Source organism: Gossypium hirsutum, chromosome D05 (assembly GCF_007990345.1).
Source record: "Gossypium hirsutum isolate 1008001.06 chromosome D05, Gossypium_hirsutum_v2.1, whole genome shotgun sequence".
Lineage (NCBI taxonomy): Eukaryota > Viridiplantae > Streptophyta > Magnoliopsida > Malvales > Malvaceae > Gossypium > Gossypium hirsutum.
Genome location: NC_053441.1, coordinates 96,560 through 215,078, shown reverse-complemented (window position 1 = coordinate 215,078; position 118,519 = coordinate 96,560). Strand labels below are relative to the sequence as shown.

Genomic DNA, 118,519 nt, shown 5'->3' with positions numbered 1-118,519 from the left:
TAAAAAAATTTAAACTTCACAAAATATCTTATAAAAAACAAATAAAAAGTGTACTTATTTCATTTATAAAATAAACATTAAACAAATAATTAGCCTCCTTATAAAACTTTTAAATCATATATTTAGAAAAGAATTGGAAAACAGCGAAGGAGCTGTTGACTAAAAAGACAGAATTTAAATGTAAAAAAACAGTAAAACATAAGACGCACCGTGATTTTCTCACTATTGTTATTCCGCTGTCTACGTATTTAAAGAATACTGTTTAGCCTTTTTTATTTCTTCTTACAAGTTAATTGAGGCGACAATCAAGGAAGTTTTATGAATTATGATAATAAAAGTAATGGGAAGCAAAAAAGAAAAATTATAACCAGTATCTTTTTACTTTCTACTTGAACTAAAACAATAAACCAGGCTCAGGCTCAGGCTCAGGCTCAGGCTCTACTCAACTAGTGATGGAAGTGTAAAATACAGGAATCTGAACAACGAAGGAAATGCTTTGTAGCCGTGAGATTCTCAATTTTCTTATCAGGAAAGATGTGAAGAAGATACTGAAGCGGAAGGACAGCGATGCCGGCCAACGAGGTCTTTTTTTTATTTTTCTCATCTCTATTTTTGCAACATTTTTACACTCAAGCTGCTTCTAGATCCATTTATCTACTCTATTTTGCTTGCATGTTCCTCTTTTTGCATTTTCCCCCAAAATAAGATAATGGTTGTCGGTTGCTATTCAATGAGCAATGTTAAACTTTCCCCCCTCAATTTATTGAACCAGTTATGTTGTTTACAGATCTTGTTAGTAGAAATTTGCCTAAACTTGGATTTTCACTATTACTTTGGTGCTTTCCTATCTCTACAAGCTTATCAAGATTCATTCTCTATGGGTCCGTTTCTATTGAAGGCAATGAGTGATTGAACTGTTAATGGGTAATTGGTAATTTGGCTGATAACAAAAAAGAGACGCCCTTGCAAAAATTTTGTGGAAAAGTTTCTTTAGGTTTTGTATACCATCGTTTTAACTTACCAGACTGAATGGCTGGCATTAAATGTGTGCTTTTGAATAAGTTTAGATGAAATATTATGAGTTGTAAGAAGGGTTTTTAACATCCTTGGATGAAATGGATTGGAGATGAACAAGAAAAGGAGAAAACTCAAGCAGCTAAATGTTGATGAAAATGCTCGCTACTCAGTAGCCAGCTCATGACTTCCACACCCTTAACTAAGAAATTTTTATTTTTAGTTGAAACCCAATCAAAGGAGCACGCTTTTTAATTTTCAAACTCTAAATTTAATTAGCTGTACGATTGTTTCACTCTTAAATTAAGTTCTCTATCTGTTTTCAGTGTAATGAATGGAGATGTCAATTTTCAATTGTCGTGAATTTCTTTGTACACAAGAGTAAGCCTAAATCAAGGCACATTTAGCAGTCTGGAACTTTATAGGTCAGGACTGGATGATTCTAATTGTTAGTTCATCTGAAACATTTTTACCATTTAAGTATGCGTAAACTTTAAGTAAATATTGCTTTCCTCTTTCCGTTCAATTGAGCAATGTTGCTTTGAGTATGCATTTTCAGTGAACCATATCCCTGACTACTGCTATAATTACTGTCTATTATAATCTATTTACTTTGTGCAAGAACTATTGGGATCATTTATTTATTCATCTATACTACACCCTTGTCCTGTACCTTGTATCGAATATTTTTGCCTATTCCTCTTGGGTGTAGCAGGACTGTTGAGCTTTTGTTAACAACTCTCTTAAACTCTCTTTAATTGATTTTGTTATTTTATCTTTCTGGATTGAGTGTTTACCCATTTGAATTGCATAAACTATAAAATATATGGAAAATTATTATTCTCTCAGATGTGCTTTTCCTCATTTCTTTGCCTCTTGTCTCACAAATTCAGGAAAAGCCCTAGAAGACTTGCGAGCTTCTATATTTAATAAATTCCGCTCATCTGAAAGTGCAAAGCGTCAACAGCAACGAATATGTGGTCCCGTTGCCGCTCTTACATTCAATTTTATGGTTGCTGTTGGTATTATTTTCATGAACAAATGGGTTTGTTGCCAAAATTTCTTGATATATAAAGAAACTATTTTTTGTAATATTATATATTGTATTGTGACATGTTATACTCTTTGTGTTTTCAGGTTCTTAAAAATGTAGGATTCCAGTTTCCTGTGTTTCTGACTTTTATTCACTATGCTGTAAGCTGGGCATTGATGGCCATTTTGAATTCTTTTGCTCTTCTTCCTGCATCTCCACCCTCAAAATCAACCCCTTTGTCTTTGTTTACTCTTGGTGTTGTTATGTCTTTATCTACTGGTCTTGCTAACGTTAGCTTGAAATACAACAGGTTAGATTGTTAAATCTGTTTAAATGATATTTGACCAATGTCTCCTCGAGGACCTTTTGATTGACTTGTTTTTTAATTTATTTTCTAGTGTGGGATTTTATCAGATGGCGAAAATTGCTGTCACGCCATCTATTGTCCTTGCAGAGTTTATATGGTACAAGAAGAAAGTCACTTTCTCCAAGGTAATAGATTTATTTCTCCTTCTGTTAACATAGAAACCATTTATTGTTATATAGGCTATTATCATTGTCCATCAGGTTGAGAGGAGTGTGTTAGTCCCTAAATTGGAAGGTAAGTACCCATCATCTAGTGGATGTTTTGATTATTTCAAAACTTGTTGATACTTGCATAGTTGTCTTCTTGGTCTTTATTGAACACGAACCGTTACTGACTGCATACAGATCGTGCACCTACTTATGTCTGTTAAACTTATGCTTCAGATCTGATGTGGGAAAGAAAGCAAAAGACTACGTTTCCTATACTAGAAATAGATGTTTAAATTTGTGGTACTTGTTATCTTGTCCATTCTTTATTAAATTTGTTTTATATTTCACGATCTTTTTCAAATATGCCTTTCTGATGATTCTAATCATTTATGTTTCTACTCTAAAATATTAATCTTGTTATATTTTTTCATTTTCTTACCCTTGTTACCCTAAATGTTTGAGGGTTTCTGAGCTTTCCTTGAATATCAGCATGCAATCTTGCTTGAGGTTCGATGCATTTTCTGATATATTCTTGTTATTATAGTACGGAACACCATTGTTTGTAACATTTGAACCCTTTGCCTTGAAAATTTTCCTATGACATCTCTCAGGTGGTTGCACTAACAGTTGTATCTATTGGTGTTGCAATTGCTACTGTTACTGATTTGCAATTCAGCCTCTTCGGAGCCTGTGTGGCGGTGGCGTGGATAATCCCTAGTGCTGTCAATAAAATCCTTTGGTCCAACATGCAGCAACAAGAAAACTGGACAGCATTGTCGTATGTTGCAAGCTCCTTTGAGCACTCTAGTAGTTTATTTGGGAGTTCTTGATTGAAATGAATGCAAAGGATAAACTAAGCCCAGGGAAATGTAGAGGATTAAAAGGCTGATAAAAGTTCCATTTTATGATGTTTATATAGGAGAGAAAAATGACTAATATTGCATATTTTGCTAGCCAACAGCAACAGAAACTTTTAGATGTTACTCTACTGCGGATAAAAATGGTCATATCGATTGAAATTCTTGGAGTGCTGTTTACATTTATTTTTAGTGGATTCTAGTACCTCTAGCTTTTTTTTTATTACTTTCCTTTATTTTGATACCTAAACAATTTTTGTTTTCCTTTTTGTTAATTTTATCTGTAAAACTTGTCAAGTTGGCTGTTTATTGAATTAACAAATTTGTTGAACAGGTTAATGTGGAAAACAACGCCAATCACTTTGCTTTTTCTGGTTTCTATGATTCCTTTCCTTGATCCCCCTGGTGTGCTGGCGTTTCACTGGAGCTTCAACAATACATCAGCAATCCTCGTATCAGCTTTCCTTGGATTCTTACTTCAGTGGTCGGGAGCCTTGGCGCTTGGGTAAGTGCATCTTTCCTTCTGTTATAATTGTTCACGTATGCTAGTTGTTTTTGAACCAATTGATATTCTTTGATTTTGCTCTGCTTTGGTCAAATAATTGTGTTTGAATGCCTGTCCTGCATGCCCAATAAGGTATAGTACTTGAAATATATGTTGCTGCAACTCTTCATTTTGTTTGAATTACTTGTATCTAACACGTGCCCAACATACATAAGCAAGGACTAGGAGTATAGACTAGAGATGCATGTGCTTGCAAGCTGTTTGAGATGTCAAGTGATCCAAATTTGAGCATCTTAACACCTGATTCTATCAACTTGTGAGCCTGGTGGAGCTTTTTATTTTTTAATATATATTTTAAAATTTTTATATTATTAAATTATTCATTTACCCTGAATATATGTGTTAGTACACCCTAACCTTATTTTACCCTTACAACCATAGTCCCATTACATTTCCTCCCAGCCAGCGGCGCCTTCATCTCTGTCCCAATTCCCACAACCTACCCAGTCTACTTCTCTCCTAGTTCTTGTCTGCACCTTCAAAGCTCAGCTAAGTAAAGTGGTAAACACTTCTATAGCAACACTTGGACAAAGTAAGATATATCAGTCAAATATGTCTCTGGCTTTTGAGTCCTTAAACAAAAGTTAAGAGTTAAAAGAATAGGTATATATTTACTTGCTTTCATCAACTACAGAAATCATTTAAAAAAATAAAAGATGTATATATTGTATGCTCCCTCATTTATTTCTTGTTTATCTTTATGTTGGAGAAAGCTCAAAATCAAAATGTAAGGTTGCAGAGGCATGTTGAGCCCGAGAAGTTAGTTCTTGCATTATTTCGGTTGTACCAACTTGTTTTTAGAAATATTTTGATTTGGTTGTTGGGTAAGGTTTTTTACTGTTGTCATTATATCATCTTTGGAATTTTCATTATTGAGTTCGATTAATAACAAAGTTGTATATCCAAAACTTAATTTGAGCTCGAGCTCAAGAATGTAATCAAGCCAAATCAAGCGAACTCAAGCAGTTCGATTTTATCTTGAGCCGAGCTTGAGCTTAAAAAATGGGATTTAATCTAGCCCAAGCCAAGTATTGAGCTGTGATGTTCAAATTGAACTTAAGCTTGTCATTATTCAGGCTTGACTCGGCTTGTTTATAGCCATAATGCAGGTGTGACCTCCGTCTATATGAAAAAAGCATAAGAAATATAGATTTGCTTGTGGCAGCATAGTCTTATTTGAGTCTCACCCTCAAGTCTGATTAACATGGCTTTGAATTTATCTACTTGCAAAAAGTACAAAAAGAATTCGTGAAGTCAATTCTTGGAGATGTTTGATAAAAAAATTTCTATGTTGTTTGATTTTTGTTCTATCAATTTTCAGGGCCACTTCTGCAATTTCCCACGTGGTTCTCGGACAATTCAAAACTTGTGTTATTCTTCTTGGAAGTTTTTACCTGTTTGGGTCAAATCCGGGCACAACTAGTATTATTGGAGCATTTATAGCAATTGGTGGTATGTCCTTTTTCACATACCTCAATTTACGTGATAAGAAGCAACAACCACAACCGGGGCTGCAAGTTTCATCCGCTTTGCCCAAGTCCAAGTTGAGTGAGGGAAATGGGGATATCTGCGATGGGTTCGGTACTGAAACTGTCTAACAAAAAAGGGAATCTATGCGGATACTGGAGATGTTAAAACTATATTAACCAAACCCTTTGCATAGGAAGCTAATCATTTCAGTGTTGATAGTGAGTAATGAGTTTTAATTATGCCTTTTAATAGATACAAGGGCTTTGATATGTCAATATGTTGGTTGAATATTGAGTTTGATGGGAGATATGATTATTAGCCTCTCTTCACCCAAGCTTTTGACTTTCAAGCAATGAGTATTTATGATTTAGTTTTATTAGATTAATGTTGGGACTAAGTGGTTCAGTTGATGCTCCTATCCTATTACACACCCATTTAAGTAGAGATTTGTTCATCAAACTCAAAAAAGAGAGAGAAATAGACGATTTATGGGGCCTATGGTGATGAAGAACAACAAAACAGAAGTTAGAACTAACTGAAGGCGTAAAAGAGTTGAAGAAGAAGACAATTCTTTTATAAGTACTCTATTACTTGGCCTTGCAACACCAGCTTGTTTATTCTTTCAAGTATTCTGCACATATTAGAATTTTGGAATACAAATATTTATGTTAAAAGAGTGTTTTCCAGTTTCAATAAAAACAAAGATATTATCCTAATGTGAATAGTAGTCTTATCAGTGTGTGCAAACAACGTAGCACACATATTTATAAACAAAAATGGTATCTTACTGTTACATCTCATCTTATTTTTAAGTTTTAAAATTATTAACCCTAGCCGTTTCTATCTCTTTTAAGAAATTGTTTGGTTCAAAAAATCTTGTATTATTTTTAGTAATAGAATTATGAGAATATAAGTCCCATTACATTGTCTGATTCAAGCATGATTTTAGTGTTAAATTGACAAGATGTAAGACTATTTAGAAAATTATCATTATTTAAAAAGACAAGTTTAGTTCCTTTAATTTTATTTAGTCTCAATTTCCATAAAACTAGTTTTTATTGTTGAAATAAATTAATAATTCATAAGAAGTGGTTGCATCACTAATCATAATTAATATACTAATAAATGAATCCCAAATTATAATCGGATGAAATTTATTAAAATAATAAAAATAAAGGATAAATTTATTTAAAATTTCATATTCCAAACTTAAATTAAACTTCAATTTAAAATGAAAAAATACCTTTCCTTTATTAGCCGGAGTACAAGTATACTCCTTGATCTTTAGTAAAGGCGGATTAAGAAAACACTATATTGAAGCATCTTAGAAAATTAGATTACGAAGTAATAAGAATATTTGGAATCCAAACAAAATAATATTAATCCAAAATATAAAATTATGGGATGAAATATTACACAATGTTACTCTAAATGTAACAAGCTTCGATTGTTTTGAAAAAATTATACCCCTTTGACAATAAAAATGTCACAGCTGATATTTTCCCTGAAGAAAAATGATTGAATTCAACCAAAACAATGTAGAAATTTGAAAATTTTCTAAAGATTGCATCACTTGCGACATCTTACTTTTTCGATTTTAAAAGCTCAATCTAATCACTATTATTGTTAATCTATTCAGTTTAAGAGTAATATCTGATTGACTGTCAAATTGATATGTTTTGACTAATAATGTTAATTACATTAAAATTTTTAAATTGAAAAAATAAGAAATTTTAATTTTTAAGTATTACATATAATGATTAAATCAGATTAATAAATTTTTAACATAAATAATCTTAATGGCATTTGAAAGAACTAGTAAAGGGCCATGAATTATTAATGGTGAAACAGAAACAAGTAGGTGATAAAAATAAATTTAGAAGACGGAGAAAAAATAAAATATCTACATTTATCTGCACTATAAAGGACGGAATTTAGTTTTAAGAGTTAAATTAAATAGAAAGTAGTAATTATGAGGAAGTTTGTGTCCTATTTTCTAAAGCAAAATATTTTTTTTTAAAAAGTAGTCATACTTTTTAGTAATGAATAATTTCTTCTTTTTCATATATTTATTAGTGATAATTTTAAAAAAGATCCAGTGACTAAAAGAAATATAAATAAAAATATCTAGAAAATGATCAAAAGTGAAAATATAAATAAATATAAGAAGAAAAAGTATAAGCTATATTTGTATCATACTAAAAAATATACTTTCTAAAAATAATATCACGCCATTAAATTTTAAAGATAACATAATATTATTATACACTCGTATAAATACCTACTATCTTTACTAATTTAATATAACTTTAATTAAATTACTTAAAATAATTAATTTTTAAATTATAAACTAACATATTTTCTTTTTTATTTTTGTACCGCTAAGTTTTCCATTTTAAATTGTTTTCTATTTTCTATTATATATTTTTTAAAAGTATAAATTTTATTGAATTTTATGTTATTTGATTTTTTTATTTTAATTATTTAAAATTAGAAAGTAAGTTAAATATGGATGGATGTATGATAATAAATTTTATATATTTAAAATTTAATGATATGAACAAATTTTATTGGTATCTAAAAATAAATTATTCTCCTGAAAAAAGGAAAAGCAAAAAATGAGAAAAAAGGTCTGATCTCTCCAACAAACAACACAGAGGGGTCTTTAAATACCCTCGTTCTGACATGAAATGAAAACAAAAGGGTATTGTGTTGGTATCTTCACTGTCCCTGCTTCTTCACATTACTAATACATTATTTTTGTTTGCAGTAGCAGTTACAGGTATCAATTACAAAGAATGTGTGACGAAGAAGAGAGAGAGTTGGGAAGACAGGAAGCGCCTGGGACTTGTCCGCACTGCGGTGGCAAAGTCCAAGCGGTGGACGTAGAAAGGCGGTGGAGGTGCTGCTGTTTCTTTCCCATTTGCTTCTCCATTAAGCGAAAATATTGCTGCACCTTATGTTCTAGGCGTTTGGTCTTGTATTTCTAGTTTTTTTTTTTTTAATTAATTGGAAGGATAATTCTAATTCAGATTAATTTCCATTTTCGCATCTTAATTAGTTTAGCTTAGGCTACCAAGGTTTTCTATTTCACCACAATCTCAAACCATTTCAGTGGCGGCCTACTTTAAAAAAAAAAAAATTTCGCACCGACCATCCCTTCCCTGTGGTTTTGTTTTACCATGACGATGGCGATGATGATGATCCAGAGAGGCAGGCTTCAATGCTTTTCTGACCGAAAAAAGATAGATGACAGATCTGAGATTTGACTGTCTTGTGCTTGCTTAATGTATGAAAACTCAAAACACAGACATTATATAAATTTTGAGCGTTAGCAACATAAAATAAATCCGATTGCTTACCCACACACTCACATGTATGGAAATAAGGCATTTTCCAATTTTATTGTTAGCGTATATGTGTGGGATTAGATTAGTAGTGAAAGAGGCTTTTTCCATAGTGTTAAAAGTGGGTGATTGAGCCTTGCAAATAATTCAAAATGAAATGGGTTGTTGGACCAAAGAGGAAAGAGCAACATCATCAGCTTCCCTGAAATCAATGCTTAACCTTATACCTCAAACTCTTTTCCCTTGTCTCCACTCCCCTCTATTGCCTTTGCTTCTTGCATTCAAAACTTGGTTTTTTTCCTTTCCAAACCCTTTTTCCCTATATGGTGTGGGGTGGACCATTATGGTAACTACTTTTTTTAAGAAGAAAATGATCATTTTATTATTTTATGTTTCTCTCGATATATACTAAAATCATAAACAAACACATATATTAAAATTATATTGATAAAAACTAAGATTGTTTTTCCAAGAGAAAGTGGAAGCATTCACTTGGGCAAGATGTCAACTAATTACTAAATTTGCACTTGAAAATGTTGTTAAATTTTAGAAATTAAATTCTGTGAAAATTGCACTGTAAGGATGCATTTGGGGTTATGGAAGATTGTTGATAATATAAGGGCTAGTATCATTCTTAGGGAAAAAAACTGGATAAGTTTGAAGTTGTTGTAACTAAATACAATGAAACAAAAGAAGGCATATAATTAGAGTAAGATGCTAAAGTCCTTTATTGGCTACTTGACATCATTTTCATCACCTAAATTATTGGTTGAATCATTTACAGAACTGAGATAAAGAAAAAGATAAAAAAATTTGAATCTGTTTTTCCCCAAAGCTAGATATACATCTTCCGGGTTTCAATTTCTATACTCTTCTTCTTCTTCTAATGCCATCTTTTTTACATTAGGAATCAACAATATTGGTACTACCAACCCATTACATTTTTCCCAATAATAATGAAGTAAATATTTTCCTAATATAACCATGAAGCTAAGGTAAAGGATATATGGTTAAATTTTTTCATAGAATTATACAAGTAAAGATGTAGAAAGTGAGGTTTGATGGTGACATGTAAAAGCCAAAGCTTCATGAAGGAGTTTCAAGGGTAACAAATGCCAAGCGGATCAAGGCTGCCCTACTTTCTTATATTCCCAGGTCTGTTAATGTTGAAACTGTTGTCTGATTTGCTGTAGTTGGACACCTCTTATGCTTTACTAAAATTTACCTGTCAGAAATGTTTCAACACTTCAATGCGTCCATACTATCAAAACATAATTAACAATTCCCCACCAATTTTTTATATTTGGAATTTATGGATCTTCCTTCATTTCTTTAAAAAATTATCAAGTATAGCTAATATTAAATTTTAAACATTGGTGGTATCTCTTTCCATAAATGATTATTGATGATACAATGCATTGTCCTTTGAGGAAGCTGCTGCTGCTGCATATTTGTGTTAATGGAGGAGTACATTCATGCCAGCATATTGCTTCCCAAACTTCACTACAAGTCAACTACTCACTCCTTATTTTGCTTCACACTTGCTGTGAAATTTGAAAATTGGTTACACCTCTCCAACCCTTCTCTTTTTCATTCTAAACATAAAATGCTTCATTTTTCAATTCTACTTCTTTTATTTTTTTTATTTTTCAATTTTCAATTTTCATCCTTATACTACGCTAGAATTTAAGATTTATAATCTCATAAGTCTTTTATATAAAAAGAAGGTGCTAAACGATTTTGTCATCACATGTGTCGACCTTTTCTTTTTTCCCTATAAGATAACAGTAAAACTTTAGCATTGATCCCTCTATCAGGGGCGTAGCCAAAGCGGGGCAAGTAGGGGCCTTGTCCCTCGGCTAGGTGGCTAAATTACTTTTTATGCCCTCCCAAAATTAAAAAGAATTAATTTAGGTCTTTTTAACTTTTGGTTAAATGGAAAATTTATAATTTTAGTCCTTTTTCTAAAATTGATGATTCAATTTAAGTAATTTTAATACAAAAGCTTCAACTTTGGTCCTTCTAAATTTTATAATCTTATCTCGCCTCCCCCTAAACAAAATTTTTGGCTTTGCTCGTGCCCTCTACTTTGCTAAACTTTAGGATTTAATCTATATTAATTATTGGGTAAACTACGCCCAATAAAAAGCTCTCATATTTCCCTTCTCTTCTACAATTCAACTTTTATTTTTTCATGTAATAACTTTGAATGTCACAAATTTGCAAACAAAAAATCCAATTATATTTATTCTCTAATCTTCGACACTGACTATTAGATCAACTTGGATCTAAGGTATGTTCTACTCATCGATGAGTATTGATCCACTGTACCGAATGTCAAATTATTACTTGGAGCTCGCCAGCTAAACTTAAAAAAAAAAAAACTTAATAGCCAAGGGTGTAGGGGGCTGGTAGAAGCCTTGACCCCCCTAAAATGGAAAAATTTTCATTCAGACCATTTAAATTTTATAAAATTTTAAATTAGTAAAGGTAAAATTACACTTTGACCCTCTAAAATGATAAAAAAATTAATTTAATCCTTCAAAAATTATAAAGATATAGCTATTAAAATGGTGAAATTACATTTTTACTATTGTAAAAATTACAATTTAATTTCGGCCCCTTACCCTTGTTAATAACTCATTGACTTAAATAAAAACTTTCGAACAATTTAGTGAGTTAAATAAAAACTTTTGAATAATTTAATGACCATTTTATAATTACACATTAGACAAATGCTGGTTTGAATAAACCTGAATCTCTTATTATTATTTGTTACACAAAAATCAGTAAAATTAATTGTATGAAATAATTTCGAACTATATCTGTATACTAAAAAGAAACACTCTTCAACCACACATAATTGATTAAGAAAGAGATGGAATCATCAGCTTTGCCCATCAGGAACTGCTGTCACCATTTTCATACTAGAAACAAAAGAAGTTAGCAACCTGAAAAATATGAGAAAGAATAAATAAATAAATACTGGGCTTTCATTTTCCTACTCTAAACTCAACAAATCAAGTAAATGCAATCACCACAAACAAAATCGGATGTCCAAACATTTACGACTAACCTCTAGCTATCACACATTGATCTACCTACCTACTCTGTAATACATAGTTACAATAGAAAACCATTAGTTTGGCTATGATATTCTTCCATTCATCCTTAAAGTCAGCTGTCACATGAAGAGATGTTTCATTTGACCTTATTGGAAAAGGTCTTCACTAACACCTGCCATAACCGTTCTTAAAATAAAGAACAAGGTAGGGAAAGTAGTATTCTATAGATAAGAAACATTTTCAAATGTAACAACATATAGCAAAATAATCTCAAGTTTCAGCTATCCAATTTAATCTCATATATCAGGATTGTGGTGCAATTAGATGAAAAAAAAATAAGATAATAACTACGATATATACATGCCATGATTGAATGTAAACAACTTAAATATTGAAATATAACTAGTTAAATTAAAATATACCAACAAATAATCCTCCATACACTAAATTTAATAATTAGCTAAGTAAAATATAATTTAAGATGAAACTTTTTATTTTAATTTAAGGTTATAAATTTAATAGATGATGCAGATAAATTAAAATTTGATGCCAATTATTATAGTAATATACAATATTTATAAACTTTAATTATAAACATTCAATCTGCTTAAATTGAATAATATACAATCTACTCCATTTCTTTCTTTTTAATTCAATATTAAAAAATATATAAATAACTTAATTAATATTTATAAAATATCATAAGTGTATCTATTTGCTTCCAAAAGTAGTTCAAAAATATGTATTTAAAATAGATAGATATAGATATACATTAAATATATAATAATAAGTAAATTAATTATCTTTTTTTTTTACAAAGCTTTTTAAGTTCTAATGTCTAAAATATCCCTCTTGATTTTTTTTACCCCTTAAAATACATCTATAATTAACTCGGTTTTATATAATAAATAGATTAAAGTAAATATAATATTATTTATTTATTTATTTGCTTAAAGTTTGTATAAATTAATAAAAATATTAATATTTCGTATAAAAGTATTTTTATTGTTGTGTCCTGTGTCCTAATATTTAAAAAATTATTATATTATTGTGTCCATGCTTCCACTAAATTGGCGGCGAAACATAGATAGAACACCAACTCAAAATCCCATGATTTATGTAAAAAGTTGAGGACTTGAAACTGAAGGCAAAAGAGGGCTTGATTTCCAATTTACTGGTCGGTTTGAGGAAATGCCCCTAAATTTGGCAAGATATTAGTGAATGTGTAATACTTGTGGGGCTAGGTTGACAAACATCAATGCATGGATGTTTGATTGTGGAAATATCCTTGTCAACTATGATCTAATTTTCATCGGTAATTATTATTGTTGATTCCAGATGATTGGCCTCATTTAAGACCAACAATAAAACAAAATGACTCCACTCTCACCTAAACCCTTCATAATATTTGCGCTCACTAAATAATAAACTTCATTTTCTCAACTTGCTATCAATATATCGAAGAGAATATTATTATTTTCAATTAAATTCACTTAGTGGTGTAAAGATGTTGCATCTTTTATTTTATTTTTGTATGCAACGTGTTTGATATCATTCGTAAAAGGAAAAAGGCAGCTTCCACGTTGAATATTATGAATCTAAACAACACCCAATTTGTGTTGGAATGGGAGTGATGGACGTCGCGCTGCACTATGCCAAAAACCTCTTGCCGCTTGGTATTTTACTTGTGATTATTAAACTACCGTTTGCTTACATCAGTGCTTACATCGATGATGGTAAAAGAGTCATCTTTGACAATATATACCTCCATCCAATGCAACCTCTATATAATATGTATCCGCATGCAGACAGATCTTTACTGCAACCGCAGATCGCTAAACGCTGTCTCACACATGTGCATAAACGACTGCTCTGCCGATAACTATGCGTTATTTGCAATATTTATATTGCAATGTGTTTAGCTTAACCCAAACATCCCCTTTTTTTCATTTTCAAAAATTTCGCACCTACTTAGACAGGAAGGATCTTGCTGTCTCGGCTCCATTCAGACTTGGCTTTCCTTCATTGAATTTATCTTAAGAGACTGTTAAACTTGAGGGAGTAAATAGAGGGAGCAAGGCGAGTGGCAAAACTTCTTTTCTCCTCTGCCAGTGTCACCGTCAACTTCCGTGCCGCGCCATATAAATAAATAAACAAACAAATTTAGTGTTTGTCATTAATAACCCATCTATAAAACCGGAAAACTAGGCGTTTCGCACTTGTCTTCATTTCTTTTTTAACCCACCTTCAGTTATATATGTTTGATTCCATATAAGGGAGTCTCCTCTCCTCTACTCTCCTCTCCTCTGAAATATCATTCTCAGTCAGTGCTAGTGTTAGTGTTACTGAATACTGAAAGCTGATCCAAGTAGGTAGGTAGCTAGTTGTTAAGCATGATCACTGGAAAGGACATATACGACGTTCTGGCAGCTATTGTGCCCCTATATATTGCTATGATGTTAGCATATGGGTCGGTGAGGTGGTGGAAAATATTTACCCCAGATCAATGTTCAGGCATCAACCGTTTTGTTGCAGTGTTTGCAGTTCCATTACTCTCCTTCCATTTCATCTCCTCAAATGATCCATATGCTATGAACTACCACTTCATAGCTGCCGATTCTCTCCAGAAGGTAGTCATCCTCGTTGCCCTTTTCCTATGGCAAGCCTTCACCAAACATGGCAACCTGGAGTGGATGATTACTCTCTTCTCTCTATCCACTCTCCCCAACACTCTTGTCATGGGGATCCCCCTTTTAAAGGCTATGTACGGGGATTTCTCCGGCAGCCTTATGGTTCAAATTGTAGTTTTGCAGAGTGTGATTTGGTACACTCTCATGCTTTTCATGTTTGAATATAGAGGAGCAAAGCTTCTGATCAACGACCAGTTCCCGGAGACTGCTGGATCTATTACCTCTTTCCGTGTAGAGTCGGATGTTGTTTCACTTAATGGCCGCGAGCCTCTACAAGCTGACGCTGAGATTGGTGATGACGGAAAACTCCACGTTGTGGTGAGAAGATCAAGTGCGTCATCAATGGTATCGTCCTTTAACAAATCACATGGACTGAATTCATTAACGTCCATGACACCCAGAGCCTCAAACCTTACCGGGGTAGAAATATACTCTGTCCAGTCATCCAGAGAGCCCACTCCCAGGGCTTCAAGCTTTAATCAAAACGATTTCTATGCCATGTTTGCAAGCAAGGCTCCAAGTCCCAAGCATGGCTACACCAACAGCTTCCAGGGGGCAGTTGGTGATGTTTTTTCGCTGCAATCTTCCAAAGGAGCAACACCAAGAACTTCAAACTTCGATGAAGAGATGCTCAAGGTTGCCAAGAGAAGGGGGGGAAGGAGCATGAGCGGCGAGTTATATAACGGTGGTGGTGGTGGTGGTGTTCCTTCTTATCCACCGCCCAATCCAATTTTTGCGGGGTCAACTAGCGGTGGCTCTAAGAAGAAGGAAAGTGGCTCAATGCCTAACAAAGAGCTTCACATGTTTGTTTGGAGCTCTAGTGCTTCTCCTGTGTCGGAAGGGAATCTAAGGCATGCAGTTAATAGAGCTGCCTCTACTGACTTTGACTCTTCTAAACCTACCTATCAACAAGAAAACGCTGCATCAAAAGGTAATCAATTTGGCTCTTCTTGTTGTTGTTTCTCTCATCATTCTCATCTTCATTAGGTTGACCGAGCATAAATATATATATATATAGCAATAGATGATGATGATGATGATGATGATGATGATGATGATCTGATACGATCGAGATGCATGCTTAATTGTTGTTGTTGTTGTTGCAGCAATGCATGAGCTAATTGAAAATATGGGTAAAAGCAGTGGGGGGGACAAGGATTTGGAGATATTAGAGGAGGGATCCAAGTTTCCAACAGGTGGATCTCCCTTGAGTTGTCAGAAAAAGTTGAACATGGAAGAAGGCGAAGTGGCAAAGAAACAGCAGATGCCTCCTGCAAGTGTGATGACAAGGCTTATTCTTATCATGGTTTGGAGGAAGCTCATTAGGAACCCTAACACATATTCCAGTCTTTTCGGCTTGACTTGGTCCCTCATATCTTTCAGGTTCTTCACTTTTTATTTTGTTTAATAATCACTACATAATAGTACAAGGCAAGTAATTTTGATTTTATATACATCTATCTATCTGTTGCTTGCAGGTGGAACATTCAGATGCCAACAATTGTAAGTGGGTCGATAGCAATATTATCCGATGCTGGTCTGGGAATGGCAATGTTTAGTCTAGGTATTTATCTGACTCACTCTCCCTCCATACATTGTATTATAGTTAGTATGTACCAAATCAATTTCTTCACTTGCTGTTAGTGCTATATAGCTTGGTTTTAATATTTTATATGAAAAAAACAGGCTTATTCATGGCATTACAACCCAAGATCATAGCTTGTGGAAAATCTGTAGCAACATTTTCCATGGCTGTCAGGTTTTTGACTGGTCCCGCTGTCATTGCTGCAACCTCCATAGCCATTGGTCTTCGTGGGGTTCTTTTGCATGTCGCTATCGTTCAGGTATTTACTTGACCCGCTCTTTATAGTATTGTAAAATGATTTCCAATTCTAGCTTTTTTACTTAGGATATAAATATTGTGAGTTAATGTTCCAGGCTGCCCTTCCACAAGGAATAGTTCCATTTGTGTTTGCCAAGGAGTATAACGTTCATCCCGACATACTTAGCACTGCGTAAGTTAATTGATACCCATTTCAAACAAACTTTATACAATCAAGTGTGGAAAATTACGATTAATCTTTCTATTGATATGTGCTTATCTTGTTAATAACCATTGGGATGCATGCATTTTTTTATTTTTTTAACAAGATTCCTTTGATTCAGGAATAATTCTAGTGCGACAGCACATATTTGTCATTTTCACGTTCTCTCTTTTGTTGGGAGTAATTAAACAACTGTCATCTTCTTCCATTCATTGCAGGGTTATTTTCGGAATGTTGATTGCTCTGCCCATTACAATACTCTACTATGTGCTTCTTGGACTGTAATTTCTGGGATTCATGAATCCGATTGACAAGTGGAGTGGAAAATGGCATGGGATTCAGTGAAGAAGAAAATACATACAGCAATTGTATACTCATTTGCATGTGACTTTTGCATTAATTTAGTATTTTTAGAGATGCGATTCTATCACATTAATTTAATTTACTACTTTGACTTTTCTTCTCTTCTTTTTTTAGGCCCGCTGCCCTCGATCCACCATTAATTAATGCAAGTACTGTTTAACATTTTATATAGCATTAGACATTCTATTAGCCCCACCATCTTATGCACTGAAGAAGCTGAAACTAGTACTGTAAACATGACCTAGTTTTATATCTTAAATTCAAGATTTAATTAAAAACCAAGAAGATGGATGTGAGGAGTAGTGGAAACTTGAACTTGGGTTATAAAATTAATACAAGTGCAAGGCAAGTTGTGGTTTAATTCGTTGGTAGGTTTGGTATTTTTAAAGAGCTCAGATCAGAGCATGTGCTTCTCCTTACAAATTTGAGATTGTTTAACAAGAGATCAGATTCCGAGTCTAGAAGCGAGTGTAGTCGCACGCACTGGATCTAACCTATATTTTCTTCATCAACACAACAGCCTATATTAAAAGCTTCTCTGCTATCATGTTCACACTCTGCACTGCATTGGAAGCAAATGAGGCGTATAGTTAATGACTAATTTCTCCATGTTGGAACTAAACCCAACCCAATGAAATACCACCCACGCAAGTACAATTGATATTTTTTTACTCTCGAAAAATCAATTCGATAATTATGTCCAACCTAATAACATAGTATATCAACAATCGATGTAAATTAACCAAATATTACAAGCAAAAAATAATAAATTGAGACATACAATTTTTCACAATTTTTTACATGGAAAACCCATTTAAAGTAGGGTAAAAATCATGGGACTTTGAAAGTGCAAAAAAATTCCACTATGATCAAAGGCTTACTACAAGATTACAATCGAGCCATAATAAAGAGTATACGACTAAAACTAGGTTATCAACAAATAATTCCAAGCAAACTTTAAGAGAAAAGTTAAAAATATCACCAAAAAATGGGCTGACTTTGAAAGCTGAAAACCCAAAGCTATAGTACCCCAAGCAAGAATTGGATTGTACACATTAAGAATCTTCGAGTCTACTAACTACTGTAAAAAATCAGCTCCAATGGACACCAAATGGACCTCTAATCGAAGAAAATATGAAGGTTATTAGTCTATGTAAAAAAGTTGTTTTCTCTCTTATTTTTCTCTTTTTTTTTTCTTTGACTTGCAGCACACACACTCTTTTATGTTTCAACAACCCCACAAACTATATATACGTAGGGCACGTATGGAAGTGGGCTCCCGCATCATGGGACCAACCACAGCCCAACAAATCTCCCCCTCCTACTATGTGAGGATGTTCGCCATACCGGCAATCGAGCAACAAGCCTCAAACTTCCTTCTTAGCAAGGCCTTGGTCAATATATTTGCACAATTATCATCGGTATAAATTTTCTCAACCTTTAACAACTTAGCCTTGAGAACTTTTCGAAACCAATGATACTTCACATCAATATGTTTAGACCAAGCATAGAAAGTCGAACTCTTACCAAGATGAGTTGCACTTTAGCCTAGACTAAAAAAAACTGACTAACAGTACCAACAACATAAGCCAAGTCCTATATCGTGCATATCATCACATATATCAAACTACTCATGGCTGAAAAGTAAGGAACTTTTTGTATATCTTCCTTCTCTTTCTCTATTAAAGGACTTTGCTTGACAATCACTTTGAACTGCAAAGAAAAGGGAGTGCTCACCATTTTAGCTTTATCCATATTAAATCTTTGAAGTACTTTCTCAATATACCTTTCACGTGATAACCAAAATTTATTGGCCTTTTTATCACGTGTCAATCTTATGCCAAGATTTGCTTTGCTAGCCCCAAATCTTTCACAGCAAAAGGACTTACTCAACTCTTGCTTCAACATGGCAAATCTAGAAGTATTACGATCGACAATAAGCATATTATCGAAATAAAGCAATATAATAATGAAATCATCATAAAAAAAAATCTCTAAATGAAAACACAATGATCAGTAGTCTTCTTGTAGTCATTCTCCCCAACCATACAAACTCTTCATCAATCACCACACGTAGTCTTGTTTTCCTTCTGCAACAAAACCTTTTAGTTGCTCCATGTAAATCTCTTCCTCCAAATCACCATGAAGGAAAGTAGTTTTTACATCCATTTATTCAACCTCTAAGTCATAATAAGCTTCCAAACTCAATAAAGTTTTGATAGAGGATATTTTCACAATCGAAGAAAATATTTCTTCAAATTTAATCCCCTTTTTCTGACTGTAACTAGACTTATTCATGGGTCGAGCCACTCGGCCTGGCCTGAAGGCCCGCCCGAAATGTGGGAGAGTTTGGGCCAAAATATAAGCCCGAAAAATAGGTTTGGACAAAAAATAAGGTCTGTTTAAAAAATAGGCTGGCCTTGGGAAAGACATTTTTGGCCCGAGCCCAGCCCGAATTCACTAAAGGACAAAAAAATTTGCCTTTTTTTAATATTACTTTCTTTTTGTTTCCTCCCTATTTTGCTACTATTTTGTTCTTATTGTTTGGATATTGTATAAATATTTTATTGTTAATTTTGTTATTATTTTAAACACATTTGTTAATTTTGTTATTATTTTAGAGGCATTTGCTTGTTAAGTTGCATCTATCTAAGTGTTATTTAAGTATATATATTTTTTAAATTTTATTTTCAATTTGATAGGAAATATTTATTTTGATGTTTTTAGTATTTTTGATGTATTATATATATTTAAAAATTATATAAAAAAATATAAAAAAAATTAATACGGGCGGACCGGGTCAAGCCCGAGTTTTAGCATTTTTATCCGGGTCAGGCTTAGGCAAAATTTTAGGCCCATTTTTCAGGTCGAGCCCAAACCTAACAAATGGGCCTAAATTTTTAGCTGAGCCCGACCTAAACCCGACCCGACCCATGAACACCTTTAACTGTAACCTTTGACGACCAATTTAGCTTTGTACCGTGGAGTTGAATTATCTTCTTGCTTCAAACTGTAAACTCACTGATTTCTCAAAGCTCTCTTACCCTTTGACAATTTCACCAACTTAAAGGTATGATTGTGATGCAAGGATTGAAGTTTATCCTTCATAGCTTCAACCCAACTATCTTTGCATTTACTCTCCGTAGCCTTTTAATAACACTCTGATTCTCCCCCGTTAGTCAAAAAACATACCCATCAGTAGAATACCTCATAAAAAATCATCGATCTTTAGTTGATCTCTGAAGTGGAACAGTTGGTGGAGCTATAGGTGCTTGGTGTTAATCAATCTCAACCTTATCTATAGGAGCATCAAAATTAATTATACATTGTTGATCAGCAATGTTATCTTATTGTATGTCATGTTGTATAGGATTCGGCGAAGAAGCTAGAGGAACCAAATCCATGTCGATCAAGTCACCACTACTTTATGGATTCATCTTCTCCATCTTGTTAATGCCTTTAATAGTTTGATCCTCAAAGAAAACCACATATCTCTACTTCTCACAAATTTCTTTTCAATCAAATCATAGCTAATACCCAAACTCACCATGATAGTAACCAATGAAGATACATTACCGAGTCTTAGCATCAAACTTAGATCTCTCATCTTTCGAAACATGAACAAATGTCTTGCAACCGAGCACACACAGGTGATCATATGCCACGTTTTTACCAAACCAAACCTATTTGGTACATCACCTTGCAAAGGAATACTAGGAGACATATTAATCACATGTGCAATTGTATACAAAGCTTCAGCCTAAAAAGATCGAGGCAACTTTGCATCTGAAAGCAAACATTTGACTCTCTCAATCAATGTTCAGTTCATTCTCTCAGCCAACCCATTCAACTATGAAGTCTTCAGTGATCTCTTTTGATGTCTAATTCTCTGTAATCAACAATAAACATCAAACAATTCTTTGTACTCACTACCATTATCAATACAAATGAACTTCAACTTCTTCCCAATCTCTCTCTCAATTGAAGTTTGAATTTGTTTAAACACATCAAGTACATGGTCCTTTCTTTTTAATGCATAGACCCAAAGCTTCCACAAACAGTCATTAATGAAAGTCACGAAGTAAATGAAACACTAAATAAGAACAATTTTGCCTTTTTGTACGAAAAAAATTCTTTAAAATTCAAAAATAAAAATAAGGAATATAATTACTAGAATGTTTTATCCTTCATTTTATACTTCCAATATGAAGCATTAAACAAGAACAATTTTACCATTTTTGGAACGAAAAGTATTTAAAATCCTAACTTAAAAAACATAAAGAAACTAATACAAAACCACGTCTCTGCATCATCTTAACTGCTTAGCTACATAACTGTGATTGATTTCTACATTGCTAAAACTAATAATTCTTTCAATTTCATTTAGTAAACATTGAGCATCAATTCTTGATTGCCAAACTCAATATATATTAGTTATCAATAAAAACTCGACAATATTCATCCCTTAAGAAAGTATATGAAAGTATTTTGTCTATGAGTAGGGGATATAAAATTTTCAAAGCAAACAATACAAGCACAAAAACTTTGGAGATAAAAAGAGAGGTTTCCTTCTTGTGGGTTTAGCAGGCATGAGTCATCCTTTCGGATCACGATTTCCAACGATTTCCAAATTATGTAGGTAGTGGTTTTTAAATTTAAATTTTTTAATTTTAGAGAGTTTTATTTTTAAAAATTTTTCATCTATTTTTAAGGAGTAAATGTGAAATTGATAAAAATTGTAAATATTGAGGGTTATAAAAGTTATTTTGTCTTTCTTCATAATTACCACAAGTTAGTTCAGGACCATGATTTCTAAATCAAGAAAAATACAAGGGCTCAATCTCTCAAAATTAACTTACGAGGAACCCTAATCTTAAAATTTTAATTGGTTATTGTTATTTTTTGGGTGAGAGATGGGTGACAATTAGGCTATAAAACAACTGGTTGGGTGTCTAACACCCCTAACCCGTATCCGTTGTCGGAACAGGGTTACGGAGCATTATCGGAGTTTACATTTCAAAACTATAAAGAATTTTAAAACATTTAATTCATATCATCGATCACAGCAAAACCAATCAATAGCATACATATTGTCCCTTATATGAGCCCTTGAGGCCCTAAAAACACATTAGAAAGAAATCGAGACTAAATTAGAAACATATAGAAATTTAAAGGAAAAATAAAAATTTACAAACTGTAAGGGTCACACGGTCAAGAGACACGCCCGTATCTTAGGCCGTGTAGGAATTTGAAATAAAGACACATAGTCGTGTCTCAGCCCGTGTTTGTACTCGTGTAAATCACTAAATTGGGTCACACGGCCAAACCACACGCCCATGTGCTAGGCCGTGCACCTCACACGCCCGTATGTCAGGCCGTATGTTAGGGCGTGTAAAACCTGACTTGCAACCCTTTGAAAATTACAAGGGACACACGACCGTGCTACCAGGTCATGTGTCACACACGGCTAAGTCACACGCCTGTGTCTCTGCCTGTGTAGACGAAAATAGGCTATTTTACAAGCCATTTTGCTCACCCTTTTCAACATGTACCTATAATCCCTTTTGCACATATGCATAATCCCTCAAAAGGCACCAAAATCATGTGTAATCAAGCCAAACACATATGGGATAATAACATCTAACCAATATGCACAAAGGCACCTCATATGACAACAATAAAACATTTATAACCATGTACTCAATTTGGCCAAAATAATTGATTAAATTCTAACTAAGTTTGCATCATTACACAACATGTAAATCACTTACCAAAACATACCATTTGGTACCAACTATACCACATAATCATTAGCACCAAAATACATATATGCTTACTATAAAACACCAATTCACAACAAGTTATATGTCATATCTAATCTACACATTCAACTATTTTTCTATCTACCATCATTCAACCATAACAAGTCATATATCAACCATTACAAGGCTACTTATATACACGTTATAATACATATCATTTTTCCAACACAAGGCCAAAATACAAACTAACCAAATGGTCATTTCCACAACCAAAACACATAGGCTAACATTAGCCAAAAATACTTATACTACCATTATAACCTTAACCAAGACATCAATATCTACCGATATAATCGCTGGATAGTGTGATAAATCTCCGACGAGCTTCCAACACTATCGAGCTTCCGATAATCTGAAAAGTAAAGAAAAACAACTACGTAAGCAATGAATGCTTAGTAAGCTTGTATAAACTTTAATCATATCAATATATTTCCAATATGAAATTTATATATATCAAGAATAATCATATACCGATCCACGCGATTCATGAAACCAAATTTAATAACTCACAAAATGAGTAAATCCACAGCATCACTTATACATATTATCCCTAGCATAGTAGGATTTTAGACAAATTTATACTCTTCCAAATTTCTTTATTTTCATTTGCATTTCATTATTGTCTACACCCGTTCCATATGCATAACACACAAGTTGTAACAGCTCGTTTCTGAGTCTGATCGGAACAGTGGTTTTGGAACCACTTAACCAAGTCAAAATATTTATTTTATTATTTTAATAAGTTTTATAGCATGAAAGAATTACCATGTGAAAATTTCGTAAAGAAATTTTACCGATTAAATGGTTAATTCGGTAAAAAGGCCTAAATTGCATAACGCGAAAAATATGAGTTCTATTAGTAAAATGACTTAAATGATTATGGAATTAATTATATGAGTCCTTAAATGGTAAATATACCATGAGTTATATGGATGGACAGTTATGGGTTATAAAATGTGAATTCCATGTTGACTTTATAAGGTTAATTTTGTAAAATGGTATTTAAGTAGAATTTAATTCAAACAAAAATGATATAATGGTTCATTCATCTTCTTCATGCCGATTTTAACAAGATAAAGAAGAAATTTTAGGGCTTTTGCATTCGGTCAAGCATAGATTATCAATTAAGGTACGATTTTCGTCTCGTTTTTAATAATTTCTACGTTTTTGAGCTCGTTGCAGCTCAATCTAGCTAGCTTGTGCCTTAATTTCTTAAATTATTGGTGATTTTGAAATATGTCATTGTTGAATACATGTTTATTTTAAAGTTTCTTGCTAGATTATTAATGGTTGTTAATAGATATACAAGTTTTATAAAGAGAATTTTTACAAAAATGAGCATTAAGGATTAAATTGTAAAAGATAGAAATGTGGTGGTTAGAAAAGTGAATAAATGAAATACATGGGTTTGTATGGAATACATGAGTATTCGGCTAAGTATAAGTATAAAGAAATTTTGTATATTTTGTGATTTTGTGAATTAGGGACTAAAGTGTCAAAATGTGAAAATATGAGGGCTATTTTGTAAAATGGAAAAAATATATGTATATGGGTTGAATTGAATGATTTGGAGAATAAATGGGTTAAATTTGAATTTGTATATAGATCGAAATAAACAAATACCGGAACTTGATCGGGGGAAACAAAAGTTAAACGGGTAGACGAAAGTATCCGAGCAAATACGAGGTAAGTTCGTATATAATTAGAATCGAACTTGTTATATATTTTAAATGGTTGAATTGAATATTTGTATGAATGTGTATTAAAATATTGAATTGAATTTCCTATTGGTTAAGTACTTCAAATAAGTACCGAGTCCCGTTTGAACCGTAGAAAGTCGTAGGATACAAGTGACATGTCACTAGAGTTATCGTTTGGTCAAGCTCTGGCATTTGTTGTGGACTCACAACAGCTCGTATGAACTTACCGTTTCAGCTCTTACGAGCTTACCATTTCAGCTCTATGGAGCTTACCGTTCAGCTCGATAGAGCTTACCGTTTACCAGCTCAAGAGGAGCATACTGATCATGGCTCGAAAGAGCGTAAATTATGATGAATTGATGGATTTTCGATCTATACACTTAGTTTGTATCACCCGAGCATCCCTCGATATTTTCGTAGGTTCAACGGGCATTATACATATATGTGTTGTAAAGATTATTTAATATAAGAGTTATATGATTTACAAGGATTATAAATTACATGAAATACATGATTTACATGGTTTATAAACTACACGGAATACATGATTTACATAGGTCATTTGTTATATGAATATATATGAATTATATGGATGACACGATACATTTAGCTATTTGACTTGGATCGATGCTATGATATATGATTTATATGAATTAAGGAATGAATTTGGATGTCAAAAGAATGTTATATGTTTGATTTCATTATTATGAATGGATGAATATGTAGATGTGAAATGACAAATTTTTGAATGGTGATGTGTATAGGCTTTGTGGACAAATGAGTTGGTTTTAATTGCTTTAATGCTAAATGTTAATTTGGTAAGTTTAATTCTATATTATACAGGCTTATTAAGCTTAATGCTTATTCCGTTCATTTTCCTATGTCCTATAGATTTCGGAAGCTAGCTCGATTTTGGACGAGGTCGGAGACTTGCTATCAAACTATTCAGACGATTTTTGGTACTTTTGGAACTTGTAAATATTGTAAATATGGCATGTATAAGCTAGTTTGTGGGTTGATTTATATGGTCACTTATGTTGGTGAATGCGGTATGAATTTTGGGGTTTTGATCAAGCTATGTGATATGGCTTGAGCTGGAAATGTTTGGTTTGGTATGGAAGCATTATGTGTTATGTTCATTTTGTGATGAATTTGATAAATTGTGTTTTGGTTTATATGTCTTAGTTGAGTAATGATATGAATGTCTTATAAATTAGTTTAAGTTGATAAGTTTAATGCATAGCATATATGTTTGTGATGTTTGATCATATGTTTTTGCAATGAGAAATGCTAAATGTGATTTTTATACCTTGGTTTGGTTTGAAGTGAAATGATGAGTATGTATTGAATGCGAATTGATTATTTAGGTATGGTTTCAATTGGTAAATGATGATATTTTAATAAGTAGGTTTTGTTTGCTAAATGCATAAAAACAAATTGGCTTTATAAGTGACGTTTTGGCATAACACAAAGTATATGAGCTTGGTATGATTCTTGTGAAATTGGCATGTCTTGATTCGATATTTGTATTTGTGAGATGATTATTTTGATCAAATGGGAAGCAATTATATTGGTTATTTGCTTTTATTAATGAAATTTGGTCTTTTAGTAATACTTGTTTGTGTTTAAATTTTTGTTTATTATGCTGTATGAAAATGGTATAAATTGAGCTAATTTCCGCAAATTGATAACATGCAAATTTGTCAATGAAGTTGGTTAGCCATATGTTGGTAATGGTATTCATAAATGGTTTTGTTTTACCGTGTCAAGAGCGTGTATAAAGTTTATAAAATATTAGGTTCAGTCATGTAGTATAATTATTAAGGTCATGCATGTGTTTGCTTATTAATTAGTATAATATTTTCGAATGTTTTAATTAAGTATTAGTACAGAAGCTAGGAAATGATATATTAGATATTCAGCTGGATATATATATTTGTTATATGAATTGAATGATATATGCTTGATTATGATTTTGAATATTGAAATTATATAGTGTGCGGACATAGTTTTGTTTTATGCAAATTGGGTTGAAATATTTGGATGAGACAAGGATATTGATGTGATTGAATTTTTAAAGCACAGTTGTTTATGAATTATAGGTAATTAAGTATGAATGATTATATTCGGTCATGTTTTTTATATGTGCAAAAAAATGTTGATAAATGACTGTGCGGAATTGTGTTATGTCTGGTAATGCCTTGTAACCCAAATCCGGCGACGGATACGGGTTAAGGGTGTTACACAAGTCATAAGCATATCATTTAACCATAGCCACAAGCTAGTGCATTTAAACATATCCCTTTTCAAATTAATCACATGATAAGTCATTTCATAAGAAATTGACCTTACCACTTTTTCATGAGCACAAACATATTTTCATTTGAGCACTTACCATTTTAATGCAACTTATAAGTAAAAAAAATACCATTCACCAACAGTTTGATACCTGCCTAAGCATCAAATAACAACACATGTTAGCTTACTTGAACATATTTCATATAAATTCAACATTTGATAACCTTATTTTCTTGACATGTCACACTTGAGTTTATTACTCGTCTCCACTTACATAATTTTCATGTATCAACATATCAAATATATTCATATATGTACATGTCATGATACATATCATTCTCTTACTGTTTCTTCATATATATATATCATCAATTTCAATATATCAATATATCCTCTACCATCATTTCCGTGTATTATATATATATACATGTATTAGTTCGTACCGAACTCATATCATCTCGTAATAGAGCATTTCTCGTTGAACCACTAGAATAATATCGGATAGGCGGGAATCTCGCACACTATGTGCCAACATGTAATCGAAACCACTACTATCTCATATCTCATATCTCATATCAGTGCTCTCTCTCTCGAGCCATAAATGGGTCTGGTCACACCAGCTGTCAGTCAAGACGTAGCTACACGGTGCTGCTCACACAAGCTGTAAAGTAACCGCAACACATGCCAGAAACTCAGTCATGGGTAGGACGTATGTAACAGCCCGATTTTGACCCTAATCGGAACAGTGGTTTTGGGACCACAAATTCGAGTCTGAAAAATATTTTAATATTATTTTCTGTGTTAATTATGTGTGAATTTACATATGTGAAAGTTTCGTGAATTAATTTTATTGTTTGTGTGCTTAATTTGAAAAAAAAGGCTTAATCGCGTAAAATGAAAATTTGATGGTTGATTAAGAAAGTGCCTAATTGTTGTTGTCTTTATAAGTTTGAGGCATTATGTTGTAATTTATCCAATAATAATAGGTAATGGATGGCATAATGATGATTTGTGATTTATATATATATAAATAAAAGTTAAAATAATAATAATATAATAATATATGTTATAATAAAACAAAACATTAAAAGCCACCATTTTATGTTCATCTTTCTTCACCGAATGTAGAAAAGAAAAGCAAGGTTTGAAAGCTTGAAACATTCGGCCATTTTGAAGCTTAATTCAAGGTTGGTTTTTGTTCGGTTTTTAATAATTTTACGTTTTTGAGATTGTTGCTTTGAATACTTCAAAACCCATATCTTAATTTTGTGAATTGTTGATGATTTTGAGAAATGACATTGATGAATGCTTGAGCTTTGTGATAGTTGATGGTGGAATATGAAAGATATGTGAAAGATTAACATGTTTTGTCTTTGAATTTTTGATGAATTTGAGTAATTAGGGTTTAATTGTAAAAATAAATTTTTGAGGGACTAAAATGTGAAATAAATGAAATATGTGGGCTTGTATGGACACTAGGAATATTCGGCCCTTAAGGAGTGTAGTCAAATTTTGTGTATTTTGTGTTTTGAGCAAAAAGGACTAAATTGTAAAAAGTGTGAAATGTTAGGGGCAAAATTGTAATTTTCCAATTTATGTGTTTTTAGGCTAAATTGAATAGAATGATGTTTAAATAAACTTAATTTGAATATGCTTAGATCAAGAATTAAAGAAATCGGATTTGGATCTAGGAAATACAAAAGTGGTCGAGTAGCCGATTTAACAGTCGGCGACATCCGAGGTAAGTCTATTAGCATATAAATGTTGTTGAATTTGCAAATATATAAATGTTATTTGTTGAATTGAATTTTATGGATATATATGTGTATTGGCCGAATGTGTGATAAGCCAGGAAGTTTTATTTCGTGTTTGATTCGATCGAGATACGTTGTCCGAAAGCCTGTACGAACCTTAGGAATAGATAGGATACATATGTCATGACATAGGATTTCCGATATGTGTTATCGTGTAAGACCACGTCTGGGACGTTGGCATTGACTTGTGTTTACGTGTAAGACCATGTCTGGGACATTGGCATCGTATTTGATTCGTGTAAGACCCTGTCTGGGACAGTGGCATCGATATGTGATTACATGTAAGACCACGTCTGGGACGTTGGCATTGTACGAGTCTTTCGACTATCCGAGTATCCTTTTTAATTCCGAATGGTTCAACGGGCAAAGATAAGTTGTGTACGAATGTATAAATCAGGCTAAGTGACCAGGTATGTGATAGTTGATTATCTATTTGAAAATAAGGTAAGTTGTATACTTGAATTGATGATATGAAGTTATGTGAAATATGAATTATGTGATTGCATATTTGAATATATATGTATTCGGCCTTTGATGTATACGTGCATTGAGGAAAGTGATGATTGGTTATATTAATGTTCAATTGATTATTCGGTAAAGAGGGAAATTATTACAAATTATATAAGTTTTGATATATATAAATTGATAAATTTAATTATATGTGAAATTATAATGATTTATTACTAATTGTCTAGCTTAATTTATGTAAATGATTAAATGTTTATTTGCTTATGGCTTATTAAGCTTTAATAGCTTACTGTGTGTAATCGCTTTCAATTCTATAGATTTGGAAGTTGGTTAAGAGCACGGGAATCATCAGAGAAGTCTATCACACTATCGACTGTTTTCGGTATTTTACTAAGTTTGAATTTAAATTTATGGCATGTATAGTCTAGTTAATATGTTTGATTTTTGGGTATGTAAATATGAGCCATGCAAAATTGGCTTATTTATTTTGTTAAGCATGGTTTTTATACTGTTGATCAAGTGATAGATATGTTGATTTTGGTCTTTCAGCTATGGCATATTTATTTATGTGAACTATGTTTGATATGTTTTGTTAAGTAGATGGTAAATAATTCGGCATAGGTGAGCTTAGTTAAAACATATAAGTGAAGTGAGTTTGGTATAATATGTTAATCTCTGAATTGGCTATGGTGTATATATATATATTATGGTGTTTTAGTCATGTGATTCGGTAATGAGGTAAATGATATTCAAGCTTAATTAATCTTGGTTATGTGTTATATATATATATGATATGTGTGATATGTTTGGTTTTAGTCTTAGTGTTTTGGCTATGGTTTATTTATAAGTAAATATATGTGAATCTTGTTTGATATGCTTTGTTAAGGTATTGTTATGTAATTTAGTAATTAAGTGAACTCGGAAATGGCATATTTTGACTTATGATTTAATGGCTAAATCTTGTACAATTTATGAGGTTATTAGATTTCATTGAAATGGTCATATGTGTATAATATAATGACATCAAAGGTATGTATGACCATAATATAATGTTACTAATGTTGTAAATGTGATTGGACATTAAGTTGTATACATATTGGTTTTATTATGTACATATATAGAAGTTATGAAATGCGTTTGATATTTAGATAGTGAAATTACGTACGGACATATTTTCTATATATGAAAAGTGAAGATATATGCTTGAATATGATTTAATTATGAAAATGTCATTAATACGATGGATTTAGGGAAATCAAATATTGAAAGTATTATATAATTTAACATGACTCTGATGTATACAAGTTTGGTTCGAATTTGTTAATTATAGAATATGTTCGATTGAGCTTTGATGTATGTTTAAATTGAATTAGTTTGAGTTTTGAAATGTGTTTATTTGTGATACATGCTTAGTAAGGTATGATTGATTTGAATTGTAATTATCATTTTATATATTTGAAATTAAAATAAGTAAATTGAGGATATTCAAGTTTGATAATGTTATAAATGTATCGTTATTCTTTGGTGTATGAAAGGAGATAAATGATTGTGTTGAACTGTGTCTTGTTCGGTAATGCCTCGTAACCCTAATCTGGTAACAGATACGGGTTAGAGGTGTTACAACGTACGAGGCCAACACCCAAAACACGGTAACCCCTAATGACATGTCATTTTTATCCTAAATATTCCTAAAATTCAAACGGGACTCAATAGTCGTCGTGCGTCGTTGAATTTTCTCGTTTTGTTATAAGCTAAATTGTATACTAACATATATATATCGATTCATTTTCAATAAAATTTCATATGCATTCAATTTAATCAACATTATACATAGTATAGTTCATACGAGCTTACATGGCTAAATTATAGAAATATCAAAATTTAAGGGCATTTTGGTAATTTTTCATTTTCCTCGATTTTCCACCCGATCTTGATTTAAATTAATAATTTCATTCAATATATTAATTTATACAATAAAAAAATTCATTTTATACAATTTGGTCATTTTTTACATTTTACAAAATTATCCCTTAAGTTTTTATTTTATTCAATTTAGTCTCTGAGCTCAAAACATGCAAATTAACCATTTTTAACCAGAATTGAGCTTAGTCGAATGTTCATGGTATCCAAAACATCCAATTTATGCGACAATTTCACATTAAATCCTTGTACTTTTATTAATTTAATAAATTAGTCCATAATCGAAAAAATTCATCAAAATCACTTAACAAAATACTTTTAAATAAAATTAAAAATTAAAAATTCATCATCTAACATAAAAAATCATAATATTCATCAATGAAAACATTCAAAATTTTTAATAGTTTCAAAATCAAAAGTACGGGCTAGTTGGACCTAGTTGCAACGATCTCAAAAACATAAAAATTACAAGAAACTGATAGTTTAGGGGCTTACATGCAAGGGATTTTCTTGGCTGAAATTTTCAAGCTCCCATGGCCTATTTTTGCTTGTAGTTTCGGTTGGAGAAGATGAATAAAAAAGATGATAGTTTTGTTTTATTTATTTTTATCTCTAATTACCTAATTACCAAATTACCCTTACCTAACTTTAAAAATTACTCAATTGCCAAGCCATGCACATCCACTATCATCTTTAATGGTCTATTTACCATATAAGGACTTCCACTTTAAAGTTCTATAGCTATTTAATACCTTTAGCTTAAAGAACACAACTTTTTCACTTTACGCAATTTAGTTCTTTTTGCTTAATTAACTATCGAAATGATAAAATTTTCCAACAAAACTTTAATACCACATTAATTACACTCCGTAAATATTTATAAAAATATTTATAGCTCGGTTTATAGAAACGAGGTCCCGATACCTCATTTTCTAAAACCACTTGAACTTAATAAATCATTTATACAACAAACATCACTATATCAAAACCCACCTTTTTAAAAAAATCATAATTAACTCGTAAATAATAAATATAATATTTAAAAATTTATTCGTCGAATTTGATGGTCCCAAAACTACTATTTCTGACAGTATTGAAAAACGGGCTGTTACAGAGTGAGACCTAGCATGATATTAGTCACTTTATTGATCAAATTGCTAACATTTTAGATTTTCATTTGGTCTCAACTTTTATAATAACATCAAACAGTTAAAATGACAAGAAATTTCCATCTTTCTTGTTTTCATTTCACATTTCACATTAAATTTACAATTACAATATTGATTGAATCTTCTCATTTAAAAAAAATATTGATTTTTCATTGAAATACCAACTTATTTTTAAATATTAATATAAAAATATATTTTAAAGGCTTAACTTTTAATTTCAATTTTACAGATTTTGAATCAATGGATAATTTAATTATTGCCTAAACCAAAACGTAACCGTTTCGAGATTTCAAATGCATTGAAGAAAGAAAGAGATCTACAACAAATCACCGTCAATTTATTGCTTAAATTCAAAAGAATGTATCAAAGAAAGCAATAAATCTATGATATTACTTTATTGTTTTTTCCTTCTAATAATATCAACTCGCTTCTTTTTAAAATAGGTAAACTATAAAAATAGTCACTTTTGTTTGTCTCAAGTTACATTTTAGTCACTTATGTTTGAAATGTTATGTTTTAGTCACTTATGTTATTATTTTGTTACGAAGTGATCACTCTTCCGTTAAGTTCCGTTATCTCCTTAACGGTAATCCTACGTGGCAGTCTAACTAGATTTTAAGTGCCAACTTAAATTTCCTAATGGGATGAGAATAGATTTTTAATTAAATAAATTTAATTAATTAAAAAATTTAAACCCTAAATCTTAGTTAAAAAACCGTTCATCTCTCCCTTTTTCTAGTTTTCTTTGAGGGGTTTCTCTAAGACAAATTATGCACCTGTAAAGGACATCAAAGGAAACGGCAGCACGAGCATGGTCAAGGTGACTGAAATCATAGGCAGTGACACCGCAGACATACATGTGAACTTTTCCAGGGGTTTTGGGCTTGAAAACCTCTTTTTGCTGAGTCATGGTATTGTAAACAATAAATTGGAATTCTTGGGTTTCCTTCCTAGCCATCAGTTTAAAAGCTTTTTTTTTTGTTTGTTTCTTGCTTTGAGGGATCCATTCTGGCACTAAAAAATTACCCATTTTTTTAAAAACTTAAATCACATGTAAATTAGTATGAATCTCCAACACCCTACATCAATTGTAAAAAAAGAGTTCATAGCTTTTGAGACGCTTTAACAGTGAGTTCATGCTTTAATAACTGGGAACCTTTAAACAGTGAATTCCAACACTCTACATCAATGGCCAAAAAAAAGTTCAAGATTTAAAAAAAATTGTTAACCCCAATAAAGTTAAAAAAAATAACTGGGAATTCAAGCTTTTGAGACACTTTAACAGTGAATTCAAAACTTAAAATCCATGTATCTCTCATTCAAAAAATAGACTAAAGAAACAATCTTTAACAACGAATTCAATATAACATTAAACATTAAAGAAACAAAACGATGCATTAAGTGATTGAAGAATGAAAAGAACTCACCAATTAATCAAGAAATTAAAGATGCAAAAACCCAAGTGGGGGAGATGAACGGTTTTTTAACTAAGACTTAAGGTTTTAATTTTTTAATTAATTAAATTTATTTAATTAAAAATCTATTCTCATCCCATCCAAGTTGGCACTTAAAATCTAGTTAGATTGCCACGTAGGATTACCGTTAGGGAGATAACGAAACTTAACGGAAGAGTGATCACTTCGTAACAAAATAATAACATAAGTGACTAAAACGTAACATTTCAAACATAAGTTACTAAAATGTAACCCGAGTCAAACAAAAGTGACTATTTTTGTAGTTTTTCCTTTTAAAATTACAATATAGAGTTTTACTGTTAATAAATTATAATTTCTAATTTTCACTACTTTCCTGCCATTTGTTTTATTTGGGCTTCGTGCTTTCTGTTTCCGAGGAGAAAGAAGAGAGATCACTGCGAAACAGAAAAAGGAAAACTTATTGTGGCCGTACGATTACTCCTCATCAACGGCTTTGATTTGCTTGTTCTCTTAGATCCCTCCTTCCTTCATCGTTCATCTCACCTCCTTTGGTCGTAAGATCTTCTTTGTCTAATCCAAACCTCTTAATTTATCCCTTAAACTGTTGACATCTTTCTGGATAGATCGTCTTTTTACTCATCCGATCGGATTCTGCTATTTGTTTTATCGTCATGCATCAAGTAAACTATTCTTTGCTGTTTTCATGAAAACGAGACAAGTACGATGCATTTTTTCCCTTTATTTTTCCTTTTGTTCTTGGAGGAATGCCGTCTGAACTCAGCCTTTTTTTTTAGTAATTTCAAGGTTTGGTATTTTTAGTTTAGGTTTTGATTTCTGTTGTTGAATTTGTTGTTTCCAACGCTGTTTTAGATCTTGCATCTTGATACTAATAATAAAATATGTGTTGAAATTTTCAAGAAGTGGTTCCTCGCTAATCTGATCTTTTTTTTAAAAAAAATGATAACCTCATGAATTATTGGATTTATTTTATTTTTTGACATTTTTGTTCCTGATTTGCCAGCTCGATTCGTTTCATAGAGTATCGTTAATCTGTTTTTAATACCTTGTGCATATATTTGTCTTGGATTTTAATTTCTAATTGCTTGTTTCTTCAAATAATGTAGTAGGTCTCTTTAATTGAGCAATATTACAATGGGAAAACTACGCCAATGGTAGAATAGCTCGGTTGCGTCTACTTGGCTATCAAAACCTCATATAACTTGCCTCAACTGATAGATCATCTGCTTTTGCTTTCACAAGGTCAGTCAATGTTTAAGATGTCAATAAGACTGAAATGTGAATATATATTCCATAATTAACCTATTTTCTTTCAAGATATAATTATTGTTATGTTAAGGAGGTTTTTGAATTGCATACTAGCGTTCATTCTTACCAATGGTGCATGAATTATTTTTTCATTTCTGGAATTTAAAGCCAGTAATAATAATATTTGAAAGAAATTCATATGTTTCTAGATAGGCATGATTTAATGGAAAACACCCATTTTAAGAGAGGGAGTGAAAGACCAAAGAGGACATGGAAGCTATAAAATAGAACCTTTCTGATCATATGATAATCTTGATAAAGCATGGCACAACAATATTATCCATTTCTTTGATAATATATAGTTAAGTAAAAAGCTTTGTTTCTTGTTGCTATTAATTTAGTCACTCCTATTTAGGCTGCAAACATAATTTAAGAAGAGCAAGTGAACTCAAAGGTCTTGACATAGTTGATTTATGTTGAAATTCCCATATTGTTTTTGAAAAGAAAAGAAAATCTTAATTTACCCTCTCTCTAAAGTTATCTTTCAAGTGTTAAAAAAGAAGTAAAATTAAGACTTTTGTTTACTGGAAAGTCATTTATTTGTGCTATTGTGGTCAGTCTCAGCATTAACCAAAAGTATTTTGTTACCATACAATTCAATATACTCTTTACAAGTTTTTGGTTTAATCATAAGCTAGATGCAGCAATAAGTTAGCGTGCGCATTGCTCTAGATCAAAAGAGTTAAAGCAATAACAAAGAACATTGTGATATCAGGTTTTGGTATCCTATAAATTCTGTTTACTTTTGCTTATGGAGTTCCTCTGGTTGTGTTGGGAATCAATGCAATGTATGTGCTGTCCACACACCAAGATCCATGCCATTTCCTATACATTTTCCTTTTGTAAATGCACAAGCTTGTAAGAGAAGTAGGTTCAGTGAAACACCTACTTTGTGCTTCATATAAATCAAATGCAAGTAAAGGTTAATGATAATTTTGACATTTGGTTAGCTTAGTAATGTATTCTGTTCCTGTAATAGGCCGTCGAGATATTGAAATGCAGTCACCTCCTGAAAAAGCTTTTGTTATGTTGAAAAGGGAAGCAACTGACTTGGCTGGGTCAAGTTTTACAAGTCACGTGGATAGTACTTTCCAAGATGCTGTAAATGCTGCTGCTTCTTCTGCTTCATCATCCTCTTCAGATGATGACTCTCAGGTGACACAAAATGAAGACGACCTTTATAATGGGAATACTTCTAAACAGTTGGTGCTTTATGATCCTGCTGTTAGTAGTACTGTTGGTTGTACGCCTCCTGGACCCATTCAGTGCCGACCTCCTGTAGGTCCAAGATTTTCTTCATCAAAACTATTGCCATCAGTTGGGGCTTTCACTGTCCAGTGTGCCAATTGTTTTAAATGGAGGCTTATACCAACAAAGGAAAAGTATGAAGAAATAAGAGAACATATTCTTGAAAATCCTTTTGTTTGTGAAACAGCTCGTGAATGGAGGCCTGATATTTCATGTGATGATCCAACGGATATCTCTCAAGATGGCAGCCGACTTTGGGCAATTGACAAACCAAACATTGCTCAGCCTCCTCCAGGCTGGCAAAGGCTTCTACGAATAAGAGGTGAAGGAAGTACCAAATTTGCAGACATGTAGGTTTACTTCTCTACTGAGGCAATCTTTAACCATTTATCTTTTAATATTATTTCTTTAATACCTATTCTTTTTCTCCTGTTGTATTATTCTATTTTTTGATGTTATAGTATCTTTGCTATCTATGTGCAAGTGCGTGGAATATTCCCCTTGCATTCTTTAACAGTCTTTTCCCACTTCGTTTGTAATCATACATTTAGATATTGCTTGTCCTTGGCCTCCTCGGAGCATTCGTAGACTATTATGGGCTTTATTTGAACTGATTAATATTTGCAGACTTAGGTTTTTTACATTATCATAAGTAGCCTTAAATCTGCTTCAATTCTTATTTGATCTTAAGCCACAGCATTGCTTCTTTTTATTTTACTGTTTGTTTCTTCAATTGGGAGCTAAGAGTTTTGCTGATGTTCAAGACTTGGTATCCGTAACCTAATTGTTAATCTCGTCATGACTTGTGAGATGATCAATACATTTTCTTTTTCCAATAGTAAGCAGTGAAGCCAAAGTTGGTGTTAAATGGTGCAGTTTTAATTTGCATTTTCTGTGTGTTTCAGCTACTATCAAGCACCAACAGGAAAGAGACTGCGGTCAATGGTGGAGGTGCAAAAGTACATAATGTTTACTTAAGCTTTTATTTTATTTTTATTTACCTTTTCTTTTCTTGGTTATAATTGACTACTGGATAAGTAGTTGGCAGTCACATACCATTCATACCTCTCCCAGTCCCTGAAATTTCTGTTGATACTTCTATTCACAGTGTTTCTGACTTTGCAGGTACTTGATTGAGCATCCTGAGTATGCAACAGAAGGGGTAAACTTGTCTCGATTTTCATTTCAGATTCCCAAGCCTTTACAGGAAGACTATGTTAGAAAGCGCCCTGCCCGTCAGACAGCCTCACATGATAATGAAGGTATGATGAAGGCACTGATATTGCATTTTTTATGCACCGAAAAAATGATCATTTTTTCAAATGACTGTTTTAGTCATGTAATGGATGGAGGATGTGGAATATGCTACTTGAGAGATTTGAGTTATCAGAGACTTTGTTTGATTGTAATTTCCATATATTTATGCTATTTTTAGGTTATTTTATGTTTTTTGTTATTATTTTGATTCCAAAGTATTTGAGTTCTAGGTTTTGATTAGGTTAGGGATGATGATATTTGAGATGCCATCTTTTTCTGGTTTTCTCCCCAGATATTGTCTGCTTCTCCCTGATTGCATCCGTCTATCTCTAGTTTTTCTCTAAATATCTCCTATCTCTATTACCCTTGCTTGTGTTTGTCTGAGAACAAAATGCTGCCGATGTTAAGATGTAGCTGTTTGCAACCCATTTAGAGGAGAAAGCATAGCTTTGAAACTTCAATCCCTTGAGCATTTGCCTACATAGACTGGATCATCACTTTTGTTTTGGGATCTTTGTTTCCTTATATGTCTTGGACTCTATTATTCGTTTAACCCTTTTTTCCATAAAAAAAATGATATTATCGTGGTAACTTTGAAATGGAAATATTGACAAGGAGATGGTCCTCATTCCTTTTATTTGTTTGTAAGACATTCATTGGTTTAAGTTGTTGAGATTGTGCCACTTATAATAAGTCCAGACGGATATTAGCAGGTGGAATCTTTTTCTGCATGCTGCAGCAAATATGGGTGGCTAATAGAAATCTTACTTGTGTTTGTTATATATACAGTGAATCCGCTAGCTTGGGCTGGTCCCGAAGACACAGAGGTGCAGCAGGGGCGGCTAGCACTTCCACCTCCTAGTGTTGAGGCATCAGTTTCTGATTCACCATATCGGCCAGCAAAGCATGCAAGGAGAACCCCATCAGAACATATGTACCCAAGTAATCAAGTGCCTAATAAGCATGGTAGCAAGGTAGAAATGGGCAGTGAGTTAAGAAATACCAATTATGGCGACTGAGACTCGGTGGATGAAATTGTTTCTTTTTCTCTATGTTTTGTTCCCTTTTTTGTGTAATTTTTTTGGCTCTAGAACGCTAAAAAGAAGTCAGAAAGGTTGGATGGTAGCTTTCGTTTTGCAAGGAGGAACGGAATCTAGAGCATGTTTGACGGGAAATATGTATTTAAAAATTATTATCATTATTATTATGACATTGTATTTTGTATCAGATGTAAGAGGAACTAAACGTAAAACTACACATGTATGAAGTCGCCTTCAAACATTTTGATCATTCATTGGTTCATTTTTTATATACAGAAGAAGAAAGTAAACAAGGCAAACAAGTCAGTTTGGGTGGCCGGCCTTCGTATATTTAGCTTTATCAATTTTCCCAAATTCGGACATATGTATGTGCACGCGTGTCAAACTGTAAATGAAGCGCCAATTGTAAGGTCTCTAAGAATCTCGATACTATATATGTTTGTTTGATGCGCAGATGACATGTTTGGCACATATATTAAAAGTGCCTCTTCAACGCAGCCGGCCGGCCTAGCATATGGCAAGCAGTTCATAATATATATGTGTTTTGGTGAGGAGGGGGGGGGATTCCTTCTTAACTTGTAGGTGTTTGATTAGATTACACGGGTAGGGATGAAAGGGGGGAGGAAGGCAGTGAGTGGGAATGGGCGTATGTTAGAGAGAGATGAAGATCTTGTTCTATTCCGGGAATTGCATAAACGTGAAAAGGATAGAATTGCCACCCTCCTTCAGCCTGTTTCCGATGAGTTTGAACCAAATGGGTCAGCAGGTACCAACCTAGTACTGTACATAATAATATTATCGTGTTTTGTCGACTAATATATATATATAGCAATACCACATACTAGTCTGTTCTGCTGCAGGAAATTTTGCACTCTACAGAATAGCATCCGGGAAGAAAGGATGCGGATACCAGTTTTTCCCTGATACCATCAAAAATGATTATGATTGGTTTGTTTTTTAACTATTCTCATCTTTAACTTCCTTCCTGTCAAAGAAATTATGTACCTTAAATTCCATTCAAATCACGTGTATTACGTGGTGTAGTTTTAATTAATTATCGGTTCTCCGTTTTGGATAGGTTAAAAACACCACCCGCAACCCCTCTCTTTCCGTCGCTTGAAATGGAAGCAAATGCCGCGCAACCTGTCGTCCAACGGGAGTTACCTATCATTCACCCACCTCCTTCAAGGGTACGTTTGCTTGTTTGTTTCTTTCAGCTCTACCTCTTGTCAGTGTCACTTTAAATCTCAAATTACTGTATAATCGAATATATTTTATTAAAATCAGTTTGCAGGCCATAAAGAGTCCAAAAGAAGCATAAATGGAAGGGCGAAATCTCCAAATCCCAAGCCAAAAATCCCTTCAAGATCCATAACTCCTAGTCATAGGCCAGTGGTAAACAACAGCACCAAAGTAGCCAACTATGATCCTCTGAAAAGTAAACGAACAAATGTAGGTACTGCCGACATGCACATGGACTTTCTCACTTCAAATCTGTCCCAAAAGCTAGCAACAACTCAGACCACAAAGCCTAGGAGTAGAGGTGTGTCGCCATTGGATTGGCAAGATCAACCATACCAATCCAATATCCCACGCCTCCTAATCGTTCTTCTTCCGCTAGCCGAGGGCGGGCAGTGCTTCACCAAAACGCTTCGACACCAAGGCAGTCGTGTTCACCTAGGGCTAGGGGCCGGAGACAACAAGAAGCCACCAAACCCACACAACCATTCTTGGGGAGCAAGATGGTAGAGAAAGTGATGAATGCTAGGAAATCCATCTCAAGCATTAATGATAAAAGCCAAAGGGATACAAAACAAAAGTTACGAGGCTCCGCTACCAAGCATTTGGTAAATTTCTTATACAATACCATATTGCTTCTATTTAATATAATTCCAACCAAACCGAATTTCATCTTCAATCCATGGGTACTCTTTAACACAAAGAAGGCCACCTGCCTTTGGAACACAACTATAATTTGTGACCTTGTATTAATTTTGTTTGTTTGTTATTGGCATGCATTTACAGGAGATTAAACGCGACTCCACCCAGCTTGGCGTTTTTCACAGACGCAGAGAACAAGGCTGAAGGAATTTCCTTGTTTGGCTCTGGGATTCTTCCGAAGATTTACATTTTCTTTTTAAATGTTTGGTGTAACATCAGCTTCATGCAATCTTTTGACTCTAAATGTACTGTATATATACACATGTTGGAACCCAAATCTTGAGACTCAAAACCAGGCATTATCTTGCTAGATTTTTCATAAATTTCTCACTCCCACCGTATCAAAATGCTTGGCTTTGCAGTTTAAAATCCTTACTTCAAAATTAATATTAATATACAGGACTTAAATTGTTGGGTTCTAGTTTGGTCGTATAAACATAGTCTCAAGGTGGCGTATTTTTTGCATACCCACAAAAACAGAGTTGATGTCCTGTCCAGTCTACCGTAGACAGTATTACTGCATGAAAACGCATATATTTTCAATTTAGTAAATTTATTTTATTTTCCATCTTCGGAATCTCAAATAAAACACCAACACTTGTTCGTTAGTCTGTCTTTTAATTGGGATTAATCATGCTAGCTCTTTCATCATTGTGCTGGATATCAAATTACTCATTTTCTCCTACATTTTTCAATTCATCCAAAGTATTTATGAAGAGTAATCAAAATAAAATTACTGTAAATTAAATTTTCTATAAAAAAATTATTTCTCTTTCAAAAATACCATTTAAATTTCAAAATTCAACAATAAAAATATAATATAGTATTTATTTTAACATTTGTGTTGTTTAACGTGCCTTCTAATTTAAGATAACTAGAAAATTATTTATCTAAGTTAAATTTAAAAAACCAATAATTAATCCATCTAAATATTATCTAACTTCAATGATACATTTAAAAATTATGTGATAAAGTTCTTACTTAAATATTGTGGTGATTAAGATTTTTGTAAAACATTAGTTTAGCACCGATTCAAATCGTGTTACCCTTATCCTCACCTTTAATATTGTATAAAAATTTATTTTAAAAAAATTATTTGATTAAAATTTAGGATAAACTACACCGCAGGTCACCAATTATTGCCTTTTTTACTTTTTGGTCATCCAACTATTTTTTTTAGTTTGGTCACCCAACTAATCAAGATTGCTTTTTTTTTATCCATTTTCGATAAGTGTCGTAAAATCTCTCATTGGAGAGTAACATGACAGTTAAAAAATTGGTACAATAAAAAATTTATCCCTCAACTTTTTTATATTATATTGATTTAATCGTAATTTTAAAAAATTAACCCTTGCATATTATTTTAGTTACTACCACCTTTTCACTTTAATCTTTAATTTTTTTTACCCCAATCAATACTTAAAAAATATTATTTTTGAGTGACCAACATTAAAGTGACGTAGAAGTTGGGTGACTAAAATAAACGCATACTAAAGTTGAGTGATAAAATTGCAAGGATTTCATTTTGAGTGATCAAAATGAAAATTGTAACACCCCTAACCCGTATCCATCACCGGAACAGGGTTTAGGAGCATTACCAAGGTTTACCGATCAGACTCAAATATTTCATATGACTTCACATTCATATCAGAAATTAGTTATAAATTTATCATATCGTCCATTATATGAGCCATCGAGACCCAAAACATACATTAGAAACAAGCCGGGACTAAATTAGAAACTCAAAGAATTTTTCACGAAGTTTTAAAATTTTTCAAGGTGTAGGGGACACAAGGCCGTGTGGCTCACACGGCCAAGTGACACACCCGTGTTTTAGGCGGAGTGGTATTTGAAGTAAGGCACACGGCCGTGTCTCCAGCCCTTGTAACTCTCTGACTTGCAATACAGTTAAGTGCAGAGGTCACACGACCAAGCCACACGCCCGTGTGCCAGACCGTGTGATCAATTTTGAGCATTCTGTTTTAAAATTTTAAGATGCAGGGGAAACATAACCAAAACACACGCCCATGTGCTAGGCTGTGTGTCACACACGACTGAGACACACGCCCATGTCTTTTTCCGTGTGGACAAAATAAGGTCATTTCCAAGCCTTTTTCTTCACCCAATTTCACCTTCCACCTATATAAACATTTAAACACATTCAAGAGCCAATTCAAGACATTTAAACCTGGCCAAATTCAAGTCTTATGCATGACATATTAATACCTATGATCAAACGTCCAACTTACCAAGATAGCCTAATACTTATAAACATGTTTTACCAAATACACTATCATAAACTAATATCTAATATACTTATATGATTTTCCTCATTCAACCCTTTAAACATACTCATCAAGCATATTAAGACTATTTACATATCAAAACATATCATTTAATAGCCATTCCAATGACTAATTTCAACCAACATTAAATTGCTATCAATGGTAACATTTAACCTATACATACCATTATTACCAAAATTAGTTTACTATTTATATATATATCGAAAAGTCCGGGGGATAGTGTGGTGTAGCTCCGACCAGTTTCCAACCTTTACGAGCCTCCGAGTACTATAAAAGAGAGGAAATAAGACAGAGTAAGCACATAATGCTTAGTAAGTTCGTATAACGGAAAATTAACTTACCATTCGTTTACTTATATAATAAACATGCATAATAAATCCAAAGCAATTTGGCAATTAGCCTAACACATATAACCTCAACAAACATGTTAGTCATGTATTTTATGTGAATAACAAAAATAAGGATGAGCTCATTAGGAATCCAGTTTCCAAGTATTTCATGCATATACAGATAATAGTTTCATTTTGATTTCACATGTTCTCATGTCAGAATTTCACCCGTTGAATCATTTGAAATTTCGATGGATACTTGGGTAGTACACCTGAAGTGTACAATACTATAAATCTGTCAATTCATATCCGGTAGTGCTTTTATGAGCACTTAAACAAAAAGCTTTCTCTCAAGCACTATAACAGGAAGCTCATTGAGCCTTCTAACGGGAAGCTTATCCGAGCAATATAACGGGAAGCTCACAAATAGCCTATAACGGGTAGCTTCAAAGAGCAATTAACGGGTAGCTTTGAAGAGCAATTAATGGGAAGCATCAGATAGCCATATAACGGGAAGTTCAAGCGAGCACTAACGGAAAGCTCACAAAGAGCCTTTAATCGGGAAGCTCACGAAGAGCCATATAACGGGACGCTCATAATAGCTGCGGTGTGCTCACAACACATGTAGGGTCACAACCGATCGGGATGCTCCGAAGAGCATTTAACGGGAAACTTGCAAGAACACTATAACGGGAAGCTTGAGAGGGCTTGTAACGGGGCGCTCTTTCGAGCTACGGTACGCCCGCAACATATGCAGGAACATTACCATTTCAAGAAACAGAACCCTTTATCCACCGAATCTCATTATCGAAACGTGATTTATTTATTTATCAGGGATTTTCAGTTACAAGATCAATTACATACACATGTATGAAATTTAAACAATTGACATATTCAACACTCAATATAAGCATATAAATATACACAATTAAGTTACCCGAACTTACCTCAACAATTGTTTGTGACTTGTAAACTACTAATCCGATACTTTTTATTTTTCACGATCTAACTCCATTTTTGATCTATCTGGATTTATATGAGTAAATTTAACATCAATTTAATACAATTTACATTCAATTCAATCCAAGTCACATCTTAGGAAAAACTATTTTGCCTCTATACTTTTAATTAATGACAATTTCATCCCTAGACTCGAAAAATAAAATTCATGCAATTTAATCCTTATCCCAAGCCTAGATATTTTCATATATATCAATAGCAGCTCATTAATTCCATGAAATTATAGAATTTTTCCATGAATTCAACAACTTTTCAATTTAATCCCTAAATCATGATTTCATCCAAAATCCTTTAATAAAATACCTTTAAATATCCATCAACATCTCAATTTCATCATCTAATAACTAAAATTATATAAAATTATCAATGGTATCTTCCAAAACTTTCAACAAAATCAAAAACTAATAAAATGGTTAGTTGGACCTAATTGTAAAAGTCCCAAAACATAAAAATTTCATGGAAAGAGCAAGAATTAAAATTACATGCAGCAAATATTGAAAATCCAGCTTAAACCCTCTTCAATGGCTTTTTTAGAACTGAAAAATGATGATGAAAATGTCTAGAATTTCAATTTCCCTTTTATTTCACTTAAATTTGGCAAAATTTACAATTTTACCCTTATTTCACACCAATTTCTTGATTTTTCTATGCTTATGCCGCCTCAGCCATCCCATGTGGGTCCAATTCCCCTTTTAGTCCTCCTTTATTTACTATTTAGGCTATTTAGTCACTATATCTTTAATTAGCAAATTTGCACCTTTTTCAATTTAGTTCTTTTTAATTAATTAACAACCAAAACGTTAAAATTTTCTAACAAAACTTTAATACTACCTTAATGGCACTCCGTAAACATTTATAAAAATATTTACGGCTCGATTTATAGGACCGAGATCTCAATACCTCTTTTCTAAATCACTTAACCTAATAAAGCCTTATAAAACACAAATTACTAATTCAAAAATCTTTTAAAAACCACATTTGGCTCGTAAATATTAAATAATAAAAATTTACGAGCTTATTTTCCGAATTTGGTGGTCTCGAACCACTGTTTTAGACATCACTGAAAATCGAGCTGTTACAAAAACGCTGTAAAAGTTGGGTGACAAGTTTACCCTTGTTTTTATGAGAAAGAAAAAAAATGAGGTCAATTAGATAAGAAGAAAATACGATAGTAATAGAATTGTGGGAATTAGGTATATACGTCATTTTCAAAAAATAATTAGAGAAATAAGTCGTTTTTTTTTCGGAATTTAAGGAAATAAGTCAATTTTGGGTACAGGTGACAAAAACGCTTCTTACAATTATCGAGATGTAAGAAATTATCTTTTAACCATTTCATATCTATCCAGTTGCCACTAAACTTGTTTGCCACCTTGCCTAATAGCTAATGACAAATCGACCTCCACTCCCCAATGTGCACTACCCCCGTAACAACTGCCCCATCAATCGGTAGACTGAGTCGTAATGCCACATCCCCAAGTGTAATCGTACACTCACCGTATGGATGATGGAATGTTTGTGTTTCGGTTCTTCATCTTTCTAGTAAAACACTAATAAGCGTGGGATCCAATTTAATCTAGTTGAGCATATAAGACGTGAAAGAATCCGGCCTTTTTCAATAACACATGGTGCTCTTGCACTTAAATTGCGTATATATGTTTCAATAAATCAATTTTTTCTTGATTATATAAATATAAAAAATTTAAAAATATAATAATATTAACAACTTAATAATGATATTAATTAAAATAAAAATATAATAATAGTTTCTTACCATTTGTAATTTAATACTAAATATGTGCTTGTGATCCAAACGAATTAGAAGGGTTGACATTTATAAAATCGGTAATGTTTATCAAATCAAATAAGATTAATTAATTTAGACAATAAAATAAACTAAAATTTAAAATATTATAAAATTACCACTAAATTAACCATTTATTTAATACAAAATTATGGTTAAACCTATTAAAAAATAGACAAATAAAAAAATTGTCTTATTTTACCTGAAATCTTTGTGATGATGAAAGTCGAATAAAATCAGGAAATTACTAACAGTTAGTATAGAAAATTAAGAGAAAATTAAAGATTTTTTTAATTTTTGGTCATTTGTCGAATGATTAAGAAATCAACAATTATAATTTTCTAATCGTTTATCATTAAATTAAAAAAAAAAGTTGTAAGCAGGATGCTTGCTGCCCTAGGCGCTTGTGACACACCTCTCGCAAAATCAACCTTATTTCTTTAAATTTAAAAAATCCACTAATTTTTCTTTGAAATTGATATATTCCCCTAATTTTCACATTAGAATTTGTACATAAAAGTAGTTAAAAAGTAAGCGCAGGCGGGAGTGGATAATCTAACCTCAGACGGACGGATAGGCGGTGACTGCTGCTCCCTCGCCTCGCCCAATTTCCCTCTCAATGGTTTCGTTCGACTTTTTCAAAATTTCGAATTTTTCTAAATAATTGATAGTAAATCCAAATTTCAACTCATCCACTTCCATTTTTGTGCCAGAGTTGTCTGCTGCTGCCCAATTCGTGGTCCACGACAATTCTCGCTTCTAAGGTTGGTTTCTTTTTCTTTAATCCTTTCTGCAAGGAATGCACCTGTTTTCGTCATCGCATTTGTGATAATCCAAGTTCGGGAGTTTGGGGAATTAATTATGCTTCACTACTTGGATGGGGATGGGGATGGGATTCATATTTTTATTTGTATGAATTCACTTTCAGTATATTGCCATCAATTTTAGATATAAAGGTAAGAAGAAGATTAGGAGGTCCAGGTTTTAATTTCATGCTCACTCGAAACAAACTAGTAAAAGATTTCAGTTTGTCTGCGACGAAAACACTTGACATATGTTGCAGGAAAGAAGAGTGATAGAGCCACGAAAGAAGCAGCAAGATGCAGGAAGCACCAGAGACAGAATCCTAATTACCAACTCCGAGATTGCTCAACCAAATAGCATCCCTCCATTGGTTAGTGCCTTGAAAACTTGCGCTCACCAAAACGCTGCTACTTTTCATTTTCCAGGACATAACAGGGGTCGGGCTGCACCCTCATCCTTAGTTCATCTCATTGGTTTGAAGCCCTTCATTCACGATTTACCTGAGCTTCCCGAACTTGACAACCTATTTTCTCCAGAGGGCCCCATTTTAGAGGCACAAAAGCTAGCTGCCAAGCTGTTTGGATCCTCAGAGACATGGTTTCTTGTTGGAGGTACCACCTGTGGAATCCAAGCAGCAATCCTGGCAACTTGCTCCCCTGGAGATTATTTAATTCTACCTCGGAATTCTCATATATCTGCCATTTCTGCTATCGTATTATCTGGTGTCATTCCCAAATATATTATCCCTGACTATGATTGCCTTTGGGATATTACTGCTGGTGTTACTTTATCCCAGGTTAGTCTCCAAACTATTCTCAATTCTGGTAGCTAGCGTTCTACTTAATGCTGTTGAAATGTTTGTTTAGTTATTACGTTCTTTTCTTTTTCTTAAAAAATATTTTTCCATGTTGAAATATAACTTGGTGTAAATATTTTTACAGATAGAGAAAGCAATCGAGGAGTTGCATATGGAAGGTCAAAAAGTAGGTGCAGTTTTCATCACTTCGCCCACTTACCACGGTATTTGTAGCAACTTGACTGACATTTCAAAGCTATGCCATTCTTATGAAATCCCTGTGATTGTTGATGAGGCTCATGGAGCACACTTTGGATTTCATCCCCAGCTACCCTCCTCGGCCCTCCAGCAAGGAGCTGATCTGGCTGTGCAATCTACTCACAAAGTCCTCTGCTCTCTCACACAGTCATCAATGTTACATATGTCTGGGAATATTGTAGACAGAGAAAGAATCTGTAGATGCCTTCAAACCCTTCAAAGCACTAGTCCTAGTTATCTGCTTTTGGCATCTCTAGATGCAGCTAGAGCTCAGCTAAGTGAAAAACCAGGCAGGATTTTCAATAATGCATTAGATTTGGCACTTGAAACTAAAAACCTTATAAGAAATATTCCAGGAATTTCAATGCTTGGCACACTCGGATTTTCTAACTTCCCTGTCATTGATCCGTTGAGGCTTACATTTGGGTTCTGGCGGCTAGGTTTATCTGGTTTTGAAGCAGATGAAACCTTATATAGCGATCAAGGGGTCATCTCTGAACTGGTTGGTACTCGATCTATTACTTTTGCCATAAACCTTGGAACTTGTAGGGACCATATCCAGAGGCTTGCATGTGGAATAAAGAATCTATCTGAAGCGTCCTTGTTGTCATTTGAAAAAATAAAAGGTCAAATAGAGGACCATTGTGGTTCAGCACCATTTTCTGATATTACTATGTCTCTTAATCCTAGAGAAGCCTTCTTTGCAAGAAAAAGGAAAGTGGCAATTGGAGAGAGTCTTGGGAAAATTTGTGGGGAACTCATATGTCCATATCCGCCAGGTATACCTGTAATGATCCCAGGTGAGACCATTACAAAGAAAGCTCTGGAGTATTTGGTGCTCGTTAAAAACAAAGGTGCAACTATTAGTGGAGCCTCTGATCCTTTGCTCAATTCCATAGTCATATGTGATGTCTGAATTACCATATTGAAGTGGCAAGTGATAAGGAATTGAATTGTTAAAAGTTTAAGCAGAGGTGGTTTAGACTAGATAGCTTAGAAATTTGACAATTAGTGTTCAATGCCATAACCGTTCATTGTTGGTTTTATCAGATAAGTTTGAAGGAGAAACATGATGAGAAGTGAAAATTATTTCTGCCATTTCTCAATTCAGCTGGATCATGGATGAAGAAATGGAATGTTGATGTAGAAAGTATGAGTAGATATATTGATGTGAGTTTATTGTATCAATGTTACTGCAGTATGTGAAAGTTGTACGACTTACAGCGAGATGAAGTATGCTTGCGGTTTGTTAGAGCAAATAGTTTTCCTTGAATAAATTCGGAATAAATTTCACACTAATGTAAAAATAACAAAATAGTTTTATACACCTTTTTATAACTTAGTATAAGATTGAGTGGCATCGTGTAAATTGAAGCGTACGGTTTCCTGTAGAGTAGAGTTTCGTAAATATTCTAAAATAACAATGTAACGGAATTCCAGAATGTTGTTTGATGGCGAAATTGAGCTCCCCTAGCTAGTTGTGCTAGTTCCATAAGCCTGCACTGCACTCTTTCTATTCTAACTGCACACACACACACCCACAAAAAAGAAAGCAAACAATTAGTGTGAAGAAGCTAGATATAAACAGGTAACTAAAACAGGAGCCGTACGTTGATGCTCACTTAGATGATGATGGTGGTGTCTTTTTAAGGAAACAACAATAATTAGTCTGAGCCGCTGCTTATGCTATCGCATTCAGAATGCAAGAACTGTGGAGGTTGATTAAGAAAATCCTAAGAAGCGAGCACGAAATTAATCAAAATATAAATATAAAGCTTGTTTTGGGTGACATTAATGAGAGAGTATACCTGCAGCATCGAGGAGGTGGAAACTTGGGTGTTATTTGGGGAAGGCCCTGCACTACCTCCAAACGTCATAAAAGGCATGTTCGACTCTGCAAGATCTCTCAGCTTGTTAAGATGTGGCAACACAACCTGTCCCAGATCGGGTCTGTCTCTTCGTCTCAGTTCCGCACACTTAAGGGCTAACTTGGCAAAGCTCAAGGCCTCTTCCAATGGCCAGTCAGTGACAGCAGGGTCTAGTATCTCAGCAAAACTTCCCTCCTCGATGGCATTCTCAACACGATGAGCCAAACCCATTGGTGGCTTAGCTGTTATTATTTGTAAAAGCATGATCCCCAGGGAGTAGACATCAGACTTTATCCCTAGCATTCCAGTTTGCTGATATTCAGGATCTATGTAACAGAATGTTCCTGCTGCTGACGTCATACGATACTGAGTTACAGAGTTGGCAACTGATGGAGGAACAAGTCTAGCTAACCCAACATCGCTAATCTTGCTCACATAATTGTGATCTAGCAATATATTGGCGGGTTTAAGGTCACGGTGCACAAGTGGCTTCGGTTTGGTATGGTGGAGAAAAAGGAGACCCGTCGCAATCTCTGCGGCTATTCGAAATCTTATTTGCCATGGAAGTACGGGACTGTTGTTGTGCATAAACAGTCGATCTTCTAAGCTTCCATTCGCCATGTATTCATAGACTAGGCACCCATACTCTGGGCAGGCTCCAAGGAGAAGGACCATGTTTGGATGTCGTATGCAGCTTAACACTTCAACCTACATAGTTCCATCACATTCTTACTAAATGCCTTTACTCCATCTATATATATCACTAATAAACATTTAATTACATATATACATACCTCTTGCTGAAACTGTGATTGTCCTTGGGTTGCATCTGGACGTAGAACTTTTATTGCCACCGGGGTGTGGTCCAGGTTACTGTGGTACACAGGCCCATAACCTCCTTCTCCTATTTTGCGAGATGGAGAGAAATTGTCTGTTGCTATTTCAATCTCTTCAATGGTGTATTTTCGGTACATGAGATGGTGTCCGAAACCATTTAATGCCATATTCATGTCATCATCATCAGCATAATCTATGTTGGCTTTCCTTTCTATATTCGTGCTCTTTTGAGCTTCTAGTTCTGCCATTCGTTGGGCTGCTTGGGCTGCCTCAATGGCTGCATTACACTTGGCTTTCTCCGTTTCTGCAAGTGAGAGTGCAGCTTTCTCAGCTACTCGTGCCTCTTCTTTCTTTTGCTCTTCTTGCATTTTCCAGCTCTGAAGTTCCATTGCCTGTAATCAGAGTGTTGAATCAGAATTTTAGGATTTAGATTAGATATATATTGTTGGTAGATAGGTAGGTACCTTCTTCTTTGCTGAGAGTGCTTCCTTGCAGGCTGCACTGTACATATCCATGGTCTGCTTGAGCTCCTGTTTCAGTCTTCTCATCTCAGCTTCCACATCATCCTGTGGCATGCATCCATCTCAATAGTTAATTAAGTTTGAGCAGTTAATGATGATGAAATGAAAGGAAGATATATATATTTAATGCTTACCATGTTATGAGATGACCAGGATGTCCTACCACTTTCCTCGGAGCAAAATGAGAAATTGTACTGGGAACTGAAATCAACGGAGGAGGCCATGCTTCTGTTGTCAAAATCGGAGCAGCTGGAAAGCCGGGGGGGATTTCCAAATTCCATATTGTCAGATGTAGAAGAGAACATGGTATCGCTGCTCGGCTTTCCACTGCTTACGAATGAGATGTCAGATTCAGGAGTCGGGGGCTCATATTTCATCACATTTCGTGCTCTTGTGAAGGGTGACTTGATTTCTGCTTCTTCATGCAGGTTGCGATGTGGATTATGGGGTCTCTGGGGTGCTGTTACGGAATAAAAATCACCAAGGAGCTAGGCTTAGTATTATATATATAGAAAGAAAGAAAAGGCAGGAATGGTGATGGATGATGCTAAAAAACCTCTGTGTCTGGGGTTAACAACAGCGCGAGCGGAAGAAGGAGATTCCGTTGGGTCGGGAATGTTATTATTGGGTTGGGGTTGCAACAGAGGCTGAGACTGAGGACGCGGGGGAGGGGGAGCAGAAGCGGATCGCACTGACGAGATCTTTCCTTTGCCAATCACATATATAGTGCAGTAATCGGGAGCCCCTTTTGAGACATTAGTTGTAACCTCCGCTGTCCTGAACCTTCTGCAATAATAATATTATTTGAGTTGAGTTGAGGATATGCATGCAAATCTAGCACAGTCGACTTAATTAATTGGTTTAATTAGGTACCTAACAAAGCCGCTTCTTGAGGGTGCGCCAAGTACTAGAGTCTCGATTGGAAAGGATGAGACATAATCAATTAAGGCTTTAGAGATGTCCGTATCTTCCAGTATGACTTCATTACATTTGATCTGTTGCAAAACCACATGCATCCATAAATTAACTACCTAGCTTAGGTTTATTCGGAAAGAAAAAAAGTGCGTACGTCCTTCCGTGAGCAGAAGCATCGGAAAGGTAGAAACACCTCCTTGGCTTGGCTCTCCAGTTGTTGTTTATATGCCTTTGCAACTTCGTCGTTCACATCACTCATTTTTACGTGGCTCCCACCTGCATGCAAGCATTAGTATCTCTATATAATTCTTTATATATATATATAAAAGCAAAAGGTAGATAGGTATACTTGGGGTGGGGATGGAAGAAGGTTTGGTTTTGACATGGAGAAGAGTGATTGATTGACCCCTAGATATGAGATGATCCACCGCCCATTTCAATGCATGTTGGCTTCCCTTGTCCTTGTCTACTGCCACTGCCACGCTCTCGTTTCTCTTTTCTCCATTTCTTTTCGCCATCTTAATTATTTTTTGCTACTTTAATCAATTACCTCTCCTCAAGCATATGTATATACATATATCCTCTATCATCTATCTGTGCCCAAGGGAAGTTTTGCTAGTTTTGTTTGTTTTCTCCAAAACTAATTACCCACTAACTTACCAACTCCTTTAACTACCAATCTTGGTCGGGAGGGACCCTCCAAATTTAGACCAATACCTATATATATATATAATGATAAAACTATAATTATTATTATTCTAAGCTTGTTCATAAAGTAATTAAATCGGGTTTTGCTATTATCACTTATATATATCATATTCTCTTTCTTTTGAATAAATCACTTGTATCATCTTTGATTATAGGCTATTTTGTGATTTAATTATTACTTCATTCTTAAAAGGCAAATATTGAAATTCAAAGAAAACTTGATTTTATTTATTTAATTTAATTAAATCACTATGCTTGTTTTACATTCAAATACTTGAAGATAGTAGTCAATTTCATTAATCAGTGTGATGAGACGTCATTTATAGATTTTCGAAAAAAGAAGTAATTAGTTGGTTGTATTCTTACAGTATAATATATGAATCATAGTTACGGAAAATGATGTTATGTTAGAGGAACAAAGTTACTGGAAAACAATAATATTATATAGTCAAATTCAATAATAGGTAAAAGTTGGATTAAAATATTTTAAATCATTTATAATAATTGTTTAACAACATAGGAGAAGAAAAAGATGTTATTGGTGCGAAAATAAAGAAAAAAAATCTATCTATAAACTAGTATGGATGTATATATATTAAAATAACTTAGTCATAGTATCTTAATTAATTTAAGGAAATTAAATTAAAAAAAGTGATTTAGATATTGTAGTATGGGTACAACATATGATGATATTTATGGAGAGAAAAAAAAGGGCAAGAAACTGCAGGTGCAGGCTATATATAATAATATCATCAATCCTAAGGAAATCTAGCGATGAGAAAAACAAAATTAAATGCTTTGAACTCCAAATCTCAAATAAATTCAGTAAGGTTGTGGCCTTCAACTTGAAGTAGTCCCCCACAAAATAAAGAAACCAAAGATAAAAGAGAGATTAGATTGGTCGACTCTTGGAGTAAAAAAGGGTATATGTAGTGGGCGGGAATTAAAAGAAGTTATCGTCGATGTTATATTTGTTGCCATCCTCACTGGCCGGCCTTGGATGCACCATCATCATCCTTGCGCTTTAATTCTTCAATTCTCCCAACAGCATCTTTTAAATCTAATCTCTTCTCCACATCTTCTTCACAGCAACTCAATCCTATCTTTAACAGATCTTGCATCAATTCCCCATCACTGTCATTTATTGTTCCCATCTCTTTGTCGAACACCTCCATATCCTTGGACGGCCTTTCTTGATCACCAACAACCGACTTCACCCAATTTGCCAAATCCTCTTCCTGATGATGATCACTCTCCTTGCCCTTGAAGTTTCCGGGGAACATTCCCGTTAATAACTCTAATATCAATATTCCAAGAGCCCATACGTCGCTCTTTCTTGTAATTTTGCCTTGTTGCGCATATTCTGGTGACTTATAAGCCACCATCAGCTTCTTTGCACTTTCCTGGTTGATTATAGGTATCAGGCCGTAATCCGTGAGGAGGGGTTCACAGGTTTCATTGAGGAGAACATTTGAGGATTTCAGGTGTCCGTGGGGCACTATCAAGCTAGGCAATTCCTTGTGCAGGTATGCCAGCCCCTTGGCTACTCCTTTCACGATCTTCAATCGAGTTGGCCAATCCAGCGTTGGATGCCCCGTGGATTTGCGACCTGAAACATTCATTCATTCACCCTACTGTCTATCTAGTCTAAATCTAAATTGGTAATAAAATTAATTAAACAAGAGAAATAATTAGATAATTGAACTAACCGTGGAGATGCACTGCCAAGCTTCCATTTTTAACAAAATCGGAGACAAGGAGCTTCTCTTCCTTCCTATAGTAATAGGCGACGAGAGGAAGCAAGTTTTCATGGGTCAGTCTCCCTATCCTCCTCATATGCTCAAGGAACTCTTCTTTCCCAGCGTTGTTCATCTGTTTATACCTCTTCACCACCACCACAGGCCCAATTGACAGAGCAGCCTTAAACGATGACCCAAAGGATCCACTTCCCAATACCTCGGCCGAGGCTTTTAGCAAGTCTGGCAAATCAAACCTCTCTCTATCATCCCTCACGAATGTAAGTTTAACAGTCGCCTCGGGAGCCCTCTTTCCATTCCTTGAGTTGCCTGGCGACCCGTGTTTTTCTCCCTTGTACCCTTTTGCTCGCACATTTGATGGTGGGGCCTCCACTGATGATGGCGTTGCTTCCTGCTTTCTCTGTCGTTTCATCATCATCACTGCAAATATGGCCACTACTATCAACACCCCAACTACCACCAGGATCGCTATCATCCATATTGGTGGCTTCTTGGAGCTGGAACCGGAACCGGAACCGGAACCGGAATCGTAACCAGAACCGGAACCGGAACCGGAACCGGAATCGGAACCAGAACCGGAACCGGAACCGGAACCGGAACCAGAACCGGAACCAGAACCGGAACCGGACCCATCGTTGGAAGTAGAGTTTGATCCACCGGGGGACTCACACGCCTTCAATGGTCCACCACACAGCCCCTTATTGCCTGTAATAATGGAGAATTGTAATCTGTATGTACGTATGTATAACTTAAGACACACTTTTCTATAGGCACGTGACGTGAGGTAGGAATTAATCTTAGTATTTCTATCATGCATTAATATTCCATACATGATACAGCCAACGAGGTGATCGAACCATAAAATTTTTACTCTGTCTCTCTAGTTATATGGTCTGCATGAAATGGTTCGTTATTTTTGGGTAAAAAGAAATACAACAAGGATTACTTTGCTTCTTCATCATCGTAATAAAGACAAAAAGAAAAAACCTTCATTAATCTTATTCCATTTCTAGCTATTTCCCTCCTGTAATCTTAATTAGATAAATTGGCGTAAATAAATGAAAAGGGAAGATTGAGTGGCAGTAACAGACACCTGCAAAAACTTGGGCGTCCATCTTACTAAGGCTTGCTGGTATAGGACCCTCCAATTGATTATTTGAGAGATCCAGCGTTTGAATGGGAAGTCTAAAGTCAGGTATTTTACCCGAAAACTGGTTGCCGTCAAGTTTAAGCTCCGTAAGCTTGGGCAAGGTGGCCAAAGAGGCAGGAATTGCACCCGTTAACTGATTTTGGGATAGATGCAATTTCTTGATCAAAATCAAACCATCAAAGGCATTGGCAGGAATTTGTCCAGAAAATTTGTTGAAGGATAAATAAGCGGATCTGAGTTCTTTAAGTTTGTTCAACTCGGGAATAGGACCATTGAAACTATTGTTCATAAAGCTTAAGGTAGTCAAGTTGGGCAGGTCTTTTAAGGTATTGACATCAATGGAGCCGGAAAGTCCCATAGCCTCGAGTTTGAGACCCCAAATGGCGCCATGATTGCAAAGAACGCCGATCCAATTGGCAGTTGGGCCATTGCATGGAGGTTGGGGATTGCTGTCCCAACTCTTCAAGGCAGAGGCATTGTTTAAGGTAGATTTGAACTTGAGAAGGATATCGGACTCGGGCAAAGCGTAAGAAGGAAAAACAAAAGGCAAGAAAAAAAGGAGGAAGAAAAGTGGGAGGTTAAAGGCCATGACGATGACGATGACGATGGCGATGGCGGAGGAAGTTGGGGGGGGGGGAACACGCACCGGTGTGCGCGCCCTTCACCAGGGGAGCAGCAATCCGAGTGCGGAATATTAGAAAAATGGAGTGTATGGGGGAAAGAGAGAGAAGGGGGAGATGGTGGTGGGATATGGATGTCCTGGAATTATGGAACACAATAATTTTAAGTTGCTAAGAATAGGTTCAGTTGTTAAGGTTTAAGCCTAAAGGGAAGGGTATGGATTGTGGTGCGTTGACTACGTCTTCCTCTTCCCATTTTCCTTTCTGCCACCACATTTTTTTACCCTACGTACGCCTGTCTCCCCACCATTGTATGCCACGTGTTGAAACTCCATTTCTTTCATATTTTTGTTGTCTTAAGCAACTTGAAAAAAAATGAAATTCTATTAATATTCCTTTTATCTATTTTAAAAATTTTTTTTAAGAATTTCAAATATATAATTATATTTGTTCTATTTAAGTTAAATAAATTTATTAATGGCTTAAATGATAACACTATTCTATTTAAACTTTTTCTTGCAAAAGTAATACTTAAACGAACCAATCAAATTATCACATCTGTCAAAATTTTCAAAAATCATTTTATTTTTTCTTTTTCTTCTCTCCCGTCACAGCTTTTTGTTCTTTCATCTTCTTCCTTCTCACACACACTCTCTCTCCTTTCCTCCATAGCTTCTACATTTTCTCTCTTACAATCTTCAAATGTCCATTTGACAATAGAATTCAATACGTTCTGTTATAAAATTAAACAGAAAAAATATTATCCTTTTGATCACCAACACCAGCATTCAATTTCATGCAAAACAATTTAAAGTGTAAAAGCTCTTCAGTCCTACCAACTTCAACAGCCCCAAGCTCAGAGGGGAAATACCTATCTTTAAATGCTTTGGCACATGCACTTACAATGGTACGAATATTTGTTGTAGGGATTTCCACTGAACCAATATTTAAAGATCCTGGATTCTTAGACTTCTCCACTGAACTTCCTTCAGGATTTGAGTGCGTCGTCTGTAACGCCAAGAATGCGATGATATTCTATATACAGATTCATTATCCTTCTCAACATAAGATGCTAGAGAAGGAGTGTTATTTTGATTACCAATTAATACAAGCTAGAGAAGGTGTGTTATGTTGCAGGATCTCTGCAATCTTAAGGGAAGGAACCAAGACATGGATCTTTCCATGCTAAAAGCTACAAGACCAAACAACATAGTAAGTTTCTATAACCAACCATTACATTTAGATTTAAACTGGTATGTGACTAGACTTTTCAACAGTAGAGAGAGAGAGAGTGAATAGAAGGAAGTAGATGAAAGAAGAAAAAAATGTGGCGAGAGAGAGAGAAGAGATGGAAGAAAATTATAAAATTTTGGACAGATGTCATAAATTAATCGATTAATTTGTTTTGGTGACAAAGAAGAAATAAAAACAAGCTACAAAAGCTAGACTAAATCCCCAAACGCATGGTTCCCACATGTTATTTATTTATTTTTTAAATATGTGAAATACTTTAATGAGTAAACTTTAACAATAAGCTTAAAATTCTCTTAAACAAAGTTGAATATTTAGAGTCTCTTATAAATCTTTCCTAAATGATTTTAACTGTCTCAAGGACACATATCATAACGGTTGAAGTGAGAAAAGTGAATCATTTATCATTTAAACCAACATTAAATAAATATGTTTATAAGTTAATAAATATACAATTAAATATGATTACCAAAAACTTTGATGAAAAATAAATAAAATAATCAAATAAAATCTTTAATCATTTTATTATAAATAAATTGGTGCAACTAAATAACTTTTATTTGTATTTGATTAGTTTGATAAATGTAGATGGCTTAAATTGTATGAAATGTTTTTTATCATTTATTTATATTTGGCCCCTCGAAATTTTAAATCCTCTACATATGAATTTGAGTTTTATTTACTTTTTGAATGTTAAGCTGGGTAGCACCCCTGCATATTGAAACAAAAATCAAATTATTAATAAACTCATCATCCAACGCTATGGTATGTGAATAACCAATATATATATTAGCACAGGGTGATATAATTTAATCAATGTATTACTTTTCAAATATTTTTAGATGTCGAGGGTGATACTGTGGAACTCTCATGCTTTTTCCATTTTGCATTTCTTGTTAATTTAAAGAAAAGAAAGGACAAATTTCTTTTTTGGTTATTTTTATTAGAAAATTTTAATATATATTTAACATGATAAAATAGTGAGACACGAAAAAGGTTTTTTTTTTTTTTTTCAATTTATACAGCTAGATATTTAGCAAAATAGAGTGGTTGCGGACATAAAAATCAGCAGGAATTGGCACTTCTGGGATTCGCTTGCTACGTGAGTAGATTAGTTGTTTCATGCATTCACTTTCTCTTTTGTCAGTTGCTATTCAAGACTGCAATCCATTGAAATAGCTGCAACGTAGTTTCGCTTAGTCAACAAGGCTTGCATTAGAAATTTTGGGATCAAAGATGCTGATCTAACAGGCACATGTTCGTGAACCAATCACCAATAAAAAGACATGTAAAACACCACAGTGTTCCCTGCAAATGCTTGTCACCAAGATCAACAGAAGGCCTGTCAAAGGGAGATGATGAAGCTGACCATGGTTGTGTAGGCTTCGGTTTGAGGGAGATAATTAGAAATCCACTATTTCACTAAATAATTTCATTATCAACTTATTTCCATATTTCTTTTTCCTGTTTGATATGTATATATTGAAAAACCCATCAAGAAAAAGTTTGATGAGGGACTTAAAGATAATTTTTTTTATTTGTAAAACATTAAAAATGCAAATTAAAGAGTAAATAAGGCGAGGAGTAAAAATAATAAAAATTACCATATTGGCAGAGTAAAATGGATTAATAAAACAAAATTGAAATAAACTATAGAAAATATACTTATAATAAAAGAAATATATACATTAATTTTTTTTGATAAAATATACATTAAAAAATTGAATGAATGTAAATGGGGACAAATTTTGATAGAAATTGAGCTTTATATTGGTAAACATAGGCTCAATACATCTAATTTGAATAATTTATCAACAATTTAGAAAACTGATTTTTTTTCAATAGATTTTTAAAACAATAATATTATAATGTAATTAATTTATTATTGATAAATATTTTTAAAAAGTTGCTTGAGATATTGTGGGTAAAAAATTATTATATTATGAATCTATTTTTCAATTATAGAGATACGAGAAATAAATAAAAAAAGATTTTTAAATTTAGGGACGAGGTTAGAAAATTTTTTGAGGTCAAAATTAAATTGTATATTTTTTATGATAGTAAAAATTTAATTTCATCATTTTAATAGTTTATATCTTTATAATTTTTAAATGATTAAATTATTTTTTTATCATTCTTGGAGACCAAAGTAAAATTTTACCATTACTAATGTTGAAATTTAATAATTAAAAAATAACCTGAATGTAAAATTTTCTATTTTAGGGGAACCGGGACCTACCAACCCCCCTAACTTCGCCACTTATCTATATAGATTTGAACCAAGAAAAGAGATTTGATATTTAAAACTTGGGGATAAATATCAACATAAACTTTAATAAAATTTGCAATCTTGTACATCAAATTTAATTTGGTACATTTATATAATCATACTTTAAATTTAGTTCAATTTTCACATTTCACTAACCCGTTATTTATGTTGCTCAATTTTCTATTAAGCCAAGTTTAAATTGCTAACATGATATTTTAATAGGCTAAAAAGAAAATAAATTTAAATTATTTCCACTTAAATTGAAAAAAAATAAACACACTTGGAAAAAGAATTTCTTATTTCCCCCAAGAAACATGCTCTTTTTAATTTATGTGGAAATAACTGTTTGTGTTTTAACCTGATAAAATGCCATGTTAGCAATTTACACATGATTAAATAGAAAATATTAAAGTTTGATGTATATAAATGCATCAAATTAAAATTGATGTACAACCTTAAAAATTATATCGAAGTTCATGTATAATTTTAATATTTATTGTTAAAAAAGGTATTTCAGTGTTTGTATTTGAGCGGGGACCATTGATTAATTGAAATTAAAAGTAAACTAGCGTATATGATGATTACAGTTTTTTTTAAAGGGTTAGATCATAATTTGGGGTTGAACTTGGCAAAATTTTCTACATTTTATCCAATTTAGGTCCTAAATTTGGTAATTGTTCCCACTATGGGACCTAGACTTGGCAACTTTTTCCATATTTGGGTCTAAACTTTTTTTAGTTAAAGTTAAGCCTTGAATTTGACAATTATTCACACATTGGGCCTGAACTTGGCAATTATCCCGCATTAAGGCTTCGAAAGACTAACTTGGATAAAAAATAGAGTTAAAACCCCAATGTGGAAACAATTGTCAAGTTCAAGGCCTAACTTGCCAAAAAAAATTTAGGTTCAAAAATGTGGGAAAAGTTACCAAGTTTAAGTCCCAAAATGTATTGAACTCCTTTTTATATTTACATTGTCTTTTAGAAATGGGTTAAATCACATTTTTGAGCTTGAACTTGATAACTTTTCCGACGTTGGGGCTTAAAATTTTTTTTGTCCAAGTTAGACCTTAAACTTGATAATTGTTCCCACATTAGGACTAATACTTTTTTTGGTCCAAGTTAAGCCCTAGAACTTGATAAATGTTCTCACATTGGGATTAGAATTTTTTTGTCCAAGTTAATCTTTGAAAACCCTAAAATCTAGGTTCTAATGTAAGAATAATTGTCAAGTTCAAGACCTAACTTGAAACAAAAAAATAAGTTTAGGCCTCACCTTAACTTAGACAAAAATAAAGTTCAAATCCCAAAATCAGAAAAATTATCAAGTTAAAGAATAGTAATTTAAGCATTTAGAAATTAAATATGATATTCTATTTAATTATTAATCTTAAATTAAAAATATTTTTTTATGTAATTTTTATTTAATTGTAGAGCAATTGTCTGCGCAATTTATTGTGAGAGAGAGTATAACTACTAGTAAAATTTATGTGTATCTAATATATAGATTTATATAATTTATAATTAATTTGTCCATTGTTAACGAAGTAAACAATTTCATAAGACGATCTGTAAAATGCATTATATACTTCAACATTAAGAAAAAAAAGCATCATAGTTCACAAAATTTATTCCATTCCAAAACGATGGATAAAATAATTATCGGTAAAATTGGCATAGCAGCCCCTCTTAGATTGCATTTTAATCTCCTATTTGATCCCTATACTTCAAAGAAAGGAACAAAATAATATCTTGTTATGGAAAATTATTGGTGATTAGTGTAAAAAACTATTTTTATTAAACTCATTTTGTTACCAAACATGTCAAAATCTAATCCTTAAATCGAAGAACACCCATTTCATTCGATTGAAGAACAATTTGGAGGATTAACAAACAAACAAACAAAAAAAACCCTCTTGAACATTGACCTAAACTGTTCAGTTCATATATAAAATTTAACAATTAAAAAACTAACAAAAACTGATAATTTCTCAACACTCACCTAATCACTAAAACTCAAAATTTTCCTTACAAGATACCAAACAAACATGTCTGTCGCATCAAACTTTCCATGTCATTTAATCTAAAATATATATCATAATTCCACATCAGCAGATAACAGCAAAATGGAAGGAAATTTTAACAGAGGGATCATTTGGCTACTTTATTTAAGGTACAGGGGCCAGTTTCCCATTTTCCAAGTAAGGGGACTGAAATGCAATCCAAGGTATAGTAGAGGGGTTGTTTACGGTACTTTTAGCAATAATTATCAGATAAAGGTCAAAAAATATACTGCCACGTATTTTAAGACTAAAAAAAAAAATTTATCCAACATGAGAGATAAGGATGCAATTACAGGTTCGGGGTAGGGATAAGCGTAAGCGTAAGCGTGGCATGATTGAATAGAACAATTAAAGAATCTTGGAAGTGGTTGGTTTGTTTGTTGCAGAAAAAGAAAATCCAAATGGGTTTGAGGAATATTATTGGCAAAAGGCTTGGCCTTGGCCTTGTAAGGAGGAGGAAACCTTTTTCGACTGCTACTTGCGATGGCGATGGCAATGGCAACGGCAACGCCAAATCCATCAACCTTTACTCCGCCATCAATCAAGCCCTTCATATTGCGCTTGAAACTGATAATCGGTTCTTATCTTTTATTGACATTCACTTAAATTTGTTTTTAACATATACCAGCAGCTTGTTTAATAATAATATGTTTGGAAGTAGCTAGCAAGATAATCGGCTTCTTGATGATTATTTACGAGTCCTACTTATTTTTACCTTTTCACAATTGCTTACCAGCGCATTTGTTTTCGGAGAAGATGTTAGCTTTGGCGGGGTTTTCCGTTGCACTACCGGACTCTCTGACCGATTTGGTAAAGCTAGGGTTTTCAATACCCCTCTCTGTGAACAGGTATGTTCTATCAATTTCCGCTTCTGAATGCGGCGCTTATCTACCCTCTTTCACCTCTTTAATTATGTTTCATTTCTTCTTCAGCTCTACAATTTCAACTTCAACTTCACTAATCTAACTCATCTTCATCAGGACAATATGACTTAGTTTTGCTCTTTTTAAATATTTTCTGTTTTGAGTTTCAATCACTTTCGACCTCAATCATTTTGTAGGGCATTGTCGGATTTGGAATTGGCCTAGCCGCAATGGTGAGTATGAACTATGAAGCAGTGAATCAGTTGACTGCATCACCTCAAAATTTCAACCTTCTGTCAATTTGCCTTTCTAATCTGTTTAGCACAATTGCTCTGCTATTTCTTTCGTTTAACATAACAGGGAAATCGGGCCATAGCGGAAATTCAGTTTGCAGATTACATATACCCTGCTTTTGATCAGGCATGCATCTTCTCTACTTCTTTGCTATTCATTTTCCCAATATAAACCCCCTCCTTTTTTTTGTTAAACATAATTTACTATTGTAGATTGTAAATGAAGCTGCCAAGTTTAGATACCGGAGTGGCAACCAATTCAATTGCGGAGGTATCTTTGCTCATTGACTCTAATTGGATAGCGGTTCATTCTGATTCTTGCAACCGGCTCCTTTTTTTCTTTTGCTTGATGTAGTTTCAAACAAATTTCCAGGTTTGACAATAAGAGCCCCTTATGGCGCTGTGGGTCATGGTGGACATTACCACTCACAATCACCTGAAGCTTTCTTTTGCCATGTTCCTGGTATAAAAGTATATTTTCACTTCCTGAGGTTGTTTGTCTTTCATTTCTTATTCTCTGATGCTATCCTTCTATTTCAAGTGCAGTAGCCGATTGCTACTTTCATGCATAGAAAAAACATAGAAATAACTCAATTTTGAGTCTTTCAGGCATCTCCCTTTATTAAATCATACATGTTGTCATTGTGATGTGCTGCAGGCACCATGTGCACAATTTGACAAGGAATTAGCAACACCACCACAAACTTATATTATTTACTCTATTTTATACTTTTCATTCTTTTAGCATTTACGCTTCTTTTCCCCTTCCTTGAAATCTACTATTGCTAACACAGTTCTCCATCAGATAAAAAGATATGTTCCTTCTGAATATTTGTTAATTCAGTCATGGAAGAAGTGAACACTTTAACTGACATTTTGCTTGTACTTGTTGCACTTTGAACTTTGATATTGTCCTTTTGTTGTCTTATATGTTGGTCATTTTACTTTTTATTTAATTAACCTTTGTTGATATGTTTTGTTCAACATATTTTCGTGCGGTTTTCAAAACATTTGGCACTTTTCTTGTTCATAAACTTTCTATCCCAAAGTGACTTGTCTTCTTTAAATTTGTAAAGCTTTCGCCCTCTAAAATGTGCTTCTGCTATAGGTGGTCATTCCTCGCAGCCCACGGCAAGCAAAAGGATTACTGTTGTCATGCATTCGTGATCCAAACCCTGTTGTCTTTTTTGAACCAAAGGTACTTGCTAATCATATCTCAGATTGTAAGTTTCATTTGTACTGAATTTGTCCTTGATGATTTCTTTGACTAAACTGTTAATGTACCTTGCAAGTCCAGTGGCTTTACCGTTTGGCAGTGGAAGAAGTGCCTGAGCATGACTATATGTTGCCTCTATCTGAGGCAGAGGTAACTGCTTGTTTCTGTTTCAATAGAAAATCCTGAATCGTATTTTAAAATTTTGATTCAACACTTAGGTCATTCGGCAAGGCAGTGATATCACACTAGTAGGGTGGGGAGCGCAGCTCTCTGTCATGGAACAGGCCTGTAATGAAGCAGAAAAGGTTAGTAATTCTATTTCTCAGCTTTCTCAGTTGTGCTGATCAATGACCATAGTGTGACCTACTATAAGGGGCACTGGCTTGATATGTTTATATGTTCAGATAGTTTAAGAATTTTTACCATTGAAACGTCCAAATTAATTTTACTATGAGGTTTTGCAGGATGGAATTTCTTGTGAACTTATAGATCTGAAAACTCTATTGCCCTGGGACAAAGAAACAGTTGAAGCCTCAGTCAGAAAAACTGGAAGAGTTCTTGTAAGAATAAAAGCTCTTTAGTAAATATGAATATGCCCCCCAAAAGGTTGGTGGTTAATAAGTCCTTTTTCATCTACATAGATTAGTCATGAAGCTCCAGTTACAGGAGGATTTGGTGCAGAGATCTCGGCTTCCATCGTTGAACGTTGCTTTCTAAGGGTATTGATTCCATTTTCTGTCTTCTGTTTATGTATTATTACAGTGAAACTATCCAACTATTATCTTCTTTTTCCATTAGGACAGAATCTAAGGTCTTTCATGGGCACAAGCAATCATATTTTTACACCTCTTAAGTCCCAAACATGCTTGCCAGCACCAATCCCATCTACACCCCCACCCCAAAACCATTAATAGTAATATTTTTTTTTTAAGAGAAGGGAAGAAGAAAGAAGGGGTACAGCATACTGACTTGTCTTTCTGGTGACAAGTGCATGAAATGGAATAGAACTGACCAAAAGTAGCTTGAAACTGTCTGTGTGGGATGGAGTGGAGTATAAGCATGGAACTGACTCTAAGTTGCTAGAATCGAGAGGGACCCAATGGCTAGAATCCAGACGGCTATGTGGGAATTATTTATTATTTAGCTGACCTAGGATAACACCTTGAGGTTTCCCTAATCCATATAAAATACTTAAATTAGCCTAATCTATATGTACTAGATTTTAGGCATTTGGTTTTTAATGGAGAAACAAATTTCTTTAGGAGATATACTACATTCTAATTAGAACACATTTACATAATGCATTTGCTTGTTTAATTATACGGTGTTACCAAACACATTATGGTGCCAAGTACCAAGCTAAACTATCTGCTGCTTACATTGGACCGATGATTGTAATGGTGCTTACGGGGAACAATAAATACCATAATTGGCTGTTCAATGAAATAGTTTGAGATATGAGATGTTCAACTGAAGAAGACATAATGAGCTGGTACTATAGTTGGCAAAGAAAATAAGGATTGTTGTGGTTTGGTTAGGATGATATCTGACATTAGCAGTTGAAATATAGGGGTAAAATGAATTGTTTAGGAGAGGCAGGTATTTTGTCATTTTGTAAATAATGAGAATGCATTTGTTGATGTGGGTGCAGTTAGAAGCTCCGGTAGCAAGAGTGTGTGGCCTTGACACCCCATTCCCTCTTGTTTTTGAACCCTTCTATATGCCAACCAAGAACAAGGTTATTTTTCGTAGTCTTCAAATTCCAATTATCAGGGTGAATTATCATTGCTAACATGTTTTCTATGGTGGTTACATGTGTGCAGATTTTGGATGCTATCAAAGCAACCGTGAATTACTAGAAAATTTCCCAGATAAACCTATCTACATACCTGCATACATTAACGCATTAAGAAGAAAAAACTCACACTGGCAGATACCGATCCTTTCATCATGAGGAAAAGATAGCGGCAGTGTTGGCGTGAAGCTAGAAATCTATCTATTTAACTGTAACTCTTATTTTAAGTAGTAATAATGATAATAATTGCAAAGCAAACGTGCTTGTTGATTGATACAAGTATATCAAACTTTAAAATTATAAAATAATATATTTCAAAAATAAATAAAAACCGTTCTTGCTTCTTTTATTGTTTTCTTCATCACCATCTTCTGATATTTGGTAAAAGTCAAAACATAGAAATCGAAGGAGTACAAATAGGGTCTACGAGTTGCTTTGGTTAAAGCCAGACCAAGAGTCAATGGTTCAACGGGGAAAAAGGATGTAGCACGATGAAGGACTGAGTACGGTACGGCAGCTTGGTATCTGCCGCTTTGGTTAGATATCAAAACTTTCAACCATGAAAAAACGTTTTCTTTTTAGATTTAGATGTTTTCTTTGTTAGAGAAAACCAATCTGCAACATAAGCATTTTAACCTTAAGCAAACATTTTTATTGAATTTAAGGGTAAATTACGTATGGTTATATTATATAACCAACATATTAAGCATACATTACAATAAGACCGAAATATTTATTTAGTTGAATTTTTAATTTAATAAAATAAAAGATATAATCAAGGATCAAGTTGACATAAATCAATAAGCAAATGCTGCAACCGACAAAACCATTTGAATACATTGGTTATGTATTTGGGTTTGATATAGTCGGAGATACCTGTGAAAATGGAATGAAGGAGCAAAAGTATATTGAGATGTGTTCCCTACCATACCAATTAATCCATGTTGGCAGAAATATATAATTGCAAAATTAAGATGAAGGCAAGACATATGTTGTTTTGTTTTGATGATGGGAGGTAAGAAATAAAAAGCTTTAGTCCACATGTGATCTACATCTAGCCAGGAATTGTTGGGCAAAGCAAGACAAGTGAATGAAAGAGAATGTACGACACATAAAAACTGGATCACTGTTTATAGAAGAAATCAATCACACACCAAGGTTCCGGTTTATGGTGAAAATCCATAGTGAAACTCCGAACGCTATCTCTACTCCCAGCCACCTCTTTTCCTTTCCTCCATCACTCTTGTCTGCAGCAGCAGCAGCAGCAGCAGTGGTAGTGGAGTTGGAGTTGCCTATCATATACTTGAAAATTAGTAAAAGAGTAGAGAGAAATGAGTATAGTGATTATGCGATAAAGGCTTAAATTTACCAGTGTGTGTCAGCTTCTGATATCCTTGAAATAACTTAGCTTCCTGGGAATCGGGAGTCAAGTGCAGAAGAGCTGAAAGGATGGGCAAGGGAATCAAAATGAGAGCAAGTGTGAATGACTTGGGTTTTGGAGTGGTAGTAGTATGTTATACTTACAGATGCAGTCGGTCATGTTGACAGGGGCACGACAAGTGGTAGGAAGTGTTGCCGCGAGAGTAGCGTTGATGTTGAGGCCAAGGCTGGGGTCATCTCTATCTTTAAGCAGTACACACAGGCATTTCCGGCTCTTATCCAGCACCTGTTTCAGCCCACTGCAACAATCTATGGTAGGGGTTTTTGCGTCTCCACCAACATAAGGGAGACATGGAGCCAGCCCTACTAGCTCATTACTACATTCTGTTTTGTCTTGATTGATATCAGCTTTTGCCAACCCAAGCATAACCAGAAGCAACATTAATGAGAGTCTCCAACTCCCATGTTTGGACTCCATGATTAGTGCTATTATTATTTCTGCTGGGAAGAAGAGAAAAAGATGGATGGATCGAAACTGTAACTGTTCCAGGGCATAGACACACACCCCCATATATATATTCACATGTGACGAGGATGGATCACTTTATATTCACGTGCCAGTCCGGGACAGTAAAAGTTGCATAAATTAAAATTGGAACAACCTCCCAACCTTGTTATACTTGAAAGCTATTTTAGGTGGTTATCTGCTGCTCAGCCTACTTTCTCCCCAATCACAGTTTTTAACTCTTCTTAGCCTTTTTCTTGGTATTTACTTATTACACATATAAGGGTTTTTTTTAGAAATATTGTCATTTGGTTTTATAATATGTGCATATAGTTCTATTTTCTTTTACATCAAATAAAACCATTTCATTGCATTATAAATTATTGTTTTTGCAGGCTCTTAAAATGAAATAGATAATTTGAGTTTGTGTAACATGATGGAATTAATAAATTAATTAAGTTGAAGGTGGATGTCATTTCCAGCTGGGTAGTGTTGTCGCATATGTAGGGCTGCTCTGGATTGGAGTATCAAATAATAATAATAGTGTGGGAAGAAGGGGAGCCCGTGAATGTTTTGAATGAATCCGTGATCCTTTGGGATCCCATCCGTGACTAACTGAATTTTTGGACCAAAATTAGAAAATCAAGCTTTTAATCCTAACAAAATGACACAAATCCTACATAAAAAGAAGATTTAAGAATGAGGCTGACGCCGGCGATTTAACACTAACTTTCCCTCCCTAATTTTCAACCACTATAAACAGATATAAACAGATATATTAAACAAATTAATTAGTATCTAAACATTTTTTTTTGCATCTAACTAGTACCTAAACGTGGAAACCGTTAACCAAATTGGTATTTTTTTAGGTACCTAGCTAACGCTGTTAAATTTTATGTTAGCAGCCAATAGAACATTGACAAGTCCTAAAAAAAATTAATATATACTTTAGCCTTTAAACTTGACAACTTATACTTAACTTGTGCCTGAACTTTTTTCAGATCTAACTAGTACATGAACTTGGAAACTATTAACCAAGTCGGGTTTTTTTAAGTACTTGGTCGACGCCATTAAATTTTATGCTAACAGCTGATAGTTCTTGAAAATGTTATCGTTTATAAACAGCATAAACTGCCTAATATAATTGATTCTCGTAATATCTAACACACTGTTGAGCAGAAAAAGACACGAAAGAATTAGAAATGCATTTATACGTATTATGTCTATTTACCGGCCACTCCTTTCTTCTTTGGCTTCGAGAGCGTCTACTTCCTCATTAGATAAAAGGTCAAGAACGGGTTTATAATAATCCCACTCCTTTCTTTTCCTGATGCAACGGAAAACAAAAGGCAAACCATAAGTATTTTCTTCTTTTGAAGTTTTCTAACGAAGTAACAGAGCAAACAGATTAGTGATCAAGCAAAATGGGTGTAAACATACAGAGCACATAAATTAAAAAGCAACATGAAAATGTAATAATTGCTAGTCAGAAATATGCAGTAATATTAAATGGGAATACTTAACAAGTGCATGAAAAGGGATACCAAAACCACTAAACCATTTCTACAAAGTGAAGCTACATCAATGCTTTCAAACTGACAAAAGATTCAATGATTTGGTTGAGACTTAGATCTCTCTTATCAATAGGACTACTTAGTAGTGTTGTTTCTATCTACTATTATCTAAAAATAATCAAGTTATTATCTGCTGGACAAAACCAAGAAATAACACTTCACGTGCAAAATTATAGATCCCCTTTTAGATAAAACAATTCCATCAAATTGAGTATAATTGTATGTGTAAGATGAAGCCAACTATTGCAATTGCTTAAGATACTTTTTTTTTAGTTTAGCCTCTAGCTAGCCTTTCTTTTGTATAAGTTATGTATTCCCAATTCCTTTTTAATATGGAATACAAAAAATAGTGCACAAAGAATGAAATTCTCCCGATGGCTCTATCATAGATAAATAAGAAAAAAATTCTCCAAATCAAATCCATTACATCGTCTTCCTTTAACCTTAACTCAAGTTAAAAGGGGACACAACCCTTGTTTTTTGCTAATTTAGTCAAGATCAAGTCTGATGAGAATAATATTTTACGAAAAGCAATTCATGTATTTTCAAACCAATCCATGTCCTATCTATTATTTGACTACTAATCCTTTTTATTGTAATGGGTGAAGGTTCAAATGTTATGGTAATTCCTTATGGGTGGATGAACCAAGATAATATAGAATCAGAGTTCTAGATTTTTGTTAATCCCTCGCTGAAATAATATCGCGAGGTCTGCAGCTATAACTAGCTATGTCTACTGTACACCCATTAACTAGTGTCTTCTGCCAAGGATTTAATTGAAATGCTTTATCCCTAGGAGATATGATATATAATGGAGGACTTAGTTTGACAGTTTTGACAAGGTGGATGTCTTTTAAATCTTTTAATGGTTTCAAGAACCATTAAAGGCAATGCAATGCAATGCATAAGCATGAGTGTACAACTCAGTAGAGAGATGAAGTTGAGAAAAAGTAATGTTCCATTGAATCAAGATAATTTTGGATCAGAGTTCTAAATTTATTTTCAAACCAATCCATTTCCTATCTGATAAATGGTCGGCCTAAGTCACAGAATAATTTCACTTAGACATGGAGCTGTCAAGCAATTTATAAATTACGACAGCAGAACTTTGAATTTGTCAGCCTAAAATTGAACATGGATATGGATTTAAACTTTATAAACTTCGATTCTTTTGATTTAAAATTTATGAATTAGAAATTCTCAACTTTAATGAATCTAGATTTAAGTTCAATCAAATATTAAAAGTACTGCTTCTGTTGACTTTTAAAAATACTTGATACAAGAAGTATTTTGAAATCTTAGATGGACCTTTTAAATTTGACCCAAACCTAAATAAAACCATTTTCGAACAAAGCATTTGGATTTTGAAATCCAAATCCCGACCCATAAAATACAAGTTTCTAAATGGACCATAACAATTTTTCAAGGCTCAATAGGGAAAATTATTCAGCATGAGACAGAGAGCATACCGGACAACACTTGACCTGAAACTGAATAACTTCATCAAGTCCAGTGCAGCACCACTAGCTTTACTGTGAGAGGGAAAACAGAAAGTAATGTCATCAATACATAGAACATTGAGGTCTGCCATGCTTGGACAAAACCAATGTAGTAGCCAGAAAAGAATTGAGGGGTGGCAGGAGGTGAAAAAAGCTGAAGTACCAAACCATTCGGATAAGAAAAAAAATCCATCCTATTTCTGACCATATTACAAGGAAACAACATAAAAACCTGGGAGTGAAATGTTCAGCAGCCCGACGACCCTTTTTGCTTATTCTGTTCTCCCTTGCTGAAGTTACATTTTGAATTGCAATCTAAAAAACACAACATTACAGCGATATGATAACAACCATGCCATATATGCATCAATGGCTAAGATTAAGTAGAAACGTCTGATAACTACCTCATAAAGTTGCTCCCTGATTGCAAAGGCAACTGCAGGCTGCAAAGAGTAAAGAAATCATATAAGATATGTTTTAAAGGCACAGAAACAAAATGAAACAGGCTTGAAAGAGAAATACTGTACTGTTATCTGTTTCTCATCATGTTCAGGTAGGATGAATATTTTACAAGTATGCTTCTAAAATGAATTGCTTACCCCAACTTCAGGGTCTTCAATACCTAAATCTTTGCACAGAGTTCTAGCAAATTCTTCAGGATCACTATCAAAGTTGTTCAAGTCCTATAACAAATAAAGATAACAGCATTCAAGCATCTCATTGAGAAATAATTGCATAGCTCATAAAAGATAAATGATGAACAAGCATGAGAAAACACAAGAACATGCATATGATAATGATATCGTACAAATTCATTTTCCAATTCTTACCCATAAAAACTGATCCCTGATAACTGTATGATTGACTTGAAGATCAAGCTGATGAAGTCCATGTGATGGATAAGTAGGTGTTAGAAAATCATTAAAGGAAAATGGTGATATTTATATAAATGTTATTAGTGCTTCATTTATGACAGAAACCTTAATTGGAATGATCTTGTCACCAACATACATGTCTTGACCTTCATATGATCGAAAGGTGGCAAGCTGTGACTGAAGATAACATGCAAAGCGAAGAATAGGAGAATGTTAAGTACAACTAAAAATCAGCTTTAAAAGTGCCAATTTCTTTTCTTTTCTTTTCATTTCTTTTTGTTGAACATTGAAATGAGAGAAAAGAAAACAGTTAAGATGACCTGAATGGATTGAACAATTTGCGGAAGGAAACCAGGGGCAAGCTTCAAGTCTTTTACAGTCCTTTTTGCAAACATCACCACCTCTGAATCCGGATCTTTTAGAACAAATATACAAACACAAGAATATGTCCGATTAGCAAATTACACTAAGGTAGCGTTAAAGAACTCTAATTTTTAAATAATAAATCTGAATTCCAGAAATAATATAAGCGTGCAATCAAACACATGAAAATGTAATCAAATATTTACGAATTTGAAATTTAATATAAAATCATATAACAAAAGAGATCTAAAATCCAAATTTTCAAATTCATATTGGCCAAAAAAAGTCCCCGAAATTTCTTGAATTCATGAGAAACATATTTAATAAAGTGAATGCATACCATAAGGGTTCCAAGTGAAAGCATCTTTATAGCGCTGTCCATCGACTTCTATGTCAAGCCTAATGGGTATTAAATTTTCAGCTGTTGGCCTACAATTTATGGATCACAATTAGAAAATCAAGCTTTTAATCCTAACAAAATGACACAAATCCTAAATAAAAAGAAGATTTAAGAATGAGGAGCTTACATCCTGAACTTTAGAGGGGCTTTCCATGAAGCTGACGCCGGCGATTTCATATTGATTCACCTAACACTAACTTTCCCTCCCTAATTTTCAACCTCCATAAACAGATATGTTAAAAATTTTGAGACTCTAAACTAGAGCTGATCATGAGCCGGACCTCAACAAAATTTTAGTCCCGTTTTCTAGGCAGTGAGCCAAAAATTTTGCCCAAAACCAACCCGGATTATATATTGTAAGCCCGGCCCGGCCCATATTTAATTTTTTAATCTGACTATTAAAATCATCTTTTTAACAACCCTGGAGTACATATTTATGAATAAATTTATTTCTATTCTGTAAATCAATTTCTTCAGCAATGGAACTTGCTTCAACTCCGCCTCCTGGGTTTTCTAATTCTAACCCAAAAACTTTTTCACTCTTATGAATGTATTTATATCTATTCTGTAAATCAATTAAATTTAATAAATTGCCAAGGAAATTTTAAAAAATATATAAATTATTATAAATGTATTACTTAATAAAGTATACCACATATTATATGCAAATACATATGATTTTGCAAACTCAGATTTAAAAAACCAAATAAAAAGAAATTTTCAAAAGTAAAGCAGAATACTAAAATCAAAACTAGAAAATTTCAAAAGTAAAGCAAAATACTAAAATCAAAACTAAGGTTTTATATTTTTTTTACAAAAGAAACAGTTATGGAGATAAGAGAAAAGTTGCAAATGCTAATATTCCAACTCTACACTTATTAAACAGCGCTGGTTCATTTTTTCTTCTTCTCAACGATTACATTCACCCAAAATCTGTCAAAGTTTCTCTTAATGGTTGAATAAAAAAAACCCAGCAACAACAGAAAAATGCCGTGAAACCATGTAGAAAAAAAATCCACAGATCTCGAAAATTGGAGACATATAGAGAGAAATCAGATAAAGTGAACTAAGAAACCAACAGAGCCCCAACTTCATGCTATTTACATACACACAAACAAAATACAACAAAGGCAGAGGATGTAGCAGTTTCAGCGTATTGGTGGTATTTTCTTTGTTACTGTTACGGATTTAGAAATTGGTGGAGTGGACGCTGATTCGGTTGAAATGAATAGAGGGGAAAAAAAACTCATCCATGAAACAAAACAAAAAAGAAAAGAAAGCTTTTTTACATACCGTTGAGAAATAAAATTTGGTAACTGATGAAATTGAAAGATGAAGTGTATCCAGAAATGCAACAAATTGTTGGGTTCGAGTTGAATCCTTCTCTTGGCCCAGAGAGAACGTAAAAGAGTTTTACTTTTCAAACTTATGTTAGTGTATGACGGCTAATGTTTTTTTATTTTTTCATTTCAAATTGAAAGCAAGTGCGGTGAATGTTTCGTCAAATTTTCACGTATGACAAATATGTAATTTTTCTTGGATCAAATGTCCAACTTTAAATATAAAAATAGATGAAAAACATCATCTTAAACTAAGCAATAAATATAAACGAATTCAACATACTCATTTATTTACGCCAAAGTTGAAGAATAATAGAGATTGTGGTTCATAATGAATTTAAAACAAAAAAGAGAAGCATTCATTAGGGCCACCTAAAAGTAATACTCATTCGTTGGGGCTGCTTTTATCTTTTTAAAATTCGAAACTTTTTTACCACAAGCACAAGATATGAAATCAATTTGTGAATCAAAGTATGAGTCTGCTTTTCAATACTAGGTTAGAAACCCAAGAGGCAACCAGTCCAAGCAATTTTTGTTTAAAAAGTGAAATAAACATTCCGTCCTGAAAATGAAAATTACACATGAAATAAGCTTATTATCAGCAAGGTAATGAAGGTGCCTGCCACACTATCAAACTGACAAATTATAATCATCCAAATGGTGTCCGTTATTCCTATGAAACTAAACTTCACACACCATATCTATGTTGATCAAACAGATAAAATGGGGATTATTTTGAGGCTTGAATGAGAACAGACAATCACCACTTATCAAACAACTATTACAGGGTTCGAAGCAAACTTTGACAGAATCACAATTATTTATTTCACCCAATTCACACAATGTTCCCGCTGGCAATGCCATTCACCTTTGAGGTGGATCCACGGTTCTAACATTTGCGCCGCTCATTCCTTCAATGCGATCCTTTGTAATCTCCACAAAATGACCCACTATTTCGTGGAACTGCTTTAACCCTGACAGTGGGAGAATGATAGAAGACCGGTCAGAACCTGCAACCTGCAATTGTTGAACCATTCTATATCAACCTACTCCATCAAGACCCATTATAGTGTTCATGTCAAGAAAAGAGAGAGAGAGAGAGAGAGAGAGTACTTCTGATATCCTCAAGAAATGTCCTCTGTTGTTGCTCCCAAGATCAAAGAAAAATCTCTTCTGATCAGCTCGGATCACCTTTGAAACCCCCATGTTACCAATTTCATCCTGTGTTGGCAACTCCACTGATCTGTCCACTTTCAATTCAGAAGTTGAGGCAGCCTGGCTGTGTCCAGATATGAATCCAGCCCCTACATCATCTGAGAGCCCAACAAGACGTTCCGATGGTTCCGAGCTTTGCTGTTTTAAAAACCCGACATAGATATAAAAACAATCAGATGACAAATTAAATGGGACTATATGAAAAATTCAAATCCATATATGAGAGCAGAGAAACTGTAAAGGAACAAGTATAGAAATGTAGATCACAAAGATACCTGATTGGGCAATACAAAGAGTCTTGATGCCTCATTGATATCTGCCAATATGTTCCTAAATGCTGCCCACCCTTCATCTCTGGTACTTCCTGCTGGCACAATAATGGTACTGCGGTTCCTGCTGACAGATGCTTCAGATACCTTCACAGATACTCTCATTAGAGAAACATTTAAACAAAATAAACAAATAAATAAACTCTAACTCTTTATTTTTCCCATCTTCCAAACAATTGGTCTTGAATTAGAACATTTTTTTCTCTATTTAATGACATTTATGAGTTATTTATTTATACTTTGTTGCAATGAATGTTCAAGGTCCAAAATGAGGAACCTATGTTGCTCTCTCACTCTTCATTTTTTCTTTAACTGCCCATGTTTCACATAAATCCAATATATGCCAATGTGCATGTTAACACTCTGAATGCAAGGAAAAACTTAGAAAACCTGAACATTCTTGTCTTGGACACGCACTCATATCCGACACACACTCGAATCACAGTAACAGAAGCAGAAACAACCTAGGCTAAGCAAGACCAAGGCTGTCCCCTATTTTCTCTTTCTTGAAGACTAAGAAGGAAGCGTATCAGAGTTGATTCCCATATTACTTTACAGGTTACATTTACAGAAAGAATCAAGATAATCTACTTCTCAGCCACCAATCACAGCTTAAGTGATATTCATAACAACCTAATGGAATAACCCAAACCACTCAACAACCTAAACAGCTGGACTCAACTAGAATGACTTTACCAAAACTCAACCTGGACATTTTACCTAAACACAGCCCTCGCCGACGCAGGTTTCCCACCATTGACATTTCCGCGGTTGTTGACCAAATAAAAAGTTAAAGAATAACAGAAATTTCTCCACAGACTTTAAGTACATATTTGACAGTTTCTTCATCCATTTCTGCTTTTATTTTGTAAATTTCTTTCCACTGAAGAGGCAATTCAAAGATAAGGACCAAAGAATTTACTTTCTTACCAGGGAGATTAAAGCAATACTCAACTTTTTTCTAGGCCTCTCACAGGAATTTACAGATGAGCATCACAGAATATCAAGATTCCAGCAAGTTCCCCAAAGGCGGTAAATGCACATTGCAAGGCAAGGAATCAGAGACATGTTAACAGCATATTATTCTCCACATGCAATGTGGAAACATGATGACTACTGAATTTTCACACTTCGCTATATAATCATAATCAACGGATTGATTTTATTAGAACTTTTTGTTCTGTGAAATCTAGATTTATTGTTTCTAATATTTCCCCAGCATTTTTCCTCAAATTAGGTGTTAAAACATTGCTAATTCTTTTGGACTTATCGAATAGTTTTATGCATATAATAAGCATATTTCAAATATTACTCATTTTTATGTCTTATAAAAGAAGATGCTTAGTCATATTCTGGAGAGCCATATCATGAACCTTTCTGTTTTCGCAAGTTTAGTTATGAAATAACCACTTTACAAAGAGATGTCAAAATGAGTACAAGGAAATGAAACTATACTCAACAAGGTTAAAGAAATTCATCTTTATCAAGATTCAGAGATAGTAAGTATCTATAAAAAATATTGTTTGAGTAGCTTAGTGATTGTTTTGAAAATTATGAAGGATTCTAGTTTCATCTATACATTCAAGGTAGAAGAACAGAAGACCTGCTGTAAGTTCTAATTAAGCTTGGCTGAAAAAATATGTGAAGTAAAATTTACTCTCAGCCAATTGCTTACAATTATCGCTGTAAAAGTTGTTTCTCAAGTAGCAGAAGGAAAAAAGAAAAGCAACAATTAGGAAGAACAACAAGAAAACATGTTAAAAAATAATTTGTCCCAAATTCATTGCTTGCAGTTCCATCATTGCTTGTAATCCTTCTGTTTGACATTGGCATCATTTGATTCATTTCTGAATCAGTTGCCTTCTATGAATCTATTCGGAGTTTTCTTTTTTAGGGTAGAGGAAAAGAATTTGCAACTGAGTGTTTGCTGGCTTGTGAATCCACCTGTTTATCCTATAATATTTCAAGTCTGAAAATCAAAGGATCTTAGGCCTGTCTAAGTCTATGGTTTTGCCAGTAAAATGTTCGACCTTTTACCCATCTCATTTATCAACATATACAAGTAACAGAAAACAGTTTTGGATCAAAACAACAGAAGTTTGTGGTTGAATTTTTTAGTAGTTTTCTGACGACACTGGGGCTTAAGGAACAATTTCTCTCAAGAAAAGGGCATCATACAATAACAACACATGATGTTGTACTGTTATAGCCAGAAAAAATCTAAATTGTCTAAGGCTCAATCCATTAATGAAAACTATGAGAACTTCACATCACGGTAAATAATATAAAGATCAGTTCAGAGATTTATGGTTACCCATTAGCATGAAATTAGATCACTCTGACAATAATCCTGCTTTTGAGGTATCTCGCACGTAGTAAGATGACATCTGATCAATGTTTTTTCCACATTATTAAGTTGTTTACAGGAGGTGCCTGATTAAGGCTCACAGGTCAAGATTCAAGAGAGGGCTAAAGATAAATTGAACCCAATGACCAACCCAAAATTCAGCCAAAAATATAGTTAAGAACTTTAATATACTACAGAGTACAGAGGTCAACAACAACAAACCCGATGCAGCCTAAAACAAGCTAACCAAGATCCCAAACCAATAACAATCACTGGGTAATGTGCTAAAAGCTGAACTTTACCACCTAAAAGCTGCAATGAAATAAGAATTCAAAAGTAAAAATCCCTATATTCAATTTCAACCTTACACCAAGTTATTCAAACTAGAAGAGTTACAGAAGCAAAAAATAGAGCTTAGAAGAGAAAATCTCAAATTTTAAGCAATAAACAACAAAGTTACAAGTCTGTGAGAAATAATTGAATTTTAGTAGTTTTTAGCTTAAAACTAGTAAGAGAAAAATGTGTTGTTTTATGGTGATTTAGGTACCTTAAAGGTCAAAGAATGCCAGGAAATCAAAGGAAAATGGAGCAGTTGGGCAGGCCCCAAAGGCCACGAAGAAATTCAGCTACCTTGGGAAGTACGCCCAGCACTGTGATGCCAAATTGTGAAATTTCAAAGATTAAAACTGTGTTTGACTCCTAATTAAGGGAAATCATGTACTTTCACCCCTTGGGCTCCTAAACCACTATAAATACCACCTCCAGCTCATATTTTCAGAGTTAGTTAAGGAGGAATTAGAGTTAGAATAGAAAGAATGAACTTAGTGTTAGACTAGCAATTTAGATCTAGAGTTAGGAGAAGTTACTTCATTTTTTTCGAGATGGAGCTTTCTTCCATGGAGCCTGGAGGAGGCCAAGATCAAGCTTGAATATCATCAAGTTTGAAGAATAACTTGGAGAATTGAACATTTATAACTATTCTACTTTCATTTCTTTAGTTTGATTTTGTTTGTGATGTTGCTTAGATCTAAGATTCTTGTGTAAGAACGATGAACTGAAATTTCTGGGTTTTGATTTGTATTTGAATTCTGTTATGAAATCCTGATTGATTCTTAAGTGTTAACTTTGGATCTATCATTTCTTGCTTGTTTAGTTATTGGACTTAATGCTAATTTGTTGATTGATGCCCAAGTAATTAGATCATAATTAACTACCAATTGAGATGAAGTTAACGCTAGCTTAATAACTAAACAACCTAAGTTAGTCTTGTCCAAGAGAGAGAATAATGTTGATCCAACCTAGAGATAGGTAAATTAGTGACGGATTCAGTGAAAGTCAATTGGAAAGACTTTGATAACTAGATCAAGCAAGACCTAACCGGAAGTCTAATTAGGATCCTATCTCATACTGAGAGAGAAGGTAGGTACAGCAAACTTGAGAATAGCAAGATATGAAATTAATAGGAGGTTTCACGAATCTAGATCCATTTGTTTACTTGATCTATTTGAAGGAAAGCTTGAGTTAGTTGCTAGTTGCTACTCTAATTTCGATTTTGTTAAATCTGAATCAATCATTTGAATAGAGATGATTTTGTGTCTAAATTTGTTAATTAGATTGTGTCAATGGAACTTTAGATTTATTCTTTGCATTTAGCTCCCAAATATCTCCCTTGGGATCGATTCTTGGAATACTTCCATTTTATATTACTTGACAATATTCCGTAAGCTTGCAAAAATTCAAGGGTTTATTTGATCATATTATTAGCACAAGCCATGTTCTTGTAATCAAACAGTCATCATAAAAAGGAACCACAAATAAAAACTAGGAAGCTAGAACTAGGAACTTAGCGCATGAATACAGCATTTGATGCACTGAAATGAAGTCATTAATGCCAGCTAGGAAGGCTAAGATAATCAAGCATCAAGGCTTAGGCTTTTTAGACAAGAAATCACTAATATCATTCTTATGGAGGAATATTCTAAGTTGCAACAAGCATTTCAAGAAGCTGATCCGAGGTTCAAGCAGCTTCATTTACTATGAGGGAAATATTAACCAAAATATGGTGTTTGAAGATAGAAATTGAGCCTCAACAAAGCATTTTTGTTGCTTGAAAATAGAAGCATCAATTGAAGGTATGAACAAGTGGCCTAATTAGAAAGAAACGAGGTAGCTATCATGCAACTTCAGTGTCTCAAGTAGTTTTAAAACTGAATCATCTCATCTAAAGGTTTTACACTATAAAACTTATTAATGAATATGTATACTCATGAGTAGAGTTCAAACATGGGAAAGAAAAAGGTTCCTAGAGTCTGCTCTCAACATCTTGGAGATGCGCAATTAACAGTTGGGTGACAATTTCCTCCGCAGCCAGTCGTCCTAATCAAGCCAAAATTCCTAAATCAAGGTTAGTAAGTTCATTTTTCATCTAACCACGAAGAACGGGGAATACTCTTAAATTACTTAAAGAAGAAACCATAGCAGCAGCAATTGTGTTGATGAAAGACAAGAGACATTATTCGCCACTCTAAAATTCAACATCATATACAGGAAAGAGAAGATTGGAGCAAAAATCTTTAACATCGAAAGAGAAAACATGAGGAATTGGAGGGGAGCGACGAAAAGAGAAAGATGAGTTGAATACAAGTGTTGGAGGGATACCTTCAAAAAACGACCCCTGCGATTCTCGCCAATGTCAAAGTAAAAGACCTTAGTGTCGAGCTGCAATTCCTTGCTGAAGAGGTCGTTGTCGTCGGAGTTTACGTAATAATTGAAAAGGTCGAGGAACCAGGATATGCCAGAGGAGGGGACAATGATGGTGGACCTGGTAGCCGATGTCTTTTCCGAGATTTTCAAATAACGACCGCGTGGGTTCTCCTTGAGATCGAAGTAGAACAGCTTGTGTTCCACCTGAAGAGTTTTGCAAAGCAGTTCCACGTCGTTTCCTCCTCTGTCAGCTCCGCCGCCTCCTGAATTCCCTTCCATTTTTCTTTTTTTTACCAACAGCCTATCAAAACTCGGCACCAGCTGCTACAAAAAATAAACGGGAAAGCAAAATGCCTAAGCTAGATCCCAATTCTTTCTAGATGAAAACGAAACCCCCCCCCCTACAATCTCTTTACTTTCTATTACATTAAGCAGTAGCAGGCAGGGATTTTGATTATGTTTGTTAGGTTTTGGGTTTGAACGAACCAGACTTATTGATGATGGTGACGGATTTGACCAACTCTCTCACTCTGTAGCTCTAAGTAAATATTTTATTTATTTTATCTATTCTGTGGACTGGACTTGGCTATTTACTTTATGCTTTTGCCTTGGCTCTCTTCTCTTCATTTTCCGTTAAAGGTTGGTTGGTTACTTCTATTTTACACATTTTAGTATTTCTATTTTCTTTATTTGTTTTTGGTATATTTCGCATCTCATCGGGTATCAGACTTCTTTAAATATTTATGTATTTATGGGTCTACTTTTAGTACTTGGGAGATCTGTAATTTTTTTATAATTATTTTAATTAACATTAATATAAATTATAAAATCAGAAAATATGTCGATGTGGCATGACATGACTAGTTAATAGTATTTTAAAAAAAAAACAATATCAAGATTAGTAATCTGACTAAAAAAATTTTTAATATCAAATTAAAAAAAAAAGAGAGTATAATTTAAAATGTAATCTTTCAAATAAAATTATATAAAGCTATGTAAATCATAAAATACATAAGATGAACAAGACAGATATACAAACTATTACCTAAATCATGGAAAATTATATAGAATATTAGATGTACATAAACATATCAATGTTTATATTAATAAATTATTTATGTAAATTTCTGAAAAAGAAACATATTAGACAAAACATATAAATTTGTAAAATATTGAAATCAAATTCGTCAAATTATTTTGTTGTGAAATCTCTAATTTCTTATAAGGAGATGCTTAAGATAGTAAATACCCAAAATGATGAACTATGAAATTCAAGGATAACTTTTTTAAGTTTTAGTATAGATTACATAAAATTTAATCTTTTAGGTTCCAATTGTAAATTTCAACTTATACATTCAATGTCTAACAATTGAATTTTATAACATTAAACAGAAACCTTCAATACATAAGCTCTTTAATGGTGTTTACCAAAAGCAGTGAGGAAATCCCCTTAGAAAGACATTGAAGGAAGTTACGATCTAAAACACACTTGTTTGTTTCTCTAAAAGTATAATTCAAAGTCCTCAAAATCTGAGGCATCTTACATTTTATCAATTAAAGTAATATTTACTTCAATTACGGTTTCACTCTTGGAATATGTTAGTAGTTTATAGGAAATGTTTTTTCAATAAAAGTGGAAAAGAAAACTAAAAGAACAAGAAACCAAAGAAGACGAAATGTTTGGATGAATGTTTGGACGGGCTGTTGGTGAGAAAGCGAAGAACACTCCTACTTGCTCAAAAGTACGGTTCACCACTGAATTTGCTGCCTATGAAGCTTACAAGTTAAAAGCAGTCCCATTTCGTTGCAACCAAAATTTCCAAATTCCATAATACTTTCGTTTCGGATTGTAAGACCAAACCTTGGGCGTGAGATTCGCACAAAGCCAACTCTCCCGGTTGCCACTGTTACTCTCAGTACAATAAAATTACCATTAGTTTAGAAGTAGAAGGAGCCAACAAAAATACCAGCCCACGCGAATCCTGGAATCGTCTAATTCACGGTCATATCAAAACCCTCCATCACACCTATCATTTCCATTACGATGGATTCGTTATTTCCACTCACCGTTCTCGACCCCGTCCAAACAATTTGTAAATTGTAAACTCGATTATTATTAGAGAGAAAAAAAAGTAAGAAAACTAAATTTGTTAACTGAAAAAGAAAACTAGAAATCTCTCTCCCCTCGCCGAGCATCCACCGCTTCTCAGAAATAATTGTAAAGGGTTTCCTTTTCCCTGTCAAATTCAAAAGTATTAGTTTAGGAAATTTTGGTAATCTAGGGTTAAGAGTAAAACAGAAAAAAGAAAGATGGAGTCTTCTGTGGGTTCGAACTCGCATGGGAACCTGGACGAACAGATATCGCAGCTGATGCAGTGCAAGCCTTTATCGGAGCAGGAGGTACATATATTTTCTTCCCCCAACGTAACGGATCTGTTTCGGATTTCTTCATTTGCGGTTTGATCTGCGGCTTTTGCCACCGATCCATTTTTTGTTTAGTATTTTCTCTGTATGGGGTCAGATCCATTTTATTTTATCGAAGACTTTGAAGGGAAAACGAAAGCAAGATAAGATCTTTGTTGAATTATGTTTTTGTTCCACTTGCTTTCACTGGTATTGATTCGTTTTGTTTGTTCATTTTCTGGCTTTGTTTCATTTCCGAAAAAAGTATATATTCTTCCTGGAATTAAATGTGTTGCTTGTTTTCACTGATATTGATCCATTTTGTTCGTTCATTTTATCGTATGGTAACCATATTCAATTGACTAAAGAATTGGTTTTTGAGACTAGAAATTAATAGCCTCAAAATGTTCTTAGAGGGTAGAAATGTTCTGAATTTCTCGACAAGTTTGGCGAAGTCTATGGGTATCAGTTACCCTTTTTGTTGCATTTGGTCACGCTTAGGCTTCTCACGGTAGGAAGTTTTACACAAGCCTTGTTTGTCTAACTCCTGAATTAAATAGAACGCTCTTTAACAAAGAGCGAGGTGCTGTAATTTGAGTTGTGATAAATCAATTTCTTGCTTACTGCATTGATCTTATTTGGACAGTTATTTTAGTGTAGTCAAGCACCATATTTAGGCGCCAATGGCAATGATGAGCTTGCAAAAGCCAACTTTCATTGAGGCACATGCATTTTGTGTAGGCATAGGGTTGTAGGCTTCTGTTATGTTTCGTTTTTTTTTTTAATCTTTAAATGTGATGCATTGCATTATCTATTGAGGGTAAAAGGAAATGTACGGGGCATGCCAGAGTTGGGACAGAAAAAGCTCAAATATGGTCCTGACATGGGTATCAAGCAGCGGAACAGATAAATTGTTTTCAACTTAAAAATGGAGGTTGGAAAGAAGACTTTTGTGTAGAAGAAGGTGGCTGGTGGGTGGATGAAGCTTTAGAAAAAAAATGACAAATGAAAATGAGAAAAGAAGCAGCAGCAGCAGCAGCAGCTTGGCAGTGAATGAAGAAGAAGGTTTTTTGATATAGAAAGAATAATCTAGGGTTTTTCCTTTAATGATAAAACACATAGTTTTGTTAATGCCTAAAAAATGAAAAGTACAGAAGGTTCCGGAAAGTTTAAGAGAATAAAAAATAAAATGAATTATACTAGATATTTTAGTCCAAAGTCATTTTTTTGGGTAATAGTCCAAAGTCATTTGAGTTTTAATTAGTTAGTATGTTTTATTTATAAGGTGGGTTTTATCAATCAATCAATTAAGGGTGTGCCTTTGGATGGGTGGTGAGATCGTAACAGTGGGATTAAAACCTGTGATGGATATGCGTTTGGATTCAAATGCAGCTATAGCGTTGAGATGAGAATGGAAAATTACGATTAAGAACATTGGGCTAAAAATTGTATATAATAGAACTTTTAAATTATATCATTTTAAAGAAATTATTAAAAATATGTCAATTTATAATTTATTAATAAAATAATATGTATAATAATATTTTTGAATTTTTATTAGTGATGTAATTATTTATTTAAATAATATTTTACATTAATTAGATTATTATGTTATAAGTATTTTTAATAATATTTAACATATAAAATTTTAACAATTTTAATAATATTTAACAGATAAGAAGTTTATAACATATATTAGGAATAAAAAAAGTTTTGTCAGTAAATAGGTTACTATTTAGGGATAGTAGATAGAGAAATAGATGAAAGAAAGGATATTTTTATAAGTATGAACACTAGTTGCAGCAACTGGTGCTCAACCCTCCAGTGAAAAAATTTGCGTCAGTTGGGAAATCTCACCTCAATGGAGGTGATTCAAAGGGAACTGATTTGAGCATCAGTTCAACTTACTTCAATTTTTGCACTATAACTTCAAACGCACTGGCCCCAGTTGCATCCAAAGTAAAGATTAGTATAAATTTAATTCTATTAAAATAAATAATAATTTCAATTGATATTTCTTCACATATTAATAAAAGTATAAAAATATATTATATTGTCATGTCCATGCTTCATGGTTGTTAAATAACTTTATTTTGTTGTGGTCTATTCAACAACTGAGTTGATATTGCTTAACTTGGGACACTTAGTTATGGGTTTTATAATAGTATAGCTAAAATTGGAGTTATTACATATAATTGTAGAAATTACCAACTTCACTTGGATGACCTTTTTTCCCGTGCCTTTATTGTGCCTTGCACATCTATTTAGGTTAATGTTTCATCAGCTTTCATACTTGTTAATGTGCTCCCCTTATGGCTTGCTAAAATTCATTGTTTATTCACCCCTCTTTGTAGATAATAATCCTCTTCCATTGTGTGCCTGATATTATTGTGGGTTCTTTTTTTATTTATATAAATTAGGTTAGGGCATTATGTGACAAGGCTAAGGAGATACTGATGGACGAAAGCAATGTTCAGGTCTGCCTTATCATCCATTGTCTCTGTCGCCACTCTCTTTTATTAGCTTTTTCCCCCAATATAATATCTCTTTATTGATTATTTATGTTTCTGTTAGCCTATATTTGTTTGGTGATATTTTTAATTTTCTCAAGTATATGACTGAATTTTTTTTGGTTTAGTACAGCCTTATTCTGTGATCTGAGCTGCTAAAGATTTGTTTCTAGTGGTGGTAATGTCTCTGGTTCTTTTACTGAAAAGGAAATGTGCGGAGTCTGTTGCTTTAAAATCTTTTCTTTCTTCACATGATGAATGATAAGTTAAAAGACGCCAAAAGTTTTTGTTCAACAATTGATACTCTATTGAAAAAGGAAAAGGGAACAATAAGAACTTTGGATGCTTTTATAGCAATTGTTGGCTTTCATAGTTGTTCGTGTCTCTTCCTGTCCTTTGAACTCTTTATATGGTCATGAAGCATCTTTAACTTCTACGTATTTTATCTTTTGGTATGCATGCAAGCCCGCTGTGCTTTGGTTTGCAGAATAAAACCCTGCCAATTCCTTCCACGATATGAACTTAATCTGTCAAAACCAAAATTGTTGTGTTCTAACAATTGGGGTGTTCCTATGTGAACCTTGAATTCTTGGTTAAGTTTCTAGTTTTAAGACGTACTACTGGAGCCTTGAAATTACTTTAATGATCCATGAATTGCCTGTTCCTCCACATCACATATATGGTTGGCTTATTATGATTTGAATATTTTTATGTTTGGTGCAACACAGCCTGTCAAAAGCCCTGTTACAATATGCGGTGATATTCATGGGCAGTTTCATGATCTTGCAGAGCTTTTTCGAATTGGAGGGAAGGTAATTTTTCTGATTGAAGCTGCTTTTTTGTGTTTCAAATGTGATGCCAACTGTTGTGAACTATTTGCAATGAATGTAGTCTTTGTTCTTATTTGTTCTTCGACTATCATTTATAAATCAATAGCACAATTCACAGCTATCAACCACAGCCAATGATATTTCAACTCTATAGATTTTTTTTTTCATTAATTTGTTGGATGTTGTTAGTTGGAACTTGGAACACTGATGCCTGTATGTAACATATTGCGCTGGGAATCAGAATGACTTCCATATTTTGTGAGTTTGAATTGATTCGGATAGTTGTTTACTTTTTTGCTATTCATACAAGATTTCGGTGCAGTGATCTGTTTTTCTTAGTTTGACTTCTTATTTAGTTTATTTTGATATCAGTGTTCTTTTTTCTTTTAATATATTGTTTGTTTGGCAAATTTCATGGTCAGTGTCCAGATACAAATTACTTGTTCATGGGAGATTATGTTGATCGTGGTTACTATTCAGTTGAAACTGTAACAGTAAGTACGATATAATTTCCTGTTTTTCCTATATTTTACTTTTTATTTTCTTGTTTCTGATTGTGTTCTTTTCTATTAGTGATTATTCCAAGCTAGAAACCTACATTATTTTTGTTAATTAAACTGTAGTCGTTTTGGAAGAAAAGGAGATTTACTTTGTTGTTATGGTACTTTAATTGCTCTTTTCTTCCATTTGATTAAGTTTTTCTGACTGATGAATTTCCATGCAGTCTTGACTGAGTTTTGTAATCTTAGGTGGTGGATGCGTGTATGCGTGCACACTTACAGAAATATCGACGAGCTTAGTATATTCTTTGCTGAGCTGAGCACTTCATTGCTCGCTCAATTTTTTATTAATATTAGGTGGTAGGTATGTTTAATGTTGACTGATTTCTCTGTGTGCATGTGTGTGTATATATATATACACATACATGCACACATACATAAACATTTGTGCAATCACACAAATACACCTACGTGCTTGGTACTCAATTTGAGCTTATCACTTGGATGCTAAAACTGAATTATGGCAAAGTTTTTCATCTGTTGAAATGGGTCAAGTTTGATTAACTTTTTTTTTTTTTTAATCCTAACATATTACTTCAGAGCTTTATACCTTGTAAAGCATGTTGAAACCTTGTTCTTACTTCATATGTCTCTACTTCCCTCGCGTTGGAGTTCTATCTGCTGTTTGGGTTTCATATCCTACCATACTTGTGGGTTGATCACTACAACAAAGGGATTATAATGTATAATCGATTCTTTTTTCTTTCCTGTTGTCATAAGTAGTCTGGAGGAGGTGGAGTCTCAGGAATAATGCTATAAATATTATTGTTCATTCTATGAATGATTTGTCAATGACCTTAACTGATTGCAATTAATTGTGTTTTCTTATGGTTGCAACTCTTAATTTGCTTGTGATGATTCTTGATCAGCTCTTGGTAGCCCTCAAAGTGCGTTACCCTCAACGGATAACAATTCTCAGGGGAAATCATGAGAGCCGTCAGGTATGCTATGTTATTTGTGTGTCATTTATGTTTTCCATTTTTCATTGCCAGTTATATCTTCTTTATTGTTTCATGTCTTGTTAATGATTTCATGTTTTAAACGCAGATTACTCAAGTGTATGGCTTTTATGATGAATGCTTAAGGAAGTGAGTATCTTAGAATCTTGCTATATAAATTTATTTGTGTGCAGAAATACTTTCTTTCTTAGGGTTGAGATTGATGCTACCTTTCTTTATTTTGATTGTAAATATTGCCTTGTATCTGTCCTTTTTCATTCATTTCATTTATTTATGTGGTTTGCAAAGGTATTCAGGCTTAAGAATTAATTTTGTATTGTGATTTGGTCATAGTTTGTTGTCAATGTCCAGCTTTGACGCAACATGCTAATGTGGAAAATAAATAAAACAAAGAGGACAGATGATAGGGCACTATGTGAAGATTGTTTCAAAAAGTATGATCTAGATGTAAGATATGTTTTTTTAATAGCTGCCATATCTTCCTTTACTAACTCAACTTTGTTGTTTAAATCAGTTTATTGCCCAATTGTTCAATTAAGAAAAATAATGTGTTATTTTAGTGCTGAGGCAATGGGATGTCGTCCATATCCATGAATCAAGCTTGTTTTGCATGCAGTTTTCTAATTTTAAAGTACATGTGAAGTTTTCTGCGATTGAATACTGGATGATTCTTCTGAAATTTACAGAACCAGTTACGTAGTCAAAATTATTTGGAACTACTTTAATGGTGCATGCTGGTCCTGTGTTAATTATTCATTCATTTTCTTGGATTAGCAAGTTTCTCTTATTAAATTATTGGTTGGGTTTGAAGCTGCATTTTCTATTTTATCTGCAGGTACGGAAGTGCTAATGTTTGGAAGATCTTTACTGATCTGTTTGACTATTTTCCGCTAACGGCATTGGTTAGTATTTTCATATTTATGGCAATGTTTTGGTAACCAGAGTGGTGGTTGGACCAGTTAGGCCATGGTTCCCAGTCTGACTGGTTTGATAAGATAAAATATTTAAAAAATTCATAAAAAATAAAAATATTAAAAATGGAAAAATCTGGTTCAACTGTCCAGTATTGGTTCGCAGGTCAGCCAATTCAACCTCTTTCTCCAGACCAGCCGGTCTGGTCCGGTTCCAACAATCTTGATTTATGGTCTGATGTTGTTGAAGTGATAAGTTTTTTAGGCTGTTACTTGAAATTAGGACATTAACCTGGGTGTACCTCAAATACTTGAGATACTTAGCACCATGTGGTTGATCTATTTCAATGTTTCAATACTGGGCGCGACTTTTGGCAAGTATTCCCCTGCTGCTCTTCATTTTTCATGAAGTGCTTGCCTTACTCGCGACCAATGGATATGTGGAGTTCAGACCCTCTAAATATAAGAAAAAACTATAAAAGTCGAACATATCCTTGTTTGAGGCGTACTTGTAACCAACTCTCATCTGGAGTTGGTGTAGACCCCGTATTTACTACATGATGTAACCTTTCAACTTCTTCCATATAATACTAAATACTAATCAAAATAAAGATACTGCCATCAGTTTTAGCTTGCTTTTTTCATCATTTTTCCTGACAGCCCCAGAACCTTTTGTTTTGCTGGTCTTTATATCTAGTAATCTTTGCCCAAAACAGCAGCTGTAATCATCACCAAAAGCTTCAATTGTATGCTTAATATTATAGTTGACTAAACAGCTAATTAAGTTAACCTGAGCAAATGCTGCTGATTTTACTACAAACTTCTGACATAGTTCTTTTAGTTTTTGGCAACTGAATTCAGTTGCTGTGAAAAGCATTGTATTTGTTAATGGTTCTTAGCTGCAGAGATTCTGTTGTTTTGAAGGTTGAATCTGAAATTTTCTGTCTCCATGGTGGATTGTCGCCATCCATTGAAACCTTGGATAACATACGTAATTTCGATCGTGTCCAAGAAGTCCCTCATGAGGGTCCCATGTGTGATCTATTGTGGTCTGATCCGGATGATCGTTGTGGTTGGGGTATTTCTCCAAGGGGTGCTGGATATACCTTCGGCCAAGTATTATTATTATTATTATTATTATCATTATCATTATTTTTAGCTTTGCTTCCTTTTTTTTTTTTTCCTCCGTTTTTCTCAAGTGGTCCATGGACTTGCGTGTTAATTTTTATGACATCTTCAGGACATATCTGAGCAATTTAACCATACAAACAATTTGAAGCTTATTGCTAGGGCTCATCAGTTGGTAATGGAAGGATACAATTGGGGTCATGTAAATACTTCCTCTATTTTGTTGCTTTCTCCAGAAGCATCTTAGTTTTGGTATGAAATTTGTGTAAATGATATCATTTCTTCGACAGGAACAAAAGGTTGTTACTATATTTAGCGCACCCAATTATTGCTATCGGTGTGGAAACATGGCCTCCATCCTGGAAGTTGATGACTGCAAGGGTCATACGTTTATTCAGGTGTGCTGTTTTCATGCTGCTTGCTCAATATTTTCATTTTGGCTTGTGTATGAACTATAACTTCAGCAATGATGTCCGTATCTGTTGTTGCAGTTTGAGCCAGCTCCTAGGAGAGGAGAGCCAGATGTAACCCGGAGGACACCTGATTACTTCCTATAGAGCACACTAACTTTGCGTTGTTGAATCTCTTGTGGCCTGTGCCCGTCAATGGGTTTGCGCTGAGGGCTTTTGCGAAATTTAAGATGCGATTTGTTTGGCAATGGCGGCAAGCTTGTACATGGCTAGTGAGTGACGCTGCTTCCTTGGTGAGGGTTGGTTGGGTTGTTTCCTTGAATTGAGTTTTGGTTGAGTTTACGCGAGGCAGAAAAGCTGGGCAACTCTATAGGGCCATATATATTTGTACCATTTCCAGCTGACTGACAGACAATATGGCATTTACTTTCCTTTTAATTTTTGTTTTTAAAAGAAGGGCTGTTTGAGGATTGGGGTTGGGGATCTGTAGAGATACTGACAACATTTTCCTTGTATGTTTGTGAATGACTTTGTGGGGCTCAAGTTGTTCAAAATTCCAAATGTGAATGACTAATTTTATTGGCAACGTACCCCTATGTATACCGAGAAGCTTCACTTTTGTTTTCAGTTAAAATTTTGAGATATCTTTTGGCCGTGTCGGTATGAATTACCGTTTTGGCTCTGTTACACTTGAAGGGTATTTGGACCGTAACTGATGTTCTTTTTCCCCCTTTTTTTCCCAAAGATTACTCTTGATGATCCTGTCCAGATGCAGTAACAACAATGGCATTTGCAACAACCACAAACACCTTCGAAGTGGATTTATCTTTAAACATGGAATATGGTATAAGAACCCCAAAAGTTAGGCTCCGAATTGGAGAAGCAAAGGGTTCAGTCTCTGAGAGGCTCGTCTTCTTTCTCCTCCCTTTGCCTGAGGATTTCACCGAAAACGTAAAAAAGCAAATCCAAATGAAAAGATACAAAATGATGCAAATTTACGCTAGTTGCAGGTTAAGAAAGCTAAAATATGATGATTAAATCACTTATTTCTCCTTTTCATATAACGAGGATTGTTAATTTTTTCTCTATCCATTGTAAATACTATTTATGTTTGAGATTGTTAATAATTTCGTGCCCAAATTTGGAATTTATATCTCTTGAGTACATCACTCACGGTGAGAATCTAGTTGATTTAATCTGCACGTATCGTATGTTGAAAGAAGAAAACGGACAAATAGTGGTAGTAAAAGTAGAGATGGTGACGCAACGTATTGGCAAGCGCCCGGGAATGCTGAATTTCTAGATACCCCAGTCCCACCCAGCCTCTTCTTTTTGACTATATTTTACAGCAACTCTTCTTGGCTCTGACTTCCTCTCATACTATATTAGTACTAAACAATCCCTCCCTCCCCCTCAAACTTTGGTGAGTCAACGATGACGCAACTAGAACTCCAGTCAAGGAACGGGGTCGCACCTCCAGGCATGGACGAAGAAAATCTTGGCCACCCTTCCGAACAACCAGCCAAAACACCCAAAAAGTTGACTCTGATCCCTCTAATTTTCCTCATCTATTTTGAAGTTGCCGGCGGTCCCTATGGAGAAGAACCGGCAGTCCAGGCTGCAGGACCCCTCTTGGCCCTTCTGGGCTTCCTCCTCTTTCCTTTTATCTGGAGCGTCCCTGAAGCTCTCATCACGGCTGAGCTTTCTACTGCTTTTCCTGGTAATGGAGGCTTCGTTATTTGGGCTGAACGTGCGTTCGGTCCATTCTTTGGGTCCCTGATGGGATCTTGGAAGTTCTTGAGTGGTGTCATTAACATCGCAGCTTTCCCAGTTCTCTGCGTGGACTACCTGGAGAAGATCATTCATCCTTTGGAGTCGGGGTGGCCTCGCCACATCTCTATATTGATTTCCACGCTGGTATTATCTTTTGTAAACTATACCGGATTAGCCATCGTTGGCTGGGCTGCAGTTTTGCTGGGCGTTATTTCGCTTTCGCCTTTCATTATAATGTCTCTCATAGCAATCCCCAAGATCCAACCCCATAGATGGCTGAGTTTAGGTCAGAAAGGTGTGAAAAGAGATTGGAATTTGTTCTTCAACACGCTTTTTTGGAATTTAAACTTTTGGGACAACGTCAGTACTCTCGCCGGCGAAGTAGATAAACCCCAGAAGACGTTTCCTCGAGCTTTGCTTGTGGCAGTGGTTTTCACTTGCTTAGCCTACCTGGTTCCACTATTCGCGGTTATTGGGGCTGTTTCCGTGGATCAACGTGATTGGGGGTCCGGATTTCATGCTGACGCTGCTGAGTTGATTGCAGGGAGGTGGCTAAAAGTGTGGATCGAAGTTGGTGCTGTTTTATCAGCGATTGGCTTATTTGAAGCTCAACTAAGCAGCTGTGCTTATCAACTGGAGGGAATGGCAAATTTAGCCATTCTGCCCAAGCTTTTTGGTAGCAGAGCCAAATGGTTCAACACTCCTTGGGTGGGGATACTGCTTTCAACTTTGATCACAATTGGAATGTCGTATATGGATTTCACTGATATCATATCCTCCGCAAATTTCTTGTACAGTTTAGGGATGCTTCTGGAGTTTTCTTCTTTTGTTTGGTTGAGGAGAAAGTTGCCAGAAATAAAAAGACCTTACAGGGTGCCTCTCAGGATTCCGGGACTAGTTCTCATGTGCTTAATCCCATCTGCATTCCTTGTAATTATTATGGTTATTGCCACTAAAATTGTGTATTTGGTTAGTGGACTCATGACTGTTGGCGCCATTGGATGGTACTTTCTGATGAAATTTTGTAGGGAAAACAAGGTACTCAACTACAGCGTTGCTGAAGATGAAGAAGAAAGATGATGACATTTCAAGTTAATGCAATTTGTCTTGTGTCTTCTTTTGCATATCGGTTGAATAAATATTATTATGTGTCAAAACATTTTTAAACATGAATACTACGGCAACACTCAAACGAGCTTGGCATAGGTAGAAGCCGGTTTGTTTTATAATTTGTTTCGTGTATGTAATATAATATAAAACTAGTGTCCTCAATTTTCCAGCTCTTGGTGTTAATTTTTCTACACACTACCAAAACAATCAGCAATCGTATCTAGTCACTTACATATCTTATATTACATCTCCTCTCCTCTTGCTTTCAAGTTTTATCGATTTAATCATTGTGCCGTTACTTTTTTTTTAGGCAATTTCTTTCTTTCTTTTTTCTTCTCAAAAGATTTGAGAAGCAAAAGAAATAAACTTAATTTGTGGATTGATAAACCACTGAAGCCCAAAACAACCCAAAACAAAATTTAATTCATCTAAAAACATCCCATTCTCTTCTTACTCTTTACCAATTCCCTTTGGATCTTTGCAGATGAGAAAGACAACCACCGAACTCCGAGAAAGGTTGAAAGATATCGACAACGTTGAGTTTACTGCTACAATCCTAGCTTGTTAAGTTAGGCAGGTGAAATTTCATGATAGATTTAGATTTTATTTTAAATTTGTTTTTAGATGAATTAAATTTTGTTTTGGGTTTTAATTATTAGAAATCGTATTTGGATTTAATTTTATTATTTGGGTTTGAGTAATTTTATTTTAATTTATGTTATAGTCTAAAATACAATGATATTAATCTATTTGCTTCACTTCTCAAATATTTTATAAAAAAAAAGAAAAGAAAACGAAGAATGAAAGTTAAAAGAAAAAGAATTAAATTTCTCAAAAAGAAAAAATATAGGAATTAGATGTGCATTTGACTTAAAAAAATTTCGTTCAAAACGAACATGTAACGTAACCATTAATAATTCAATAACCAAAATGTTATAAATCAATAAAAATTAATGATTATTGTATAATAAAATAAAGTTAAGTGAACAAAATGTAATTTTGAACAATTTTTTCTTTTGAGATTTTATTATTTCGAATAAATAGCGGAAAACACAATTTACCTTCAAATTTGACCTAAATTTAAGTGAGAAAAAAGGCCAACATTCTGTAATACCTCCTATCTCTTTTACGTTTTGATGTGCAAAAGAATTAAAAAACTCAAAAGGCAAAATTTTATAAAACCTTGCTAGAGAATATTTGTATAATCGTAAATCGCTTATTTATAAGGATTATATTTTATTTATTCCGTTTTTTTTCCTCTTCTTTAGATAAATCATAATGTGTATAAACATGTACCTTGGCTAGAATAAAATACACGAGTTAACTCAAAATATGTTTTTCCCCTATTTTTTAAGGTTGTGTTTGTTTCTTGAAAAATGATTTATGCAAAAAAAAAATTCTTTTTAATATTTTTTGTATTTGTTTCTAAAATAGTTTGATCAACAAAAAGATATTTATAAATTAAGGGAAAAAATCTCTTTTCTTATAAGTTGATTTACATTTTTGAAAAATGCATGTCATTTTTCGAAAAAAATATTAATATTCAATACTATTAAACATACAAATTTAATTATTTATATTTAATAATATAGTAAATTATTAATGTAATCAATAAAATTTATTATTTTAATAAACTATTTAATATTAAAATTTTAGTTTAATAATAAAATTTAACAATTTATAAATATTTAACAATAAAATATTTATAGTATAAAATACAATGTTGCTTGAATCGGACAGGACTAGCTGGTCAACCTAGTTGGACCGAGAATCGGCTAGACTCAGGGTCGCAGCCGGGGGGGCTGGTAGGGGCCCTGCCCCCCTAAAATGAAAAAAATTTCCATTTAGGCATTTTAAAAAAATTAAATTAGTAAAGGTAAAATTACACTTTGCTTCCCTAAAAAATGATAAAATTTTGATATAATCCTTTAAAAATCATAAAGATATAGACTATTCAAATGGTGAAATTGTATTTTTACTATTGTAAAAATTAAATTTTAATTTCAACCCCCTTAAAAAAAATTTATGCCTTCGCTCCGGACTAGAGTATTGGTTTAGAGAGGGGCTTTGAACCAATTGACTCAAAAATTGAAATGAACCAGTCGAACTGAATAAACAGTCGGTTGAACCAAGCAATTGAACTAGATTTTTTAAAATTTTAAAATATTTTTTATGTTAAAAATAATAATAATTTTTTAATTGAATCGGTTGGACCGACGAATCGCCGATCTAATCGAATCGACCACTAATCCAGTTTAAAAAACATTGATAAAATATAATTATTTTAATATATAAATAATGTGTATTTGTTTAAGCCATTCTTAGCTTAATTTATCAGTTAAAACTCTAATGTGTCATTATATACTCTCTTATATGTATTTTAAATTAAATTTTTGTAACATCCCCTAACCCGACCCGTTAATTGGGTCAAACCTCAGGATGCTACATTTTTTGTCGAAGCAAAAACATTGATTTCGTATCACCAAAATGTTGCGTTTAGACTTGGGATTGGGAATATAAAATTTTATTTTTAAAACACAAAAAATATTTTCTCTATTATTTTAGATCTAAGTATCGGTGTCTTAATTTAAGTGTTGATATCCTTGTCCTGGTATCAATACCAATTTGAGTTTCGAAGTTTAAAAATTTCAAATAAATACAATAATTATCAATGCACTAACTAAAGTATCAATACATTCCTCAAGGTATCAATACTATATTCTATAGATACCAAAATATGGTTTGATGTTTTGAAATAAGAGAAAATTCACCTTGGGTCAATTTGCACCTTATACCCTAGCATCTCATATTTATTACAAGATAACCCTATATGTTTAAGGTACAAATTTTATTATCAAATATTATTATCCAACAACTCATTTCAAATTATATGATATTTTCTTAATAAATCCCATATGCATGCCTGTACTTCTAAAGTTTATTAAATTAATACAATTATCATTAAAGATATTGTACTTTCAAAAATTAGTTTACCCTTTCATACCATATCTATTATCAACATTTACCATATGATTTATCGATTAGGATTTCTCAATTCATCTTATATCAATTATTCATTTAATGTCTCAGCAATGTTTTTAGAATTCATGTATGTATAAGCAAAATCCCTCATTTGCAATAATTACCTTACATTATAAATTCTCCTATTATTTTTCTCCTTCTCATCTTCATTCAACATCTTTAATATTTTTATCATATCATATCTATATGTGACATTAATTAAGGTTTCTCCAATTACATAAATATCCTTATCAAGGCTGTCCATTTGAATGGTAGTCACTAAATTACTTATATCTCGGTCTACAGGATTTGAAATTACAATCCACTTTTTGTGTTTGAAACTAGAGTTGATGAAATTTTTATGGTAAAAATTTTAGAATTTCTAATTAAGCTAATTAATACAATAAATTCTTTAAATTCTTTCCTGTTCTGCTGCTAGGCAATTCTGACTCTTCTTCACTAAAATTAAAATCTCTCTCAGTAAAAATCTCGTACTATCTTACCCTTTTTTCCCTTGAAAAAAGACTCATTATAATTTTAGGGATATAAATTTCATCACCTAAGCATTTTTTACAATTTATAATGATTTTTTAAAGTTTGGACAGGGGAATCTAGAATCATCCTGACCTTGTTTCACAAAAATATTATATCTCACAATATACACTTCCATTGCTTACACAATTTCTTTTATATAAAACCAGACCCATTAAGCTTTAATTTCATATTTTATTCAATCACTAAATCAGTTTTTACAATTTTTGGTAAATTTTTAAAGTTAAACAACTATTGTTGTCCAACAACTATTTTAGAGTTTAATGTTTACTTTTTCATGGTTCTTTGCATTAATTTTCATTTAAACATACGTAGTCATTATACTTTTGATTGTTATTCAATTTAATCCTTAAAGCTCACATATCTTTAACATATAATTTTATCATAACATATCTTATTTCAATTATAAATCTCTCAAGTTTATGATTTAGTCTCTATCATCATGAAAATTCATTATTTACTAAAATTTCATCTTTAACATTACTTTATAATTAATCCATTAACACTCAACTTTCCATTTAAACTTTCTAACACGATACTTTATTTGACGTATACACTTTCATACACTTTGCAATTTAGTTATTGTCTTCTCATGTTTCATCATATGCTTCCACAATATTACCATATCAGTTCACATAACAATCTTTTACATATCTTACTCCATGTATATGTCACGGGGCTAGACCTTTTGTCTCGCAATCCGTGCGGCATTAGGCAATCCGTTCGTCTAAACTCGCCTAAGTCAGCCTTAACTCAAGTGAGGATTCTTTTAGAACTCCTCTAAGGCACCAAATCGAAGAGCGGAAGCGATTTATGCCAAAAGAAGCTAACCAAATAACAACAAAAAGCCATAGAAAAGATTGCACACAAGGTGTTTGAGTAAATGCTCTTAGAATTCTATTACTCTTAAAAATTCAGAATATAATGGAATGAATACAAATGAGGGGGAGGCTCTCTATTTATAGTTGAGCTCCCCCAAAACCGACGGTCAAGATACATTTACATCGACAGATGAGATTTAACCATATCCCTTAATTTTAGGGATTTACAATATAAGCCTTATCAAATCAAATCTAATATTTACAAGATATGATTCCCTCTATCTTCTAAGATTAGTTACCATATTAGCCTAAGTTGCCATCTCTTCATTATCAGGCCAACTAGGCTTCAATCTAATAGGCTTGTCCAATAGCTCTTTGAATCGGGCCAGTTCTTGTCAGCCAAATGATCCCCATCTGAGCAATAGACCTCCATTGGATGCATTTGGTGTGATGGTCACGGGCTTTGAACTTTGGCCCGTGACATCTCCCCCACCCATTCTCACAACGCCCTCGTTGCGACTTCCGAATGGCACTGACTTGATTCATCTTTAAACTTTCTCGTTGCCTTGACTTCTCCCTGACTTGCCTTGCGATCAGGTTGTCCCTTCCTTCGGTACCTTTACCTCGGCTTCCGTGGCGTCTTCCCTTGAACCGTTACACTCATTGGTACATCTTGTTGGCAAGAAGTCTCTGCTCTAACTTGCCTCAACTTTGACTTGTTCTCTCTTGAATCATCTTGATTCTCACATCTTGGCTTCGTATTGCCCACAGTCCCTTGGCCTCTTTACTCATGAAATTTGAAAGGGCCCTACAACCTTGCCAAGCAAACAAGTCAGAATTCAAAACACTATCAAAGTGTTCGTAATGTACCTTACTCGCAGCATTTACTCGTCCCGACTGTTTTCGCATCGCTCCCTTTTCCTTGAAGCCCAATGCACAACCCACATTTCCCAAAGGTGTTGGCTCCATAGTAGAATCTGCAGGCTTCATATCGAACTCTTGCGCCACTAACACTTCCGAATGAGCTTTCGTATCTTTCTGTTCTATCGAGTCAATGTTCCTCTCATACGAAACATCCTCGACTAGTTGGATTGACGATAACACCTTTGCCCCCACCTACATATCTCGACGCACCGGCACAACAATTCTTGTTAACGGAACGGTGATAATATGAATTTGATCGGCCCATGGATATATAACTGCTTGAATCCTGTCAAGGAAGTTTAAGCCAAGTACAAAATCGTAATCATCTAATTGGATTACTTCAAAGTCTTCATTGCCCTTCCATTCGCCGATTTGTAGCTCCACATTCTGAACTACCCCCATAGTTGGGGCCTCCTCGAAATTTACTGTCTTGATCTTCTTATTCAATTTCCTAATCGGCAGACCAAGCTTCCCTGCAGCTCTTTACGATATAAACAAGTTCGATGCTCCCGTATCAATAAGAGCACCCCGCTTCTGACCCACAATGTTGATGTCTACAAACATCAACCCTTCTTTACCATTCCTCTTATTAGGAATGAGAACCATCTAATTGACCCTCGATGGCTTTTCCTTAATAGGCTTCGCCTCTTCCGGCTCATCATTTCTCTTGATAGTCGAAACTGAAGATACATTTGGGCAGTCCCTCTTCATGTGCGATCCCTTACAAAAGTAGCATCGTAACTTTCCCCTCTTTTCTTTCGGGCTATTAGGTCTCCACTTCTCATTTCGTGGTTTTCTATCACCATCGTTGCTACTAGCATTGCCACCATAGCTTTTTTCCTCTTCATCCTCCTCATGGTACCCACCATTGCCCCTCCTGTTGGGCTTGGAAGATTTAAACCTGTCCCTTCTCGGAGCAAGTTCCACTATGGACTTCGCTACCATCATGGCATTGGTAAGTTCCCGAACTCTTCGACGTTGCAATTCTTGCTTCGCCCATGGTTTCAACCCATCTGTAAAGGAGAAAAATGCTTCTTTCTCGCTCAAATCAGATATCTGGAGCATGAGTTCACTGAACTCCCGCACATACTCCCTAACCGTGCTTCATTGCGTTAGCCGTCGCAACTTTGCTCAAGCTTCATCCTCGACATACTCGGGGTAAAACTGTGCTTTAAATTCACTTTGGAACTCTTCTCAAGTCTCAATTTCAGTCCAACCACGTTTCACATCAGTGGACCTACGTCACCACCATAACAAAGCAACATCAGTGAAATACATAGCAATAGTATTTACCTTTGTGACATCATCCTCGATGTTCATCGCACGGAAGTATTGCTCCATGGCCCAAGGAAAGTTATCCACTTCACTTGCGGACCTTGCCCCTTTAAACGCCTTCGGCTTGGGCACATCTATCGCTTGTGGCTTCGGCTTTGAAGCCAACATTCCATTCCCTACGGAAGCCTTGAAAATCTTGAGCTCCCCCTTAAGCTCATTGATCTCCTCCTTCAAAGCTGTTGCCATAGCCTCGACAGCATCGTCCTTTCCAACCAGCTTATTCTCCGAGGAACCGATAGTATCCCACACAAATTCTCTAAGCTGCTCTTGCAATGTTCGCAACCCATCATTGTGTCTATCATCGACATCGTCGATCCTCTCCTTGACGTCCCCATGGACTCCTCGAGAGTGACGACTCGATCCTTCAAAGTTGACAATAAGTCCCTTGATCGACTCACTTTTCTGGCCCTTCCTCAGGTCTCCATTGGTTCACTCTAACCAACAACTTCTTTCGATACCCAACAGTGCCTTCGAACCAAAAGCTCTGACACCAACTGTCACGGGGCTAGACCTTTCGTCTCGCAATCCGTGCGGCCCTAGACAATCCGTTCGTCTAAACTCGCCTAAGTCAGCCTTAACTCAAGTGGGATTCTTTTAGAACTCCTCCAAGGTACCAAATCGAAGAGCGGAAGCGATTTATGCCAAAAGAAGCTAACCAAAGAACAATAGAAAGCCACAGAAAAGATTGCACACAAGGTGTTTGAGTAAATGCTCTCAGAATTCTATTACTCTTAAGAATTCAGAATACAATGGAATGAATACAAATGAGGGGAGGCTCTCTATTTATAGTTGAGCTCCCCCAAAACCGACGATAAAGATACATTTACATCGACGGATGAGATTTAACCATATCCCTTAATTTTAAGGATTTACAAGATAAGTCTTATCAAATCTAATCTAATCTTTACAAGATATGATTCCCTCTATCTTCTAAGATTAGTTACCATATTAGCCTAAGTTGCCATCTCTTCATTATCGGGCCAACTAGGCTTCAATCTGACAGGCTTGTCCAATAGCTCTTTGAATCGGGCCAGTTCTTATGGACCAAATAATCCCCATCTGAGCAATAGACCTCCATTTGATGCATTTGGTGCGATGGTCAGGGGCTTTGAACTTTGGCCTGTGACATATACACTTACTTGCTTCTATAAACTTTTACATCTTTTACGATTTAATTAATTTTCTCACTTTTAATGTTCTCTTTAACATATACTTAATATAGTAATTCATATCATCAATATTAGACTCAACAATTCACAACTTAATTAAAACAAGTAAGATTCTAGTTGTGTTTACATTATTTCTTTAACCTCTTCACTTTTTCCTCAACCGTCTTCACTTCTACTTTAAATTTTTTTCTTTTAAGATAATATTCTCACTCTCTAATATTTATAATTTACTTCTTATTTTAAATGGCTATAGAAATTTTCAAAAAAATTAGAAGAAAAAGTGAGATTCCATGGTAAGAAACCTAATTGTAAAAAAGCGGAAATCCTTTCTTATAAACAGCCAACATGGGAAACATGTACAGATTTCAAGAATTTTTCTAGATTTTTCCTTAAAAATTTCTCATTTAATCCAAAAAATAAACGTCGTTAAAAACAGAAAAGCAACTAGATTTTGCCACGTGTTTAGTCAGCATATAATAAAAATTTTTTAGAAAAAATAAAAAAAAACTAATTTGTATAACTTCTAATGAACTCTTCTACTATGCCCTCTCTCAAAACCAGAACCCAAAATCACCGTGTCCGACACGCGCTGCCACACCTATATTGCCATGTCAGCCATCGACGTCGGTAGCCGGTGAAGCCCAAAACTCATCTCCCAGCTCGTTTTTTTATCTCTTTCTAAATCTAACTCCATTTCATCAAAATCATCACCAATTTTCCTAGAGCTAAAATAAAATGTCTTAACTTTCTCCAATCTCCCTCTTCCACCGTCAGATCAACCCCCAATTTTGGTATATTACTCGTCCACCATTAACGCATTTTACATATTGGTGGTTCTGCTTGGAATTGGAATGGCATTGCTTGGCTTTGGTTTGCCGTAGGTGTTGAAGGGGGTGGTAAAGTGATAATTGTGATATGAGATGAAGTGAAGAAAAATGCTGAGAATGATGGGTCTGTACTCTATGGTGAAATAAAAGCTGCTACTAGGAAGTGGGATTATGAGGGGTAAGAAAGTAGTGAGGGAGAGAAGCAAGGTAATTTTTAGTTGATGACTTTGAACGAGAGTGAAGGTGGGAGTGGGAGAGGGAGCTGTCTGTTCATGTTAAGAGAGATGGGAAATGATGGATGATGGTTGTAATGGTGGAGGTTGAGAACTGAGAGGGAGAGTGATTGATTGGAAAATGATAAAAAATAATAATAAGTTGAATGATTTTCTTTCTTTTTTTTTTGTTTAAAAATTGTTTATAAAATTCCAAATATCATGAAAAAATATAGCACACGTCTAAACCTGATTCGTTTTTCTTTTTTTTTTAACGCCCACATTTGGATAAAAATATTAATTGGGACAAAAAAAAAGTTTTAAGTACCCATATGAGAAAACGGGTATAATTTAGGGACTAAAACGTGAATAAAGTCTAATTTCTAACTTTGAATTAAGATCGATCAATTGATACCCGTTTCAATTATGCGCTTAAATGATTTCTAATTATTTTACCAGAACTTATTTGGTATTTAAGCCAAAATTTTAAATCAACTCAGATTCACCAGTTCAATTTTAGATTAACTCAAATGAAGGCTCAAGTTCAAGAATCAAGGCCTAGCTCTGACATATCACTGGTCATAATAATGATACTAATTACATTATCTTTCGGGTTACCCACTCCTTTGCATTATTGTATATAATAAAAAGGAAATAAGCTCCACGCTAAGCTTCATTTTCCCAATTAGCTAATACTTGAGATAAATCCAAAAAAAATTAGTCACACTCTATTCCCCCAAATCATGACAGGACCCTCCAGATTCCAGAATAAAAGAATCTCTAATGGCGTTTCATTTCCCGGAATATATTTGAAACTCTTGGGGATAACCTGGGAAGAGACTTGAACAACTGCACCAAAATTGTGATAACAGGGAGAATTTAGAACATGCACGGATCTTTAATCATATAAAACCCATGTGTTCCATTTATACAAATACATGGGAAGCAAGGATGATAAATGACAAACTGCAATGCTTTTCTTTCTTTAAGACAGTTTAAAAGCACCAAAAATACAAGAATGTGAAGGAAGCAAGGATGATAAATGACAAATTGCAATGTTTTCTTTTTAATTACTAGTATCATTCATACTAGCCAATTTTTGATACGTCAGCTTTCATTATAGTTTTCAAGTGTGTAGAGGGAAATAAGAAGCCAGTGTAGAACGCAGACGCATATATATTAACAGGAACTAAACTATATCTATGATAAGGAGCCCAAAGTGATACATTTCCATGTCTTCTTCGGGCTTTGTCCAGCAACTCTCATTCCAATAAATACCAAGTTCAGCTTCATCATCTTGACATACTCTTTAGTATCCTTAGTTTAAGAATATGTTTCCATCCTCGTTTAAGAATATGTTAATATAAATGACTTCCATTATGAGGCTACTGAATTTGCTAAACGCCAATGTGTTGTTCCCTATCCATTGAGTAATGAAAGAACTACTTTTCTTTTTTCTTTGATTCACAATGACATTTGGGGTCTATCTTGAGTTCCTAACATTTGAAGGGTTCCTTGGTTTGTCTACTTCATACTTGATTGCACTCAGCTTTCAGGGATTTATTTGCTAAAACAAAAATTTGACGTGAAAAACATTTTTCCTATTTTTCGTACAACCATCAAAACTCTACTCAAATATTGAGGACAGATAATGGTGGAGAGACCACGAATCAAAATTTGTCTCCATACTTCCAAAAAGAGGGAACTGGGGGAAAATTGTAACAATAAATCCCTTGAATGCAAGGATTTAATTCATGGATTCATTCACTAATTTATTCCTTGTAATCTGGAACTGGATTCAGGTAGGTTTTTAGGAGATATTAGCCGCAGATTTTTAGGAGATATAGCAGCTTTTTCTGAGATATTGTACTGATTATGTATTTCGTTCATTTTCCTAATTTTCTAGGTTATTTACTATAAATATGTACATATAAAAAAAACATGAAAATTCAGAATCTCTTTTCAGTTTCTGAAACCTCCCAATTATTCTCAGTTTCTGACATCTCTTTTCAGTTTCCAACATAGTATCAGAGTCAAATTGTTAATTAACTTTTTTTCTTTTGAGATATTTTCTTCTCAGCTTTGATTGTTGAATTTTTTGGGTACTTCAACAGTGTCAGTTTTCAGAACTAGACTGGTGCTCAAACCAGTCAGGCTACCAGTTCATAAAGTTCAAATAAATAATCACTAAAAAAATTCATAAAATAATAAAAAATCCGATTCGAGTGCCAGTTAAATTGGTTTTTTAGCTTGGTTCAACCAGTATGATGCCTCTCTCCAACTGATACCCCAGCCGACCGATCTGGTTCAAACCACAATGGTTTCCTCAATTGCTGAATTTTAAGACTTTTTACTGTTATTTTCACCCTCTGTTTTTCTAATTTTCAATCTATATTACCGAATTTTTCCTTAGCTATTCCTACTATTTCATCTCTTGTTTTTTGAAGTTTTAATCAGGGATTGGGTTTATAGCATATATTTAGATTTTAAGGTTTAGAGTTATGTATAGTAAATATGTATGTACTTTTCTCATAAAAAATACAAGACTTAATTGGAATTTCTCTTTTTAGTTTCTGGCACCTCCATTCAGTCCATTTCAGTTTTTGGCATCTCTTCAGTTTTGAGACAAGAACTATTCATGAATTTCCATCTGTTGACACACCCTAACAAAATGGGGATGCCAAAAGAGAAAATGCTCATCATTTTAGTCTATTTTTATGCTCTTTTGTTTCAAAAGAATGTTCTGAAAATATTTTGGGGGAAGCTATCCACTATGTTATCTCCTAGTAAATTGTATCCCATCTCAAATCCTTAATTTAAGAAACCCAATGACAGTTCAATATTTTTTTAGATTTTAATATGTCAACTAAGTTTAAACTCCCAAGTTTTCGAATGAGGCACATTCGTTTGTGTTTACTGTCATGGCTAGACCAAGCTAGATCCTAGAGCTGTCAAGTGTGTTTTCATAGGACATTCATTTACTCAGATAGGGTAAGTCGCTTCTAAACCCATTTATGTAACACTAGCCTAATGAATCATCGCCTAATCTTTTTAAAGAACTATCAAAGTCAATAGAACCTATATCCAAAACCACTACAAGTCTACCCAAGAAGGACAAAGCTTACGATCGATCTTATTCAAGTTCAAGAAAATGAACCATCACATGGGAATGAGGTAACTCTTAGGGTATCACCTACTGTTCTTGACTTCGATTTGCCCATAGCAACAAGAAAAGGTGTTAGAAAGTGCATGCAACAGGCTTTATCTCATTTTGTGTCCTTTGAAAAATCATCAAAACTTTATTCCACAAAAGCAATTAGTAACAATGAAAGTATGCCATGAGAGGCTTTGGGGAAGAATCAAACATAGGAACTAGTGGATTTTTCAATTGGAAAGACTAATAGCTATGGGAAATACACAGAGAATCAAACAATGAAAGTACAGTATAAGTTGGATAGATCCACAGAGAGGTATAAAACAAGACTAATAGCTATGGGAAATACACAGACCGACCAGATGGACTGTTAAGAGATTTTTGCACCAGTGGTGAGGATGAACATAGTAATAGTATTGAATGTGAAGTACCAATAGATTCAAAGTGATCTTACACTATTTGTCAACCATTTGGCTTTAGGGGGAGTCATGGTGTTGATAGTCTATACGGAAGATTTTATAGTAAACAGGAAGGATCCAAATGGAAAAGAAGCTCTTCAAAAGTATCCAGAAAAAAGTTCAAAATAGAGGCTATTGGAAAAATTAGAAGTAGCTCAGTCCAAGGAAGGAGGAACCTTTGTTTCACAGCAAGAACAAGTTCTTGATTGCTAAAAGAAACAAGTAAACTCAATTGTAGACTACAAGATGCGTATTGAGCCAAATCATACACTATGAATATGGAAAGAGAACCAGCTGACGACTTGTGAGTTGTTATGGCTAAAGATTATCCTAGAAGACTAGAAGTTAAATGAGAGACCCTAATGAATCTTTATTGATAATAAGTATGCAATCAGAATAGCTCATAACTCAGTTCAGCACGACAGAACTAAACACGTGGAAGTTGACAGAATTTCATAAAGAGAAACTCAAAAGGCGGATTAATTTGCATTCCTATATTTCTATAGAGCCAATTAGCAGATGTCTAAACTAAAGGATTGGAGAAAGCTAGGGATGGAAAATATGAACTCCCCAGCTTGAGGGGAAGTATTGGAAATTAGGGATTGATTGAATCCTAATATCCTGTGAATAACAGTAACTTTAGAGTCAGATTTATTTTTCTACTTATAGGAGATTAGCTGTAAATTAGTAGATAACAGTTTCCTGATTTCTAGATATAATTAGAAAGTCAAACTTCCCAAGAATAGTAGTACCTTGCCGTATAAAATCTTTATATCCAATCATTTCAATTTGAATACAATTTCATGTTCCCGAAACTAAAATGAATATAATTCCATGATTTTCTAGTAAAAATAAATGCAAGGATTTTGTAAACTTACCCAAAGCTTCACACAAGCATCAATAACAACCGGAATCAGGCAGACAAAAACCGTTATAGCAGACTGATCAACTTGGAGTCCATAATGCTCAACAATTATCTCAAGCAAAGTCTGCCAACCCGATTCAGAATGATACCTGCAGATGGGCCAGTCATAAGCTATACTTTAGAAATAAAAAGGAACTGCAAAACTCACCTTTTCTATACTATGTTTTTTTAGTAAACAAGGGCAAGTTTGGGGTCAAGAAGACGAAAATGAAATTAGGAGAAACCTTCAATAAGAAAAATTAATTAGCATAATAGAATTCTTGGCATTTGGCCATTTTGACTAGAGGACCAAAAGCATAGCTTATATCTGCAGGTAATATGACTTTGGTTTCTTCTGATTAAGACTTGGATGTGTCTATCAAATGATATAAGAAGCTGCTCAATGTATATTTACACATATATAGATTTTTAAAAAATGCAAATTTAATCTAAAGCAGTAAAAAACATTAATTATATTCTCTCTCATAGAAGCTACTATTGTTTAAAACATTCAATATTAACTCAGTACATAAACATATAAATATATAAGTAGCACTTAAAACTACGATATAAAAGCACATTACCCTAAAAAAATGTCTGTAATCAGTATAATGAGAAATGCCTTTCCAGTATCTGAAATATTACTTATTATTTTGTAACCTGCAAATTTCAGCAAAGCCACCTGAAGAAGGTTGTGAGAAAAATTAGATGAAATATGCACTTAGTAAAAGTACACAAAATCAGGATGCATAGAATGATACAAAAAGCAAGTAACATTCTCATGCATGCTTCTGCAAGAACAATAATTTGGATATAGACATAACATTAAACAACAGAAATAACCAAATCACTAATCTGGATATATACATAACAATAACCTGGATATAGATATAATGCTCAACAATTATCTCTAACAGTCTGCCGAACTTTAGGAAATAGGTCTTGTGGGCTTGTTTATTGTATCAGATTTCATTTGGTATTTACATGGGCTTTATTTTTATGGACTTTCCAATATACAGAAACCAAGCCATGAAAACGACAAGCCTTGGTGATAGAGGGGCCCTTCGGATGGACAGTGCATTCCAGTGCAGTGCGTTTAGCTTTGACTTTTACTAAACCAATTGCTATACCTTAACATGAATCCCGAGAAGAGACTAATTGAGGCTCTTATATTATTGGATCTAGAATTTTGGAACTAGCATGTGATGCTTCTGGGATAGACATAATGGGTATCAAGACAAGAAGCTCATTTTACGACCTTCTTTTAAATAAGAAACTAACATTGTAAGTGCCAATTGAGTCTTAACTCTTAACTTGATTGGCATAGTTCCTATTGCAACAACAAGGAGGACGTCGATTAAGCACATTTAACCGCATTTTCCATCCAATTTAAGGGTTGGGGGGCTTAAGGGTAGAAATAGGCATTCCATAAAAAAAAACATTATTGAAAGTGGCACACCTAAGGAAAATAACGTTTTGTCATTAAAGGTTCTATAGCAGCTCTTAAGAGTTTGCAGTACTCTAATCATTTAGCTCTAAGGTTTCCTTATTAACAACACCACCTCACTCCTAAGTTTGCTAGATGATAGAGTTTTGTAATGAATATATTTTGATTTTTAATCTATCAAGTTTCAAAAATAAATTTGAAGGTTGATTTAGGATTGTGTCCATCAATCTTTCTATAATAAGGTTGTGGATTTTGATAGGTCAAAACTCCCCTTCAAGCTGGTGCATAAAATCACATATGCCCAACATGCAAACCAAATTGTGATAGATCTTATTGCTAAGTCCATTAGTGAAAATGTTATCTAATTGTTTGTCGAATATCAAATGAAAAAAGCTCAAGATATTGGTAGTTCACTTTCTTTGATAAAGTATGGATCAGTTTAAATGTGTTTAGTTCAATCATGTTGCAACAAATTTTTGGCTATGCTGATGGCAGCCATGTTGTCATAGTACAAGGACAATCCATCTTATGAAAAATTTAATTCTTCCAATACTTTTCATGAACCACAAAAGCTTACAGACACCCTAAGCCGTAACCCTATACTCTGCTTCCACACTTGATTGATCAGCTACACTTTGCATCTTGCTACCCCAAATAACTAGGTTTTCTCCTACAAATGTGTAATATCTAAAGGTAGATCTCTTATAATTTGGAGATCCAACCCAACCTGCATCTTTAAAGGCCTCACTCCGAAGGTGACCATGCTTGGAGAAAAGGAGACCCTTTCTCAGGGCAGATTTTAGATAACATAAAATGTAAAAAATGACATGCATGTGAGATTCTCGATCATCATGCCTGAACTAGCTTATCAAACTGACTGCATATGTTATATTTGATCTAGTGTGAGCGAGAGAAATTGGTTGTCCAACCAATCTCTGATATCTCTCACTATTCACAGATTCTTCAATCTTTGCTTGCAGCTTTTGATGGCTTTCAATAAGTGATTTTGATAGTTTGCAACTATCATACCTATTTTTGTCAAGAGATGGGAGATGAAGATTATTTTTCTTGATCTAACAACTTTAATTCCAAGGAAATATTGAAATTTCCCCAAATCCTTAATTTCAAATTCCTGAGTCAATTGTTTCTTTAACTAAGCCATCTCTTCTTTGTCATCTCACGTCATAATATGTCATCAATATAAAGTATAAAAAAAGTGATCTTTGGGTTGTTATGCTACCGTGTTTGATGTATTATTATGAAAATATATATATGAAAGGAAAACAGGTCTTAATAAAAGACAAGAATTATGTTTTTCTTGATCAAAAGGGAGACTGCAAAAGATTTGTAAAAAGGGCAATTTTGACCAAAAAAAGGAAAATCTACAGCCGAATAGCCATTCAATGGGAGGGTCTCTAAATGGCTATTCACGCCATTCAACGAATAGTCTTGGAACAAGGGATGACTCTTTTGGCGAAAAGGTTAAACCAAACAAATAAACAGATGAACTCCACCTAATAAGAACTGTATTGAATAGGGATTACAAGAAACCAAACATGCTCTATATGTTTGACATACTTCTATACAATATAAATCAAGGAAAACTTATCTCTATCCCAATTAAATTATCACAAATGACTTTTCTTTTTGTTAAATTTTCTAAAATTAACATCTATCATTTTTAACATTTTAATGAATTAAGTTCTATAAAATATAGTTTTAGTAACAATTTCATTCAAAACTTTTAAAAGATCTTCTTTTTTGTTGTAATTTTATAAATGATGAATATAAAATAATAAGAGGTTAAAGTCAGAAATATTTACCCATAAGAATCAAAATGTGACTGGTATTGGGACCTAGGAAGTATGTGTTTAGATGGTGATGATGATGATGATGAAAATAATAATATCCTATCAGTAAATTGATCAAGAGAGAAACAGCACCTTTAATGGAAATCCAAACCCCTGGTTCCAGCTAAAATTATATGTTTTCCACTGGATTTTTATGTTACAAAAAGTATATCTTAACCTGGCTAAACTTCAAAAAAATTCCTTTCTATTGAGAAAAAAGAGTAAAGGAGAAACAACATTTTCAGAACATTTTTTAATGAAAAAAAGAGGAACTTTGTTGATCTTTGTTCCACTTCTCTACATGCATGCTACAGCTTTAATAAAGTGCCAGTGTTGGTGCAGAGTTACCAATTTATAATAATTTGTAAATCTAAAGGAAACAGTATTTTTGGATAAAAAGAGAGAATATTGCAAACTTATGCAGAAAAGAATGTTGCCTATGTTTATTGATAAAAGATAATGAATCCCCAAATTGATTGCCAGATTGTGTAGAAAATATTTTATTTGTAATAAACCAAAACGGTAATATAAGATGTGGGAAAACCATCATGTAGAGACTGTGAAGTAATATTTACCTTACTTTGATTGAGGTGTAAGACAAGGAACAGTGAAATGCCAAATACCATATCTGACCATATGTTGGCAAATGCTTTACGGTTCTCTAATCTGAACTCGTCTCGTAAGTCTAACCTGTTGACGGTTTTTGTTAACAGGACAGCCAAATTTAGCTTGAATAAGGCATGAGGAAATTATGTTGCAGGGAAAGTATAATTTTCTAAAGCACACTTGGCAAGATAATTGCAGCATGGCCTTCTTATATATAAGATAATGCCAATTGCAATAATGTAGGAAGGCCTTCAATGGATTTTAAACATCTCAATAGGTCAAACTGTATTAGGTGGAATTTTTTTATCATTATGAAGGAAACAACTCCAGAAACATTCGAGTAATAAAAGAGATGAAGCTGAATACCCAAATTTCAATGAAAAACTTCACCAAAAACAGAAAGGCTGAGTCTAAATAATCACAAAACCATGCCTCACAAAATTGATACACCAAACGAATATGTATAATAACAAGTTTAGTGACTTGTTTATTAAATGAACCAAACATTAAGAAAAAAGCATTTTCAGTTCATTTATATTTACTAGCAAGCTCGTTTATGAATTGTTTAAAGCTTGTTTAATTAATCATATAAAACTCGTTTATTGTTCAATTGCTATATAATAATATTATTATGTGTTTGTATTTTATTTATTATAATATAATTATTAATATTTATGTTTGATTATTTCATAAAATAAGAAATATATTTATTTTGATTTGTTTGTTTGGTTAAATTTCATTTTTGTTCATGAATAGTGTTACTTATTCACAAACATATTCGATTATATATTCATGAACATGTTCAATTAATATTCTTGAATATATTCATTAAGTAGTCATGAACAAGTTCATTTAATTTAAACTGAAAAATATGAACACGTAATTTTAAATGAATGAACACAAACACGAATTTGAAAATCTTAACAAACATTAATGAACACGAACAAGCATAAAGTAAACAAACAAACATGAACATAAGTCCTCTCATTCAAGCTCAGTTCATTTACAACCCTATTCAATAATCTATTCTGGTAACTGGTACTAATCGAGGGGGTAAGGACTAAGGAGAAAAAGAAAAAAAAAAAAAGGCTGATTTTTATTTCAAAATCCAACTAGATAAATTATAGAGATGAATACTGCTAGACGTCATAATTATAATAAGTATTATTAGATTAGTTTATTATTATTTTATTAGGAGATTGAGAAGCATTAGGAGTTTTCCTCAGCTGAGATATTTAATTCAATTCTGAGGTTTTATATTATTAGGAGTCCAAAAGATTTATTTTTATTTGAATTATGAAACCTATATTTAAAAGGCCAATTGGAAGAATAAAGTTAAATAAGAATTTAGTTTAAAAGCTAAGAGATTTAAGACTCTCTCAAGGAGTCTAAGGTCTAGAATTCCCTTCGACGAGTTCCACTTGTTCACTATAGGTCATTCACGCAGAAGAAACAAGGGAAAAGGCCCGCTAAGTCAAATGATTTCCCTACAAATTGTCCGATGACTCGATCAGTAACTAGGGACCGTAACAATTTGGATTAGAGCCAAACACGATGGGCGATTCAAGCATCAGAGAAGAAGTTGCAACAAAAATGGTGGAAGTTGAAACAACTGCAACAACTGTCGTTGCAATTACAAGAACTGGCTAATCTCAACCGAAACCATGAAAAGGAGTCTAAATGAGGTACCAAAGTATTAACCAGATTGGGAATGATCCTTACCAGCAAGACAACCAACCAGATCAGAAGGGAGGGTCAGATATGGTGCCATGATACACTAAGCTGGATTTTCCAACTTTTAATGGTATAGAGGATCCCTTAATTTGGTTACACCAATGTGAACAATTTTTTGCAAATCAGCGAAAGGCTAAGATAGATAAGGTGAGTCTAGAAGCTTTTCACATGATGGGAGAAGCTCAATTATGGTTTTATCAGATAGAAAAAGAGGAACCTGATCTTTCATGGGTTACATTAAAGGAGTATTGTACAATCAGATTTGGGCCACCATTGCAAGATAACCCTTTGGGAGAATTGATCGAATTGAAACAGACAGGAATAGTAGTGGAATACCAATGCCAATTCCAATAGTTGTTGGCCTATGCTAAATTTGTACAAGTAGACCAACAAGTTGACATATTTACCACAGGGCTGTCAAGCTCAGTTGGGTAAGATGTTGAGATGCAAAAACCTCCAAATTTGATTCAAGCTATGAATTTGGCAAGAACTTTTGAGAAAAAGACACAGTTGATCAAATCTGTTGGCCTGCGTAAAGCATCATGGGAAAATACGGTCTCAGACTCAAGGGGAACTTCTACTGTAACACCTATTGCAGCTCAAAAGTCAATTCAAATGGGAGATGGGCATTGGCAAAAGATTCGAGTGCTAGCAATATAGACCCTCCTTAAAAAAGTTGACTCATGCAGAGATGGCAAAATGAAGGGACAATGTTTCGCAAAATCAAGGAGTGTAGGGAAACTGAAATATCCTTGCATGCCATAAGGGGCCAAAAAAATGCACAAGCTATTCAATCTTGAGCTTGTGGACAAGCTCTTTTTCCAGGAGGGGAGTAATGTTAGACGTCAAATAATTATAATATAATTAAAATAAGTATTATTAGATTATTTTATTAGGAGGTTGAGAAGTATTAGGAGTTTTAATACTATTAGATATTTAATTCAATAAGTAGATTTTATATTATTAGGAGTCCTTCCTTAGTTGGAAGATTTATTTTTATTTCAGATATGTAACCTCTATTTAAAGGGGCCAATTTGGAAGAATAAAGTTAAGTCAGAAGCTAGTTTAAAAGTTAAGAGAATTATGACTCTCTCTCAACGAGTCTAAAGTCTGGAATTCCCTTCAGCGAGTTTCACTTGTTCACTATAGGTCATCCATGCGGAAGAAACATGTGGAAAAGCTCCGCTAAGTCAAACAATTTCCCTACAGATTGCCTGGTAACTCAATCCGTAACTAGGGACCGTAACAAATACCAACATAAAAACACAAAATGACACTAAAATTCTGCCCACATTAACAATTTTGCAAATAAATAACCTCATAGATAAATGTTTATATTATTTATATTTTAAAAACTTATAACAAAATTATATCAATTAACATTTTCTATTTGTACAAAAATCTATAACCATTTCTAGTTTATTCTTTTTACTTTTTAAATATCATAATTAAATCAATTAAATATTTTTGAAAAGATTAAATTCTGAGGATAACTTCGTAATTATTGATTTGTGCAGATTAAGCCCCCTCCACTTTTATTTACTCAAAATTGATTTGTAACAGCCCGTTTTTCAGTGGTGACGGAATAGTGGTTTCGGGACCACAAATTTCCATTATGTCGGCCCGTAAATATTATTTATAGAATATTTATGGAGTCATTAGAGTCATATTAATTTTTGGTTAAGAAATTTTATCGTTTAGATAGCTAATTAAGGAAAAAAGACTAAATTGAAAAAGGTGCAAAACATAGTAATTATTGCATTTAGGTGATCAAATAGCTTATTACTAAATGAGGAAGGACTTAAGTAGCAATTAGGCCCTAGTTATTTCAGTTTATTTCATAATATTTATTTTAAGTATTAGATATATTATAGACGGCTAGGGTTAGGAATAAAACTTTATTCGCAAGAAAGCCTAGAAACTTTACTTGCAAGAAAGAAATCCTATATAAATAAGTTGTAGGCATTACAGCCATAATGATTATTCAAAGTTTTTTAGAGTTCCATCTTCTTTCCTATTTGTTTGTTCAGCCCTAATTCTTTTTAATTGCTACAGTTCTCTTCCCCAATCAACATCATTCACAACAGAAACCAAGGATTGGTATAGAGGTTTTACTTTGAAAGCATCAAGATTAGCAAATTAACCATTAGTTATCAGATCAATATATTTAGAAATTAGAATATTGATTGATGTGAAACAAAGAACACGTTTGTTTCTAAAATAGATCTCTAAAAGAGTTCTAGACATTGGCTATAGAATAAAGTATTTGGCTCAAAAAGCAATAGGGTTAATAAAAAGTTGCTTCTATAAGTGTTTCAGAGCTATAAGTGATCAGAGTTTCTAGGGTATAGGATCATTGCACACAATCTTTAATACATTTAATTAGCTTTAGCTTTTTTTACAAATGAACATTTTCCTCATTAATTGAATATTTTAAAATTAAGCCGGAGAGAGATTGGAACAGAGAGAGCGAAAGAGACATAAAAATAGCCATAGGCAGAAAGCACCAATGAATTAAAGCTTAATAGAGGAGCATAAAGCAATATCAATCTTACGCTTTACGCTGCAATTCCCACCAAAGTTCTTCGTCTGAAAGAGGAGGAGATTTACCTATCTCCACCTCAAAACGGAACCTTGCTTTTTCAACCTGTAGTTGCTTAACCATTTCAAGCTTTTGATTTCTTCTGACATCAAGAATATCTGCTGCCAATGGCACAGTCTTCACATATCTGTTCAAGGCAAAGCCTCTTATGATTGTTCCAGCCATTTCAGAAAAGCACACATCATCTAAATTTACTTTATAATTATTAAAAAAAAAGAGTGTTGGCTGAGATTAACCTGTCCAAAAACGGCATAAGAACAAAGTCATGAACCACAAAATCCAAGGCCAAGGGTACAATTAACAGCGCTGCCAAAAACTTAGCCTGTCACCCCAAAAAAATGTATGAACAGCTTTGCCCTTTGTCATAAGTACTCAAAACAACTTAATTATAAGAAAATACACTTGAAAAATTCATATAAGCAAATACATCTAAAACCCATAGAATCTATGTGAGCAAACTAAAACAATGTAGAGTTAGACAATATATAAAAAAGAGATTCACTTTCATAATTTCTATACACTAGTGTAGAACTAAGCACTTCCATAACTTGTATAGGATTAATATTTTGACAACTCTGTCCTGTTCACCTAGATCATGGTAGTTAAAATAGAGATATGAAACTTTACAATTTAATTGATGGATTATTAACTATTAAGTGTACCAAAGAAAGGATGTAAACTAAAAGATCTACACTAATTCGAAAATAACTTGCCGAATTGAAGGAGGCATATCGAAAAACACGATCCTCGTACAAGACATCCTCATCTCCCCTCCCAATAACCAAATCTCTGACAGACCGAACCAAACCGTTTCCGTTTTCCTCCCCAACGCCAAGGCCAAGGCCAAGGCCACCTCCACCGCCACCATCATCCCAGTCATTTGCAGAACCAAGCTTGTTATCATCCCCATCCGCAACAACAATCCAATCTTCCCATCTTCTGCTCTCCTCATTCCTCATATCTTCTTGCGCTTCCCTCAACTCGATTATGGCCTCAGCCCTCCTCTTCCATGCCTCAAATTTGCCTCCCCCTAACAACTCCTCATCCTCCTCCGAATCTGACAACATATCCCCAACTTCCTCCACCATGTCATCGTCCTTGAGACCAAGCCAATTACCGTCATCCTCGAAAAAGAACCTTCCCCACCAGCTTGTTTTCCTTTTCCTAGAATATTCGTTATTGTCGTTTTCCGCATTTGCGACGAACCCACAAAACCGTTTTCGTTTGCAACTGAATCGAACAAAAAAACTAGGTTGATTACGCCAAGCGACAGAGAATAAGGAGGTTAGGGGTAGCTTTAAATTGTGGCAGAAGTACACCGTGGAAGTGGTCATTTAGTAAGAAAATGTGTAAAACCCGACATCAACATGCTCTCAACCTTCAACAAAACCCACAAGGTATTCCCATAAATTTTATTTTAAGGTGAGGAAGACTGTAGACTGGAATGTGGAAAACGCAAAGCAGCTAGACAGAACAATATCCGTTTTTGATTTATTTACATCTATCTATACTATTATCTAAAACTTTGAAAATTTAATAATAATTATTATTATTATCTTTTATCTTTTTATATTTTAATAAAAAAATTTTAAAAAATCTTCAAAATTAAAATTTTTATTTTATTTAATTTATTTTTAATTCATCTACTAAAACATTTGAAAAAATGTAACACTTTTTTATTTCGGTTGATTTTTTTTATTTGTGCTAATTATATCTTAGTGTTATGTAAAATTTTAGGATGTTATTTGCTTATTATATGTTATATTTGCATGTTTGTTGGAACATTTTTAAAATATATATAGTATTTTTTAATAGTTATTAAGTAATTAAAAATTATATCACTTGATTATTAATAAAAAGTTATCACATTTCATAGTAATGAATTATATCTTTTAAATTCAAAAATTATGTCACTTTATTATTAACAATAAATCATTATTATTCAAGAATACACGTATTGAATAATTATGTATATTATTAAAACATGTGACTATCCATTTAAATAGTTGTGTTACTTTAAAGAGACATGAGAACTCTTATAAATAGGAGTCAAATTTTATTTATTTGACACACTAAAAAAACATATCAAAAGTTTCTTTTTATTCGTCTACCATCTTTTGTATTGTTAAATTATTTTATAAAGAATTATTGTAGAAATTCATTATAAAAATTATGTTCCGTTAAGTGCTTAATGGACTATTTTCGATAGTACAAAACGTATATAGTCATTGGGCTTATAGTATCCTCAAGATTCATCTGCCAATAATTTTTTTGCACACAAAAATATAGGGGCGAATAAAACTTAAAAATGTGGCATTGATACACGCCTTAAAAGCTTTTGTTAATTTCTTAATAAGTTCATTTTATTCCCACACACCAACATCTTTTAAATTTTTTTTTATAATTTTTAGATAGAATTAATGTCAAATTAACAAAAATATATAAACATTAAATACTAAATTTGTTAATAATATCAATAGTTGAGTGATTATCAGATAGTTTATCTCATACTAAATTAAAAATTTTGTAAACATATATAATTTTAATGTATAATAATTTATTAAAATAATAAATAGCTAGGTTTTAAAATATATTTCATGACAAATAAAATATATAAATACTTAAATTATATATTTACTTGTCATGCACACTAAATTGAGTTCTTATCTTAGCACAAAAATAATGAAAAAGAGAAAATGCCTCTGACTGATTTTTCATAAAATATATCCACGTCATTCGAGAATAATCATCTACAAATGTAACAAAATATCTAAATACATGTTTAGATACTACTAATCATGGTCCCAAACATCCAAGCGTACTAACTCATAAGCAAAACTAGCTCCTTTGTTAGATTTTGATCATAAAAGGCTCCATTGGTGCTTCGCAAAGTGACATGCTTCACATTCTAATGAATATGGGTCTTGAAATTGTGGACATAACTTCCTCAACAAAGAAAGAGAAAGATGCCTCAATCGACATTGTGCTTCAAACAGAACGAGAACAATAGGACAAGCCATGAATCGAGGAACTCACAAGTCAAAAATATAATGTTCATTAGATACATATGTTTTACCAATAGTACACTTCATCATAAGATCTTATAAAATACAATGATCAGGAAAAAGTAACATGGAGCAAGTCTTTGGTAAGTTTACTAGCTGAGACTATATTAAATGCGATATTAGATAAACTTGATATAGATGATAAGGTGATAGATGAAGTTAGGTTAATACTTTTAAAATCAACCATTTTATTGGTGGATCCATCAATAATAGTAATAAGAGAAGACAAATTCGGTGACATAAAGGTAAGAAAAAAATTAGGATTACTTGTAACAGCCCGATTTTTGACCCTAATCGGAACTGTGATTTCGGGACCACAAATTCGAGTCCTAAAAATATTTTAATATTTTATTCTATGTTTATTATGTGTGAATTTACATGTGTGAAAGTTTCGTGAATTAATTTTGTTGTTTGAGTGTCAATTTAATAAAAAAGGACTTAATCGCGTAAAATGAAAATTTGATGGTTAAACAAGAAAGTGCCTAATTGTTGTTGTCTTTATAATTTGGAGGCCTTATGTTGAAATTTAGCCAATATTATAAGGTAGTGGACGACATATTGTTTTATTATATGGTTTTTATACATTAAAAATAAAAGTTAAAAATGATAATATTATAATATATGTTATAATAATAATGATAATAACAAAGCCATTATCATATCATCTTCTTCCACTTTCGAAACTAGAGAAAGAATAAAAGATAAAAGCTTGGCTAGGGTTCGGCCATTGTTGAGCTAGATTAAGGGATGTTTTGGTTTCGGTTTTTAATAATTTTTATGTTTTTGAGATCGTTGCTATGAAATCTACAAAGCCCATGTTTAATTTTTGAATTTGATGATGATTTTATGTCTTGCCATTGTTGAAGGC

General features: G+C 33.8%; 15 protein-coding genes across 31 annotated transcripts; 9 read left to right on the top strand and 6 right to left on the bottom strand.

The window, feature by feature from the left end:
* Window positions 1-205: 205 nt before the first annotated feature.
* Window positions 206-5,789, top strand: LOC107907376 (nucleotide-sugar uncharacterized transporter 1). Its single transcript, XM_016834739.2, has 7 exons — window positions 206-582; window positions 1,908-2,059; window positions 2,152-2,357; window positions 2,446-2,539; window positions 3,175-3,341; window positions 3,755-3,925; window positions 5,307-5,789. Exons 1-7 carry the CDS (start codon window positions 492-494, stop codon window positions 5,581-5,583), a joined length of 1,158 nt encoding a protein of 385 aa, XP_016690228.2. The 5' UTR covers window positions 206-491; the 3' UTR covers window positions 5,584-5,789.
* Window positions 5,790-8,025: 2,236 nt separating this feature from the next.
* On the top strand, window positions 8,026-8,486 carry LOC107903308 (uncharacterized). The gene is made up of 2 exons (XM_016829327.2): window positions 8,026-8,159; window positions 8,226-8,486. Exons 1-2 carry the CDS (start codon window positions 8,146-8,148, stop codon window positions 8,443-8,445), a joined length of 234 nt encoding a protein of 77 aa, XP_016684816.1. The 5' UTR covers window positions 8,026-8,145; the 3' UTR covers window positions 8,446-8,486.
* A 5,278-nt stretch (window positions 8,487-13,764) lies between these two features.
* Window positions 13,765-17,179, top strand: LOC107907377 (auxin efflux carrier component 2-like). 3 transcript variants are annotated; one of them, XR_001686892.2, is made up of 7 exons: window positions 13,765-15,488; window positions 15,664-15,940; window positions 16,036-16,121; window positions 16,244-16,401; window positions 16,496-16,572; window positions 16,821-16,970; window positions 17,080-17,179. XR_001686892.2 is itself a non-coding variant. In XM_016834740.2 (6 exons), the coding sequence occupies exons 1-6, from the start codon at window positions 14,261-14,263 to the stop codon at window positions 16,885-16,887; spliced, it is 1,893 nt and encodes a 630-aa protein (XP_016690229.2). In that variant the 5' UTR covers window positions 13,765-14,260; the 3' UTR covers window positions 16,888-17,056.
* A 16,780-nt stretch (window positions 17,180-33,959) lies between these two features.
* On the top strand, window positions 33,960-38,713 carry LOC107907378 (methyl-CpG-binding domain-containing protein 2). Of its 6 annotated transcripts, none has more exons than XM_016834741.2 (6): window positions 33,960-34,146; window positions 34,717-34,852; window positions 35,898-36,516; window positions 37,072-37,125; window positions 37,292-37,428; window positions 38,213-38,713. In XM_016834741.2, exons 3-6 carry the CDS (start codon window positions 35,915-35,917, stop codon window positions 38,440-38,442), a joined length of 1,023 nt encoding a protein of 340 aa, XP_016690230.1. In that variant the 5' UTR covers window positions 33,960-34,146; window positions 34,717-34,852; window positions 35,898-35,914; the 3' UTR covers window positions 38,443-38,713. The 6 variants fall into 6 exon arrangements, with proteins under 6 accessions (XP_016690230.1, XP_016690233.1, XP_016690232.1 ...); XM_016834744.2 differs by having other exon boundaries at window positions 33,970-34,143; window positions 34,720-34,852; XM_016834743.2 differs by having other exon boundaries at window positions 33,970-34,143.
* Window positions 38,714-38,867: 154 nt separating this feature from the next.
* On the top strand, window positions 38,868-40,745 carry LOC107907380 (uncharacterized). 2 transcript variants are annotated; one of them, XM_016834746.2, is made up of 5 exons: window positions 38,868-39,229; window positions 39,324-39,411; window positions 39,542-39,653; window positions 39,751-40,310; window positions 40,489-40,745. In XM_016834746.2, exons 1-4 carry the CDS (start codon window positions 39,073-39,075, stop codon window positions 40,210-40,212), a joined length of 819 nt encoding a protein of 272 aa, XP_016690235.1. In that variant the 5' UTR covers window positions 38,868-39,072; the 3' UTR covers window positions 40,213-40,310; window positions 40,489-40,745. The 2 variants fall into 2 exon arrangements, with proteins under 2 accessions (XP_016690235.1, XP_016690234.1); XM_016834745.2 differs by having other exon boundaries at window positions 39,073-39,229; window positions 39,309-39,411.
* A 5,587-nt stretch (window positions 40,746-46,332) lies between these two features.
* On the top strand, window positions 46,333-49,069 carry LOC107907383 (arginine decarboxylase). 2 transcript variants are annotated; one of them, XM_016834750.2, is made up of 4 exons: window positions 46,333-46,485; window positions 46,577-46,627; window positions 46,927-47,463; window positions 47,609-49,069. In XM_016834750.2, the coding sequence occupies exons 1-4, from the start codon at window positions 46,483-46,485 to the stop codon at window positions 48,635-48,637; spliced, it is 1,620 nt and encodes a 539-aa protein (XP_016690239.2). In that variant the 5' UTR covers window positions 46,333-46,482; the 3' UTR covers window positions 48,638-49,069. The 2 variants fall into 2 exon arrangements, with proteins under 2 accessions (XP_016690239.2, XP_016690240.2); XM_016834751.2 differs by having other exon boundaries at window positions 46,340-46,485; window positions 46,891-47,463.
* On the bottom strand, window positions 49,023-52,587 carry LOC107907381 (U-box domain-containing protein 35). 4 transcript variants are annotated; one of them, XR_005913498.1, is made up of 10 exons: window positions 52,212-52,587; window positions 52,017-52,138; window positions 51,821-51,942; window positions 51,504-51,733; window positions 51,082-51,407; window positions 50,891-50,992; window positions 50,384-50,818; window positions 49,530-50,297; window positions 49,332-49,430; window positions 49,023-49,243 (listed from the first exon to the last, which is right to left on the bottom strand). XR_005913498.1 is itself a non-coding variant. In XM_041092941.1 (10 exons), exons 1-9 carry the CDS (start codon window positions 52,378-52,380, stop codon window positions 49,386-49,388), a joined length of 2,319 nt encoding a protein of 772 aa, XP_040948875.1. In that variant the 5' UTR covers window positions 52,381-52,587; the 3' UTR covers window positions 49,023-49,243; window positions 49,344-49,385. The 4 variants fall into 4 exon arrangements, 2 of the variants coding, with proteins under 2 accessions (XP_040948875.1, XP_040948874.1); XR_005913497.1 differs by having other exon boundaries at window positions 49,332-49,454; window positions 52,212-52,585; XM_041092941.1 differs by having other exon boundaries at window positions 49,344-49,430.
* Window positions 52,588-53,282: 695 nt separating this feature from the next.
* LOC107907382 (pollen receptor-like kinase 1) lies at window positions 53,283-56,265 on the bottom strand. Its single transcript, XM_016834749.2, has 3 exons — window positions 55,421-56,265; window positions 54,280-55,032; window positions 53,283-54,179 (listed from the first exon to the last, which is right to left on the bottom strand). The coding sequence occupies exons 1-3, from the start codon at window positions 56,064-56,066 to the stop codon at window positions 53,554-53,556; spliced, it is 2,025 nt and encodes a 674-aa protein (XP_016690238.1). The 5' UTR covers window positions 56,067-56,265; the 3' UTR covers window positions 53,283-53,553.
* Window positions 56,266-61,912: 5,647 nt separating this feature from the next.
* Window positions 61,913-66,195, top strand: LOC107907384 (2-oxoisovalerate dehydrogenase subunit beta 1, mitochondrial). Its single transcript, XM_016834752.2, has 13 exons — window positions 61,913-62,256; window positions 62,416-62,527; window positions 62,740-62,775; window positions 62,903-62,962; window positions 63,049-63,106; window positions 63,209-63,306; window positions 63,944-64,033; window positions 64,133-64,201; window positions 64,270-64,356; window positions 64,516-64,611; window positions 64,693-64,770; window positions 65,703-65,789; window positions 65,875-66,195. Exons 1-13 carry the CDS (start codon window positions 62,081-62,083, stop codon window positions 65,908-65,910), a joined length of 1,083 nt encoding a protein of 360 aa, XP_016690241.1. The 5' UTR covers window positions 61,913-62,080; the 3' UTR covers window positions 65,911-66,195.
* Window positions 66,196-66,821: 626 nt separating this feature from the next.
* On the bottom strand, window positions 66,822-68,638 carry LOC107902857 (non-specific lipid transfer protein GPI-anchored 6). The gene is made up of 3 exons (XM_016828969.2): window positions 67,371-68,638; window positions 67,216-67,287; window positions 66,822-67,138 (listed from the first exon to the last, which is right to left on the bottom strand). Exons 1-3 carry the CDS (start codon window positions 67,795-67,797, stop codon window positions 66,993-66,995), a joined length of 645 nt encoding a protein of 214 aa, XP_016684458.2. The 5' UTR covers window positions 67,798-68,638; the 3' UTR covers window positions 66,822-66,992.
* Window positions 68,639-68,673: 35 nt separating this feature from the next.
* Window positions 68,674-74,133, bottom strand: LOC107907386 (chromatin structure-remodeling complex protein BSH). 2 transcript variants are annotated; one of them, XM_016834755.2, is made up of 11 exons: window positions 73,736-74,133; window positions 72,570-72,661; window positions 72,383-72,471; window positions 72,000-72,094; window positions 71,785-71,856; window positions 71,635-71,682; window positions 71,404-71,487; window positions 71,209-71,247; window positions 71,037-71,119; window positions 70,775-70,837; window positions 68,674-69,058 (listed from the first exon to the last, which is right to left on the bottom strand). In XM_016834755.2, exons 2-11 carry the CDS (start codon window positions 72,617-72,619, stop codon window positions 68,959-68,961), a joined length of 723 nt encoding a protein of 240 aa, XP_016690244.1. In that variant the 5' UTR covers window positions 72,620-72,661; window positions 73,736-74,133; the 3' UTR covers window positions 68,674-68,958. The 2 variants fall into 2 exon arrangements, with proteins under 2 accessions (XP_016690244.1, XP_016690243.1); XM_016834754.2 differs by having other exon boundaries at window positions 72,570-72,649.
* A 146-nt stretch (window positions 74,134-74,279) lies between these two features.
* Window positions 74,280-81,013, bottom strand: LOC107907385 (transcription factor Pur-alpha 1). 3 transcript variants are annotated; one of them, XM_041092938.1, is made up of 5 exons: window positions 80,332-80,939; window positions 76,257-76,295; window positions 75,273-75,413; window positions 74,896-75,135; window positions 74,280-74,799 (listed from the first exon to the last, which is right to left on the bottom strand). In XM_041092938.1, exons 1-5 carry the CDS (start codon window positions 80,653-80,655, stop codon window positions 74,647-74,649), a joined length of 897 nt encoding a protein of 298 aa, XP_040948872.1. In that variant the 5' UTR covers window positions 80,656-80,939; the 3' UTR covers window positions 74,280-74,646. The 3 variants fall into 3 exon arrangements, with proteins under 3 accessions (XP_040948872.1, XP_016690242.2, XP_040948873.1); XM_016834753.2 differs by lacking the exon at window positions 76,257-76,295 and having other exon boundaries at window positions 80,332-81,013; XM_041092939.1 differs by lacking the exon at window positions 76,257-76,295 and having other exon boundaries at window positions 74,280-74,756; window positions 80,332-81,010.
* A 1,044-nt stretch (window positions 81,014-82,057) lies between these two features.
* On the top strand, window positions 82,058-90,731 carry LOC107907388 (serine/threonine-protein phosphatase PP2A-2 catalytic subunit). 2 transcript variants are annotated; one of them, XM_041092936.1, is made up of 11 exons: window positions 82,058-82,776; window positions 85,200-85,256; window positions 86,018-86,101; window positions 86,542-86,613; window positions 87,549-87,620; window positions 87,727-87,767; window positions 88,474-88,540; window positions 89,474-89,665; window positions 89,790-89,879; window positions 89,968-90,075; window positions 90,169-90,731. In XM_041092936.1, exons 1-11 carry the CDS (start codon window positions 82,687-82,689, stop codon window positions 90,232-90,234), a joined length of 939 nt encoding a protein of 312 aa, XP_040948870.1. In that variant the 5' UTR covers window positions 82,058-82,686; the 3' UTR covers window positions 90,235-90,731. The 2 variants fall into 2 exon arrangements, with proteins under 2 accessions (XP_040948870.1, XP_040948871.1); XM_041092937.1 differs by lacking the exon at window positions 86,542-86,613.
* Window positions 90,732-91,314: 583 nt separating this feature from the next.
* Window positions 91,315-93,139, top strand: LOC107907387 (probable polyamine transporter At3g13620). Its single transcript, XM_016834756.2, has one exon. It carries the CDS (start codon window positions 91,522-91,524, stop codon window positions 92,938-92,940), a length of 1,419 nt encoding a protein of 472 aa, XP_016690245.2. The 5' UTR covers window positions 91,315-91,521; the 3' UTR covers window positions 92,941-93,139.
* A 9,235-nt stretch (window positions 93,140-102,374) lies between these two features.
* On the bottom strand, window positions 102,375-116,095 carry LOC107907390 (chloroplast envelope membrane protein). Its single transcript, XM_016834757.2, has 7 exons — window positions 115,300-116,095; window positions 114,823-114,908; window positions 114,540-114,713; window positions 110,220-110,334; window positions 106,932-107,029; window positions 106,322-106,457; window positions 102,375-102,680 (listed from the first exon to the last, which is right to left on the bottom strand). The coding sequence occupies exons 1-7, from the start codon at window positions 115,918-115,920 to the stop codon at window positions 102,612-102,614; spliced, it is 1,299 nt and encodes a 432-aa protein (XP_016690246.1). The 5' UTR covers window positions 115,921-116,095; the 3' UTR covers window positions 102,375-102,611.
* Between the last annotated feature and the right edge of the window lie 2,424 nt (window positions 116,096-118,519).

Bases quoted from the DNA above. Each gene is read 5' to 3' on its own strand.
- LOC107907376 (XM_016834739.2), top strand. From the start codon at position 492: ATGCTTTGTAGCCGTGAGATTCTCAATTTTCTTATCAGGAAAGATGTG. The intron at 583-1,907 runs GTCTTTTTTTTA...TCACAAATTCAG, and splicing joins CAGCGATGCCGGCCAACGAG to GAAAAGCCCTAGAAGACTTG. The intron at 2,060-2,151 runs GTTTGTTGCCAA...TTGTGTTTTCAG, and splicing joins TTATTTTCATGAACAAATGG to GTTCTTAAAAATGTAGGATT.
- LOC107907377 (XM_016834740.2), top strand. From the start codon at position 14,261: ATGATCACTGGAAAGGACATATACGACGTTCTGGCAGCTATTGTGCCC. The intron at 16,122-16,243 runs GTATTTATCTGA...TGAAAAAAACAG, and splicing joins AATGGCAATGTTTAGTCTAG to GCTTATTCATGGCATTACAA. The intron at 16,573-16,820 runs GTAAGTTAATTG...CATTCATTGCAG, and splicing joins CCCGACATACTTAGCACTGC to GGTTATTTTCGGAATGTTGA.
- LOC107907378 (XM_016834741.2), top strand. From the start codon at position 35,915: ATGCAGTCACCTCCTGAAAAAGCTTTTGTTATGTTGAAAAGGGAAGCA. The intron at 36,517-37,071 runs GTAGGTTTACTT...TGTGTGTTTCAG, and splicing joins AGTACCAAATTTGCAGACAT to CTACTATCAAGCACCAACAG. The intron at 37,429-38,212 runs GTATGATGAAGG...TTATATATACAG, and splicing joins AGCCTCACATGATAATGAAG to TGAATCCGCTAGCTTGGGCT.
- LOC107907380 (XM_016834745.2), top strand. From the start codon at position 39,073: ATGAAAGGGGGGAGGAAGGCAGTGAGTGGGAATGGGCGTATGTTAGAG. The intron at 39,230-39,308 runs GTACCAACCTAG...ACCACATACTAG, and splicing joins TGAACCAAATGGGTCAGCAG to TCTGTTCTGCTGCAGGAAAT. The intron at 39,654-39,750 runs GTACGTTTGCTT...TATTAAAATCAG, and splicing joins TTCACCCACCTCCTTCAAGG to TTTGCAGGCCATAAAGAGTC.
- LOC107907383 (XM_016834750.2), top strand. The intron at 46,628-46,926 runs GTTGGTTTCTTT...CATATGTTGCAG, and splicing joins CGACAATTCTCGCTTCTAAG to GAAAGAAGAGTGATAGAGCC. The intron at 47,464-47,608 runs GTTAGTCTCCAA...ATATTTTTACAG, and splicing joins CTGGTGTTACTTTATCCCAG to ATAGAGAAAGCAATCGAGGA.
- LOC107907381 (XM_041092940.1), bottom strand. From the start codon at position 52,380: ATGGCGAAAAGAAATGGAGAAAAGAGAAACGAGAGCGTGGCAGTGGCA. The intron at 52,139-52,211 runs GTATACCTATCT...GCTTGCATGCAG, and splicing joins TTCTTCCATCCCCACCCCAA to GTGGGAGCCACGTAAAAATG. The intron at 50,819-50,890 runs GTACCTACCTAT...CTCTGATTACAG, and splicing joins CACTCTCAGCAAAGAAGAAG to GCAATGGAACTTCAGAGCTG.
- LOC107907382 (XM_016834749.2), bottom strand. From the start codon at position 56,066: ATGGCCTTTAACCTCCCACTTTTCTTCCTCCTTTTTTTCTTGCCTTTT. The intron at 55,033-55,420 runs GTGTCTGTTACT...CCATTATTACAG, and splicing joins GGACGCCCAAGTTTTTGCAG to GCAATAAGGGGCTGTGTGGT. The intron at 54,180-54,279 runs GTTAGTTCAATT...TGAATGTTTCAG, and splicing joins CTTGGCAGTGCATCTCCACG to GTCGCAAATCCACGGGGCAT.
- LOC107907384 (XM_016834752.2), top strand. From the start codon at position 62,081: ATGGGTTTGAGGAATATTATTGGCAAAAGGCTTGGCCTTGGCCTTGTA. The intron at 64,034-64,132 runs GTACTTGCTAAT...TTGCAAGTCCAG, and splicing joins TTGTCTTTTTTGAACCAAAG to TGGCTTTACCGTTTGGCAGT. The intron at 64,357-64,515 runs GTTAGTAATTCT...GAGGTTTTGCAG, and splicing joins CCTGTAATGAAGCAGAAAAG to GATGGAATTTCTTGTGAACT.
- LOC107902857 (XM_016828969.2), bottom strand. From the start codon at position 67,797: ATGGGGGTGTGTGTCTATGCCCTGGAACAGTTACAGTTTCGATCCATC. The intron at 67,288-67,370 runs GTAAGTATAACA...CCATCCTTTCAG, and splicing joins CAACATGACCGACTGCATCT to CTCTTCTGCACTTGACTCCC. The intron at 67,139-67,215 runs GTAAATTTAAGC...AGTATATGATAG, and splicing joins TCAGAAGCTGACACACACTG to GCAACTCCAACTCCACTACC.
- LOC107907386 (XM_016834755.2), bottom strand. From the start codon at position 72,619: ATGAAATCGCCGGCGTCAGCTTCATGGAAAGCCCCTCTAAAGTTCAGG. The intron at 71,488-71,634 runs GTAAGAATTGGA...TATTTGTTATAG, and splicing joins TCAGGGATCAGTTTTTATGG to GACTTGAACAACTTTGATAG. The intron at 70,838-71,036 runs GTTTTTATGTTG...TCCCTCTCACAG, and splicing joins GCTGAACATTTCACTCCCAG to TAAAGCTAGTGGTGCTGCAC.
- LOC107907385 (XM_041092938.1), bottom strand. From the start codon at position 80,655: ATGGAAGGGAATTCAGGAGGCGGCGGAGCTGACAGAGGAGGAAACGAC. The intron at 76,296-80,331 runs GTATCCCTCCAA...AATTCCTGTGAG, and splicing joins GCAGGGGTCGTTTTTTGAAG to AGGCCTAGAAAAAAGTTGAG. The intron at 75,136-75,272 runs GTATCTTTGTGA...TTTTTAAAACAG, and splicing joins TCTTTGTATTGCCCAATCAG to CAAAGCTCGGAACCATCGGA.
- LOC107907388 (XM_041092936.1), top strand. From the start codon at position 82,687: ATGGAGTCTTCTGTGGGTTCGAACTCGCATGGGAACCTGGACGAACAG. The intron at 82,777-85,199 runs GTACATATATTT...TATATAAATTAG, and splicing joins AGCCTTTATCGGAGCAGGAG to GTTAGGGCATTATGTGACAA. The intron at 86,102-86,541 runs GTAATTTTTCTG...TTTCATGGTCAG, and splicing joins TTTTTCGAATTGGAGGGAAG to TGTCCAGATACAAATTACTT.
- LOC107907387 (XM_016834756.2), top strand. From the start codon at position 91,522: ATGACGCAACTAGAACTCCAGTCAAGGAACGGGGTCGCACCTCCAGGC.
- LOC107907390 (XM_016834757.2), bottom strand. From the start codon at position 115,920: ATGACCACTTCCACGGTGTACTTCTGCCACAATTTAAAGCTACCCCTA. The intron at 114,909-115,299 runs GCAAGTTATTTT...TTGGGGTGACAG, and splicing joins GATATGCCTCCTTCAATTCG to GCTAAGTTTTTGGCAGCGCT. The intron at 107,030-110,219 runs GTAAATATTACT...AACCTTCTTCAG, and splicing joins TACACCTCAATCAAAGTAAG to GTGGCTTTGCTGAAATTTGC.